At 42.6% G+C, this 144,179-nt stretch overlaps 3 protein-coding genes across 3 annotated transcripts; all 3 read right to left on the minus strand.

Annotated features, from left to right (window-relative positions):
• Nucleotides 1–4,860: 4,860 nt before the first annotated feature.
• Nucleotides 4,861–29,860, minus strand: LOC126481213 (deoxyribonuclease TATDN1). Its single transcript, XM_050104814.1, has 6 exons — nt 29,579–29,860; nt 29,276–29,455; nt 18,573–18,762; nt 18,308–18,511; nt 15,956–16,159; nt 4,861–5,027 (listed from the first exon to the last, which is right to left on the minus strand). Exons 1-6 carry the CDS (start codon nt 29,658–29,660, stop codon nt 4,919–4,921), a joined length of 969 nt encoding a protein of 322 aa, XP_049960771.1. The 5' UTR covers nt 29,661–29,860; the 3' UTR covers nt 4,861–4,918.
• Nucleotides 29,861–33,796: 3,936 nt separating this feature from the next.
• LOC126482115 (uncharacterized) lies at nt 33,797–34,225 on the minus strand. Its single transcript, XM_050106090.1, has one exon. It carries the CDS (start codon nt 34,223–34,225, stop codon nt 33,797–33,799), a length of 429 nt encoding a protein of 142 aa, XP_049962047.1.
• Nucleotides 34,226–53,509: 19,284 nt separating this feature from the next.
• LOC126482116 (disintegrin and metalloproteinase domain-containing protein 10-like) lies at nt 53,510–121,345 on the minus strand. Its single transcript, XM_050106092.1, has 5 exons — nt 121,207–121,345; nt 101,714–101,784; nt 94,008–94,265; nt 71,871–72,088; nt 53,510–53,810 (listed from the first exon to the last, which is right to left on the minus strand). Exons 1-5 carry the CDS (start codon nt 121,343–121,345, stop codon nt 53,510–53,512), a joined length of 987 nt encoding a protein of 328 aa, XP_049962049.1.
• Nucleotides 121,346–144,179: the final 22,834 nt, after the last annotated feature.

Here is a 144,179-nt window from a genome sequence, read left to right on the forward strand (position 1 = left end):
CGCACCATATAATAGTTTCAACAAGTTGGGAGAATTTGTGTGTGCTGCAAATTACTAACATCATTTATGCATGCAATGGCTTTTTTAAGGGTATTCATTTTTCTAGGGACATAATTTTGTTCCTCCTCTTCTTCTTCTTCTTCTTCTTCTTCTTGTTCTTCTTCTGCTTCATTTCTTCTTCTTCATCCTCTGTGTTGCAGATTTCTATTAAATCTGTTGCTGAAGTGAAAGTGGAATGAGTTGACAAAGTCATCACTTCGAATGTTATCATCTGCACTACATGAAATGTTTTGCATTTTCATTGATTCAGCAATTACTGCTGCATTTTCTTGAACTTCAATGGCCACAGAAGCGTCCTGTTCTTGACTCCCAGAGCCCACTTTGTTGAAGCATTTGGTGACAGTTTCAGGTTTTATTTCCTTTACTGCCAAGCCAATCCAATTTACTGCATCCAGGACAGAAACTGGCCGTGCAAGAGCAAACGCACTTTCTGCTTCTTCAATGCTAAGAATAAGAGATTGCATCAGTAATCACCTATAATGACATTTGACTGTGTAAATAACCCTCAGGTCCATGGTTTGTGTGAGGCTAGTTGAACCTGGAGGGAACCAAGTCAATTTCACATTTGATAATGTTACTTTCGGGTGGCAGGTTGCATTGTCTAGGAAAAGGAGAACTTGATAATTTCCTTTATTTTCATTTTGGCAGTGAAAGAGCCCACCCATTCTTCCATAAGACCATTCACTGTCCACGACTTTTTATTGCTTCGTCATGTGACTGAAAGCTTACTGACGTCTATGTTTTTTTGAAACAATGTGGTTTTGCCACCTTTCAATCACCAGTGTCCCATTTCACCTAACATGTTTCCACACAGCAGTACAGTGAGCCTTTCCTTGGAAATTTTTCCACCGGTGCACTTTTGCCCCAATTTTGAAGAAAGTGCGCGATAAAACAGTTCCATTTCATTGGCATTGAAAACATCTTTTGGGTCACCATTCACAATTAAGTTGGACAATATTGTCTTCCATTCTGTTGCTACACTTTCCTGCACATCCTTAGGTTCCCCACACACTTCATTCCACGCGATGTTGTGCCTAGGTTTGAAACTGTTCAGTCACCCTGAGGACACTTTAAACTGTAATTCCTAGCTCTTTAGCAACTTTCAGAGCCTCACTCTGCAACATAGGCCCAGTTAAAGGTAAATTTTTTGCTTGTGCACTTATGAACCATTATTTTGTTAATTTCTTCATTTCCAGTCTTCTTTGCCTTTCTTTTCATCTGCCCATTTCCTTTCATCCATTGTCCCGAATCTTACACTTGTTTCTCAAAGTATCATAAATTTGTGTTTTACCAAATTTCGTGCACAGAGGGTTTGTCTTTCTCACTCCCCCAGTTACATTAATCTTTTCGTTAAAAAACATGCGGTTTGTTCGACATCGTGTATCTCTTAAAATGCTACTAGTCAACTGAAATTGGCTGAAAGTAATGACCTTGCAGGGTAGAACCATTGTTTAACGGAAAAACGCTCATCTCTTTCACTGCACATATTGCAGCTGAGAGATGCACAACAATGTTCCTGTATGCACTGGCGTACATCAATAATGAGGAAAATTTGAAAACTGACAAAGAGATCACTGACGAACGAACCATTTCCTTTGATGTACTGTGCCAACACTGAGCATAACTTATTCGTTGTTGCACAGAGCAGCACGGTTTTAGGTCCACACCAGCAGTGTCGTGCTGCGCTGGACGTCTTTTCTTGGTTTTGCGCCGCTTAACAGAGGTTTGTAGAGTCGTCAATAATTAATGAATTGTAATATAGTAGTACTGTTTAGGGTCTTTTCCACATTATACAATGAATTATTAAATTAAGTATGTTCAAAAGATTGGTTTCCATTTCCGCATTAGGCATGTTCCACTTCATACAAAAAAATCATCATACAGAAATGCACTGAATGCATCGGGACTGAAATACTTGTATGGTTTGGGCAAGTTTCTGAATTATACATGTGCCGATTTGAGCAAGTTTTACTGTATATCTGAGTAAAATAATTAACAGCAGCAACTATTATCTAATTTTTATTCAAATTCCAACACGTATTTGCAACTCATTTATGATAGCTTGTATTTATAATCATTAGTCAGGTCAGATGCAACTTCGCAAACAACTGTTTGTACAAAATTTCAAACTAAAATAAAAATAGACTTGAGCTGAACATCAGATGTATGAAAATGTACATATGACCTGTTTATATATCATCTTACATAGACACTTTTTTTTAACACTGTTTCATTCCTTGGGTTGTGAAGCACCATTCACTACTAAAACTCCCCTTTCTTATATACAGTGCAAGACGTGTTTAACACTGCTAGGATCCCCTTCTCACAATGCAGTGCAAATAGTGGTAATCCTGAGATGAGAATGCACACAGCAGTGACTCTTTGGTACGCAAATAAAAAGGTGATTTTCCATCACAGTGCATAAACGAAAGTGAACAGTGAACAACTGTTCCTCAGAAGTTGTTGCTCAATTCTTCGATTTAGTTTAGTGAACCATTCATTTGTACCTGTACCTTTGTGAATGAACCACTTCTAGTGCACGTAGATGTTTGTACCAACAGCTACTCAGTTCTTCTGGCTTTTCTGGAATTTTTCTTACCTTCATCAGGTGTTGCCTGACACTGACTGCCAGATGGAAAGTGTCTGTAATTTGCACCACCTCCTTTCTGCTCAGTCTGCACCTGCAGATGCTGCCCTCGAGTGTTCTTTCTTCGGTTGATGCTGACTGGTTGCATTCTGTTTGTGGTCTGTTCCTGTCTGGTCATACTGGGATGTTCTGTTGTCACCCAGCAGCTTGCTTAAGTTTTCTGTGATGAGTTCTGCATTGCTGTTCAAGCTTTACTCAGCTGATAGGCCCATGCCCTGATTGCTTAGGCTCTCCATCATTCAAATCTCTATCGACTCCCTCAAAGCTGTCCCAATACATGGGCACTCGGGCTGAGATTCTCTTTTCTTCATAGCTCATAGAATGATCAAATTCCAAGCAGAGTTCAGCAATGGCTGACTTGATTTCTTATCACAGACTGATGTTCTTAGCTTCTGATAGCAACAGCTCTTATAATTTGTCCAATATATGATATCCCACTTTGGTAAGGCATCCTATGAATTCCTGGCTTTCACAAACCAATGTTATCTTTAATATACATCAAACAATGTGGCATGTCATATATTGGGCAAACTACAAGAATTGTTGACATCAGGTTGCAAGACCATCATTCAACACTCATCTCCGGCAAACAACCAAGTCAGCCATCACTAAACACTGCTTGGAATTTGTTCATTCCAAGAGCTATCAGACAAGAAACTTGGCCCAGACACACAGATATTGCAACAGAATAGTGAGGCAGTCAATTGAGATTTGTCTGGCAGAGAAGCTAATCAACTAGGCACTGGGCGTTATCAAGTGATGAAAGCTTGAGATCGTGTACTGGATCTAATGAAATCCAACAAATACAGAACTTGTCAGCATAGAAACCTCAAGCTCAATGCCATGTGGAACAGACTTACAGCAGAACATCTTAGGATGACCCAAATGGGAATGGACAGCAAACATAATATGATCAATTGGCTTGGACCGAAAATAGAACACTCAAGGATGTTGTCTGTGGGTGCAGACAATATTAAGAATTTCATGCTGCAGGGACACCCAAGAGCAGCATCTGAGGGTAGACCACTTATGGATGGAAGAGGCAGAAGGTACAAACTACGGACACACTCCATCCAATGATGTCTCTGGTAGCAACCCATGACAGCAACAAGTCATCACCCAAATATCACGCAAGTAAGGTGATGATATCCAACAGTAACCCCAAAACTCAAGAATGTCACCAGTTAGTTGTTGTTTGAGGAATCTACTGGCCTAATTTCTAAAAGCTCATTCTTGAGAAATGTTCCATCCTATCATTTCTGAAAGGAGTCTACCTTTCCTGCAATTCCTTCTCATAATGTCAATACAAGGGAAAGAAACTGTTTAGTTGGAAAGCACCAGTTGTCCCTTAAAAACAATAAACACAGTATGGTTCACTCAATACGTTTTGTTAACAAGTACCCCCAGACGGACCACCTAGTTTTTAAACTTTGGGTGTTAATGCTCTCTGATGACTCCTACAGCCACTGGAATGTATTCTTGACCATCAATACCTACAATGACTTGACAGCAAATATTGCACCACACAAACAAATACAGAACTCATCAGCATAGAAACCTCAAGCTCACTGCCATGTGGAACAGACTGACAGCAGAACATCCCAGGACAACCCAAATGGGAATGGACTGCAAACAGAATATGACCAACATGTTGTGGCTAGTATTACAATAAAAAGTTATGGTGGGTTGCTGCGGGCTACGTACTGTTCCATATATTTGAATTCATAACAGTCTATAACCCAGTAGGGGTAATCAAAAATTAATGAACATATTCCACATAGTTTATCTTTCTTTTTTTCATAAAAATACAGGCAATCAATGTAAAATTTCCCTTCATTGCTCAAACATTGAACACCAATCTCAAAATAGTAGCACCATAACTATAAGGTTCTCAGAAGCACATGCTTCACAGAAACTTTATTAATAAAATATTAATAATTTAAATGAGGTTTCATTATGGCTCCCTCTTTTTCATAATTTCAGTGACACTGTATCTGATACATAATTTCAAGTTGGCATGTTAGCATTTGTTATTAAGAAAATCTGCAATTTGATTTTTCCAGTATGACATATTTTGGTATCAAGTTTTAAAGTGAAAGTAAGGCAATGCCTTTCTGTATTAAACAGCTTTCAAAAATAACGAAAGACTGAGGAAAGGTAAATTCACTGTTGTACCTTTACTTTTACACTGGCTTACAAAAACCAATACAATTATTCAGTCAAATGATCAAAAAATAACTTTTTTGTGTTTTCATAAATTTTTTCACACAGTTCTTCAGCATCTTCATTCCGAACTGCGGCTACAATTTCAAGAACATGCCTGTAAATAAACAAAATGTATTATTAATCATTAGCATTTCAGTTAGACCTACAATTTTGTGAGACTGTTAAAAGTAAGTACAAATGAGGAAAAAATTTTTAAAACAAATAAAATAGGAGAGTAAAGAAATAGGAATGACTTTCTAGTTCCATTTTCCTTTCTAACAAGATCTAAAACTTAACTTTTTCTTTTTTTTTATGCTGTTGGTTCTCTGAGATTCTATGCACTGCATAACTATTAAATATATTATGGTCTACTAATAATCACACCCATACAATCTCAAAATTGTGTTAGTTTGCACTTATTAGTTACTGAGCAGGACAGCAGGCTTTTGCTCACCATTTTCTTGACCAATAACTTCTACCCCTTCAGGAGGGTTAGATAGAATACCTCCTTTAGGTAGTATCCTTTATGCAATTCATCTTCTATTGCAACGCATGCATTTATGAGATGACAATGACACATATATAACAAATTAATTGTTACACACATATCTATTCTCTGTGCTTAATGCCATTTGTAAAAAATATATCCCTCCTTCAAAGGACGACACGACTGAAGGACACCCATTAAAATGTACTTATGTGACATAATGAGACCCAATGCTGATAAAGATACTAGGTTCTTTATAATGCATGACTATTATGGGGCACATCACATAGCACTGTGCATGCTGATGGACAAGTTGGCAAGTGAAAGTTTGAACTCTGCCAGCAGTAGCACAGCACCTGATAGTGCATCTCACATGGGACAATATCCAGTATATGAATAGTATAAAATAAGTCTCACAACCCATCATTGTCCCTGTCTCACATACAGTGTGTTATTAACCTATCATACTAAAGATCCATGTTGTACTGGTCCTGGAATTGGAGTCTGGTGAAGTAATACAAATGGTGCCATGCGGACAGCATGTACTAAATATTTTGTTTGACTTCCTGAGACACTACTTTATACTTCCTGAAGATGGAAACTATTAGAACAGTCTTAACAGTGAGCTTCCAAAATAAGCTCTTGCTTGTATTTGTTAATTACAGGAAGTGACTGAGGAGATATATGCCTCTGACATTTGGAACCACTCAGAATCAGGCTGACACTGCCTGACCTGACAAAGTTATGTACTGCTCATACATCTCCACCTGGGGTCTGGAATACTAATGTAATCATATATAGAGTCTCAGAGGACTTAAATGTATTGTGTGAAGTTTTGGGATCTTGGTATCTCAGTCTGGTGGAAGTAATGTGTTGACGAAACTCCGAACGGACATGACAAGCCACTTGTGCACTCATGCTGTGCTAAATGAATTTTGGTTTGTTTAAATTACTACACGACAACTATTTGATTCCACAAAGCATTATAGAACACTAACACTTTGAGGACTTGGCAGCTAGTGTGTAGAGCAACTGGCCAATACTGTGCTTTTTCATGGTTTTTCTGAATTTTGTGTAGTGGATTCTACTGCACAGAGCTTACATCATTTTATTGCATTTGAAAGAGAGTTCAAATGGCTCTGATCACTATGGGACTTAACTTCTGAGGTCATCAGACACCTAGAACTTAGAACTACTTAAACCTGACTAACCTAAGGACATCACGCACATCCATGCCCAAGGCAGGATTCGAACCTGCGACCATAGCGGTCGCGCAGTTCCAGACTGTAGCACCTAGGACCGTTCGGCCACCCAAACCGGCTTGAAAGAGGGGTCCTTTTTCTGTGAAGTACTGTGAAGAAACATAGCCTTTCATACTGAAATGAAAATGTATTTTTACAATGACTTCTTTTTCATTTTTTGTCCTTCGCTTTCTAAATGTAGGTAGAATTAGAAGCTGCTGGTACTAAAAATATAACTGCTTGAAAATGTGGGTTTTGATTGAAAATTATTTAATTACTTTTGCCTTGCTGTGAAAAATTCCAAAGATTTTGTAAAATAAAGTTTCTATTTTAAATTCTTCACAATAACACTTGGTATCTTTTCTTACTGGTTTCACAGAACTTGTCCTAATTCTTTCTGTACAAACTTTATACCTCCTCTGAGGCCATTGTGACCAGATTCAAATTACGAAAATATCTTCCACTGAGTCTGTTTCCAGGTGAACTATTTTTAGTGGAAGTTTATTCAACCAGGCCTTCTTTGTTTATCAAAATGACTGCCAATCCAGTATGGAATTCAACAAGATGCCTGCTAGTAGGCCTCGAATTTTTACATAAAACATACCAATTTAGTATCATGGTCATAAAAATGAGAAAAAAAGGCTTTCTTTCACCATTTTATTTGCTCCCCCTCAAAGGTATAGTAGCAAGTGTGATCCAGACAAGCCGTGTTTTCATACAATTCAAAATAAAATAGGTTTCTTCTTCTCTGTTATTCCCAGTTTTGTTCTGATGTTGCAGTAATTTTATGTTTTGTTGTCAAAAGAACTACAATCCTAATGTTTTTCTATTTCACAAACAGCAAAGTGTCTTGTCTACGAAATGGAAGTTCCTCTTATTTCAGCTTCTGGGAAATTAGATGTTTAGTCAGCCCTTTGCTATTTCCTGTACTATTCTGTAAGGCCATCCTGAAAATAAATAGAAAGCATATAGCAGGCAACTGATGTCCTCTGTACTGACTGTGACCTTGTGAAGCATGGCGTGTGGCGACAAGGGGAATGCCGACACAGTAAAGCTAGGAGTACATGCTGTTGCCTGTATTTCTCTGTCGCCAATACGAGTGGCAGGTGCTCCCATCTGTGTTTTTCATGGTAGTACAAGCATTGTAGAGTACCTATATACACATGACAGACATAAGCCAAACATTGGAATACGTTTACAAATCTGAGGAATATGTTTACAAATCTGAGAAATGGCCGACATAGGTCCTATGTTGCTCATCTTTTTGGAGCACAAATTTGTGTGACATAGATGCTACATCGCTCAAAAATATATACAGGGTGTTACAAAAAGGTACGGCCAAACTTTCAGGAAACATTCCTCACAGACAAAGAAAGAAAATATGGGCTGAAGCAAGGAAGTGTACTATCACACCTACTTTTCATTGCCCAGTTTGCAGGAGATAATGACCAGAGTGGCAACATAAACAGAAGATGAAAATATGGAGGAAATGGTGTCTGTAGATGATGTAATGGTGTGGGGAATGGAAGAGAAGAGGTATAAGAAAAGCTAAATGTATGGAAGTGGTGGGACAGTTTGGATTAAAATTTAACGCAAAGAAATGTTGAGTGATGGTGACAACAAGGAACGAGGGCAGTGTAGCAATGGATACAAGTATTAGAGGGTAAGCACTACAGAAAAGGAGAACATTTCAAGTATCTGGGGCACATAACAGAAGACAGTGGAAGGAATGATAAGGGGGATTAGTGAAAGAGGAAGGCAAGCCCATGGTTTCCTCCAGAGTGTAAGCATCCTCATTTGGAGCAAAAGAAGGTAATGGAAAGTCCAGAATGGAATAATGACAGTACTATGAAAAGGATAGATTGTTACTCACCATATAGTGGAGACATTTGAGTTGTAGACAGGCACAATAAAAAAACTAATAAACAAGTAAACTTTTGGCCAAAAGACCTCCTTCTAGAGTAGACAACACACACTATCTGTGGCTGCGAGGCCAGATTGCAAGCAACTGTGCATGATGGGAGAAGCAATCTGAGTCATGTGGGTAAGGAGGAGGTTGCGATGGGGAGGGGGAGAGACAGGGGGGTAGGAGAGGGAGACAGTAAAGTACTGCTTGTGGGAACATATAGGGACAAGGTGGGGTGAACGTAGGACAGGTAGGTGCAGTCACGAGATTAGATGGAGGGCGGGGAAGGAGGAGTTTGGTGGAATAGAAGGCAGTGCAACGCTGGAGTGGGAACTGGGAAGGTGACAGGTGGATGACTACCGGAAGCTCAGGCCAGGGGCATTATGGGAAAGTTCTCACCTGCACAGTTCAGAAAAGCTGCTGTTGCTCGTAAGGCTGTGACGCAATCATTGACATGAAGAACATTGTGTTGGGCAGCATGCTTAGTAACTGGGTGGTCCAGCTATTTCTTGGCCACAGTTTGTTGGTGGCCATTCATGGACAGACAGCTTGTTGGGTGTTAAGCACACATTTATTGCAGCTCAGTGGTTGCAACTTAGCTTGTAGATCACATGACTACTTTCACAGGTAGCCCTGCCTTTGATAGGCTAGGTAAAGCCTATGACTGGACTGGAATAGGTGGTGGTGTGAGGATGTGTGGGACAGGTATTGCATCTAGGTCTATTACAGGGATCTGAGCCATGAGGCAAGGGGTTGGGAGCAGGGGTTGGGTAGGTTTAGTGGGCGGCGAAATAGCACTGTGGGTGCGTTTGCAAGGAGAGTGGACAGGGCATTCATCATTTGAGGACATGATGAGAGGTAGTCGAAACCCTGGAGGAGAATGTGATTCAGTTGCTCCAGTCCTGGGTGGTGCTGAGTCACAAGGGGAATGATTCTCTGTGGCCGGACAGTGAAACTGAGAGGTTAGGCAAAGGAGATCTGTTTCTGTACAAGCTTGGGAGTGTAATTTCAGTCTGGGAGACCTCAGCGAGACCCTTGGTGTATTTCAAGAGGGACTGCGCATCACTACAGATATGATGCCCATGGATGGCTAAGCATTATGGAAGGGACTTCTTTGTATGGAGTGGATGGATGGATGGCAGCTGCTGAACTGGAGGTATTGCTGGTGGTTGGAAGGTTTGATATGGACGGAAATACTGATGCAGTGGTAAACATTGAGGAAGGTGGCTTCTTGGGTTGAGGGGGACCAGATGAAGCAAATGGGGGAAAAAAGTGTCAAGAGTCTGGAGAAATTTGAAGAGTGTATCCTCACCTTTGATCCAGATCACGAAGATGTCATCAATGAATCTGAAGCAGGTGACGGGTTTGGGATTGTAGGTGTTTACGAAGGATTCCTCTAGAAGACCCACAAATAGGTTGGCATTGGATGGCATCATGTAGCTGCCCACTGCCATACCATGGATTTGTTAGTAGGTGATACCTTCAAAGGTGAAGTAATTGTGGGTGAGGATATAGTTTGACATGGTGACCAGGAAGGAGGTTGTAGGTTTGGAATCCACTGGGCATTGGGAAAGGTAGGGTTCAAAAGCATCAACACCATGGGCATTAGGGATGTTAGTGTAAAGGGAGGTGGCATCAACAGTGCCAAGCAGGGCATCGCGTAGTAAAAGAACGGAATATGGATGGATGGAGAGGGTTTTAAGGGCGCACGACGGCAAGGTCTTCAGCGCCCGCTCAGTAACAGATTGAGACGGGTGTCAAGAAAAGACTCAGAACAATAAGATAAAACAGAGCGTAAGACACAGGAAACTAGCTTGGAAAAATATGTGCCTACCCACGTAGCAAGTTACTGGAGGAAATGATTTGTGTCTTTTACATAGGAGGGTAGGTTGTGGATAACAGGTTAAAGGTGTTGGTCTGTGAGAGCAGAGATTCTCTCAGTGCGAGCACGGTAATGGGCCACAATGGGGTGTCCTGTGTGGGTGGGTTTATGGACTTTAGGAATCACGTAGAAAGTCGGAGTGCAGGGCATGGAGGGAGGGGGGGGGGGGGCACAGTTGGAGTGAGGAGAGAGATAAGACTCTGGGTAGAGGTTCTGGGGTGAGCCTAAGGTTTTGAGGAGAAACTGGAGATCTTGTTGGATTTCTGGAATCAGGTCATTGTGGCAGGGTTTGTAGGTGGATGAATCTGACAGCTGGCGGAGTTCTTCCACCAGATCATCCTTGCGCATCAAAACTACAGTGGTGGAGCATTTGTTGGCAGGTACAATTATAAGTTTGGGATCAGTTTTTAGGTGGTGGATTGCAGTTCTTTCTGTGGGTGTAAGGTTAGTTTGCACATTGAGGGATTGGCGAATGATGGTAGGCCAAGGCTCAAGGTTCAGAAATTCTGGAAAGTTAGCAGGGGTCACTTGGAGGCAATGGGGGTGGATCATGGTTGGATGGAGGAGTGAACTGAGTCAAGCAGGGTTCAACATTGGTTTTGAGTTGAGCCTAATTGAAGGGGTTGGTGGCGAAAATGTGTTTTGGAGAAGGAAAGAAAGTCTTGAACAAGTTCAGCATGACTGAATGTAGGAGCGGGGCAAAAGGTAAGGCCTTCGTAAAGGACTGATACTTCTATGGGATTAAGGCTTTTGGAGGAAAGGCTCCTGACTGTTTCAGGCCTGTTTATGTTCTCAATTCTGTATGGTGGTCACGGGGAATTTTATAGGGTGTGGTAAATGTAGTAGGCCAGTAAAACAGGGTTTGTCAGCTATGAAATGATGTGGTGCACATTTGGACACTGTTGTAGAAGTGGTAGACAGTAGCAGTCCAAGGTGGGAGTACAAAGTGAACAAGTTGGAGAGTTGTTCAAGGTGGCAGTGTGCATGCTGCACTAGTTCCTGGAGGGCAAGAGATTCAATATGGGAGATGGGATACAGGAATTTGGGATTGCACAGCAGGAGAGTTTTACAGATGGAGAGGAGGTACTGGAAGGAGGTTTGGACCTGATATATGGTTTTGTAGTACTATGTTTTTGACGGTTGAGGACTGGTGGAATCTGAAGAGATGGAGGTCATTGTGGCAGGAGGGGTTGAAGCCGGAGATGGGTAATTTGATAGGAAGGCCATTTGGGAGGATTCCAGGAGCCAGGCAACAACACAGGCACAGTATGTGGCACTGGGTTCTGGCTAGGGATAAGAAAACTTTTCTGTATTGGTGCAGGTGGAACAAACAAGAATCCATGGTGGAGAATAAAAATGCAAAAAATAAATAAATAATGTAGATATACTTGTGAAAAAATATGCAAAAGTGTGCCAAAATACGTGGAAAAAGTCACAGAAAGGATAAAATGGTTGAAATACGGGGAAACAAGATGAAATCTGAGGAAGAACGGCCATTAGCGAAATGCAAAAATGAACTGAAATGGGGCTCATGGCTCCATGTAATAGACCTAGATATGAGAGCTGTCCCATACATCCACCCACTGCCACATACTCCAGTCCATTCACAAGTATCACTTGTCCTATCAAAGGCAGGAGAACCTGCGAAAGCAATCATGTGATTTACAAGATAAGATGCAGCCACTAAGCTGCAATCTATGTGTGCTTGACAATAAAAAACCTGACTGCCCATGAGAAGCCACCAAAAAAACCAAAGCCAATAAATAGCTGGACCATCCAATTGCTGAGTGTACTGCCCAATTCAATGTTGTTCACTTCAGTGACTGCTTCACAGCCTTCCTATCAACACCAGCTTTTCTGAATTGTGCAGGTGGGAACTCTCCCTGCAAAATATCCAACGTTCCTATAACCCTTTGATTAGTCACTGTCCTTTATCCATTTGTCCCCTTCCCTGTTCCCACTCGAGCACTGCACAGCCTTCTATTCCATCAGTGCCCTATAGTCTTTTCACGTTTCTCCTTTTCCACTTCCTTCCCCCTACCTGCCCTCTGTCTAACTTCCCAACTGCACCTAGCTGTTCTACTCTTCCCCCACCTCATCCCTGTATGTTCCCACAAGCAGCACTTTCCTGCCCCCCACCCCCACCCTGCTATCCCATTCCCTCCCATTCAGCCACCTCCTTCGCCATACCACTCAGATTGCTTTTTCCATCAAGCGTAGTTGCTCGCAGTCTGGCCTCAGCAGCCAGAGAGAGTGGTCATGTGGTTGTGACTAATGTGTGTAATGAAGAAAAAGGCAGATGTGCAGGATACAAGCAAGCAAGACAAAATTTCAAAAAAGCAGAATATGACTTTCTGGAGTGGACTGAGTAAGAAATGAGACAATGAGAGAAACATTGAAAGAGAAGCCATTCTAACAGACTATAGAAAAGACACGGTGGTATGGGCATGTTAAAAAACTTCGAGTTTTGACGTGGCAGTAAGAGGCAGGAGACATACAGGAAGATGTGAGAAACAGATGTATTGTTGGAGTTAAGGAATGTGCGATTAAGAGAAAAGAACAACAAAAACAACAAGATGATGATGGTGAAAAATGTGGTCACTTTGTACGAGGGTTGACTGAAAAGTAATGTCTCCACCTTCATAACTCTTCAACAGTTGGCAGAATTGGTATGTGGCAGGTACTGGCGTGTTCCACAGCCTCTTCTCTACAGCTACAGTTGGCGGGAAGCCTTAGCATTGAACGGTTGTGTTGTTGCAGTGTAATGTATGGGACCCTGTGAAGACGGCCGGTCAGTGAGATTTAAGCAACATGCAGTCATTGAATTCTTGACAGCTGGAGGTGTCACTTCAAGGGAGAGTCATCAGAGAATAAAAGCAGTTTATGGTGATTGTGCTGATGCGAATACTGTGCGTTGGGTGAGTAAGTTTAAAGATGTTGAAGCGGGTACATCTGAACTGCGTGACAAAGAGTTTGATGTCCTGTGACAGCAACCACCAAGTTTCACAAGTAAAATGTGACAGATTGATTCAGAACAATCACCATATCACTCAGAGAGAAATTGCAAGCACAATCGGCATGTCACAAGAACATGTGGATCACATTATTGCTTTGCTTGGCTATCTGAAGATATGTGAACGATAGGTACCCCAGATGATTGAAATGAAAGTGCACATACTTGAAATTTGCCACATTTAGCACTGTCTGACGTTCATCTGTTTCCGATCATGAAAGACAATATGCGGGGACATCACCATGCTTCTGATGAAGACGTTGAGAGAACTGTGAGACTGTGGTTGTGGAAACACAGTGTCAACTTTTTCTGTGACGGCTTCAAAAAACATTTTCATCTCTTGGCAGGAATGTATCCAATTCGCTGGTGATTATGTGGAAAAGTGAATATTGGTAATTAAAGATCACATTCTAAGAATTATTTCTGTGTTTGATTTATTAAAATATTCCCATCCAAATCCAGTTAACAAAGGTGGAGGAATTACTTTTCATTAAACCATCGTATATTATTTTCTGTACACTTCTAAGTCATTTACATTTATAGACATTAAGTCATCTATGTTTACAGACATTAAGTCATACTCTGTAAGCAAAAATAAGGTGCATGATGGACAGTACCTAACACCACTACCGTATTTACTCGAATCTAAGCCGCACTCGAATCTAAGCCGCACCTGAAAAATGAGACTCGAAATCAAGGAAAAAAAAAATTCCCGAATCTAAGCCGCACCTGAAATTTGAGACTCGAAATTCAAGGGGAGAAAAAAGTTTTAGGCCGCAGCTTCAAATCGAAACAAAGTTGGTCCATTGTAATATGAGACACAATTTAGGTCGAATGAAAGACGATACAGCTACAATAGTTTGGTTCGAGTCGTAAGCTTAGCAGTTAAGCTTTACCAGGTAGCCATTGCTATGCGTCAGGCGCTCCGTCCGTATTTATACGGGTACCCTTCCTTTTTCACGTGCTTCGTCTGGTTTGAATCGATTGCTTATTTTGCTTTGATCTGATAAGTGCCGTTTTCTTTGTTATAGGTGTTTACGTCACTCTAAGCTGAAAATGCATTACTGTACTGCGTCATGCATTGTTTGTCGCATTCTGATATTGCGTGTTTACGGACTGTCGCCGCCCGCGGCATGGCTTGCTTTTGTGCGCGCTACCGCCGCTTACGATTTTTTTAAAAAAAAAAAAAAAAAAAAAAAAAAAAAAAAAAAAAAAAAAAAAAAAAAAAAGAGGAATTGTCTCATTGGCGAAACAATGGCAAGCGACTGCTACTTGTTGTTACTTACACTGCTGCTTTCTTTGATAATGATCAACAAGAACCAAATAATAGACTGCGTATGATAGAACATGTTCTGAATGAGAGTTAGGCGAAAATTTTTCTCCGTTTGAAAATCTTTGCGGCCGCTTCTTTAGTACATCAAATTCTGCACAGAAATTAATCATTTTAGATTTAAAAATCTGGTCAGTTGCCGTGCTTCATTTCTGACTGTATCACTATTAGGCATAAAAATAATACGAATATAAACAGGACACGATACGTATTTTCTTCCGCGTTTGCTGTTGTCTCACTCTAGTTTCGTAGTTTATTAGGCAGACAGGATTTAAATGAGATAGCAACAAACACGAAAGAATACATGGCAAAATGTTTATATTCGTATTATTCTTATGGTGAAGAGAATACTGCATGTGATTCACATTTCATCAGGTTCCTATTAGCAACAGTCTTGCCAGTCGAATTTTCGTAGTACATTGAAATTCTGCTACTTTCGAAGATGAACAATACGGAATTTGTATTTACTTCGTTGGATAATGTATGAAAATGCAGTGGTCGAAACTCGGGGCGGAGAAAAAAAAGCTCGTCTTCCACCTTTTTTTTTATTTATTTACTGACGCAGAGGTTTTGGCGCCAGTATTTATCTCGTTGCCTACAAAGCATGCCTGTGTAGCGCTATGTATATTCGACGGCAGAAGTTTGTTGTGACGGCACCTACCAACATTTTTCAGAACTTCCGCTTGCTTTGCACTCGATTCTAAGCCGCAGGCGGTTTTTTGGATTACAAAAACCGGAAAAAAGTGCGGCTTAGATTCGAGTAAATACGGTACTTGTTATTCCATTTCCTGTCCCACTCACAAATGGAGCGAGGGCTAAGTGAATGTCTATATTCCTCTGGACGAGTCCCAATTTAAAAATTAAAGTTTTCTGTCTAATATCTCACTTTCAGTTATCTGTGGTTTCTAAAATGATAAATATCATAATGGAAAGGCCCACAGGGAATATAAATAATGGAAGGAGTAGAGGTAGCAGCTGAGACACTGATCAACTGATAGGCACCAGTAACACTGCCTGTGCTAAACAACTCTGGAGAATACCATTCAAAAGCTTTAACTCAGTTTTATGTTCTTATTGGCTGCTCAATTATCCAACTACATGCTGAGATGTTGGGTTTACTACTGCCATTACTTAAATTGTTAGATAATTACATAAAATATTACAAATTTTTTCGTAGGACTCACACAATATTTGCAGGTTCATTCCTATCTTTAACCATATTTCCTGCTTGCCACTTCTCTTTCTTAACAGAGGGAAATGTAGTTTTTATATAGCGGGACCCAGCATGTGATGGTCGCACGCCACACCAAGGACAGTCTGTTTCCAGTAAGAGACGGTCACTAGGAATATCAGCAACTGTCTTCAGGTTGTCTTCTGTCTTCAGTGAGCTACAGAATTATAATAAAAAGCACAAGACTGATTACATAACCAAATACATGACATATACAAAATACTAAAAACATCTGACTAAAATTATACAAACACTGAAAAATTACAATTCATTAGGTACAGCTATACTTTGATGCAAAACTTATCACAACACATTTCTAAAAATGCTTCAAACTGTGAATAATAATTGAAATACATGAAGACGAATAGCACGATCAAGCAAAGTAGGTTTCTAGAGCAACAGTGACACACAGCAAGTACAGTCAGCTGTGTTGAACAATAATCATCATGTGCACACAATAGCACCAGGTGTGTGTGTGTTGTGTGGTGTGTGTGTGTGTGTGTGTGTGTGTGTGTGTGTGTGTGTGTGTGTGTGTGTGTGTAAGGGGGGGGTGGGTATGTGGTGGCACACTCTTGTGTTGGATGTTTATGTTTTGACTCGCTATTAACGACTCATTTAATGTTGTGGGCTGACTGTGTCAGATTGTTATTGGAAGTTCCTGCCCATTTGCTAGTGATTTAGTTTGATTTTGTGTGTTGTGGCTGATGAGTTCATCTTTGTGTTTGGTATTAATGGTGCTCTGTGTATCTTATGGTCAGAGATTTCATACTATTTTTTTCATCAATTATCGATGACAGAAATGTAAGAATAGGTGAGTAGGTTATTACTTGTTGAGGTGGGTGAAGATATGTTGCCTACGATCCAGTTCCTACAGTTACTTATACTCATTGCAGATGATTTTGTTTTCTTTTGTTTCTTTAGGTTGTGTGTGTGTGTGTGTGTGTGTGTGTGTGTGTGTGTGTGTGTGTGTGGAGGGGCAGCTCTGATTGGTAGGTATTCTTTTGTGGTTCTTGTTTTTTATTGTGATGTGTATGGTATGTGTCTATGATTATAGTTGTTTCTGAATATCAAAATTGGTGATCTTTGGAGTTTTCAAAAATTTTGTGGATTTTTTGTTAGTGTTTGGTAACTGTATTGAATTGTGGTTGATAGGTATCATGGATATTGGTTTACCATCACTGGTTAGTTCATGTTTTTTGCATTAGTTATGAGAGTGAGTTTTAGTTTGTTTTATTGCAGACTTAGTTTTAGATAAGACAGGGTAGATGAACGTAATGGATAATGGAATGACTGTTGGTTCTTGGTGCTGAAGGCTTTGTTTTAGCTGCCATATACATCAAGCAAAATTTTCTGTATCAGGTTTCAGAGTCACATGTGGGTTTTTTGGTGCTGAGGGATATGTTCGAGCTATTTAGATCAAGTGAAATTTGTGAACCAGGTTACTGAGTTTTGTGTGGGTTACTAATATCATGATCTCCATTTGAGCTACATACGCAAGCAAAATTTATGATATCACTCCTTTTTTTCCCTTTTCCCCCTGCATTTTCTGGTTTTTTTGAATGCTGAGAATTTTGTGTGCTTCATTATTGGGTTAATATTTGTTTTGGAAAGGTGTCATTGTTCTTAATGTTGTATATTTAGTCTGCCCCTGCACAAAACCTTCTACTTCTCATGGTTAACCCATTAATTTCGTTCTACCGCTGGAGTTAAATATTTCACATATTATATATGTTCGTTTGTGGTTATAATGTGTGATGTCATGGTTTCCATATTGTATAGTCTTGCAATAGGGGTGTTACCATCATGATGATGTCACGGGTCAAAGCAGACATGCGGAATCAAAACTTTTGGTTTTGCTCACTTCTGTATTCCTCTTAACAGAAAGAGAAAACACACTATTTCAAGTTATTATAACTGCTACATTTTCAGTGTGTATTATGTACATGACCACCTTCATCTCTCTCACATCACATTACAACACCATGAAGTGCTGTCCTCATTGCCAGATCTACATTTTGCTTCCCTCGGCAACAATGTTGGTACCAGAATATGGAGAACATTAATCGAAACATTGTATTTCCAGCTTCATTCTTTATCAACTACATAGCAGTGTAAAAGTGTGTAATGAGTATATTATTTGCATCACCATACAATAACTTAAAATGTATTGTGGCATAATGCAGAACAACATCTTTGTTTAAAAAGTAAAGCGGAAAAGTTTCAAAAAGTTCTAAAACAATACATATAGATTTGTGTCAAATCAATAGCTGAATAAAAAAATATAATGGTACAAAATTGTTCTCACCAGCCATTTATACCTATGTAGTATCCAAGATCAAGGAAGGCCTTTGCCTCTTCTTTCGTGCCATCGAACGAGTGAACGACACCACCCATCAGGCCATCTCTGTGTTTCTGGAGGATCTCTATCATGTCCGATGCAGCATTACGACAATGAAGAAACAATGGCAGCTTGATGGATTCACACATGGCCAACTGTTTTTCAAAATATCTATTTCAATGTATATACACACTGTGTATTAAAGAAATGTAATTTTGAGTATCTGGAGTACCTGTATTGAGTTTCCTTCTGGCAAAATTCTAATCTGTCATAGTCCAAGCCACATTCTCCAATGGCTACAACTTTCCTCTTATTTTGAATAGCAAGTTCCTGAAGACTGTTCAGATATTCATTGGGGTCTCCAAATTTTTCAAATTCTACACAGCGAGTTGGATGACAACCCACAGTGCTGAATAATCTTTCTACAACAATGTAAGCAAATTTGTACATTTCAAAAGTATATTTGTTTGTAAAAATCTTAAGTTTTACAGCAATTTTCTCAAAAAAGTGATGGTTGGTACCTACATCTCTATTATACTTAGCACCTCCCTACATTAATTTTCAAATGACTATCAGATCAGTAACCCATAGAAACCAGTCCAGTATATGGTGAAATGTGCTTCTCATACTGGTACAATTTTAGGAATTTGAATCATAACATTGATTTTATGTGGGTCAGCAACCTGGTGCAAGTCTTTCAATTGGAACCTATTGAAGTTTAAGAAACGTAAATAGAAATATGATCCCCAAATTACAGAAATGCAACATCCTACTCACATACTCCAAATTTTTGCGTGTATATATTGATGAAAAATTGAATGGGAATAAGCATATTACTGAGCTTATCAAATAATAAAGTTCAGCTACTTTTGCTCCTCATGTGATTTCCAGTCTTGCAAAGATACTAATCAACTTCCTGACATATTTTGATTCAATAATATATTATGGAGTGCTTTTCTGGGTAACTTCATGACTTAGAAATAGAATACTGATAGCACGAAAGCCACCAGGAAGAATAATATGTGGTCTACACCTGTGGTCATTACTTAGGTTCCTTTCCAAGGTGTTCCGCATTTTAACTGTGCCATCACAATACATATATTTGCTAGTAAAATTCATCATAAATAATCAATCACAATTTGAGAAGAGGAGTGATGTCTGTACCAAAAACCTAGGTGAAAAAATGACCTACATTATCCATTATTAAAGCTGTCAGTGACTCAGAAAGGAGTTCAATATGTAGCACCAAAAATTTTTAATCGTTTGCCCAGTGACAAACTGTCTAATAAGTAGCAAAGCAAGTATTAAATCAAACCTAAATTCATGTCTCCTGGACAACAACTCCCATTCCATGGATGAATTTCTCTTTAAAAACTGGCAGACAGGGAAAAAACATCTTACTTTTTAGTGCATTTGGATGAGCAGTACTAGAAAATAATGTGCTCATTAATGTTAACACTAATCATGTATACATACCCTATAAACTGACTTGTTCCACATCATCTTGGTAAATGAATCATTCAAATGATATATGCAATATGTAACTAACTAGCTAGCTAGAAAATGTTGAACACAAACCACATGCCATTCCTGGTGAACCTTCAAATCACTGAGTGGTGAAGTCTGGGTTAAAGACAGACTGATAAAATCTATGGTCTGACCGGGACTTGATTCCACTTCTTCTGGTTTCCAGTGTGTGTGTGTGTGTGTGTGAAAAGAGGGGGAAAGAGACCAAACTACGAGGTCATCAGTCCCTTGTACCGAATAAAACAACGCCACAAGCGTGAGAATAAAATAAACGAGACTGACAACTCTAAACAGAATGAAATGGAAAATCACAAGAACAATGAAGGGCAACAAACATGTAAATGGACAAAAGGGGACAAGAAAACCACAGAAACACAAGAAACGGCCGAAGATATTAAAACAACAAAGCATATTACCATGGTTGGTTAACCATGAGAATAAAAAAGGAGAAGCCAGCCACTCTGCAACACATTAAAACCTCCACCCTAGAAGCACTAGGGTAGAGGACACAGAGGGACAAAGGACATGCACTAAAACTTAGATCAAATGATAAAACCCACCCTGACGAATAAAACGTAAAACTAGATCAGCCGATGAGGTGTTGTCAGATAAACGAGTCCGGTAAACCAAGATTTCATCACTGGGCAGTCAAAGTGGGACAGTGCACCAGAATATGGGTCACTGTCAACCGGGCACCGCACCGACACTCAGGCAGGTCTTCACGGTGCAGGAGGTAACCGTGGGTCACCCAAGCATGGCCAATGCAGAGCCAGGAGAGGACAACTGATTCCCTGTGAGAGGCCTGCATGGAAGTCTTCCACACATTCATAGTCTTCTTAATGAGACGCAGTTTGCTGTGTGTACTGTTATGCCATTCCGTCTTCCAAAGCCGAGAAACCCTCTAGCGTAAATCAGAAAGCAGATCAGGTTCAGAGATGCTCATCTTCTGAAGCGGTCTCCACGTAGCCTGTCAGCAAGTTCGTTGTCTGGGATGCCGACATGTCCTGGGGTCCACACAAACACCACTGAATGACAGGACCAGTCCAGAGCATATATGGACTCCTGGATGGACGCTACCAAAGGATGGCAAGGGTAGCACAGGTTGATAGCTTGTAGGCTGCTCAAGGAGTCAGTACACGGAAGAAGCGATTCCCAGGGGCATGAACGGATATACTGAAGTGCATGAAAGATGGCCACCAGTTCTGCTGTGAATACACTGCAGCCATCGGGCAAGGAATGCTGTTCAAAATGGCATCTGTGGACGTAGGCGAAGCCAACATGACCATCAGCCATCGAGCCGTTGGTGTAAACCACTTCAGAGCCCCAGAACATGTCAAGAATAGAGAGGAAGTGACAGTGGAGATCGGCAGGAGTAACTGAGTCCTTAGGGTCATGCCAAAGGTCCACACAAATCTGTGGCCTAGGTGTACACCATGGAGGTGTATGCGGACGGACCTGGATGGGACGTGGTAAAGGGAAGGAATCCAGTTCAGACAGAAGGGATCGCACGCGAAGCGCAATCGTTAGTCCAGACCTGGGCCACCGATGTGGGAGATGATCTGCCGCAGGCGGAAAAAGGAGATGGTGACTTGGATGCTCAGGAGAACTACAAATGTGTGCAACATAACTGACGAGCAGTTGTGCACGTCAGATCTGCAATGGAAGGACTCCAGCCTTCACCATGACAATCATCACCAGACTTGTTCAAAAAGCTCCCGTCGCTAGGTGAAAACCACAGTGGTGCACTGGATCGTGTACACACAACACTGAGGGAGCCACTGAATTATAAGCCAGACTCTCATGGTCAAGGCGGGACTGACCAAGGGCTTTGTAGAGCTGCAACAGAGTAGAGCGATCTGCACCCCAGCTGGTGTTGCTCAGGCAGCGGAGGGCATTGAGGTGCTGCCAGTACTTCCACTTAAGCTAACGAAGGTGAGGCAGCCAAGTCAATCGGACATCGAAAACCAGTCCTAAGAATTGATATGTCTCCACTACAGTGAGTGGATCATCATGAAGGTAAAGTTCTGCTTTCGGAGGAACAGTATGATGTTGACAGAAGTGCGTGACACGCGACTTAGTGGCCGAAAAATGGAAGCCGTAATGAGTGAGAGCCCATGACTGCAGCTTGTGGATGGCTCCCTGTAGGCGCTGCTCAGCAACACCAGTACTGGTGGAGCAGTGCGAAATGCAGAAGTTGTCTGCGTACAGAGGGGGTGAGACAGACAGCCCTACAGCTGCTGCTAGACCATTAATGGCCACTAAAAATAGTGATACACTCAGTACAGAGCCCTGAGGGACCCCATTCTCCTGGATATGGGGGGGACTATGGGAGACACCAACTTGGACACGGAAAGTATGGAGTAACAGGAAATTCTGGATAAAAATCGAGAGCAAGCCTTGGTGTCTGGAAAAGGCTGTTCGGATGGCAGACTCTAGAGGCACAAGATTATCAGTGGTAGAGTGCTCCTAGCGGAAGCTGCCCTGACATGGAGCCAGTAGGCCACGTGACTCCAGGACCCAATCCAACCGCCGACACACCACATGTTCCAGCAGCTTACAAACAACGTTGTTGAGGCTGATGGTCCGACAGTTATCCACATCAAGTGGGTTTTTACCAGGTTTGAGCACAGGAATGATGGTGCTCTCACGCCATTGTGATGGAAAGACAACAACAGCACCAGATACGGTTGAAGATGATGAGGAGATGGCGCTTTTAGTCAGATGAGAAATGTTTAATCATCTGTCTGTGGATCCGACCCGGGCCAGGAGCTGTGTCGGGGCAATGTGCAAGTGTGCTGAGGTGCTCCCACTCCGTAAATGGGGCATTATAGGGTTCACTGTGGCATGTAGTGAATGAGAGGACTTTCCTTTCCGTCTGCCGTTTGAGGGTGCAAAAGGCTGGGGTGTATTTCTCTGACATAGAGGCTTGAGCATAGCGCTCAGTAAAGTGCTCGGAAATCGCATTTGCTTCGGTACATAGCACGCCATCGATGGTAATAATACATGGCACCCAATGGTCGACACGTACCTCTCCCAGCAATCCTGTTCCTTGTTCTTGCAGGTCATCTTTTTTGATTTCTCGCACTGTTCCTTGGGTTTCCCTGGCTGGGAGAACTTCACTGAATCAGTCTCCAAGACTGAGGATGAGCGTGAAACCCTACGGCCAGCTGATTTTGGGGTCTTTAGCCACTGACGGGTGTCATCTTTCCCACTAGCAGAAACCTGGGAAGGGAGTGGCCGAAGGGACCCCTTTCTAGCAAGAGGAGCCGAAAAAGCCTTACGCTTCTCTGGCTCAGAAGTGGGGATTGAAATCCCCAGTGGTTGGGAGAGGGGGGGGGGGAGGAGGTGTTGCTCCCGAAGTACGTGGGCAAGTATAGTCTCCTGGTTCTGAGAGGCGGCAGGAATTTGAGGAACTGATGGGGCGACAACTGTTCTCGTAGCGGCGGCATATGGGGTGGTCATAGCCAGAGAATGTAGGTGCTCAAATTTCCTCTTAGCCTCAGTGTAGGTCAGTCGGTCCAGGGTCTTATATTCAGGATTTTCTTCTCTTTCTGTAAAATCCTGCAGTCTGGCGAGTGAGTTGAATGATGCTCTCCGCAGTTGACACAGATGGGAGGCAGGGCACAGTATTGGGATGCAATGGACGTCCACAGTCTTGACAGATGGTGCTGGAAGTACAGTGGGAAGACATATGGCCGAACTTCCAGCATCGGCAAAGGGATATATGGCTTGACGTCACAGCGGTCCACCATCACCTTGACCTTCTCAGGCCAAGATGAAGGCACTGGTTATCCCTCAGACCCCGATGGACGCACCGGACGAAATGAAAATATCTCCGCCCTAAATTGGTGTGCAGCTCGTCGTCAGACTGCAAAAGAAGGTCACTGTGGAATATAATACCCTGGACCATGTTTAAGCTCTTATGAGGTGTGATGGTAACAGAAACATCCCCCAACTTGCCACAAGTGAGTAATGCCCATGACTGGGCAAAGGATGCTGTTTTTATCAAGACTGACCCAGAGCGCAGTTCAAAATCCACAGGCTACCACAGCAGGTGGAGGCCACAATCCATACTGGGGCCTGAGGCTGTAGGCAGCAAGAGGACGGCAGAGGGTGCAGAGGATGTGGCAACGGCGAGGCATACACTTCAGGATAAAGATGTCAGTGGCGTGGTGGATCGCTTTTGTGATGTGGGCTACCAACTGCTGGATGCAGTTACGGCATTCAAACACCGTCATCTGGCTGAACAGCATTCAGCTGGCTCTGCTGATCATCCATCATGGCTGTGTTCTTTCAGGGACGGTTCCATCCAGTAGACGTGTTCAGAGTGGGAACTGGTCACCAGAACGAAGGTCATCAATGACTTCCCACTGATCAGAGTCCTCAAGGGCTGGAGAGCAGAATGAGCAGTTGATGGATGAGGACGACTCAGTAGTAGTAGTAGTAGTACAGAAATGAGTGGGAGTCCCTGTGTTGAGGATGTACAGCTCCTGAGGTGTTGAGGTGTCATGGTGCTCTCCAAACTCTGACCCTGAGGGCAAGTAGGGGTTGAGGCCCACAATACATAATGGACATTGAAGTCTCCCAGTAAGATAAATGGTCGGGGGAGTTGTAGGAGTGGTGCACATTATTGACAAATCCAGCAATTCCTCCCTTAGCTCTTACCCCAGTCAGGTCATCATTGCAATGGATGGTACAGCCTCATAGTACAGGGGCATCAGATGATTTAAAATGCACTTCCTGCCAAAACCAAGCACAGGGGCATTCTTGTGTTAGGTATTTAAGTTCCTCCACATGTGTCCTGAACCCATTAATGTTCCACTGTAGTATGGAAGCCATTTATCACAGTGGTTGCACTTTCACCCTGTCTTTCTGTCAGGGAGGACTGCCCACAATGGGTGCAGGCTCACTCTTTGGGCGAGATGAGTGCCCCCCAGACTGACCCAAGGTCCATAGGTTCGGAAGATGAATCATGAATGACGTCAGATAGAAGGATGTTGACACTGCCAGACTGTTTACTCCCCATCCCAGTCAGTGATTGATGATTTGCCTTTGATTTTTTAGCTTTGGGAGGCTTTGGAGTCAAAACTGCAGCAGAGGTAGCAGCAATGGACTAGACCAAGCCATGGGAGGGGCAGGTAGCCCTGCAATGTCAGCAACCATGGCCCTTTCTGAAGAGATTTTTTAAAAGATGAAGGAAATGAGGTAGCGTGTGTGTGTGTGTGTGTGTGTGTGTGTGTGTGTTTTGGGGACCAGGGGGGGAGGGGAGGAGAGGGGGGGGGGGCAGCATGGCCTTATACATCTTTTTGGCCTCACCACACAGGAACAGGATGTGCTTTGTTGTTCTGCAGTCTCTACTCTAGACAGCATGATCCCCAGAGCAGTTCAGCAGTTCACACACTTCAGAGGAGACGAACAACCGACTGCTTTGTGGACAGCTTTTCCACATTTGTCACAAATAGCTTCTCCCTTACATCCTAAGGTGGTGGGCCCAAAGCACTGGCATTTAAAACTGCATATTGAGTTGGAGACATAGGGCCACATGCTGAAGCAATGGATACCCCCTTCACGTGCTCTGGGAATGTCGTGCTACTGAACTTGCTAGAAGATTCCCTTCTTTTGCTAAACTACAAAAAGCACTTTCTGACATACAGCATGGATTCTGTTACAAAAAATGGAAGTACCCACAAGAAATTTAGAATCTGGAGGACTTGTCACATGAGATCTCTTACATTGCATGTTGATACCTACCAGCAGCCACCCATACCACTGAAAGGTGAAGGAGGAGACTTCAAGTTTCTATCTTGGTCCCTCGAGCAGCTAGGGAAATAAGGGTCCACTTGTCAGAACCCCACTTGCCTGAGTAATCTTATACAACCTAGATGCAGCAGCTTCCCCAGAAGTTGCCCACTAATGACTGTTCTACCTCAACAGCATTGCATCTCACTGGCACACAGCAAACCTTGAGACGTGTGGTTTTTATACATGTATATATCTTGTAATCCAGGTGGTCAAGTAAGATCTTCATTCCCTATGAGACACAATGTTCCACTGCCATGCTGAAGCATGCCCAGAGTTTACAGTGACTGAGGATTGACAGTGCTTACCAGTCCCCAGCCTTGTAACCCCGGTGTCACAAAGCCCGTACCTAGCAAATGAATGCTGAGCCCCGAAGGGCTACAAATTTTATATCAGATGTGTTGAAGCAGTGGTGTCGCCTGCTTCATATCTGAAAACTTTGCACTAGCCGTTTCCATCCACAAGTGAATGGGTGTGCAGAGTTTTTAAAACGTTCTTTACGTAAATAATCAGCATGACAATTGAGAGACATATCTTCAATATGTCATCTCCACAAGTAATTGTGAAGTACACATAGGTACAGCTCTTTCACAATATGGGGTGGTATAGTGTAGGAACATGCCATCTCCTTTCAAGGTTCTGAAACCTAAATTAGGTGCTAATGATGAATTGAACAAGTGTGCAATGGTTAAGAGAGGTTAGGCAAAAGGTTGTCAGGAATGGCTGTGGCAATGTACTGGGAAACTGTCGCTATACTGAGGTGGCCGGCAGGGTTTAGTGACAAACCCTTATATACTATTGAACACAACACAGAAGTTTTTAACTAAGTATCATGGTGCATACCAAGTGATAGAGGTGAAATCACTGATACACGTGAAGGTGCAGCTTCCAACGGAGACATTATTATTCATGTCAGCCAAGTCAAACCATTCAGTGGAGTGGCAAACACTTTGCCACAGATTCCATCACTGCAGGTGATAGAGACCATGAGACCGAAGAAGCCAGTAGTTAAGAATGTTTAGAATACATGCAGCATGCCATATGATCTAAGACTGCATGATAGGTAAACAGTATTTAGTTTCTTTTATCTCAATATGCATTTTTGTCTTGTTTCTGAACCACTGGGGTTCATACTACTGTGTTTTGGCAGTTTGTTTCTTGTTTTGTGCTGATTAGGTTAGGAGTTGGTATTATTATATTTTTTATAGTGTTCTTCTTATGCATCTGCATTTTTAATAAGGGAGGGAAAGTGATGAGAAGTTATTCATATCAACCAAGTCAATTCTTTCAGTGGAGGGGTACACGCTCTGCCACAGATTCCATCACTGCAGGTGACAGACAATACAAGAGCAAAGGAGTCAGTAGTTAAGAATGATCAGGATACATGCAGCTCAGTTGGTGTGCCAGCAGGGGCAGCTAGAAATAATTTGGCAATCTTGCTGATGCTACACCTCTTCCAGAGGGAAGAAGTGGTGGATTACAGAACCAGCCTGTTGAATCTAGAGTAGTGTTCTCAAGGCAAGAGGATATATTGTTAACAAATCATCGATCAGCGTTTATACCAACTTTCAATGTCTGGAAGGTATCTTTTTGGAACTGTAGGAAGAGGTACAGAAAAATGAGAATTCTAGCAGAAGTTCACCAATAATACTGCAGATTACAGCTCTTATAGTAAACAGAGGGAGTAGGTGACTGATCTGATACTGATAGCACTAGTTTGGAAAAAGAGAAGATGGGTAAATGCATGTGGGAAACTGTTGGAAACAGTGTTTGTGACAGCAGACAACGGGGATATTCATAATTTGAACAACACGGTGGGGCAGGTGCAAATGGTAGCGGACGCTACTAAGTACAAGGTAGACTTTCGGCCTACTAAACTGGTCAACATTGAGCAGAATGCACTGAATAATGTGAGGATGGTATGAGAGTTGGCAACAGAGTTGATGCAATATACAAAAGGCACAAAGTAGAATGTAAATAGTGATCTAGAAAGGTACAGAACCAATATCACACACAGGATGGGTGAGTAGCTGTAGCCAGATTACCATGGGTTTTGGAGGAAAGTATAAATGATGCAAGGTTAGAAGCAACTACATTGCAGGGAGCTCTATTCCATGCCATAGACAGGCAATTAAGCTCCACACTATTGCCACTGCAGTAGTTTCTACCTGACTGCGGAGAGCCCAAAAGTTATTGCACATAACAGAACCAACTGAAGTCAGTTTGGCACCGTTTTATCACAGGTCAGTAATCGAAGACATTATGGAAGGCAAAAGGTTGCATGTGTTGGTAAATTTTCCAGCTGCAGGCTTGAATGCACAATATCAATGTTTTACTATATGCCTTAGCTTGTGAAACGTTGTGCAGCATGAAACTGGGTAAAGGTATGAACCAGTGGAGTACTAATGGTCTTTGAAAACGGGGAAATTGATTTTCTAAGGTCCTTTGAAGAGCTGTGGTGTTTCCAGCAAGAGAGTAGCATGGTCTGTCCAGCAAGGGCGGTTTGGACTAACACACAGGCATATGAGATGCAGCTGTTCCTGTGGAAATCTGAAGCAACAGAGTATCCAAGTACTAACCCCTATCCACATTTTCGGAGAATGTGCGCACATTGGATTTATTTGGTATTCACTCCACAGATTGTAACTCTGAATTGCACACCATCGGCACATGGAATCGCACCTGGAGCCACAAGGGGTAAATACTAGCGGCGGAGAGTGAACAGACTTTTATATCAGCACCATCTGATGATGATCATGGAACGGTTATTCATCAAAACGTTGTGGGCATTTGACGATCGTATCTGGCTGGACTCCCGAGAACATTTATGCCAGGAAGGCTCAGGTCACATATCAATCATGTTACCTCTTTGTAATACATATAATATATACCTACTGCATACACTGAACCTAACATAGTCTACTCGAGATTTGTGTATATTATTTTACAACCTGGTAAATACACGAGATACTTTATGTATTCATATTTATCATAGTTCTCAACACTGGATGGTGACAACGAAAACATTGTTAAATGAAGACACACAACAAATTCGAAACACAGTGGCAGTTGATGAACGTTCAGTTTATAAAGATCATCAATCATAATAGCCAGACTGTACTGCCTCTTGCTGGGAACACCCTTGGAATTTTAAGGTGCCATGCTGCAAGCCTATTGGACTGCTACATCAAACATAATCATCTTGCATTAATAACATCGATGTCTAGCATTCTAAATCCAACGAACCACATTTATAGTCTGAAAGCTTTGGAGCTTATTTCACGCAGCAGCAACGGTTACGCATTACATGCCTTTGTCTCTATAGCACCATGTCAAAACTACAGCTCTCTTCACTTCAACATTAAAATTTCGTTATTCTTTCTTTTTTTTACCTCGGCGTCGCATATGTTTGCTGAGTGTGGTTCATGGTGGGTATTATTATTTATACTATTTGTTTTCTAAGTCTAATACGACATACATTCTTCCGGACTAACTTTAACCACACAACTCAAATGACAAGGAAGGTGATGCGTAACTTTAACCACACAACTCAAATGACAAGGAAGGTGATGCGTGGGAATAGTACACAACAGATTTACATTAACTTACCATCAGAGTTCGCTAACTGAAGAGCCTCCTTGCTTTCACTCAAACTTCCTCCGGTAATGATTATTTTCTCCAAACCTATATTCCACGCACGCTCGAGAACACTGTTAAAATCATCGTCATGCTTTCGCTTTGAATGGTATATTCCTCTAAACATTGGGTCCGTGAGATTCGCACCAATATCTGATAAACGTATCATAAAGTTAATACAATTATTGTAGATAATTAATACAAATACTCTAATCAATATATAGGAATGGAAAAGAAACAGTATCTTGAGTAAAAATGGTGTTTTTTAATACTGACCGATAAACTTTCTGCTGGTGCACATTGTAACAGTTGTTGACAACACCTTATTTACTGCCAACGCTATTCTAATGTTTCTCATCCCACATCTCAACTTTATGTTTAATGTTTACGTGCTTCTGCAACAAAGATAGTATACTTTCTATTTCCAAGGGGAAATGGTGTATGTCAAAGTAGTAAACTCCCGTATCTCTCGGGTGCATGTGCATAAAGTCGAGTTTTCACGTAAAGCTAAAGTGATGGCGTTCGATTGACACCATCGAATTTATATGTGGAAGAACACTGCCCACTTAACTGAAAATTCGCCACTTGGGTCTGCTGTCAGGCATAAGTGGACTACACCAGCGTACGAAGGAGAGCGAGTACACTGGTTGGTTGATTGACTGATTTTTATTTGGCCCCGTTTGATTACATTATATACAGAATGTGTACTCGTAAAATAGGACAGGTCAAGTATAACCGAGGACTCGCGGCATTGCCTTACTTACACAACCAAAGTCTATGTTACATGACCACTGATGAACATTTGAGATGTAGCGCTCCTCAGTATCCATGTAATTAATTTTGACAAATACTGTTTCAGGAAAGCTATAACTGTATTCGCAAAAGGCTGAATCTTTACCATACAAAGACAGAAGTTTTTTAATAAAGAGAAACAAATATAAACAAAGAATAAACAACAATCCCAGTTTTCTTTCACGGAATAAACAACAACATGTACTGTGCGCTCAATCTGATGATGAAGATTGCCACACAGCCCTCCTGCGGTAGAGCAGAGTTCTGGGAACGTAGGGATACTTGTATGCAATGCGCCTGCCAGCTTTAGAATGTCTCAGAGGAATCTGCGGCTCCTCCACTAAGCCTGCCGGATTCATTGAGGGTAGCAGCCTCTCTACCTATGTCGTCTGTTCTTCCTGCCATTCCAGCGGTACAGGAGCCGTCTCTATCTGTCATTGCTGTCCTGCTTCTGCCTTAGGCAACAGTATGTGGGCACGTTTCCCTCAGTCTATGGAGACGGTTTGCTGCTTTCCATGAAACTCTATCTTCATCATGTTGCTGTCTCTTGTTAATACCACGTATAGCCCAGAATAAGGCGGTTGCAGGGGTGGTCGTATTGCATCTGTTCATAACCACATATGGGAACAGTGCTCCTGGTCTTTGGACACAAAATGCGTGCCCTCTCGGTGTCGAGAACTTGGTGCTGGACGTAGTTTGGAAATGTATTCTCGTACTTGCTGCAGAACAAATGACGTGTCTCTCGCTGTTGCTTCGGATGGCGCAGCAAAAAATTCTAATGACAGGTGTAGGACTTCACCATAAACCAGCTCTGCTGTGGGAGCTCCTAAATCTGGTATGCAAGTGATCCATAATCCCAATACCACTGGTATGGCTGAAGTCCACCTCTCAACATGGCACATAAAGTCAGCCTTCAAGGTCCTGTGCCAACGCTCGAACATGCCACTACTTTCAGGGTGGTAGGCTGTCATGTGGTGATGCCAGAACCCACACAACTTTGCCAGCTCTAAAAATAGGGTGGATTCAGATTTTGTCACACGGAGGAGGCAACCAAAACGAGCAATCCAAGTTGCCATCTCTGCCGATATGACAACCAATGGCACTGCTTCTGCCCATTGGGTGAACTGGTCTACAGAAGTAAACAAATAAGGTACTCTTCCGAGGGCGGCAGCAGTCCTAAGATGTCTAGGTGAACATGTGCGAACTGCTCCATAGATCGTTGAAATTCTCCTATTGGTTTGTGCACATGCCGTCCGACCGTGCATTTTTGGCGTGCCATGCACGTTTTCGCCCACCTACGGCAATATTTCTTAATTCTTGGCCACGCAAAGTGGTTCCTTCAGCAGGTTTATAGCCTGTTTGCTCTGGGGTGCGCCAGTCCGTGAATGCTATCGAAGGTCGTCTTCTGCAGCTTTCAGGAACAAAAGGTAGAGATTTATCTTACGATATGTCGCACCAAGTGCTAACTTTTGTCCCTGCCAGCCTCGTGCACTGAAGTTCCAGTCCAGTAGTGACGTCCGGCTGGTACTCTCATAGTGGGTCCGTGGCCTGTGCAGCTGCCAAATGCTCATAATCGGTTTTCTGCAAGACGATATTGACCCTTGACCAGAAACCTGGCGTGACTTTTTCCGCCCCCTCAATAGGACGCAAATCTGTCGTGAACTGGCCAATGAACTCTAGTTTTTGGGCTTGTCGTGGAGAGCAGGATTCTCTGAATGCGAATGTAATAGGTTTGTGAATGCCGTGGCCTCCATGCAGGGACGAAAATACTTTACAGTTTCGTACAGTACCAGAATTTCTTTGTCATGCGCACTCCATTTGACCTGCTCTGCTGTGATTTTGCGTGAAAAGAAACCCAGAGGCTGCCTGTGGTTCCCTGCAAATTGATGGACGGCTGCTGCTATTACCTGTTGACTTGTGTCAACCACTATAGCCAACGCTGCTTGTAGTACTGGGTATGCAAAGAGAGCTGCTTTCTTCAGACCTGCTTTCATTTGGTGAAACGCCTTTTGCATGCCTGGAAACCACTTCAGGGACTGCTTGCCAGTCGTGTTTTTTCTCGCCAGTGCCGCTGTAATGGTGCCTGAAACTCAGGTGCCTGTGGCAGGTGTCAACTGTAGAAATTTATTGCCCCTAAAAATCTTGGTAATCAGATGGTTGAAGTGTTTCTTCAACAATGGCTGTTTTATCCGTTGAGGGGGCGTATGCCATCTGCTGACACCATGTGACCCAAAAATGTCGCCTGCTGCTGTCAGCTCATGCATTTCTCCTCATGGATAAGTTCTTTCGAAAACGGACCTGAGATATTCTTCATGTATCTCTTTTGTCTCTGAGTACACCAATATATCATCTAGGTATCCAAAACAACACTTTAAACCCCATAGTATCTTGTCCACGAACCTCTTCCATATTTGTACCAGGTTTTTAAGTCCGAAAGGCATTCAGATGTACTCAAGCAACCCAAAAGGTGTTGTGACTGCCGTCTTTGGTATATCCGCCCCTGCGACTGGTATCTGATGGTATACCTTCTTACAGTCAATCACACTGAAGACTGTTGAATCTGCCAGGACATTTGTAAAATCTCTGTCGCAGGGTACTGGGTAACGGCCTGGAACTGTGGGGGCGTTTAACTTCAGCACAACGGTTACAAGTACCATCCTTCCCTTTTGTTAAGTGTAACAGTAACGCCAATGCGCTATTAAAGGTATGTAGCACACCTGCTTTTAACACAGCCTCGAATTCGGCCTAGGACTAAAATGAGCAACATTGTGGTGCTGACTGACAGGGTATAATTCTAATGTGGTGTACTGTGCTATGTGACAACAATGGCTGAAATGCCCTTGAGCTGCCATTTTCGCCCCATACCACCTCCTTGCACATGAAGCCTGCGGTGCGACATATGTCTCCTCCAAGTGTACCTATGACAACTTCATCATCTTGGAGCACTGATATTTATCTCGATTCTCATATTACACAATAAGTCGTTGCCTAATATGGCCTGTGGCACATCTGCTAGCACAATGTTGCAGTGGCAGCTCCGTCTAAATCCTAAAACCCCTCCGTTTTGTAGGTACAATAAGTCGTTATTAGCGACGCATTTGCTGTCATGAGGTGCACATGTGAGGTTGTAGTGGTAGTGTGATAATCGTTGAATGGCAGTGCACTGACATCTGACCACAAGTCAATCAGATAGAAACAACATGACCTCAAGTATTTAATATACAGCCTCTATGAAGGGGTGGATAACATTGACAAATTACTCACCATCCCAGTTCCGTCATCGTACTCACCTCCTTGCTTAAGGCACTTCTGTTGGTGCTGGCGGCCTGCCGCGCCTACTGCCGGCCGCCGTCGGCGTTTGGGTACGCACTTGGTCCAGTACATCTCGTGGTCTTGTCGCCGAACCACTAGTGGTACCAACACATCTTCTCCTGCTGGCTTCCGCTGTTAGTCCCGTTGTTATCTTTCTTTCGACCAGGTGAGCTCTTCCTGTGCTGTAACAACTGCGACACTTGTCATTGTAATGCGTTAATGTGACCCATAAATTCATGCAGCTGTCTGGGCAAATCCCCAAGCTGACTCCTCGATATAGCTGTGGTTGTTTGCTGCTCACGATCTTCCACAACCAGTGACATACATGCCGTGTGCGTATTGTCCATTGTTGGGTAAACTTTGTCTGCTATCATTATCAATGTGGGGACATCATCTTTTGCCACCTTGAGTGCATTGGGCATCCATCTGTGCCAGCCAAATGTGCCGCAGTTTCATGTCTGGTAAGTCTTCTTCTCTGATGATGGCATGTAGTTGTCGCCAATACTCGGAGGAGGTCCTGTCGCCCATCTGTTCATTGTTCAACACCTGCTGTATACACTGTTGAAATGGTTTAGACATTCTGTCGATCAATAACTTCTTTAAAAATGTATGTTGTCGTTCCGTGATGGGCCGAAGTATTATGTCTGTGGCTTTAATAGTAGCTTTGGTGTCTAATGCGTTTATGGGCACTGCAAACCTCGTGTGTTCATTAGTTATTTCATTTTGATCGAATGACAGTTCAAGCTTCACAAAACAAAGTTCTGGTTTTTCTGGGAGGAACTGTGGCATTTGTGCTTTCATCTGCAACTTGCTCGTCATTGCACATCTGCAGCGACTGCTGCCCGTGGTCTCATCGATGGAATGTTTTGCTTTTCTACTGCCGATTGCAACTTCCTGATTTGCCTTTGTAGCTCATCTTGAATGCCTAATAACTGTCCTGGTATATACTGGGCGATCAAAAAGTCAGTATAAATTTGAAAACTGAATAAATTACGGAATAATGTAGATAGAGAGGTACAAATTGACACACATGCTTTGAATGACATGGGGCTTTATTAGAACAAAAATACAAAAGTTCAAAAAATGTCCGACAGATGGCGCTTCATCTTATCAGAATAGCAATAATTAGCATAACAAAGTAAGACAAAGCAAAGATGATGTTCTTTACAGGAAATGCTCAATATGTACACCATCATTCCTCAACAATAGCTGTAGTCAAGGAATAATGTTGTGAACAGCACTGTAAAGCACGTCTGGAGTTATGGTGAGTCGTTGGCGTCGGATGTTGTCTTTCAGCATCCCTAGAGATGTAGGTCGATCACGATACACTTGCGACTTCAGGTAACCCCAAAACCAATAATCGCACGGATTGAGGTCTGGGGACCTGGGAGGCCAAGCATGACGAAAGTGGCGGCTGAGCACACGATCATCACCAAATGGCGCGCGCGAGAGATCTTTCAAACGTCTAGCAATACGGGTGGTTCTAATAAACCCCATGGCATTCCAAGCATGTGTGTCAATTTTTACCTCTCTATCTACATTATTCCGTGGTTTATGAAGTTTTCAAATTTATACTAACTTTTTGATCACCCAGTACATTCTCGTAGTCCTCGGACCCGACAGTATAGATCGACTCTGTATTTTCGCATGCATATTTCCGCTTGTTTGTGAGGTCACCATTTTATAGCACTCCTCAGTATTCATGTAATTGATTTTGACAAATACTATTTTAGCAAAGCTATAACTTTGTTCGCAAAAGTCTGAATCAGTTCGGTACAAAGAGCAAAGTATCCTCTTTTTGTTAAAAGACAGGTAACAAAGAATAAACAACAGTCGCTATTTTCTTTCACAGAATAAACAGCAACGTGCACTGTACACTCAATCTGGTAATAGCGATTCCCACAGAGATAGAAGATATGTAACAATACAGTTTGTAAATTGAAGGGGCATCACTGCTGTCAGCTGCAGCAAGACATATATTTGTAGTTAATGTGTGATGACTACTTTGAATATTCAACATATTTTTTTCATACTGTTTGGCATTGGCGTTTGACAGCAGTGATATCATAAACGTTGAAATTATGGACATAAACTGTATTGGTTGCAGATTTCATACTGGGTACATTCTAGACTTACATGTAAACAAATTGTGCAAACGACTGATAGCTGAAAGAATAGCCAACATTGTGACCAAAAAGCAATGTTCATGTCACATTGTGACTTAGATTGATTCAAGTAAACATATAGATTCAACAAAAGTAGTGCCATGATTACAGAAAATATCTTCCTCACAAGGAATCCAAGAATCAGCATCAGATGGAGAAGCTGCTGGACAGGGGAATGCCTCTTGAGAAGCTGCAAGCCAAATGGATGCCTCACTGCAAGCTGCAGAAAAAGTGGATGCCACATGAAAAGTGAAGCAGTCAGCATCAGAAACCTCATCAAATGGTCGTCTATTCAAGAAGAGGAAAACAGCTGTCCCAGCCCACTTCAATGATTTTTTTGCTGAAGAATTGCAGGGAAATATGAACAAGATGAGTACAATGGGAATAAAAGCCTCAGCCAATGCATTTGTAATAATACATCAAAATCTACAGTCCACAAAAAAAGCTACTGAACTCGTTAGTGAAGAATTAAGACCTACTCTTCTATAACAGAGCATTGGCTCAGATATAATGAAATGAAGTGTATAAATCAAGTTAAATGTAAATTAATAACGCATTTCCACAGAAAACAGTTCAAAACTGGGGGCAGTTACATATTTGTAAGTGATAACATAAAATTAACAGCACTGCAATTCCCATGGATAGACACAGTATACTGTAGGAAAACAATTTCAGTGCAGAAGTGCAAAAATTGTGCAGTGAAATTTAAGTTATATTGTAATATTTGTATATGAGGCAGCATGTGGCAATTTCAGTAGATTCATACAAATCACTGACAGGGTGCGAGCGTACTTCTGAAAGAATAAACTAATAATATGTGGGAACTTACACATCAACTACTTATCAGACATAAGATTCAAAGTAGAAGTTGACTCACTACCGAGAACATATTGTTTCCAAAATACTGTACAATGTTTTACTAGAATAAGCAAGAATATAAAGTCTGATATTGATTTTATAATTACAAATGTTGAATCCAGAATGTATAAGTGTCTGGCAAGTGAAATGAGCCCATCAGACCACAGTTCACAGACAATAATTATAAAATGTTCTACGAAAGTAGATGATACTATTTCTCATGCAGAGAAATTAGCATTTTTAAGATAGAGTTTCTAAAGAAAAAAGTGCAACACAAACATTGGCCTTAATTGTACCTTTCTGATATATAAATGATAAACATAACATTTTACTGGATATTTACTTAAAAGCTATAGAAGAGTGCCTACCGAATAAAATGAGGACAGTGAAGGAAAATGGGGGGCAGCATGTGCCATGGTTGATGAAGGGTTTACTTGTATCCTGAAAAAAACTGAAACAGCCTTATAGTATTAGCAAAGATCTACTCAGGTCTGACCATTCTTATGATTGTTACAAACATTACAAGAAGATTTACAATAATACGCTAAAGGCCGAAAAAAAACGGTTTGTAGGGAACATCATTGCTCAGCCATCAAACAAAGTCAGGAGCATGTAGAAGATAATGAACACAGAAACAGAAAATCGCCCAACAGTATTAGCATAAGTCTAAAGCTCAAAGTAAATAATAGATTAATAGACGACCCTATAATCGTTAGCAATAGTTACAACAAATACACACTTTACAAACATATGCCAAATAATCACACAGAATAACAAAAGGGATCCTCTGCAAACCCTGCATCTGGTTAAAAATAAGCAAGTCTCCACCATTAACTCATGTTGTTTGTATCCAACAACTGAAAAGACATAGTTGTAGTGTTATAAGGAATTAGCTCGCTGACATATAAAGTATGTCGAATAAAATCTTTACGTTAAGAACATATGAAATGGCCAAACCAATTTGCCACTTAATTAATTCATGTCTGAAGGAAGTTATTTTTCCAGATAGAATGACCATAACTAGAATTTTACCGTGGCCCAGAAAAGCAGATCCAATGTGCTCTGACAACTACAGATCAGTTAGTCTGCAATCCCTTTTCTGAAAAGTTCTGAAAAAATAATGTACAAGTAAATTACATTTTTGTCATATTATGAAAGAAATATTATCAAAAATGGTAGATGGTTTGTATTACAGAACGGAAAGTCAACAGTTTCAGCAGCATTTGAATGTATAAATATAATCTCAATGGGATTAAGCATGGCCAAAATCCTCTTGGTACATTTTGTGACTTATCCAATGCTTTTGAACTAGTTGACTACGACATTTTAATAGGGAAACTTGATCACTATGGAAATAAAGGAACAGCTCTTGGTATCATTAAATCATACGTACAAAATAGAAAACAAGGAATAGACATACAATCCAAAAAGAGCGATTATTTATCAGAATTTCAACAAGTAAGTCATGGTGAAACACAGGGTAAAATATTAGGACTGCTATTGTTCCTGTTATATATAAACGATTTACTTTTAAAAACTGAAAGGGAAATGATTCTTTATGCTGACGATACCACTAGCATCACCATTAATACAAATTTACAGGATACAATAACAAAAAGCAAAATGATACTGGAGTATCACTCAGTGGTTTGAAACCAGTGGGTTAATTCTCACTACTGAGAAAAATGAAGCAATATTGTTCAGGAACAAAAACAGAAGAAAAACAGAGGAATCATCACAACTACAAACACTGGATATAAATATAACTCAAAATTAAATTTGTTGTGCTCGCTGTAGGTACCTGTTTACTGTGGAAAGGTCACATTGCTAACATAACTAGCAAACTAATTTCCACCATATTTGTTCTCTGAAATATAAAGCCACTAATTGCAAACGATGTTATGTGAATAGTACATTCTTCATATTCTAATATATATTATGGCAGAGAAATATTGGATCAGTTGAGTGATGCAATTAAAATCTTCAAACTGCAAAAAGTAGTAATCAGAGTAATGATTAATGCAAGAAGAACAGACAGCAGACAGCTGTAAGCCACTATTCCAAAAACTCAAAATTCTAACCTTCTACAATATGTATATGTACAGATTATCACTTTTGAGTGGGAAAATAAGAACAAAGTAATTAAAAATGAAGATATACATAGCAATGCCACCAGAAAGTGTGTAAAATTAAGTGTTCCTCAACATAAACAGCTAAATGTGAAAGAAACACTGCTTTTATGGTGATAAAACTGCTGGACTGTTTACTGTTTCATAATTCAAACATTAGCTTGAAAGAGAAATTCAAATAAACAATAAAAGTATTCCCTGTAGAAAGTACTTTCTACTAAGTCAGTGAAAACCATGATAGATGCAAAAAAGTGGAAATGGAATAATGTGTAATAGCATTAAAATGTATGTAGTCAGAATGGCAGTAGATTTGACAAGTGTACTTATGTACAGTATAACAGAATTAAATTGTGTATAGGTAGATTGTATAGTAGACAATAAAGTATTATTACATGTCATGTTATTTTATCGAAAATGACATACCTGTGTTAATTAAATAGTTTATGTGCTTATTATTTTGTAAAACTGACAGTGCAAATATGTGCTTGGATCTTATCCTCGTATGTTCCTCCAAAGCTGCTCAATACAATAAATAAATAAATAGTATGCTACTTACTCTGTATATGCCTTGGTCATCTTTGTACTGGGGTCTAGGGTAAGTTAATATTCGTAATCTACTCGGTTATTGCCTGAGGTCTATGTTTTAGATGGGTTTGAGATTTTGATTTTCTACATTTGTAACTATACAGGTTATTGTACAAGGGTTACACTGGTGTTTCAACATATTTGCATATTGTTGATGTAGCATGATACCAATGCATATATCACCCATATACCAAGTCTCAGCTATTGTGTTATTTACTGTAGTGCTCCAGGTCCAGGGGTATAAGAAATCTGTTTACAATAGCAATACATACAACAGGTCCTGTGTATTACCTTTCTTATGATGTATAGTATCCAAGATCTAAATCATCAATTGACAGGGACCTTGGTTAATCGGTAAGTAGAATTCAAAGCGATAACTTCCAAAAATCTATATCAGATTATTACAGATTACAGCTCATGATTTAGGTTGTTTAAAGATACAGTTTGTTAATGTATGCTGTATGTAAATAGTATGGTTCTTTGTGAGTCAATTTATATATGTTTAGGTACAGCTATAGACGATAAGCTTAAACAACTTTGCACTTAAAAAGTGTCTGGGGCCTATTTAATTTATTTATGACACAACATTGCAGCTGAAACTTTTTGGTAAATGATATATTTTGGCGATGTATATGTTGCTAAGATTTCGTGTTGACAGCTTAAGATTCACACAACATTTGGTTTCACTTTGCATATTGCACTACTTCACATGGGTGACAACAGTGTCGCATTTTAAAACAGTGTTCTTCTAAGGTGTATTTGATTGCTTGTACTTCTCTGATTGCTGGCAGTATATTTCTTTGTATTTAACCTATACTGAATATATGGTAGAATATATGTCGTATTATATTCATTGTAGTTCATTTTGAACATGTGTTCTTAGTTGTTCTCTAATTAACTGGGCTCTTTTGTCATGATAGTTCCTTCCCATTCGGCCTTGTATTATTGTCAGGCTCATTTGATGCTTTTTGAGATCAGGGTATATGACAGATGGGCAGTTATACTTATTGTAACCTTTGTATTAACGTTATTTGCTGAACATAATGTGAGCATTGCGTTTTTTTCACTTTTCTATCTATAATCTTCTATGATAATGGTCTGAGAGATCAAAATCAGTAAAGAATCAACGTTTATTTGTGTGACTGGCGATTAAAAACACAGTTCTTCAAAAACTTACACAATCATTGGGCATAAAAATTATTATATGGCAACCAGTAAACCTCCAGTTAAGAAATCAGACTCACATGTATAAAACAGCTTCCAACTTCTGATTGCTTTACAAATGAGTTAATGTCTTAAACACCTGATGTTAAGCATGTAAGTGAAGAAAAGTTTGAAAAAGGTTTGAAATTATGTTTAAAGTTTGTTGGAAGTTTCTAACTTCTCACATTATGGAGCACTCGGTGAGTATAGTGTGGGTAATATGGGCTCTGTTTCAACCAAAAGCTAGTTTTTCATACATTTCAATGTTTATGGCGTTGTGTCACCTGAGCTATGTGTCATACAGTTACTCATTTTGTAGGTATTTTCGGTGGTATATGTGGATATGGCCTGTGAAATGGTTACAAGTAGAGTAAGTAATGAAGAAGTAATAAATTAAAATGTCATACCTGATGTATCAGTAACTGCATTAACAGCGAAAATGCAGTAAGCAATAAAGTGTTTTCCTTTCACCATTTTGAGGTACGAGTTGGGTGGGAGATGTAACTGAGAAAGAGTTTCATAAAGGTTTGAAATTACATATAAAGTTTGAAGGAAGTCAGTTAAGTCCTCTAATTCTCGAATAACGGATGCAAATACGTTGTGTATTTGTCTGTGGTCATCTACACTGCCTCAAGATGTATACACAGGTTCTAAGCGTAATATTTGTCTTACTGTGTCAAATCTTATCATGAGTAGATAATGATAGGATATCAAATTTTGCCAACATGCTACAATGTGGGGGCCTCTAGACTTTTGACTTACAAGTCGAGTAATCGTAACAAAATTGAATGTATTCGTTTTAATTTTTCAGATTTAAACTGGACTATTTAATTACATTAAAAGTTTATTATTAACAGTTTAACATGGCGAGGAATGCAATAAAAGGTAACAGCAGGAATCGAACCTAGGTCAACGAATTACCAGTATGTGTGTTAAAGCACTCAGTTACACCACACTTACAACATAAAGCTCCTCAATAATCCTTCATACTTTATGTGTAAAGCTTTAGAATGTGTTTTATTGTTTCCTGTGGCTCACTTAGGTGAGGTTTTCTAGGAAATGAAAGGGGCACCAACCTGCTTCAACTTACATAATTTCATTTTGTCTATAGCTTCTGTCAACAGAATCAATAGCATTTTGGAAATCAACAAACATCTTCTGAACAAGCAATCTGCAGCAAACGATTGATATCAATTTAAATATTTATTCACAATGTCATCTGCCCTTTCTTAAACCCTCTTGATATTTATCCAAATTACTCTCCATCGCTGTTTCTATTCTGTTTAGTATAATCTTGGAAAATATGTTACATGCAACTTGCTCCAAAGAAATTTCTCTATAGTTGTTTTCATCTTCTTATTGCTTTTCTTGTTTAGTGGACATATCAAAGCCACATTTCCATTCTCCTGGGAATTTTTCCGTTTTTCAATTTTCTCAAAAATGAATTTCAGTTTATTTCTTTAATGTTTGATATATATCGTTTCTAAAGTTCTGCTCCAGTAGAGTTTTCTCCACTATCTTTATAAGGTTTTAATAATTTCTTCAATTTTTTTGTTATCTGAGGTAAATTTTCTTCTAGATTTTCGTGATAGTTTGAGTATCTGACCGATTGGTTGTTTCTGGGTAATTAAGAAGGCGATTAAAATATTTTGTAAGTATTTCGAAATTTTCTGTGTTCTGTAAGTCAAATTGACAAGCTTCTTCCCATGCAACACTGCTGACAGATTTACATTTGAAGCAGATATACCTAACTCTCTAAATCCCACTTTCTCCATTAAAAATCTGCTGGGTAAGAGCCTGTTTATCAGATCATTTACAGGTTATCTACAGAAAACACTTTCATACTAAATTTCCTTGCATACCAAATTTTTTACCACCCTCTAGCCTATAGTCTTTTGACTTAAAAGAGCAGTAATTGTAATTAAATTTAATATATTAATTTAATGTAGATAAATTCACTTTTTAAAATTTTTTAAATTTTATAATTAATAGTTTACATGGCAAAGAATAGAATAAAAATTATAAAAAGTTGGTAACAGTAAGATTGAACCATGGTCCACAAATTGCCCGTCTATATATCAATTCTCCTTTTTAACTAAAATTGCTTATTGCCCTGGAAACCATTTAATTAAAATGTTGTATAAGGAATTATTAAAGAGATTTAAACAGACAAGAAAATAAGTTAATGTCAGTTCACACTTGTAAAAAGGACACAATCTCAGTGTACACTTGTATCGATCTCTTTAAACAAATATATTCCTTCATTGTTGCACATGTTTTATTCTCTTCCAGCCACAACTGTTCATTCAAACTGCTGACCACAACGCTGACCACAGCGGTTGTACTGGGACACATCATAGTCATAGAAACTCTAGTATTCCATGAAATTAGCCAAAGCTGCAGTGGGTGAAAGCGTCGAGTGCAGTCGCTCAAATGTCTTCATGTGGATCCCAGGGAAACCCATTGGCGGTCAGGTTGGCCAGTGAACAAGGCTTAATGTTTTAGACAAAGTTTCTCAAGCTTGATCATTAACAGCTGTCTTTGTTCATGGTGCTGTATAACTGCTTATACAGTATGTATGGTTTTTATTTTATCCTAGTTTTGGTTTTCAAAGTAATTTCCAGCTTTCTTTCTATAGGTGGTCTTTGAAACATTTTGCGTGTTGTTTTATTATGTCTTGTTACATACATATGTAAATACAAATTAACTAAGCTATTGTCCTCATCTTCGCACATGGAAAGGCTCAAATGTCTAAGTAAATCATCTTTCTGTTGGCTAGGTCATTTAGTAGATTTGCACATTGCTATTTCGTCCATTTCGAAACGTTTACGTTTTTCGAACAGCCAACCATTCTGTGTATGGCGATAACTCCCATATGGCAGTGTTGACAGTATGGATTCTGCTCTAGGTGGATCCTGTGGCATCTCTCGGTGGTGGGAAAATATCGTTGACAAAGAAGTATCCATCAGAACGGACGTTCGCATCTATATACAGGTCAGAGAGATTTTTCCATGTAGTCTTCCACGACACATCCAGTATTATTCATCGAATGCGCGGTGTGACTTATTCATCTGATACCAAAATTTCTGTAGTATTTTTGGTACTGCTGCCCATTTTCATTTTCTTCACAACCTGCTGAACATATTTGATAAAGGTGGACATATCCCTTGGTATTGATCTGTGTGGCTCAGGTTCTCCAGACATGCCTCATGTTCTATCCACAAGGCCTGTGAGTGTATGAATTGTATATTTGACAAGGAGTGCTGTCGATTTACACTCTAAGTCAACAAAGTCAAGCTCCTTTGTCGGGAGCTTGAAATGTTCTCTGGCTAGGCAGAAGAGGATCTCACTCCTTGGGACCCATGTTTTGTATGTTTTTATTCTAGCAAAAAATTCGTTTTTCAATGGAAGTAACTGTGATATGTACCACGCCTGTGAAAGCACACGGGTGTAACCCATTCGACATGTAATTTTATGTTTACTTGTTTTTGTTGGATGGTTATCAAGGCTCCTCTTATTTCCTGTGCAATTTCTTTTACGTTCTCGTTCAGGAACTCACCTGTTATTTCTCTAAAACGAATGCTCAGCATTTTTGTATCTCATGTTCCTGAAAGAGATGAGTGCTGAGGTGTATGCAGTTCGTCAACCAGAGGAGTTTGCTTTATTGACATCAATAGCTGCTTCATATCCCAACACATAAGTGTCCAAGATATGGTTCGTACATATCATTTCAGCCTTACTTTTCACTATTACGGTTAACTCATCTGCATACGCATTGACTGCAAAGCTGCTGTTCAAATTAGTTTACCTTCAACATGGCTATGTAATGTATGCATTAACCATGGACAACTGGCACCTTGTCTGATAGACATTTGCACTGGAAGCCCTTCCATTAGGTGTCTGTTCGCTTGGACCTTTGAAATCACGTCTGCACTTACAAGTAATACTGTGTGAATTATTTATTCTGGGGAACTAATGTGAAGCATTACTGCTTCACTTTGTCGAAAGCACTGTCTAAGTCAGTACTGAGGAACCCAGTATTTTGTTTTTGTTTCCTGTGGGCATGTAAAACGCAGTCTTCCAATGTGGATGTTTTTGCCAGGAACGCTACATATCTGGTCTGGTCTAATACAGTCTTGCAGTACTCTCTGTATTCGCACTTCGAGTATTTTCGCTATTATCTTATAATCAGTGCAAAGAAATGTAATTGGATGTAAATCGGATATAGTTCTCGATGTTGACTGTTTCGGCACAAGTGCTGTACTAGTATTCCTGGACATGTAGTTGTGTATAGCTTCCTGTTTTCACTCTTACGTTTTGTAACTTCGAAAAATTCAGTACCTATGATATGCCAATATTACGTGTAAAATTCATATGGGATCCCATTAATACCTCGGCTTCTGTTTCTTGGCAAATGTTGATCACGAATTTTAATTTGTCTTCCTTCATAGGTTCCACCAACGAATTTCTGCTGACGTCGCGTAACTTCCGTTTACAAGTGTTTAAGAATGCAGCGATTTTCGTGTCGCCAACTGTAACGCTCTACGAAAAGGTTTCTTATTGCCAGAAGGTATGGCGACTTGCGTATCGTTGTGCGTTCGCCAGTTGCTATATTTCTTACAATTCTTCCCTTTACTCCACCTTTCATCAGAGTGACATGTGTAGTCTTTGAAACTACCAATATTCCCTTTCAGTCTGTCTGCCTATAACTCGAATATTTTCTGTTTGAGCACCCTCAGTTCCCTCATTTTATCGCGACCACCATCTATGCGCTTTTGCATTTCCTGTATGGCAGTGTAATGAAATTCGATGGTATTTTGCCTTTCCCTGTATAACTGGTACGAAGCATTTTAAAAAAATCATATAATACCTGATTTGGCTATTTTCTCTCGCCATTTACTGTGATTTCTATAATACCGTTTCTTTCTTTCCCAGTTGGAGAATTCAACTCTGAAGTTCTTCTTCAATATGTTTGTCATCAAGGACGCTAGTGTTTATTATCCAATAGTGCTTACCAACAGGCACCGCTTTCGGGAATCCTTTCACTTTAATGAGAACTGCCTCGTGATCAGTCATACTGAGTGGTATGACTTCATATTCGTGTACGTCGATATTTTCCGGGACACAAAATCTGTCCATTGGTGACTCTTTTTGTCATCCAGCTGTCATGAAATTTCAAGCTGACTCATTTCTAGACTTCCCTTTGTTAAGATTGCACAACTGCGTCCTTCTCCCATATTATTGTATCTGTTATATGTGGCTGTCCGGAAAATGTCTTGACATACTACTTCTTGCAGAAATGCGACATGACATCACCAATTTTTAAGAATTTACCTGAAATTTTCCATTTGGATGAGGTGATAATACCTAAGATACTGAATGTTAGAATCATAGTAAGTCTATCGATGTGTGCATAAATACGTCGTCAGGGTAAAAATTCCAGTTCTGGTTGCAGTTTGTACAAATCAGTTCAGCACTTCTTCTTGTGACACAGGTAACTATATGGTCTCTATTATCATGTGTTAGATTATAATTATTTCCTGTACTGCAGCAGAAGTTATAGGCTTTATCTGTCGAGTTTGGTGGGTCATTTGCCCAGCCATTTGTTGCAACTCAAGAATTCCTTGAGAAGCAAGAAAGAGACTGGCATAATTCCATTGTCCTTTTTTTCCCTTTTGTGTTTTTTAGTATTCGAAACAGGAGCTTGCATTGCATTCCTCAGCTCCTTCACTGATGGCCTTTTCTGGTTTGAACAAGGTACTATTGCTGCTTTGTACTTTGATAATGAAGATTTTGAAGAGTTCCACAGTGTATGTGGGGATTGATAACTGCAGCCAATTCGCATGGGTTTGTCCAGCATGGTGCCTTTTCCTGTCCAAGATTTGTCATCATATTTGGGCTCTGCATTTGCAGAACAATTATTGTCACTGTTACTCAATTGTTCCTTGCTTTGATCAACAATTGCTACCACCTCCACATTCTCATCCATTTCCCTTGCCGTATTCTGATATTCCTCATCCCGTGCACTGTCAGTGATATTGATTCACTCTCGTCGATTCTTTTACTGTTATTTTCTGCTATGATACTCTCCATTCCTTCCTCTCGCCCTTTGGCGATAGTTTCACTAATGCTCGCTGCCATCTCGGCAGGCTCATCCGATTCCATACACACACTTTAACGTCCCTCATCATGTGTGTCACTAGTGATGCTAACAGCCTGTTTAATGCTAACAGTCAGATGTGTTACTTTTATTGTGGGTGTTACTGCTCGCTGTTGAGTTCTTTTGCTGGTCGTGGGTGGATGCTGTAACTTATTCACTCATATTTCTCCCACTTCCAACTCCTGAAGTATCCATCATAGGGTTAGACTGGACTCACAAAGTAGCTGCATGTATCACCACATCTGGACTTTTTTCAATAGGCATTTGTACAGGGTGTCTACAGTCACAATTTTACCACAGTTCTTCAGCTGAATTGCATGTGTAGTATGTGTGGGGCCGGTTTTCATACACCATATGAGAGCGTACAGGCACATAAGAGAGTATTTTATTTTGTAATTCTGCTTTAGCTATTCTATTGTCATTGAACTTAACACACCAAAAGATTCCTAACTGCACTTCTTCTCTGATACCATAAACTGGCCTCTTCAAAATAAGCATTTCTCTGCTCTTTCCGAATGGTACTTTGAATGGTAAATTATGGACTGTCACAGACTGCAAGCCACGACCTGCATATGTTATAGATACTGTGCTGACAGACCCATCATTATCCCTCAGTTTTAAGCTGCCATTGATGACCCTCACTACTCGTCCACGAACATCGTTTTCACACATTTTTCATATGCGGTGTTCACAGTAATGTCAATTTGAATTCCTAATACTACCCCATCAAGCAAGTTTGCATCATTAATCACCAATATCCGAACGGGAGCAGTGGTAGGCCTTTCGTAGTTCCGTTCAACAATAAATTTCATGCTTGCTATAATTGAGGAACACATAGTGCTCTCAGTTCACTTGACACTTCCCTGCACCAAAAACGAAACTCCACAGTAAACAAGTGCTCCACTGCCAACAGCCACAATGGACTCTGCATGGCACAGCGGAAAAACACGGACTCTCCACTCAGCCACAGCCCGATTACGACAATGGCTCCTCAAAAAGCCCTTGTACTCTATGCGTGCACAGTACGTTACACGCAGTTTCAAAGAAAACTACTGACCTGGTACTGTGAGCAACGTAGCAGTTTTTGTGCTGGAATGCAAGACGTCACGTTACAACACGAGCAGTCAAAAGCAGAGAGCTATGTCCCTTGTCTGAGTTGATCACAGCTTGGCTGACCATCATTTAAACACTTGAAACATCGTGCAGAAAGCGCTACAAAACGTGTTTCCGTTTGTTTTATTTGCATACCATCACACACTCGAAGAGAAATGATGTAATTTTGTTGCGATTTCCAGCTCACATTCGAAGGGAAATGACGTAATATTAGTGTGATATTTACAATGTGCTGTTGTACATTAGTACATGACAGCTGGCCGAAAGAACAGACACCATATCCATATAAGTATACAGTTCTGGCAGCGCCGGCCATGACCTTCTTCTTCTGTGCAGATGCACACATATTCCCCGACCTCTTAGGGGACTTGGTAAGAAAGTCTTCCACGAGTAATGAGTGTGTTGGGATGGGACACTACTAATGTAGTGTGTGGGCATACAAGGTGAGTATGTGGGTCTCGCGGGAGACGTACGCGAGATAGTCCCTGCAGTCGCGCTATCTTCTGTGCCCTTGGCGGCTCAGAGGGATAGAGCGTCTGCCATGTAAGCAGCGGATCCCGGGTTCGAGTCCCAGTTGGGGAACACATTTTCACCTGTCCCCATTGATATATATCGACCCCTGTCAGCAGCTGAAGGTACTAATATAATTCTAAAAGATATATCAGTGGAACTAGTTGTTGACTTCATCATCATTGAAAGGCGGTATGGGTTATAGCAGTTCGGCGAAAGGTTCCTTTCCAGACAATTCACTCGCAACTCTCAAACCAACCATGGTACATAACGATTATCATCTGATAGTCCTTACTGTCACAGATACTAAGAAGCAGCAGCCATTCTCACGCAAGCAAACCGCTATTGAGGCTACTGCAACTATGACCCTACTACCTAGTCCTCTGTCGGCACTAACCCACTTCAAAACAGGCCAACAGTCATGCTTCAGCAAATCCCATCGATTCCCCCCCCATCTTTCATAATACCATCTGTATTGAAAGAAGGGCGAGAATAGCAACACACACTCTCTTTTACTCTCTCGATAAGAAATGGTACAGCCATGCCCTAAATAGAAACTATCCACTGGAAATCTGGTCACATACAGCTGCATGAAGATTACATCATCTTCTGCGACTACAGTGGCCTTCCCTCCCACATCACACCCCACATGCCCTAATGCCATGCACTCCCTGGGGGGAGGGGGGGGGGTTTCTCTGTGGCGACTCCATCGTTGGAGACTCTTTGGTCAGTGGTGGGAGTACATGTAAAGAGACTCTTTAGTTGAGTCAGCTTGCACTGCAAAATAGTTGTGAGTGCATGGGCTTTTCTCTGTATCATGGTGTGAAGAATAAAATGTGTATTATCTACACTAGCTGGCATTATAATTCCGCTATGAGATGAGACAGATTACAACTTCCGTCACTGCATTTGAAAAGTCAGAATTTTCCTTTCATTAATCGTTATGTTTTTGCACAGAGCTGTAGAACCATTTTTCCAAATTTTCTCAACTTTCACCACCATCATGCTAGTCTTGCCTCACAAAGCTTATAGAAGGAGAACTGTGATTTTTTTCCTGCTGAGTGGCAGTTATTACATGGTATGCCTGTGGGAAGGACATTGTTGACACAACCATTAAGCAGTGTAGATTTTACTTGTGTAGATCAATAGTTAATTATAATTTTTGTGTACTTAATATTCATTGCTATTGACGATGGAGTCTCATACTGACGATCAGCAACCAACGGTAAACTTAACGAGCTAGATGGGCAAGATACTGAAATAACTGAAACTCTGATGCTAGCGACGGCTAGCATCGTTATATCATAGTAACGGACATCCTTTTTCCCAATATAGTGCAGCAACTCAATGTGGCACAGACTCAACAAGTTGTTGAAAGTCCCCTGGAGAAATAAGGAGCCATGCTGCCTCTCTCTTGGCGCCCACAATAGCAAAAATGTTGCCGGTGCAGGATTTTGTGCACAAACTGACCTCTATATTATGCCCTGTAAGTATTCGATGGGATTCATGCTGGGCGATCTGGGTGGCCAGATAATTCGCTTTAACTGACCAGAATGTTCTTCAAACAAATCTTCAACAATTGTGGCCTGATGATATGGCGCATTGTTATACATAGAAATTCCATCGTCGTTTGGGAGCATGAAATTCATGAATGGGCTCCAAGTAGCTGAACACAACCAGGACCCAGTCTATTCCATGTTCACACAGCCTACACCATTGTGGGGCCACCACCAGCTTGCTTCGTGCCTTGTTGACAACTTGGGTCCATTACTTTGGGGGGTTTGTGCCACGCTGGAACCTTACCAACTGGAAGGTTCCAACTGGAATCGTGACTCATTTGGCCAAGCCACGCTTTTCCAGTCGTCTAGGGTCCAACTGATATGGTGACGAGCCCAGGAGAGGCGCTACAGGTGATGTCAAGCTGTTAGCAAGGGCGCTCGCGTCGGTTTCTGCTGCCATATCCCATTAACACCAATTTCGCCACATTGTCCTAAAAAGCCTGGGTTTTCCCTCCTGCACAAGAGTTCCTAATGGTCTGCGCCACACTAGTGGGCGGAGTTTGAGTCTATACAAACCCTACCCCCTCACAGACTAGACTTCTAGTCTGTGACAACATTCAGCCGTCCTTAGTGCACCTACCCACCTCTTTTGTCGAGTTGTCATCGTCACGAAGCGATCAGCATCTTCAACCAGCATTACCAGCGTCAGTGGCAGCGGAAAACGTCCGTGGAACTACATGGAGGAATTGCCACGTAAGTATGTATTTTCATAGCAAGTGTTTGTGTGTTAGTTGCTCTGTGTCTTCGATTTTGATGTATGTTTTTCCTTATTTCCTTACACTGAGTGTTCACATTTTCTTGAAACGAATTTAGCAACAAGTGTTCGTCAAATCAATGTGTTCAGATCCTGAAGTATATTTTCATTATTTCATTGCTCAGAGTGTTAAAACGAAGTTAGTGGCAAGATTTCATTGTGTGTTCGTAGCATGTTTTTACCAAATTAGTGTGTTAAAACGAATTTATAGCCCAGATGTCCAGATTTTGAAGTATATATTCGTTATTTCATGGAATGAGTTTATCAGTTCAGCAGTATATTTTCCCTAGATACACGTTTCCTTATTCTACATCTATATCTACATATATACTCCTCTATCCACCAAGCGGTGTGTGGCGGAGGGCACAATTCGTGCCAAAGTCATATTTCCCCCCCTCTTTTGTTCCACTCGCGGATCGCGCGAAGGAAAAACGACTGTCTGAACGCCTCAGTAGGAGCTCTAATTTCCCTTATCTTTGAATGGTAATCATTGCCCGATTTGAACGTTGGTGGTAACAACATATGCTCTACATCCTCGATGAAGATTAGATTTCGGAATTTAGTGAGCAGCCCCATCCGTTTAGCGCGCCGTCTATCTGTAAGTGTGTCCCACTTCAAACTTTCTGTGAGATTTGTAACGCTCTCGCGATGGCTAAATGTACCAGTCACGAATCTTGCCGCTCTTCTTTGGACCTTCTCAATCTCTTGAATCAGACCCAACTGGCAAGGGTCCCATGCAGATGAAAAATACTCTAAGACTGGACGAACCAACGTATTGTAAGCTATTTCCTTTGTTGAAGGACTGCATCACTTCAGGATTCTACCAATAAACCGCAATCTAGGGTTTGCCTTACCCGTTACTTGTGTAGTCTGATCATTCCATTTGGGATCATTTCGAATAGTCATCCAGATACTTGACGGATGTTACCGCTTCCAAAGACTGGGCATTTATTTTATACTCGTACATTAATGGGGATTCTTGCCTCGTTATAAGCAGTAGGTTACACTTACTGATACTGAGGGATAACTGCCAGTCATTACATCACACATTTATTTTCTGCAAATCTTCATTGATTTGTTCACAACTCTCATGTGATATTATTTTCCTGTAGACTACAGCATCATTGGCAAACAGTCTAATGCTGCTGTCAGTACCATCAACCAGATCGTTTCTGTAAATCGTAAAAAGCAGCGGACCTATTACGCTGCCCTGGGACACACCTGAAGTTATGCTTGTTTCTGTTAAAGTCACCCCGTTCAGGACGACATACTGCTCCCTGTCTGTTACAAAACTTTCTATCTTCGGATAGACCGTGAGTGCGCACCTTTTGTAGCAAGTGACAGTGTGGAACTGAGTCGAACGCCTTTCGACAGTCGAGAAACACGGCATCAACCTGGGAGTCAGTATCTAGAGCCTGTTGTATATCGTGCATAAAGAGGGCCAGCTGTGTCTCGCATGACCACTGTTTTCTAAAACCGTGCTGGTTTCTGCAGATGAGCTTCTCAGAGTCTAGAAAGGTCGTTATGTCTGAACACAAAATATGTTCCATGATTCTACAACAAATCGATGTCAGTGAAATTGGCCGGTAATTATGTGCATCCGATTTTCTACCCTTTTTATAGATTGCTATGACCTGGGCCTTCTTTCAGTCCCGTGAAACTTTACGCTGTTCCCATGATCTCTGATGGAGGATGGATAAGAATGGTGCTATATTCGTAACATAGTCAACATATAATCTTACAGGGAACGGGGACCATCTGGGCCAGATGCCTTCCTGGCGTCTAAGGATCTTAACTGTTTTACAATCCCAGTTACACTAAACACTATGTCAGCCATCCTTGGGTTTGTTCGATAATTGAAAGGGGGAATGGTGCTGCAGTCCTCTACCGTAAACGAGTTTTTGAAAGCTAGGTTTAGAATTTCGGCCTTCTGTTTATCATCATCAGTTACATTACCCGTACTGTCAGCAAGAGAAGGTATTAAATTACTTGTGGCGTTCATGGATTTTATGTTCGACCAAAATTTTTTGGGGTTATTTTTAGAATCTGCAGATAAAATATTGCTTTCAAATTCGTTAAAAGAATCTCTCATTGTCCTTCTGACAGCTGCTTTCATTTCACATAATTTCTGTTTGTCAGCGGGGCAGTGACTACGTTTAAAACGACTGTGCAAAATTCTCTGCTTTCTCAGCAACTTCCTAATATGTTTGTTGTACCAAGGTGGATCCATTCCCTCCGCTATATCTTTGCTAGGCACATACTTCTCTAGCATTCATTCCTGAAATGTTAGCTAATCTCGATTGGCGGCTGGAGGCTGAGAGGATACAGACTGACGAACCTGTACAGCTCCCAGAGCAGCATGTAGTGTGCCGGACTTAGTGGCCGAGTGGTTCTAGGCGCTACAGTCTGGAACCGCGCGACCGCTACGGTCGCAGGTTCGAATCCTGCCTTGTGCATGGATGTGTGTGATGTCCGTAGGTTAGTTAGGTTTAAGTAGTTCTAAGTTCTAGGAGACTGATGACCTCCAATGTTAAGTCCCAAAGTGCTCAGAGCCATTTTCAGCTTGTAGTGGTTATTCCGCCATGTAAGTACCCATTACCATCAATAATCTTTTTTTCGTAATGTTGTGTTTCTTGTATGTGTATAATTTTTTAAATCGATAATTTCCTATTGTTTTTGGAGATTTCGAGGAGGATGAGAGGTGTATTAAACCTATCGCAGATGTCGTGTAAGTACATATTCTTCTTGTTAAATATTTTCAGAGTGCTCTATATGTTCTTTTAAAATTAATATGTTGTTGTAATTGTTGCAAGCGATATTGGTGAGCTGGATCAGGGGCACCGTACTGGTCCATACAAGGGAGCACCACAGTGGGTGGAGGAAATGGAGAAGGAGCTTTGGCTCTGTGAAGGACAAGGTGGAGGCAGTCCTCCGGGGATGTGGTAATCACGTAATTTATGTACCAATTTTTATTTTTTGTAGTACATATAATCAGTGTTCTTTCTTTGCAGCAGCAGCAGGTGAGTTTATAACGTGCACTTATTTTTTAGTTATTCTTTCTCTACAGTCAGCGAGCCAACAGTGCCGAAGACGTGAGCCACTCTGCCATCCTTGTAGCACACTGCGGCGCAGAATCCGAGGCACGTGAAGATGGCACAGCCAAAATGCAGCCTTGCTCACCAGGATGTGGATCGTGGCCACACGAGCCACAGGTGCCTTTGCCGCCACTGTCCCCACCACCGTCACTCCGCCCTGCTACGGCACCACTCTGGCATCTGACGGCTTCCACCCCGCTGGCTGCTAAGACACCACCATCGCAGGCGATCAGATCGAGGCTGCAAGTTGCGGGCACCTCATGGCAACCATCCCTGCAGCCCAGATGCTCACACTCCTTTGACGCAGCTGCATCCCACTGTCGGTGACCTCACAATGCTGGTGCATGATGCCACATACCTCATTGCTCCACCCCACAGCCAGCTTCACCCACAGGATAGTCACTGTCCGTGGCTGCTAGCCATAGTGCTAGTAATAGTGATCCTGATGGCTAGTGGCAGTTCCCTCTCCTTCGCTATTACAGACAGTTACCAGGTTCGTAATTTGATGCCATAGTTAAACTATGAAGTAACTGAGGATGTGTTTGAGGAGCACATCTCGTTTTCTGAGATAGAGAACCCAGCAGCAAGGCATAGAGTCCCAATCGGTTTTCTTGAAGCATGTCTTCTTGTTCTGGAGGCTGACCTCCTTAAAATCATTAATGGTCCATGGTACTGCGCCATTAAGTGCAGCGTTGTGCTGTGTTGTGAACTTACACATCCCCCTAAACAAGACTCAGGCATTGAGGAGACGAGTACTGTATATATTTGGGGGGAAATGGATTGGTAACACGGAGCATATTAGTCGATAAGTAGTTTTATGATTCCATCCCGAGTGCTATATTGGACAAGTTTTCCGAAATCAAATAACTTCCATCTCAGCCCAGATAAAGCACTCAGTTGAATACTACACCTTGACATCCATACAGATGTCTCTGATTCGATAAATGGTTGGTCCAACTATATACAGCTTCCTAAGGATATAGTGGCCAAGCAGGCATGTATTAATGTCCAAAATAAAAAAATTGGACTATTGTTCTGCATGGTCAATCCCAGCTTGTGAAAGAAATTATAAGAACGACCCACAGTGTCCCAGTAGTTACCATGTAGGTAATAATATTCCCAGGCACTACATTTTTCAAGATATCGAGTTCTCTTTTAAGACCCAGGACATAACTAAATTTATGGCAAAGAATACCAGAACATCAGTTCACGTATAAGGCCTGAAGGAGAGCAAGCCGGATAAAGCTGGTAAAGTTCCAAGCAAGTCGTCAAACTCCTCTTCATTTCTCTGAATACGCTAGTCAGTGTAAGCTGCATGTAAACATGCAGCTGTTCTCCAGTGCGGATAATGTTGTTGTTGTGGTCTTCCATCCAGAGACTGGTTTTATGCAGCTCTCCATGCTACTCTATCCTGTGCAAAGCCTCTTCATCTCCGAGTAACTACAGCAACCTAAATTCTTATGAATCTGCTTAGTGTATTCATCCCTTGGTCTACCTCCACGATTTTCACCCTCCATGATTCCCTCCAATACTAAATTGGTGATCCTACCAACCTGTCCCTTCTTTTAGTCAGGCTGTGCCGCAGTTTCTTCTTCTGTCCAATTCTAATCAGCACTTCTTCATTAGTTACGTGATCTACCCATCTATTCTTCAGCATTCTTCTGTAGCACCACATTTCGAAAGCTTCTATTCTCTTCTTGTCTAATCTATTTATTGTCCGTGTTTCATTTACATACATGGCTTCACTCCATACAAATACATTCAGAAAAGACTTCCTGACACTTAAATCTATACTCGATGTTAACAAATTTCTCTTCTTCAGAAACTACTTCGGCCATTATCCGTTATTTTGCTCCCCAAATAACAAAACAGATCTGCTACTTTAAGTGCCTCATTTCCTAATCTAATTCTCTCAGCATCAGCTGACTTCATTCGATAATAATAATAACTAAGTATGGATCAAAGATAATGTCTCAACTCCTTTCCTCCCAGCTAACTAAGCATAATGCCTTAGGTGTCTCAATGCCTACCCCCCAAGTGGGTTAGCAGCAGACCATCTTGTGAATTGCTCTACCAGGGAGCCAGTACTTACTATCATGCCCACAGGGGAAAACAAAATCTTATAAAGTGTAAGAATGCCCATCATCAGTAGCGCTGCGCTTTTGTAGTGTATGCTAACTTTGAGTGCCTCCTTGCCCCTTTGACACGATATGATGTGACCCTGTAGCCTCATATACCATCTTCACAGAAAAACTGGTACCATGTGCAGCAGCATACCAGCCTGAATGTTCGAATGATTCAAGTCTTAGCCATTATACACTACTGGCCATTAAAATTGCTACACCACGAAGATGACGTGCTACAGACGCGAAATTTAACCGACAGGAAGAAGAGACTGGGATATGCAAATGATTAGCTTTTCAGAGCATTCACACAAGGTTGGCACCGGTGACGACACATACAACGTGCTGACATGAGAAAAGTTTCCAACCGATTTCTCATACACAAACAGCAGTTGACCGGCGTTGCCTGGTGAAACGTTGTTGTAATGTCTCGTGTAAGGAGGAGAAATGCGTACCATCACGTTTCCGACTTTGATAAAGGTCAGGTTGTAGCCTATCGCGATTTCGGTTTATCATATCGCGACACTGCTGTTCGCGTTGGTCGAGATCCAATGACTGTTACCAGAATATGGAATCGGTGGGTTCAGGATGGTAATACGGAACGCCGTGCTGGATCCCAACGGCCTCGTATCACTAGCAGTCGAGATGACAGGCATCTTATCCGCTTGGCTGTAACGGATCGTGCAGCTACGTCTCGATCCCTGAATCAACAGATGAGGACGTTTGCAAGACAACAACCATCTGTACGAACAGTTCGACGACGTTTGCAGCAACATGGACTATCAGCTCGGAGACCATGACTGCAGTTACCCTTGACGCTGCATCACAGACAGAAGCGCCTGCGATGGTGTACTCGACGACGAACCTGGGTGCACGAATGGCTAAACGTCATTTTTTCGGACGAATCCAGGTTCTGTTTGGCGACATCGTGGTGAACGCACATTGGAAGCGTGTATTCGTCATCGCCATACTGGCGTATCACCCAGCGAGATGGTATGCCATTGGTTACACGTCTCAGTCATCTCTTGTTAACATTGACGGTACTTTGAACAGTGGACGTTACATTTCAGATGTGTTACGACCCGTGGCTCTACCCTTCATTCGATCCCTGCAAAACCCTAAAACCGCATGTTGCAGGTCCTGTACGGGCCTCTCTGGATACAAAAAGTGTTCGACTGCTGCCCTGGCTAGCACATTCTCCAGATCTCTCACCAATTGAAAACGTCTGGTCAATGGTGGCCGAGCAACTGGTTCGTCTCAATACGGCTGTCACTACTCTTGATGAACTGTGGTATCGTGTTGAAGCTGCGTTGGCAGCTGTACCTGTACACGCCATCCAAGATCTGTTTGACTCAATGCCCAGGCGTATCAAGGCCGTTATTACGGCCAGAGTTGATTGTTCTGGGTACTGATTTCTCAGTATCTATGCACCCAAATTGCGTGAAAATGTAATCACATGTCAGTTTTAGTATAATATATTTGTCCAACGAATACCCGTTTATCATCTGCATTTCTTCTTGGTGTAGCAATTTTAATGGCCAGTAGTGTAAATAATATGTCGACTATAATCCTGCTATTTGACTGCTCATTGTGCTCGAAAAACTTTCATAGGAGTTTGATGAGCTTTACAGCGTCAACATTCCCAATATCAAGTCAAACGATGATTTGTACAAGAAGGCGGTTGACTGTCACATCTGTTGGCAGCTGATCGATTGGAAAGCGGAAACTCCTCATAGGGACCATTTTCACCTAACAGGGAAGTTCTGTACCGCCCTCAACACATGCAATGTGACACTATTTGAGCTGGTATGATGCTCACTTTCATTGGTCGCTTATCCAATTTCTATACTAAGAATTATCAGGACAGAGTGTTGCCTGAGAGCGTCAAGAAATCGTTTTATGCAGGCTAGTCAAGAAACTAGTTGAAACTCTGCCTCAGAAGGATACGCACATTACTCAAGGTGCGTATTTCAATGACACAAAGTTTCAACTTGTGACAAGGAAGGGGTTTTTCCCATATGAGATCTGGATTGTATTGCAAAACTCAACCATACCAGACTAACTGACATGACTGCATTTACTGGTAACCTTACAGGCGATGCCATATCGGATGCAGGGTATGATGCTGTGAATGTTTGGCAGGAGTTTAGCATCTCTAGGAGAGTATGCAAAACTTTACATGGACACAAACTGTGTTTGCTTGCGGATTATTTTGAGAAATTCCTCAGTGTTCCAGATCCTGCCTTTTATTACACAACACCTGGGTTGTCTTGGGACACTATGCTCAAGGAAGTGGAACTCGACATCAGGCTATTGACTGATGTTACATGCGTCTTTTCTTTGAGTGACGGATCCACAGGGGGCTTTGTCAATGTGTCCACAGGCACGTCAAGGCAAATAACCCGTGGAGGGACGAGACGTTCAATTCATCCAACGATTCGAGCTACATCATGTACTTGAACATGATTGAGTTGTATGGGTACGCCATGCATCAGTCGCAGCTGATTGGCAAGTTTCTGTGGCTGTCCAAAGACGACTGTGTCATATTAGGTAGAAATATCCATGGTGCGGCGACTGATTCTGTTGTGGTGTACGCTGTGGAGGCAGATCTCAAATACCCTATTAGTTTGCATGATGAGCACAGCAATTTGCCGCCACGTCCAGAACAACTAGTTCTGTGAGGAGATTCCATCACAAAACTGTTGACAACGCTGGGGACAAGTAGAGCTATGTCATGTGTTACTGAAACCTCCAACATTGTCTCAGCTTAGGGATGTAGCTCGTTTGAATCACTCACACTGTCTCCTTCAAGCAGTTGCACTGGTTGAAGGAGTATATTGATTTCATTACCAAAATGAGGGCTTCTGCAAAGAATGATTTCGAAAAATATTTTTTAAATTAATTAATAATGCAATTTTCGATAAGACAATGTAAAATTTGAGAAAACATGGCGTAATTCTTATAAGAACCCAATGGGATGGGCGTTATGGTGTAAGGAACTGTGTCTCCAGATCAAATTTTAAACAGGTCGCTATCTTTGATAATAATTTAATTGCTGTGGAGATGGCGAAGACTGCAGTGGAGTTCATGAAACCTATGTGGGAATGTGCATATTAGAACTGTCCTAACTCCACATGTACCAATTGCATTATGAATTCGTGAAAATTTATTTCACTGATCTAAAGTTACTTTATATGGTTACAGATAACTTCATGTATTTGGTGAAAGGCTGCAGTCCATATGAAGTAATGAGGTGTCATGACAATGCATTTGACACATCTTCCTATATGGCTGTTAATCCTTATGGTATTGTTCAGCAGAAAGATGAGGCATGGGTTGCCGATTGTGGAGTTTGTGAGTCTTAGATCCAAAATGTCTACTTATCACTCATTGATAGGTGCCACCAAGAGTAGGTCAAACGGTGTGCATCATATGGCCTCAAGGACCCTCACGCTGCAGTCTGGAACCGCAAGACCGCTACGGTCGCAGGTTTGAATCCTGCCTCGGACATGGATGTTTGTGGTGTCCTTAGGTTAGTTAGGTTTAACTAGTTCTAAGTTCTAGGGGACTAATGATCTCAGCAGTTGAGTCCCATAGTGCTCAGAGCCATTTGAACCAAGGACCCCTCACAATTGAAGATTACTTGCAGCACCTGTATAGCAGTGGTTGTGGTGCTCCACTGCAGACACAGCAAAGAGTATATCAAACTAATATTCAGTCCCGAGGACAATAGCTGTACACTGTGCAGCAGTCTAAAATTGGCCTGTTGCCTCATGATGATAAGTGGGTAATTTGTGTGGACAGATTTGGAACTCGACTGTACTTACACTCTTCACTTGATGAGAGTGGTGTGAATGAGAGATAAAGAGTGTGTGTGTGAATAGTGGTTGCATATGGAAAGGTATGATCCGTTTATCACAGTGTAAATATTTTTAGTGTAAATATATAGCATACCACATGTGCTGACATAGTTGCACACTATGTGCACCTGTAAATGTATGCACGTGATGGCAAATGCAAATAGACCAAAAATCGAATAAAATATGTGCACACAATGTGTGCTGACATAGTTGTGCACTTGTAAATATATGCATACCATATGTGCAATGACAGTGCAAATAGACCAAAAATTGTGTAAAATATATGCACATCACTTGCAGACAGAATGCATACTTCTAAATAGCCCTTAGAAACAGGGACATTTGTAAATAGTCCCTGCATGTTGTGTAGCTAGAATTGTTTTCAAGTGTCACTTACTGCTTGTCATCCAAGTCTGATTAGTTTTTAGTGCACATATATTTAACCCCTAGTCCATCAAAAAAGCTGTGAATATTTTCAACCAGTGCTACCTACCAGAAAAGTTGTGAATATTTTCAGCCACTGCCTGAGTGCACCAAAGATTGTAAATGTTCAACCAATGCTACTGTGGGTAGACTGTGGGGGACTGTTTCAGGTCCTGGTTATTAGTATTAGTAATAGGTGTGATAAAAAAGAATTTCTGCATTGAAAAATATTATGTGAAAAAGCTACAAACTGTACCAGTTTTTTGAAAAGGAAAGAAATTGTATCTGAAGGACAAAATTGTATCAGTGTTGTGAAAAAAGAACCAGATTGTATCCCAAGAACCAAATTGGGTGCAAGACACACATATGACATTATTTTTCTGCATGAGTGCTATTAAGGAGCTGAAGTTTAAAATGGAGTATTGGTTGCATGGAATTTCGCCTATCATGATGCACGTATTGCGTTATGGGAGCAGGTGGCATGACTGTGTCCACTTCCAGAGACATATAGCGGACATATCTAGAATTATATCACCTGCGCTTGAGGGGGACCCACAGACTTAGTATATGGCCAAAACTGCATACTATATAGCTATCAAGATGTGAGTAGGGGGAAATAAGTAAAAAAAAGTAAACAGAATGTGAGGTAAAAATTCATTTATTTCTCATCCAATTTAAAAATAATTTTACATTTTCATAAGCAGACACAGCATTATTTTAAACAGTCTAATAAGTACAAAATATGTACATAGAGTAAATTGAAGAAAAACGAAAGTAATGAGAATCAGCAGATATGAGAACAACAGGAAACTTAACATCAGGGTTAATAGTCATGAAGTAAATGAAGTCAAGGATTTCTACTACCTATGCAGCAAAATAATCAATGAGGGATGAAACAAGAAGGACATCAAAAACAGATTAGCACTGCCAAAAAGGGCATTCCTGGTCAAGAGAAGTCTACCAGTATCAAACATATGTCTTTATTTGTGGAAGAAATATATGAGAATGTATGTTTGGAGCACAGCATTGTATGGCAGTCAAACACGGACTTTGGGACAATTGGAACAGAAGAGAATAGCAGCATTTAAGATGTGGTGCTACAAACAAATTTTGAAAGTTAGGTGGACTGATTAGGTACAGAATGAGGAGGGTCTGCACAGAATTAGAGAGGAAAGGAATATGTGCAAAACAGTGATAAGGAGAGGGAATAGGACAATAGTACCTTTGTTAAGACATTAGGGAATGACTTCCATGGTACTAGAGGGAATTGTAGAGGGCAAACTCTGTAGAGGACGACAGAGAATGGAATACATATGGTGAATAATTGAGGATGTAGGTTGCAAGTGCTACTCTGGGAAGAAGAGGTTGGCAAAGAAGAGGGATACATGGCAGGCTACATCAAATCAATCTGAAGACTTATGACTAAAAAAAAAAAAAAAAAAAAAAAAAAAAAAAAAAAAAAAAAAATGAGATCCATAGCCCTGTCTTCCACAAACTGATGAAATAAAGAATATGCAAATTGAATTTAATAGATAAACAATATATTCTCTGCAATGTAATTGAGATCGATTTCAGTTTTGTTTCATGATATCCTTCTAGTACAACAGTCCAGCACAGAGTGAGCTATTTTTCCCACCAATTTTTTGGAAAGCTAACAGAGCCATTATATCGTGTGGTTCAAAAAGAAAGAACAGATTTCAGTTGTTTGTTACAGCAAAATTATAAAAGATAGTAAAACATTGCACACGTCACTGGTTAGAGGAAGGTTCACAGTTTTGACACAACTGCGCTGTTGTTTACCTGTAGCAACATGGCGACTATAGCGCAACAGAAATCGTTTTGTGTGTTAGAATTTGCGCAAACTCAATCCATTGTTCAAGTGCAACATGAATTCCATCGTCGATTCAGCAAGAAGCCACCTCTGTACAAATATATTTATGACTGGCGTACAACATTCTTGGAAGCTGATTACATGTGGGAAGAGCAATAGTCTGCCACCCATGCCTGATGAAAACGTCGACCGCGTCCGAGATATGTTCAGACGGAGCTGTCGGAAGTCCACAAGACGGGCAGGCCTGGAACTTCAACTTCCTCAAGCAACGATGTCGTGTGTTCCGAAACGACACCTGCATATGGAACCTTACAAGTTGCAGTTACTGCAGCAGTTGCGTCACGGCGACCATAACAGAAGGTTGAATTTCGTTTCTACAGGATACGGCAGAGGATACTTTTCATGTGCGACTGATCTTTTCGGACGAATCGACGTTTCATCTGTCGGGTAGAGTAAACCGCTATAATGTAAGAATCTGGGGGTCACAAAATCCTGACGTCGTCGTCGAACATGGAAGAGACTCACCGAAAAAACACAAAAAGATCTCTGTTGCGTTATAGTCGCCATGTAGCTACAGATACACAACAGAGCAGTTGTGTCAAAACTGTGAACCTTTCTCTAACCAGTAACATGCCATTTTTATTCATAAAGTTTATGGACCTTTGTTTATTGCTGAGGAAACTGTAACTGACATGTCACACCTGAACATGCTGCAAAAGTGATTGCTTCCTCAACATCACGGAGATTCCAATGATTTTATTTTCTTGCATGACAGCGCTCCGCCTCACTTTCACTTTGAGGTGTGGCGTTACCTTAACAACACCATTCAACAAAGTTGAATGGGAAGCGGTGGACAAGAAGATCTTGTTCACTGCTTTTGACCTATCAGATCACCACAGCTAACAACTTAACAATTTTTTTTCTGCAGCAGCTGCTCTTCACGAGCTGAGGAATCGAACTGTTGAAACTGTCGAGTTAGAAAAAAGGGGCCTGTTAACTCATGTGTGGAATGAAATAGACTACCGTGCCGATGTTTCTCGAGCGTCGCATGATGCTCATGTTGAGTTTATGTTATAATATCTGTGCGAACATAGGATGTTGCGTTTATGTTATAATGTCTGTGTGAACATAAGACTTCGAACCTTGCTCTACCCAGGGACATGTGCAATCTGTTTCTAGTTGCGATTGTTTATCTGTAACAAATAATAGAATTCTGTTCTTTCTTTTTGAATCATCCTGTACTTTATTACCACAGTATCCGGTAAATCACTTCCAAACTAGGAATGGTGTCATTCTGCAATACAACAGATAGCGAGGACGACAACGAGAAATTACCCTGTAACTCCATTCACCGAAACAAGAAACGTACTGTAAACACAGCAAGGCGCGTGACCACAGCGCTGCCGTCGAGGGGTGTACAAGGCAGGGGTGTCAGAAATTAAAAAATGAAAGTCGTGTTTTTTATAACTTGGCACCTGAACATGATAAAGTGATCTGAGAAGTACCTTCCGACACCTTTTTTTTACATTACGTTAAAATTTATTGTCACTGAAAAGTTGTTTTTTCGCGTTGCTCTATATTTATCACGCCATATCTCCTAAACTGTGTGTCGCGCAGCAAAATAATTTTATAATTGCCTTCAGTACTATATGTTGATGACGTCTGCAAATTTTCTGCCCAATAGAGTCAGTAATAGTGAAGTAATAAATTAAAATCTCACGTCTGATGCAGAACTTTTAGCAAATCATCATCCGAAATATAGTAAGCGACAAAATTTTCCCCTTTAAATTTTTTGTGGAGGTGTAAGCGAGAAAAGTTTCAGAAAGGTTTGAATTTAATTTTGTACTTTGTTCAAATGCGATGGGTGCAACCGTTTGTCCTTTATGAGTGATGCATTGTGCGGTTCGCAGGCGCGGCGCTCAGTCAGTGTGGCTGTCTCAGTTGCAGGTGTGAGCACGTTAGTGGGTGTTGTACAGCGGCGATTTCAGGACATCTTAAGTTCATCTGAAAAGACGCTTGTAAGACTAGTTGTTGATTATTAGGGTAAGTATATGAGTTTGTAGTCACGCTGACCGAGCGAGGTGGCGCAGTGGTTAGACACTGGACTCGCATTCAGGAGGACGACGGTTCAATCCCGCGTCCGGCCATCCTGATTTAGGCTTTCCGTGATTTCCCCAAATCATTCCAGGCAAATGCCGAGATGGTTCCTCTGAAAGGGCACGGCCGACATCCTTCCCCATCCTTCCCTAATCCGATGAGACCGATGACCATGCTGTCTGGTCTCCTTCCCCAAACAACCAGCCAGTCACGCTGAGCGTTCACTGTTTATGTGCGCATCCAATAGCATCGCATGGTTTCTTATTTTACATATTCACTTGTTTCATTAGCATCACATACGGCTGTCCACATTATGTCATCCACGGGTTCAGCGAGCGTGGTCGACGTGTCAGTTCTGAGTCCACCAAAGAAGCGAGCAAAGAAGAAATCATTAAGTTCTTCTGAGAAGCACGTGGTGCTTAATGTGTATAAAACGGAACTGTTACATCCAGAGCAGTCGATGAGTGACATTGATTCGAAAACAGCTGCAGCTACAGGTGTTGGACGTTCTTCAGTGTATAGTGTGATAAGTGAGTACAAGGCCACACACTCTTTGAAATCTCCCAAGAAAGGAAAATTACGACAGAAACTTTCTGAAAGTGTTGATGACTTCGATAGAAATGCGATACGAAGGAAAGTAGACGATTTTTTTTTCGTAATTGCCAACAATTGACAAAGTGCTTACAGTCGTGAACGAAGATGCAGATCTGGGCAATTTTCGGAGAACTACATTTTATAAGTTATTGAGAGAAATGAATTTCAAATATGTCTGGCGTGTGCGCGATAGCACGCTAATAGAGAGGGATGACATCATTTTATGGAGGTGTCCGAACCCCACAGACCACCTCTTTGGCTGCGTCCTTGCCACACATTGTCTCTGAGCCTGTAGTGTCTGTCCACAATAAGTTGAACGATTGGCGCGGTGGCTGTCGGTAACGGCTGTCCCCCGCATTCTGCCTGCCAAGGGGAGAAGAGGTACGGGAGGGCAGGGTCAGCTGCTTCCAGCAATGCTGGCACCACTACCCGCATTTTGTGCTTAGCACGAAATCGGAGGCTCCACTCACGCAACTATTGCCTGCTTAAGTGACACTTCGGTTGGGTAGGAAATCACCTAATTTGTTGACATATTCACGCTGGAGAGTTTTACCTCCAACTTCTGTATCATTTGCCTATCGCAAATAATGGAAAATGAAAGTAAATGTATGTACAACAAACGACACCATGAGCTGAACGTTTTGGATCTGTTTGCACATTGTGTTTATTAAACGCAGCACAGCAGTAATGTTTACAAAGTGTAATTAAATGTACCTAAAGAATTGTCAAGATGATGTTCACTACAGATCGCTGTCATTTGTATTTAATTCAAGATCATTATCATCATAGTTTGAGGGCGTGGTACTGACAATAATTTAATCGATGACCATTTCCATTACTCCATCACGTGTCCAATACTCTTGCTCCACCTGTTGCACTTACCTGCGGTAACATTGCCAGTCCTGTGCAGTAACCGAAAGAAAAGCAGCATAAACAAGATCCTGCAATCTTTCCTTCGACATGTCACACGGGACATTGTTCTCCCTGAAACTGTGTTTTATTTTACCCATGCCATTTCTATCGGACTTAGATCGCAGTTGTGGGGCTGTAAATGAATTATTTTATGGCCTCTGCTCTCAGAGACTTTATCAACGACGTACGCTTTGACGACTGGTTTGTTTTCTTTTTCAGACAACAGTTCAGTCTTCCTCACTGAGTCGTTGCAGTTTATTTGCCTGTCTCACAACCACTCTAACATTGTAATCCTCAAATCCTCGTATTTGTTAGGCATTCTGTCGAATGTCCTGTTGTTTGGCGCTTTATCCATACAATCACAGAATTGTGTGATGTATAAGAACCACCGTAACTGTAAACAACCACCGCCCCCTTCTCCCTCCGTCGACATCTGGTAGTTTCGTCAGCTTCAAGAAATTCGCAAGTTAGTGAAAACAGTGCATGAAACTTCCTGACAAACTAAAACTGTAGTCCAGACGGGGTTCTCAGGTTCGATTCCCGGTCTGGCACACAGTTTTAATTTTTCAGGAAATTTCAAATCAGCGCACACTCCGCTGTAGGGTGAAAATTCGTTCTAGTTTCTTGCATCTTGCTGCAAGTACTTACCGAATTTGACATTTTGTGGAAGTTTTTCTCAAACTTACCGAAGTTGTGTGAGTTCAGTACCGATGCGAAAACGTCAGTTTCGAAAATGAGAATGACACAAAGACAGATGGGCCGAAACAAATGTACTACTCAAACCCTTAAACACACATAATTGGCACCACCATTCAAGGAAGTGCAAAATGACTTTACCAATTAATTTGTTTCACGAGAAGGGAAAGCATAATGGCAGTATAGATGTCTTCAAATTTCAACTGAATTTTTAAATAAATGCGCTAAATTTGTGTTAAAAATAGTGAATACTGTTGCAAAAATCGAACAGTTATTAAAAGATGGTCTCTTGGTGAGATACCGCGTCGCATTTTTGTTCCCTGTTATCGAATATTTGATCATGTAATAGACAAGAGATGTTTGAAATTTACATATGAGACCCTCAAAATTTTTAATGTAAGTGAAATGTTCTGACTGTAGTTGACTGAATAGTGTTTCTTGGTAACATGAATATGTACTCCTCTAACATTTTTTCGTCATGATTTTATTCATTAATAGCAATGCAAAAACAGTGAAGACACTCTCGGTTTTTAAGAATAACTGCACTTCTGCAACAAGTATTTGCAGACATTTCCTGAAATAAACTTGCCCCAGTGAATTGAGCAAGTAAACTTCAGTAAGATTTGGTTCTAATTTAAACACCTCAGCGCGTGCTTAGGGAAGTTACTTGCTAGTAAACTCACGACTTTCGTAATACTTCGCGTCTAGGGGCAGCTTGACGATGGCAGCGCTCGGAGACAAATAAATATATTTCAAGTGATGCCGATTTTCTCCGCTTCTGGCAGCACTAGCGCAATAGTCAAGTTATCGTGCCAAACCGGAGCTTTTCCTTCATTATAGATTCAGCCAACACAGTGATAATTTGTGTCGTCACATCCAAATGAACAGCAGTAATAGAACATAAATATGGAGCTAGATGAAAAAAAATTACGATCCGTGCAAGAAAATTACCCAAGCTAGCAGCACAATCACACAAAAAGGCAGACGTCAACGGCGTAATTAATAATCGAATAAGCGATTCACTGGGAGCTGATGAAACTGCGCTATTTAATGCTCCGATTGGGTAACATCTGTACGCAGCAACAGAATGATACAATGAAAGTTTATATTATTATTGTCTAATTATACAGTGATTTAGTTCATATAAGTTTATTTTAACGTTGTTTAATTAAACTAAGATTAAACTGTGATTTTGCTCATTCATGTTTACCTTGTGAACAACATAAAGACAGCCATTCTTTACATGTGTACAAAATACACCGCGCCATGTTGTGAAAATTAAAAATTTTACACTGTTGCAATGGCAAATGTATAAGCCGTTTCGTACATAATTATCAAAACGTGTGAAAAGAAACCTGTTGTAACGGAGACCAACAAAAAGCGAAAAATACGAACATTTTTAGATTAGGCTTTACCGTGACTGTTACTGACATTAAATGAAACAACAAGTTTTACTGTTACCAGTCACCGTTTTATTTTTTACCAGTGGAGGTACTCTAGTTTACTAATTAAAGTTTAACCATTAGATATCAGCCCGCATCTCGTGGTCGTGCGGTAGCGTTCTCGCTTCCCACGCCCGGGTTCCCGGGTTCGATTCCCGGCGGGGTCAGGGATTTCTCTGCCTCGTGATGGCTGGGTGTTGTGTGCTGTCCTTAGGTTAGTTAGGTTTAAGTAGTTTTAAGTTCTAGGGGACTGATGACCATGGATGTTAAGTCCCATAGTGCTCAGAGCCATTTGAACCATTAGATATCAGTTTAATTTTTTGTCAAAAGTTATCCAAAACCATATTCTGAAATAGTGTCTTGTTTCTCCACTAGGCAGTGCCACAAATTCCTCCAAAGCCGTAACACAACACACACACATATGTAATACTAACTAACGTAAATCCACCCGATGATGGAGGTTTAAACCTTCGAAACGCGTCGTGGTAAAAAAATAAAACGGTGACTGGTAACAGTAAACTTGTTGTTTCATTAGCGAAAAATATGTTATTCAGATCTAAAATACAGTTACCGTTTCAAAGCGGACGGTTTTTCCCATCACTAATCTGTCGTGGCGCCAGGAGAACGGCCGCGAGAGAGAAACATCTCCGTCTATGAAGGCGTATCCGTAGCCGAAATTTGAACGCAGCTGTTCGGAACGTCAATGATATACGACTCTGAATTTAACTTATCGACGAATATTAGAAATGATTCGTCCCCGCCATCCAATGGTCCTGTACCCAGGCAATCCACATCAGTGAGCCAAATGGCTGAAGATATATTAATGCAAAAATTTGGTGATTCTTCTCAATTAGCTACAATTCTTCTCAATTAATTATACAGTTGGCCCATGTATACTATCATTGGGATTTCAATTAACTATACACCGAGGTGACTAAAGTCATGGGTAGCGACATGCACATATACAGATGACAGTAGTATCGCGTAAACAAAGTATTAAACGACAGTGCAATGGCGGAGCTGTCATTTGTACTCAGGTGACTGATGTAAAATGTGTTTCGACGTGATTATGACCCCATGACGGGAATTAACAGCTTTTCAGTGGTAGGTGGAGCTAGACGCATGGGACAGTCCATTTCAGAAATCGTTAAAGAATTCAACATTCCGAGATCCACAGTGTCAAGAGTGTGCCGACAATATCACGCTTCAGGCGTTACCTGTCACCACGGACAATGCAGTGGCCGACGGCCTTCACTAAACGACGGAGAGAAGCAGCATATGCACAGAGTTGTCAGTGCTAACAGACAAGCAACACTGCATGAAACAATCCCACAGATCAATGTGAGATGTACGACGAACGTATCCGTTAGGACAGTGCGGCGAAATTTGGCGTTAATAGGCTATGGCAACAGAAGACAGATGGGAGTGCCGTTGCTAACAGCGCAACATTGCCTGCAGCGCCTCTCCTGGGATTGTGACCATATCAGTTGCACCCAAGACGACTGGGAAACGTGCCCTGGTCTGATGAGTCCCGATCTCTGCTGGTAAGGGCTGATCGCAGAGTTCGAGTGTGGTGCAGACCCCATGAAGCCATGGGCCCAAGTTGTCAACAAGCGACTGCGCAAGTCGATGGTGGCTCCATAATGGTGTGGGCTGTGTTTACACGGACTGGACTGGGTCCTCTGGTCCAACTGAACCGAACATTGACTGGAAACGGTTATGTTCAGCTACTTGGAGACCATTTTCAGCTACTTTTGGACTTCATATTCCCAAACAACGATGGAATTCTTATGGATGACAGTGTACCAAGTCACCGGACTGCAACTGTCTACGCCGCCCGTAGTGGCTGAGCGGTTCTAGGCGCTTAAGTCTGGAACTGCGTGACCGCTACGGTCGCAGATTCGAATCCTGCCCCGGGCATGGATGTGTGTGATGTCCTTAGGTTAGTTAGGTTTAAGTAGTTCTAAGTTCTAGAGGACTGATGACCTCAGAAGTTAAGTCCCATTGTGCTCAGAGCCATTTGAACTATTTGAGCAACTGTCTGCAGTTGACGATCGCTCAATATTTCTGCAGGGGACTTCCCTGGAGAGGAAGGCGACGCTCTTTTGAGGAACACTGTTGAGAAAATTTAGAGATCTGGAATTTGAAGGTGACTGCAGAACAGCTCTGTTGCCTCCAATATACACTGCTGGCCACCGTAAATGCAACACCCTGAAGGAAGCATCCGAATCATGTGAATTTTACACCATGGGTTTGCAGCGATGAGATATGCAACTGATTAGAATTTCAGCGCAGACGCACATCACGCGCGCCTGTGGCGCCGCCTCATAGCGCCATTTAAGGCTTGGCGATTTCGACGAGTGTACGTTCGGCACGTGTGTTTACCTTGTGGTTGTTTCACAAGACGATCAGTTATGACACGTAGACAACAGCGAACATCGTTTGATCAAGTATCCGAGTTCGACAGAGGAGGGATAGTGGCTTACCGAGATTGTGGATTATCATACAGAGAAATCGCTAGTCGTGTTGGACGAAACCAAACAACTGTAATGCGGATATGTGACCGTTGGATGCAGGAGGGTACGACGGACCGACGCGGTCGATCGCATTCACCTCGGTGCACCACTGCACGTGCTGATAGGCAAATTGTGCGCATGGCAGTGACGGATCGCTCAGTGACATCCCGAACCTTAGCACAGCACAGTGCGTCTGTAACGCATCATCCAGTGTCTGCGCGAACCATTCCACGCCGTTTACAGCAGAGTGGTCTGTCCGCAAGACGTCAATTGCTTCGTTTACCATTGACGCAGAACCACAGACGTCTCCGTCGCCAATGGTGTGATGACAGACGGATGTGGACGGCAGAATGGAATGACGTTGTCTTTACTGACGAGGCACGCTTCTGTCTGCAGCACCACGATGGTCGGATTCGAGTGTGGAGACACCGTGGAGAGAGGATGCTGGACAGCTGCATTATGCACCGCCAGACTGGTCTTGCACCGGGTATTATGGTATGGGGCGGTATTGGATATTACTCTCGCACGCCTTTAGTACGCATTGCCGGTACTTTAAATAGCCGGCGCTACATATCCGAGGTGCTGGAGCCAGTTGTCCTTCCTTACCTTCAGCGCTCGGCCACAGCCATATTTCAACAGGATAATGCGCGACCACACGTGGCACGCATTGTCCAAAGGTTCTTCGTCAATAACCAGATTGAAGTGCTTCCCTGGCCTGCTCGCTCTCCGGATCTTTCGCCGATAGAAAACATGTGGTCCATGGTTGCTCAACGAGTGACCCAGATTACATCCCCAGATGCCACACCAGATGATCTTTGGCAACGTGTGGAAGCTGCTTGGGCTGCTGTACCCCAGGAACACATCCAACGTCTCTTTGACTCAATGCCGAGACGTGTGGCAGCGGTGATCTCCAACAATGGCGGCTACTCTGGCTACTAATTCTGGCAGGAACCACATGTCACAGACATCTGTACACGTAATCATTTGATACTTGGTCAACATGTTATCTACAAAATAAATTTTGTTGTGCTACCTCTTGTCTTTCTTGGTGTTGCATTTACGGTGGCCAGCAGTGTACATTATGCATATGGACCACAAGATAAGATACGAGAAATTCGGGCTCATTCGGATACATACAGGCAGACGTTCTTCCTCGTTCCATCTGAGCATGGAACACAGGACTGGTAGTGGTATCGGGTACGCCGCGAGGTGGATTGTGGAGTTTCGATGTAGATGTAGATCCAGAAGAACATTCTGGACAATTGGAATGAATGATTTGGCCACCCAGATCGTCGGAAATGAACCCCATCAAACATTTATGGGGCATTACCGAGATGTCAGTTCATGCACAAAATCCTGCACCCGCAACACATTTGCAATTATGGACAGCTATAAAGGCAGCATGGCTCAACATTTCTGCAGGAGACTTCCAACAATTTGTCGACTCCATGCCACGTCGAGTTGCTGCATTTCGCACGGCAAAAGAAGGTGCGACACGATATTAGAAGGTATCACATGACTTTTTTCACCTCAGAGTAGTGTATTAATCCACGATTGGAAACACGATTATTACATAATTAAACGCTCATTCTTTGTATGGGACTGGACTGCACATTTTCTGAGGCTTCTCCACCTGTGGGTGATCATCACAGGTAGGTTTTTGGTTTACAGCTTCTGTGGCACTGTCTGGATCTCCGGTGGAGGTTGGCGTCTTCCAGATGAACAGACATTTCATACAGTGTATCAAAGATGACGTATTTTATTTGTAGCAGGGAAGAGCAGAAGACGAGAGCGACATAGAAAAGAGGGATGCTGCACTTGTCGGCAACGGAGCTGTACCAGGGGCAGACGTCCTGGAGGCGTAGATGCTGCGTGTGGCAGCCACGGAGCGAGCAGAGGCCGACATGGCCTCGCGACACACACGGCCCGCCCGTCGGCCAGAGCCGAAAGTGCAGCTGCACGCAGCCACCTCCTCTCGCCGAGCACAACTGCACCTCCTCTTCAGTCTCCGCCGTGCCCCTCGACTCCGACAGCACCCCATCCATCTGCTCCAGCTGCTGGCTCGGAAAACACAAACACACAGTCAGTGGCAGCCTGTGACTTAATACCGGGTCATTCATAAGTACGTCCGCGGTTTCGGAAGACGACTGCGCGAAAACTACAAATCTTACAAATAATGACATCTATCAGCGGAGTTGGAGTTAGACCTGTGGGTCATTCGATTTCGAAAATCATTAAGGAATTCAATAATCCAGGGATCTACAGTGTCGGAAGTGTGCAGAGAATTTCAGGCATTAGCTCTCACAACGCAGTGGCCGACAGCCTTCACTTGACGACCAAGAGCAGAGGCGTTTGTGCAGAATTGTCAGTGATAACAGACAAGCAACGCTGTGTGAAATAACCGCAAAAATCAATATGCAATGTACGACGAATGTATCCGTTAGAGCCGTGTGGCGCAATCAGGCAATAATGGACTATGGCAGCAGACTACCGACTCGAGTTCCTTTCCTCCGCTCGTAATCGTATTAGTTGAACCCTAGGCTATGGCATGTGACGTATAATTATATATATATAAATTTTCGGTGCCTACAGTGTCACGTCTTTCAGTGTCACACAAATTTTTATTTTTAAAGAGGATCACTTAAGACTATTTCCATGGGTTCGCCCCTCAAATTTCTCCCTCATATCACAAAATTGTCGTCTGATGCAGTACAAACCGAAAAAATAAATTCCTTTTAAAGCACAGTTTCGTATACAATTTATATTCAAAACCTTACACCTGTGTCACAGAACAAATTCTACATCGAGAATACTTTACACAAGTTTAAGGGAAGAAATGCTTCCGATAATTATTACAATATCCTTTCTTTCAGGAGTGCTAGTTCTGCAAGTTTCGAAGGAGAGCTTCTGTAAAGTTTGGAAGGTAGGAGACGAGATACTGGCAGAAGTAAAGCTTTGAGTACCGGGCGTGAGTCGTGCTTCGGTAGCTCAGATGGTAGAGCACTTGCCCGGGAAAGGCAAAGGTCCAGAGTTCGAGTCTCGGTCGAGCACACAGTTTTAATCTGCCAGGAAGTTTCAATTATTACAGTATTTAAAGAACATCAAAAATATGAACAGGCTGAATTGAAGACATGAGGCTATGTTAATCAAATTAACTGTAAAAAGCTAGGGAGCATATTATTAGCAAAATGAGAAATATGCAAAAGTGAAATTCCAAAATGAGCCCTTCTCAATTGGGAGTAAATCAAAACAATCAGAATGGCTGAAAGAGAGCACAATAACATGAGCCATAAACGAATAAGAGCTAAGCAAATAAGAGAATAGGCAAAAATGAGATGCCAACAAAACGAGAGCTGGCCGAACTCCGTCGGCACTTATATACGGTTGCGCTCGTGGCGGCACTTCGCGGCCCGTACGCAACACGCGCGCCTGCGATCGCAATGCACTCTTAGCGCTCGCGGCGGCGTCTAGCGGCCCGTACACAAGTTGTGCGATTGCTGTCGCAGGTCGACCCTTAATCTATGATGTTACAGGCAGCAGACGCACGACGCGAGTGTCACCAGCATTGCCTCTCCTGGCCTCGTGACCATAACAGTTGAACCTTAAACGACTGGAATACTGAGACCTAGTCTGCTGAGTCTCGATTTCAGTTGGTATGAGTTGATGGCAGGGTCGAGTGTGGTGCAGACCCTATGGAGCCATGGACCCAAGTTGTCACAAGGCACTGCAAAAGCTGGTGGTGGCTCCAAAATGTTGTGGTCTGTGTTACATGGACTGGACTGGGTCCTCTGGTCCAACTGAACCGATCACTCACTGTAAATGGTTATGTTTGGCTGCTTGGAGACCATTTGCAGCCATGCATGGACGTCATGTTCCCAAACAACGATGGAATTTTTATGCGCCATGTCACCGGACCACAATTGTTCGTAAATGGTTTGAAGAACATTCCGGACAGTTTGAGCCAATGATTTGGCACCCAGATCGCCTAACGTGAATCCCATCGAACATTTACGGGACATAATCAAGAGGTCACTTCGTGCACAAAACGCTGCACCGGCAATACTCCCACAATTATGAACGGCTATAGACGCAGTACGGCTTAATATTTTTACAGGGGACTTCCAACGACTTGTTGAGTCCATGCCACATGGAGTTGCTGCACTACACTGAGCAAAAAGAGGTCCGACACGATATTAGAAGGTATATCATGACTTTCGTCACCTCACTATCATTGGCATCGTAATCAACAGATTCCCAAAGCAGGATGCTGTCATTTCGCGTTTCTGTACAGCTGCACCTCCAACGAATTGCATGCACGTGCTCTTTCACCTGTCCTGACGTTTGCTGGATCACAAACATAGCCAGCACTGAACGCCTGCAATGTGAGTTAAAAACGTGGAGAGATGCCTATACAGTGATGTGTGTATATTTTCTGTATGTCTTGTGGTTTTCACGCAGTCATCTTCTGAAACCCTGGAGGTACCTATGAATAACCCTGTACAACAGCGGGTTCATACACCAGTTCAAAATCGTCGATGCATATAAAAATCAGTGCAAACTTCACATCAAACAAACATAATTTCCCAGAGTGAATCTTATACTCTGCAGTGGAGCGTGTGCTGATATCCAACTTTCTGCTACATGAAATACGAGCGCGAGACCGAGCTTCAAATCTGGAACTCAGCCTTTCCCGGTTCAGCACTCTGTTTTAATCACCCATGTCTGAAACACAATAACGCTACAAAATATAACAACTCAGAATAAAGTGGACTCCACTAAGACTATATCATATATACAGTATCATCTGCACATGAGCCATGATCATGTCTACGTGCAGTTCTTGTATACGATTGCAATTTTTCTACATTTCTTTGAAATAAACAAGACAGTAACCTTTTCAATGAAATTAAATATGATGTAACACAAGCATGGGACACCTTTGATGACCTGCGGGCCGGAATCACGTACATACTTAAGTTCGCGGGACATCTCATCACGTGACTTAACGGCACCGTTCCTTGCGCGTAAAGAAACTATAACGCCCGTGATGTTAATTTTTACGGATAACGCGCCTATATGAATGGCACCGTTTCCCAGACACGCCACACCAGCAAATTATGCCTCAAAACACGCGTTTTTTGAGAGAATATTAATTTTATGTTCACTTCATCTTCAAATGTTTACTTTTCTTTATGTCTCGTGAACGTAGTTTCTTTAGTTACGACATTTTTCAGTAGTCGCTTTAAAACCTTCAGCTGTAAAATTCCTCATTTCCGTAAGTGAAGAAACAATGTTCACGACACGTAAATAAATGTAAACATTTGAAGAAGCGTTGCCATGCATCTTGAAATGTCATCATAAAAAAGTAAACGTCTATAAAAGTAACCGGTTGCAGCTAACTCTCTGTAAATTTCCTTTAGTTTTGACAGTTGCACTGTTTTAATACGCCCACAATGGATAAGAATTATTTACTAATATTAATACGAGAAGGAATAGAAAAACAAAATAAGGTAATGAAGCCGGTCGGAGTGGCCGAGCGGTTGGTTCCAGGCGCCACAGTCTGGAACCGCGCGACCGCTACGGCCGCAGGTTCGAATCCTGCCTCAGGCATGGATGTGTGTGATGTCCTTAGGTTAGTTAGGTTTAACTAGTTCTAAGTTCTAGGGGACTGATGACCTCAGAAGTTAAGTCCCGTAGTGTTCAGAGCCATTTGAGCCAAGGCAATGAGATATCCAAGCCCAGTCGACAAGCAATTAAGAATAATTTTGCGACTTTTGACCACAGGCAGGTCATTAGAATGAAATTTACGCTATTAATATTGACAAACACTACTAGAAGGCATTTTTAAAAAATTTATGCAAAATACTTTCGATGACTGCTCGCATAGGCTTGCGCTTTTTCAGTAGCACAAAAGAAACCAGCGGAAAAATGCTCCTATCAGGGCACAAAAAATGCGAATTTGTTCCTGGTTATTTAAAAGAATCTGACGAAAAAGTGGGGTACCAGCTACCTCATTCTACCTTCCTCAGCACGTTTAAAAATTTTCCCAGAAATGTTGGCATGTGAACATATTTGTGCTTTTTTTAACATGCTACTCACCTCAAAGTCCCATAAGTTCCTTTAACTGTAACTTACTCACACCTGCTAGTACGTCAGTGCAAGTCGCTCATGCCCATCCACTCCCAGTTGCCTTTTCTCACTCAATCATTCAGTCCAACTCACTGTCATTATTGCCTGTTGTGTCCCTCGGTCATCGTTTCCTGTGTCACAGGCGCAGTTCCCTTCTTTCTATCCTACTATTACAGTCTCCTCTCAGTGTCGCTGTCTACCTCTTGCTCTCTCTTATTGCTAATACTTCGAACTAGTACTGTAGAATAGTGACACTAAGATGATCCTTCTGTTTGGTATCTGTTTATATCTCATACCTTCCTTCCTGCTGCTCCACCTCATTGTCATTGTCATATAGTTTCTCATTATCACTGGCTCTCACCTGCTTCCACATTCTGTTTCTCTTTATCCCCCCCCCCCCCCCCCCCCCCACTGGCATTGTCTTCTTCATTCTTTTCCTAGTACTGTTCAGTCACTGTCAACTATGTTCCACTGCATCCCTTTTGTTTCTCTCACATTGCCATTGTCTCCTACGCTCTTTCTAGAACACAACTACAGTCTACTATCTTCTAGCATTTATTATTTTTCCGTCTCTTTGCCACTGCTACTATCTTCTTGTCTCTCAGAATAAAAATGGGCGAATATATTTGTATGCAAAAATTTTTGGGAAAATTTTTAAAGGTGCTGAGGAAAGTAGAATGAGGTAGGTGTACCCCACTTTTCAGTCAGAGTCAAATGCAGCAGCATATTCGCCTTTATTGTGATCCCAGAGGAGCATTTTTCTGCTGGTTCCATTCTTTTTCCTGTTAAAGCAGAACATGTTACGAATATGAAAAGAACTTTTTGGGTCAGCAAAATTTTGATAACATCATGTGTTGTCAGGTGTTCTGCTGGATATCAGCGTCGTTCTTGCAAGATATTTCGGTAACGTAGCTCGTAACCTTCATCAGGTGCGACCTGAGACTGCTCCTTGAGTGGACCAGGTCCAGTGTTTATGTCTGTGGCCTTCCCCCTCCACCGGCGGTTGCAGGCGTTCCTTTTGCGGTCCGCACCCGCTCGCTGCGACCTGATGGCGTTCCCTCTGTGGTCCGCACCCACTGTTCCATCTTCGGTCCAGAGAACCTGGCACTCTGTCTGGGGATCGTTTTCTATATCCACACCTTCAGTTCTTCTATTCACGGAGTGCTGCAGCTGTTCCTATAGCTCCTTCAACAATTCCAGAGCAGGATCCCAGGCTCTGCTTGGCCAGTATCCCATGTCAGGGTTCATGAAATTATCAGTTACTTTTATCTCTATCGATTCCCTTATAGCACTGTCCCAAAATCTGGGTATCTGTGCTAGAATCTGTGTTTCATCATAATTCAAGGCCTGATCTAGTTCTAGACAGTGTTCAGCAATGGCTGATTTCGTCACCTGTCTTAATCGGGTGTGCCTTTGATGTTCACTGCACCTGATATTCACTGTTCTTGTCGTCTGGCCAATGTAGGGCATGCCTCATTGACAAGGTATATTGTAAACATTTCCCACCAGCTCCTCGATCTTGCTGGACATACACTTGATGTTGTGTTTACGGAGGATCCTACTGATTCTGGCAGAAATAGAACCAGCATAGCGCAGGTACACCACCTTCTTTGCTTCATCTTGCTCTGTTTCTGGAACCTGTGATGTAGTGACTGGTTGGAGTGCCATCTCAATTTGTTTTGTAGTATATCCATTTTTGCAGAACACTTATTTAAGATGCTCTATTCCCGTTGGTAGGCGCTCTTGGTCTGACAGGAAACGTGTTCTATAGACCAATGTCTTACGAACCCCATTCTTCTGTGCAGGGTGGTGACAGCTGCTGCCCTGTGTGTGGGTTTTCGATACACACTGTGGCCAATTGATCCATCTGCTTTCCTTTTAACTAGTAAATCCAAAAACGGCAGCTAGGCATTCTTCTCTAGTTCTATGGTGGTCTTGATATTTGGGTGGCAGGAGTTAAGATATTCAAGGAACTCACTGAGACAGTCCTTCCCATAAGGCCAGATCACGAAGGTGTTGTCCACATACCTGAAGAAGCATGTGGGTTTATATTTGGCTGTCTCTACTGGTAATACGCTCTTCTCAGATCTCTCCATAAACATGTTGGCAACCACAGGAGGCAGTGGGCTGCCCGTAGCTACAATTTCAGTTTGCTCGTAATATTGGTTCCCATACAGGAAATGTGTGAGTGTCAGTGTATGCCTGAACAGGTCCAACAGAACACCGTCAAATTTTGCTGCAATCAATTCTAGTGAGTCTTTCAGGAGGACCCTAGTGAACAGTGATGACACTTCAAAACTAACCATGATTCCGAACCTGTCATGCGTAGTTGCTTGAAGCATTGCAGGAAATCTTCTGAGTTTTGGATATGGTGAACACATTTCCTCACATACGGAGACAGCAGATCTTTCAAGTACTTCGCCGTTGCATACATAGGTGCCCCAATATTACTGACAACTGGGCGTAGGGGCACGCCCTCCTTGTGTATTTTAGGCAAACCATATAGTTTAGGTGGCACTGGTGCTTTTGCCCAGAGTTGTCCGATGATCTTATCGGGCATCCCCGTCTCCTTCAGAAGAGCCCTGGTCTTCTTGTCCACCTTGTCGGTGGGGTCACACTCCAAGGTTCTATATGCAGGGTCCCTCAGAAGTTGGTGTATATTCTCATCGTAATCCGCCCACTGCAGAATGACTGTAGAATTCCCTTTGTCTGCTGGCAGTACTACAATACTGTTGTCTTCCCAGAGCTTCTTGAGTGTACGCCTCTCCTCAGTTGTGCAGTTCGATTTTGGCGACCTGGAGTTGGTGACAGCCCTGCAAGTCTCTGAGCGGACTTCCTCTGCCACATTAGGAGGAAGTGTAGTTGCAACTTGCTCTGTTGCACTGATGAAACATGAAATGGTTACATTTCTGGGTGTCGTTGAGAAGTTGAGACCTTTGCTGAGTACCTTTAAGGTTGCGTCATCAAACTGTGTGCCACTTAGGTTCGTCACAGTGCGAGTCTCCTCCATCTGCTGTGCTTTCTTGCTCATGCGGTCAAACTTTGCAGATTGGCAAGATAATGCATTCCTTCTGGCACACACCGCTAAAAACCAGGAGGCGCGGTCTACCAGGTTCCAGTCTTCCTCTGTTAAGGAGGCTGTCAAGTACAGATGAAGGCGTAACACCTCCCTAGCTACAACGTCTAATCTGTGGCGCATATCTCAGATCCTCTCTCTCACCAGTGCCATGCTCGCTCTGCGTTTTTTTATCTTGTTCGCCGCTCAGGAGTTGGTGTGATGTTTAACTCTGGCAAATACTGGCACCACTTCTCCATCTCGACAACTCAGCAAAAAACTGAGAGAACTCAGCATCCTCCCTTTCCTCTGTCGAAGCTTGTCCAGCTTCTTGGTATTCTGGTACATCTCCTCTCCGTAGAATCTTCTGATGTAACTCTTCAGGCTTTCCCGGCGACCTAATGACATTTTGGGTTGTCGGGTGTTCTGCCGGATATCAGCGTCGTTCTTGCACGACATTTCGGTAACGTAGCTCGTAACCTTCATCAGGTGCGACCTGAGACTGCTCCTCGAGTGGACCTGGTCCAGTATTTTAAATAGTTTACTTACGCGAAAGTGAAATAATACAAAATTAATTTTACACCTCAGACTGGATTTTACGTGCACAAAAATTTCGCATGCGCACGTACACTTTACAGCATATTTCTCCGTGCTACGTCACTACATAAAACACGCTTTCTCCTCACAACGGATTGTACGTGTGTATTTTACGCGTACAAGTAGGGTAACTTTGAACCTCTGCATCTCGGAAGTGAATAAAGATATGAAGAAAAGATTCAAGTTTTTTTTGAGATCGGGGTCTTAGCGGTACGTTTACAGCCACTTGCGGGGCAGTCGTCTCGGAATCCGCGGCTGGTTTTTGGTATCCAAAAAACAAATTTTTGGAGCGTTTCTCGAAAATAGATAAAGATTTTAGTAAAAGGGGAGATGGCTACTCGAGATAAATGCCTAGACAATATAGCGTCAAAAACATGAGCAATTTTCTGGGGTTATTTATTATTTAGAGTTCGCCTCATACTGGGTTTTACGTATAGAGGAGGGCAAATTTGAAACTCTGTATCTTGGAACGGTTGAAGATATAAAGAAAATTTTCAATGTTGTTCGAATCAGGATCTTGGGAATATATCGCAAAAATTTCAGTCATTTGCTGTGCTTAGCCGTTTTGGAATCCTCAGCTGGATTTTAGTTCGCTGCTGATGGCAAAAATATTGTAAAAAAAAACAGTTTTGGAGGTTTTCTGGGGAACCGCCAGTGAACTAATGGTGCCTCCGTAAGTCCCACCAAGCCCACCGTAGACCAGATCAAAAGCAAAAAGGACCAACCGATTGCTCTGTTTGCCTAAGCAAGAGGAAGCTTGTAATATTCGTACTTTGAACCTATACTGTAGGGTAGCGACACTAAGACGAGTCTTCTGTTTGATATAGATATGGTTCCCAGCCCAAGGGTTATTCAAAACACTTGACCCTGCCTTTTTATCACCAATAGAACCAGATGTATGAGCACCGAAAAACCCGGTTTTACTGCGCGGCATTTTGGCACATATTAGGTACACATGCTATCGCATGCATATTGATTAAGCGATCACTTCTCTATCTATTTTAAAAAGTTTAAATCACTCGAACTTGGGATATATCGGCTGTATTATAAAGAAGATAAACTGAAAAAATGCCAACAACAGTGAAGCGAATATCTGAAAAAGTATCATGGGCAGAGCAGTGACCTGCACTGCGAGCGCCTTGCTCCCTCTGCCATCAAATCCTTCTGTGGGCCGGATTGAAAGCAATTGCGGGCCGGATACGCCGTTTGTCAACCCTTGCTGCAACACATATTATTTTCTAGGGAAATTGGAATGCACTTTCCCTAGTCTTCACCATTAACAATTTTCCAATCATCTTGAATCGAGAGGTATCGCTCAACAGCACTGGATGCACATTTGATTTTCGAGCAAAGCCATTTAGTTTCCATCAACGAAGTTCACCGAGCCTTATGTTCCAAATTCTGCAGACAAGTCGTTACACATGTTATCCCTCTCATTAGAAGCGCTACTGCTGTGAACGCAGTATATCAGTTATATGTCAATTTTTGAAGTAGGAGAGGCACCACTCGTGGGCGTGTTTTTACAAGGTGTGGAAAGCTCTTCTATAGTTGCACCATCATGTTAAATTCATTGCTACTGTGAGTATTAAGACACCATTTGTGCAGCAAGCATTATTCACAGTTTCAGATAATTAGAAAATGATGAAACCTTCATCTTTCCTAGATGCCATTGCGTTGTGATTAAGACAATTCACAAAATTACTGATGTGACTGTTACACTGGCTCGAATTAAACACAAAAATTGTCAACTCTACTTGACTGCTCACTGGTTCTCTTAATCGACTTGTTTCCCAAGAAAGAAAAGTCTACAGGCTACAGTTAAAACAAAGAGAATCAGCAGTTACACACAGCCAGTTTTTGAAACAGCACAGTGTACTGACGCCTTAATAATAAACACATCCAAGTCTGTTCCCTGATATCCTTGTATAGCTTAGTCTAGGAGTAACCTAAGGTTAAGCAGACACCAGAAATTAATATCCTCCTTGATTCCATCTTAAGAGACCAGCTATCCCTTAATTTTCTTGCATCCATAACATTTACCATATTCAGTTACAATTTCAGTAATAATGAGCCCTCAAGCATCTGACACATGTGACCTCTGAACACACATCTGAGTCTTAAGTATATCTCACTGCATTTGTGTCTTAGGTGTCAGGAGTCTACCACATCCTAGTCGAGTATAATATTAGATTGTAGTAACATCAAACCTCTGCAAGATATCACATATCTTATTACGTTTTTCCACATATTATCCATTGTATTGTGACATGTTGAGTATCTTCTGTCTAATCCATCATATAGTGACAGACTGTTCCCTTATTGGCAAGTACCCCATAACACAAAGTAATTGCTTACTAATACATTAACTACTTTGAAAATTTGTTCTTTAATATTATCCATAATGGATACAGCTGAACCACCTGACAGGTCAGTTATAGGGTGTAGAATAATAACCGTTACCCGTCACAGTAGAAGTTAATTTTTTGCAGCACATGACCAGTTTCCAGCTTTTGCCCATCTTCAGATGGTTTGCATTCATTTCCTTATTTCCATACTCAATTCTGGAGTTAAACGTTTAAATAAAAAACAAATCATGTCATGACCACCAAAAACATTCAACAGAAACAACAGGAAGTGGCTTTGTGACATGTGCTGAAAAATATTACAGTAGTTGCATGTAACTAGAGTATCCACATCGTTTCCACATTACATTTATCACACCATTCTCACACATATTTCGATTTTTTAGTTGTTAACTACATACTAGTCACCAAGGTAATTACTGGTACTTGCATCTTATGCATCTGGCACAGTAGTGGCACCTTAGCCGTTAGTATAAGAGTCGAGGGGTATGAAAGGGAAGCAGTGGTTGGGAAGGGAGTGAGACAGGGTTGTAGTCTATCCCCAATGTTATTAAATCTGTATATTGAGCAAGCAATAAAGGAAACAAAAGAAAAGTTCGGAGTAGGTATTAAAATCCATGGAGAAGAAATAAAAACTTTGAGGTTCACCGATGACATTGTAATTCTGTCAGAGACAGCAAAGGACTTGGAAGAGCAGTTGAACGGGATGGACAGTGTCTTGAAAGGAGGGTATAAGATGAATATCAACAAAAGCAAAACAAGGATAATGGAATGTAGTCGAATGAAATCGGGTGATGCTGAGGGAATTAGATTAGGAAATGAGACACTTAAAGTAGTAAAGGAGTTTTGCTATTTGGGGAGCAAAATAACTGATGATGGTCGAAGTAGAGAGGATATAAAATGTAGACTGGCAATGGCAAGGAAAGCGTTTCTGAAAAAGAAAAATTTGTTAACATCGAGTATAGATTTAAATGTCAGGAAGTCGTTTCTGAAAGTATTTGTATGGAGTGTAGCCATGTATGGAAGTGAAACGTGGATGATAAATAGTTTAAACAAGAAGAGAATAGAAGCTTTCGAAATGTGGTGCTACAGAAGAATGCTGAAGATTAGATGGATAGATCACATAACTAATGAGGAAGTATTGAATAGAATTGGGAAGAAGAGGAGTTTGTGGCACAACTTGACTAGAAGAAGGGATCGGTTGGTAGGACATGTTCTGAGGCATCGAGGGATCACCAATTTTGTATTGGAGGGCAACGTGGAGGGTAAAAATCGTAGAGAGAGACCAAGAGATGAATACACTAAGCAGATTCAGAAGGATGTAGGCTGCAGTAGGTTCGGGGAGATGAAGAAGCTTGCACAGTATAGAGTAGCATGGAGAGCTGCATCAAACCAGTCTCATGAATGAAGACCACAACAACATCAACAACTTCAGAAGCACATGCACTCACAACATCCAACGTGTTTACATTTGAAACCACAGGTTATGGCCAAAGATCTTAGATCTAAGAAGTACAGAGACATTACACACATAGTAAGATAAAATATATCACAAGTTATGAAAATGAAATGGTTACATGATTGTGAAACCCCAGCATCATTTATAATATACTAGCCTTTTCCCCATGGCTTTGACTACATACATGTATGTTACATGTAATGTGCGCATCACTTGGTCCATCACCTCCGCCACCATCTCTGCCTATCACCTCCTTGCCTCCGTATCTGTCCATATCCTTCTCCAATACCTCAGCCCATTTCCTTTTCCCTCCCCTCTTTCTGACCATCTCCTGCTCCCCCTGCCTCTCCATCTTGGCTTATCCTCTCTCTGTCCATCTCTTCCACTCCTTCTCTCTGTGTCCATCTGCTCCACCCTCTTCCTTTCCGTTCATCCCCTCCTGCTGCCACTCACCCTACCCATCTCCTTCTGCACCCTCTCTCCCAATCGATTCCCAGCTGCCCCTCTCTTATTCCATCTCCTGTTCTGTTTATCTCGACCTTCCCACAGGTATATCATTCCACTTGTGTGGCCCTCACGAAAGAAGTTGATAAAGCAGACTGGTAATAATTCTAACAATACATATGTTGGCCTGGGCAGCCTACATGTCAGGGACTATAAAAACTTTTATTGACTCTGGTGTATAGGCTGCCATGCAAAGCAGGCCAACAAAATTGGCTGATACCACTAAAACACAATATGGCTGATGTGCTGGCAGCCTACTCTTTGAGGGCTAAAAATAGTTTCTTGCACCTAGAACGTAGGCTGCCCTGTAAAGGACATTGCTGATACTGTTCCCACACAACATGCATGTCATGCAGGACAACCTATACAGCAGAACCCTAAAAACATGCATGTTTGTATCCTTGTAAGTATCAAAGCTAGTGCGTTATAAACCTCTCGGCAAGGAGTTTGTGTGGCAAATTTGCACCACTTCGGTCCAGGGGCCTGGGACAAGTTCTCACACATACATACCAATATTCAGATTTATGTGTATATAACTAGCCCTTTCCCCATGGTTCAGCCTGCATATGCATTCCATATATATATATATATATATATATATATATATATATATATATAGAGTGTTACAAAAAGGTACGGCCAAACTTTCATGAAACATTCCTAACACACAAATAAAGAAAAGATGTTATGTGGACATGTGTCCGGAAACGCTTAATTTCCATGTTAGAGCTCATTTTAGTTTCGTCAGTATGTTCTTCCACCTACGCTCAATGGAGCACGTTATCATAATTTCATACGGGATACTCTACCTGTGCTGCTAGAACATGTGCCTTTACAAGTACAACACAACATGTGGTTCATGTATGATGGAGCTCCTGCACATTTTAGTCGAAGTGTTCATATGCTTCTCAACAACAGATTCGGTGACCGATAGGTTGGTAGAGGCGGACCAATTCCATGGCCTCCACACTCTCCTGACCTCAACCCTCTTGACTTTCATTTATGGCGACATTTGAAAGCTCTTGTCTACGCAACCCCGGTACCAAATGTAGAGACTCTTCGTTCTTGTATTGTGGACGGCTGTGATACAATACGCCATTCTCCAGGGCTGCATCAGCGCATCAGGGATTCCATGCGACGAAGTGTGGATGGATGTATCCTCGCTAACGGAGGACATTTTGAACATTTCCTGTAACAAAGTGTTTGAAGTCACGCTGGTACGTTCTGTTGCTGTGTGTTTCCATTCCATGATTAATGTGATTTGAAGAGAAGTAATAAAATGAGCTCTAACATGGAAAGTAAGCATTTCCGGACACATGTCCACATAACATATTTTCTTCCTTTGTGTGTGAGGAATGTTTCCTGAAAGTTTGGCCATACCTTTTTGTAACACCCTATATATATATATATATATATATATATATATATATATATATATATATATATATATATATATTATTGGTGTTTTGCCCTTAAAGAGCGCATTTGGACTAAACTACATGGCCAGTTCCTTTTGCTGCCTTCCTTGCTGCCCAAACTTCCCTCATTCGCTCGCTGTGTTTCTGTTTCCGGTCCTCTGTCCATGCTTCTTGTCGGCTTCGTGTCTTCGGCTTCATCTTGATTGCCTTTTTGGTTGCCCATATTTCTTTCATCTTCTGGCTGTGATCTTGCTTGCGTTCTTCGGTCCATTTTATGCCTGTTCGTTTGTCGCATTGTATCTCATGTAGTTTACTTTTCTTAATGATGTTTCTGAACTTTATTCTGTCGTTTATTGTGTCTGCTGTTATGTTGAGCTGGTTCAGGTCGTTTTCTACCTCTGCCACCCATTTGTTGTTTCTAGTGGTTACCCAGTCAAAGATCTGTTTGGTCAGCTTGTGTGATGGCATTCTGTATAGGTGTCCATAGGTCTGCTGCATATAGTGCCTCGGGGAGCACCACCGTGTCGTAATGGCGTAATTTGGCTTTTTGTGAGATAGACTTCTTGTTGAAATGATTCCACACTACTTTGTATGCCTTGTCCAGTTTAGTCTTTCTTTCTTCATTTGAGTCTCTGTTATGTCCACTCATTTGTAGTGTTTCACCGAGGTATTTGAAGTTTGCTGTTTTGTAAATCGTGCCATACTTTGTGTTCAGAGATGAGAGTTTCTTTGTGCTCATAAACTGTGTCTTTTCGTAAGAGATCTGTAGTCCAGTTTTGGAAGCGATTTCGTGCAGTTTTTCAATAGCGTCTTTTGTTTCCTTTATACCTTTCGTGACAATCGCCAAATCGTCTGCAAAAGCCAGGCATTTAATCTGTAGGTTCCCTAAGGTTATCCCCTGTTGTGATGTTTCCCATTCTTTTATGACCTTATCTAACACCGGATTGAAAAGGAGAGGTGAGAGGCCATCGCCTTGTCGGACACCTGTGCGAATTTCAAAGGGCTCTGATAGTTCCCCACAGAACTTTACTTTGGAGGTCGTGTTGGTTAAAGTTTGCTCTATAATAGCCCGTGTTTTGTTGTCTACTTTGTATTCTGCTAGAATTTTGAAGAGAGTTTTCCGGTCGATAGAGTCGTACGCCTTTTTGAAGTCAACAAAGGTATGATCAGGTTCTGTTTGTGTTGTAAAATCATTTTCAGGTTCCAAATTTGTTCCGCACAAGACTGCCCTTTACGGAAGCCTGCTTGGTATTCCCCAATCAAGTGGTCGGTTTGGCATTCTAGTCTGTTCAGTAAAGCTTTAGAGAGGATCTTGTATGTGACCGGTAGTAGGGATATTCCTCTGTAGTTGTTCGGGTTAGTCTTGTCACCTTTTTTGTGTAGTGGGTGTATCAGGGCAGTTTTCCAGTCGTCAGGAATTTTCATGGTCTTTCAGATGTCTTCCAAGATCCTGTGGATGTCTTTGGTGAGTTCTGGGTCTTGTAACTTCCAGATTTCCGCGATGATGCCATCTTCTCCTGGTGCTTTACGATTCTTGAGTGACTTTATTATTTCTTTAACTTCTTCTAGAGTTGGAGGTTCACTATCTGGATTGTATGTGCTCGTTTCTGTCATCATTTCTTCCATGGGGGGGGGGGGGGGGGGGGGGGGTCCGTGTTGAGCAGTTTTTCAAAGTACTTTGCCAGAATGTCACAATTGTTTTTGGTATTGGTTTCTAGGGTTCCATCCGGTCTTCTGAAGCACAAGTTGGGTGGTTGATATCCAGTCATATTTTCTCTGAACGTTCTGTAGAAGTTTCTTGTATTGTTCTTCATGAAGTGCGATTCGATCTCTGTCAGTCGCCGTTTGTCATACTGTCGTTTTTCACTGCGAATGATTTTGCTTGATTGCTTCTGTGTTTTCAAGAAGTTCATCCAATTCTCTTGGGATTTATGGCAACTAAATTTTTTCCATGCAGGGTTATTTGGTAACCGTGATAGCGTTACGGAGATGTTTAATAAACTCAAGTGGCAGACTCTGCAAGAGAGGCGCTCTGCATCGCGGTGTAGCTTGCTCGCCAGGTTTCGAGAGGGTGCGTTTCTGGATGAGGTATCGAATATATTGCTTCCCCCTACTTATACCTCCCGAGGAGGTCACGAATGTAAAATTAGAGAGATTAGAGCGCGCACGGAGGCTTTCAGACAGTCGTTCTTCCCGCGAACCATACGCGAATGGAACAGGAAAGGGAGGTAATGACAGTGGCACGTAAAGTGCCCTCCGCCACACACCGTTGGGTGGCTTGCGGAGTATCAATGTAGTAGATGTAGATTCGTTGGTCAATAGCTTGGTCACATGTGTGGTTCCACCAACGGTGTTTCCGTGTTCGTGGTGCTTGTGCTAGTTGCATGGCCTATCGGATTCTTCGTGAAAGTTGTGTCCAGTCTGTCGTTTTCTCCATTTTAATTTTGTGTAATATTTGTGTCTGGTTTAAAGTAACGTATTCTGGATCTGGTCTAACAATTTTGTTCTTCTGGAGCTTTTTCTTGGGCAAAAGACGAATCCTGATCTGTAGTAGGTGGTGGTCTGAGTCGAAGTAGCCTTTACGGGTGTCTATGTTCAAAATTTCTTTTTGTGAGTCTTTCTGCACTATTACGTGGTCGATTTGTAGTTCTTGCTTTCCGCTGGGGAATTTCCATGTGGTAAGTTTTCGTGTTGGTTTCTTGAATTTTGTTGACATAATGGCGAGGTCGTGGCTTTTGCAAAAGTCTATCAGATGTTTTCCGTTTTTGTTGGTGTCCTTGTGTGGAGTATGTTTTCCTGTGATATGTCTGTATATCTTTTCTTTTCCGAGTTTGGCGTTGAAGTCTCCCAGTATTATTTTGACTCTATGTGCAGGAATTTTTCTGATAGTTTCTTCCATTGTCGTCCAGAAGTCATCAATTTCGTCCGGGTTTTTCCTGTTGTAGTCATTAGTTGGTGCATGTGCGTTGATTATTGTGTAGGATTTATTGGCTGATTTCACTGTGATGGTGCTGATTCTTTCGTTTGGTGACGAAAAGTCGATTATGCTGTCCGTGATGGACCTGTGTACTGCAAATCCTGTGCCAAAAAGCCTTAGGTTTTTCAGTTGTCTCGATGGTTTTCCTTTGTATATTCTGAAATTCTCCGTGTTGAAATGGTCTTCGTCTGTGAATCGTGTTTCTTGCAGTGCACATATTTTGATTTGAAATTTTTCGAGAGTGTCTGTCAGTTGTTTCATCTTTCCTGTCTTCATCAGTGTGTTCACGTTGAGTGTGCCGATGTAGTGTTTGCGTTTGGTCTTGAGGGAGTTTGAGAAGCTCCGATTCTTCTCATGATGTCCGTGAGCCCCCGGAATCCGATATATATATATATTGCACATATCTCCTCCTCCATATTCTCTCTGCCTTTCCTCTTCTCCTCCCCCTCTCTCTGCCCATTTCTTCCATCTCTCTTTCTACCTCTTTCCTCTCCCTTCTCTCTGCCTACCTACTCCTCCCCCTTCCTCTGGCCATTCCCTCCCCTCCTCTCTCTGTGCATTGCATCCTCCCCCTCTGTCCATTCCTTCCTCAATCCTTTTCCACCTTTCCACTACTGCTCTCCATCTTCCAAATGCCTCCTACACCTCCCAATCCTCCTCAACACTACACTCCATCCATCTCCTCCTCCTCCTCTCTCTGATCATCTCTCCTCCCCTTCTCTTTATCTCCTTTTCCCCTCCCTCTGCACATCTCATCCCCCCCTCTCTCTCTGCCCATCCCCTCTCCTCCCTCTCTATCCATTTCATTCTCTCCCCTATATCTGTGCATCTTCTCTGCCCCTCTTTCACTGCACACTCCACCCTACTCCTCTGTATGTCCATTTCCTCCTTCCCCTCTGCCTGCCCATATCCTCCCCTCCCTACCTCAGTCAATCTCCTCCTCTCTATCCGTTGTCTCGCCTCCTCCTCTCTCTGCTCATTTCCTCCTCACCATATATATGCCCACCTCATCCTACCCCGTTTTCTGTCCATTTATTCCTCCCTCTCTCTGTCCTTCTCTTCCTCCTCTGTCTCTGTCTCCTCCTTCTCCTCCTCCTCCCTTATCTGTCTGTCTCCTCCTCCCCTTCCTCTGTCTATCAGCTCCTCCCTCCTCTCTCTCTCTCACTCTCCCTGTCCCTCCCCTCTTTCCTCCCTCTCCATCTCTCCATCCCCTCCTGCCCCCCTCTCTGTCCATCCCCTCCTCTGTGCATATCAACCTTCCCCCAACTATACCTATCTGCATGTGTAGATCCTGACAACCATGGGAGAATGCAACACACCTATTGTGCAGAGCAGCCTGAATGTCAGGGGCTGGAAAACTACTTCTTGTCTCTGAAGTGTATGCTGCCCTGCAAAGCAAGTCGATATGACAGGTACTCTTCACACACAACATGCCTGTTGTGTAGCACAGCCCTCATGGCAGGGAATGAAACAGGAACACAGTTTTTCCCTCCATGTTTGCCCCTATTGGAGCTGATGCATGTGGGTTTGGAAGGAGATCCCAGAGATACATACATATTACTCCAATTCAACACACATCTGTAGTCCTGGGCAACCTAGAAAACTGTTTCTTACCCTTGATGCATTGGCTGCTACGCAAAGCAGGACGATAAAACAGGTTAGTGCACTTCCCACACAATACACATATCCCGCAGAACAACCTGTATAGCAGGACTTAAGAAACATTGTATGTCTCTGCCTCTGTAAATATTAGAGCTATATCTTATAAGCCCCCCCCCCCTAATGTTGGTCCTCTCAGGGCAAGAAGATTGTGTGCTAAATTTGGTCCATTTTGGTCCAGAGGCCTGGGAGAATTTCCCAGACATACATGCATATTCTCCGCTTTCTATAAATGTATGAACAAATATGTTTATGGCAATGGCTATTTAACCTGAAATAATTTGCCAGGGATGTGTGTGGTTGTTCTTATCATTCTTACCAAAATTCCTGAAAAGCTCTTCAGCAATTTACTTCAGATTTTTACACAATACTCTAATAAATGTTCAGACAGATAGAGGTTATATGTTTTTCAAATATAGAATCATATATGAATATATATATATATATATATATATATATATATATATATATATATATATATATATATATAAAGGGAATATTGTTAGCAAAAATCTCAAAAAGTTCTTGATTGATTTACTTCAGATTTTAGACAGTATTCTAATGAATATTTGGATGGACACAGGCTATATATTTTTAATATGTTTGTTGAATAAGCACATGTATAATATATAAAAGGGAAACGTTCTTAGCAAAAATCTCGAAAACTTCTTGACCAGTTTACTTCAAATTTTTATACCATACTCTAAAAAACATTTGAGTGGACACAAGCAATGTGTTTTTAATCTACTCATATAAATATACATCCATATATATTATAAAAGTGTGTGTGTGTCTGTATGTGTGTGTGTGTGTGTGTGTGTTTCACATCTCCTCCTAAATTACTGGACCGATCTCAACCAATCGTGGTACACATATCCATTAATGCCAGGCAACAATTGCTGTGAAGGTAAGAACCACCTACCCATCATGGTTTAGGAGATATGACCTCGTAAACAAAGATATGTGTGAAAAACTGCCACGTCATTCATGACATTTAAATGTATTGCTTCTGTGTTACTAACTGTACACATAATAAATTTCGCTGACAGTGTCCACATATCTCGCCAAATGTGTCTACACAAATACATCATTGTACAACAAAAAGTTCAAGAGATATAAAGTTATAAACACTGATATACATGAAAAAATGCTGCATCATACATGAAGTTTTAATACATTTGCTCTTTACTATTAAGACACTCTTACAGTCACCTTAAAAGTTAAGGAAATTCCTGACACCTTGCAGCGCTATTGACGGCTTTCAAATGCGAAGCACAAATGCCTGTAGGTAGAAACGATAGCCATTTGTGGAGCTATGAAGAGGTGTTGCTATAGAGACTTTTACGAAAATAAGCGGCCCGCCAGAGATCGTGTCGCCAAAAGTATTCTTTTGGTTTCCTAAAACTGAACAAGAAAGCGATACAAAAATTGAACATGAGATGGTAGTAAGAATCGAACCAAAGCCAAAGGCTAAGCAGTCTCTTGTGCTAAAATCAATGCTGTGAGAAACAACTGACACTAATTTTATCTGGCGGGCCTTTTGAATTTGCGCACGCAACGGGCTAATTGGCTATCTTCAATGATAATTAACTCAGAAATGGCGCAACGTATCGAATTTTTTTCTTAACAATCATTTCTCAGTACAACCTGTCCTCCAGTTCCCTTACAAGCTTTTCAGACTATTTCTCAACATTCTGTATAGACATTTATTCGCAATGATACTGAACTACTAAACATTTCGGAAGTATCTATATTTATGTTTTCTCCCTCCTCCTTTGCTCTCTGTATTGTGCGATTGCAATAGCTAAATGTTCACGCAACATTCCCGGGGAACTTCTTAAAGAGGATTTTGCTTCCTTGTTCGCTGCGTACAATCACATAAGGCTGATTGCGAAGAACTTTCCCTACACCTATATCATTTGTTAAGAAGTATCCTGACACACCTATGTAATGCGGTAATGACCACTAGATGACACAAGAGTCAGACCCGCCAGTATAAAAGCAGGCGGGAGTTCTGAGTTCTCATTAAGTCGCTGTCAGCCCGCCCCTCCCCAGGTGGGGGGGATCTAAAATCAATAAAGGAAGAAAAAAAATTGAGTTCTCAGTAGATAAGCAGCAACAGCGGAATGCGCCAGTCAGCAGAACGAGATGACTCCGAATGTGAATTAGTCATTGGATGTCACCTGAGTAACAAATACATCAGGCACTTTTCACCTTTTCTAGAGCCATCAGGGCAGTATGTTGGTGATGTAACTGTGAAGTGGTAATGCGAAGGACCATCCACAACTAAACCAATACCAGATAGGCCTCATGTGCTGACAGATAGGAACCGCCTAGTATTGCGGAGGATGGATGTAAAAAGGCGCATGAAGCAAAAGGAAACTCACGTAAGATCCGAAATGCTAATAGCAGTTCATCCAGCGCAGTGCAACGCATAGGAAGTTAAGGAGGATGGGGTGTAGTGGTCGAGCAACTCCTCGTAGCCACACATCTCTGTAGTCAGTGCTAAGCTACACTTGGGGTGGTGTAAAGAACGAAACTACTGGACAGTGGATGACTGGAAACGGCTGATCTGGGTGATGAATCGCACTATACTCAGTGGTAACGCGATGGAAGGGTTTGGTTTGGTGGATTGCAGGAAAATGTTACAGGCTATTATGTAAAGTGTCAACAGTGAAGTAGGAGGTATAGTTACGGTATGAAGGTGTGTTACATGTTTACAACGTGGTCCCCTCGGTGCACTCAAGAAAACACTGAGTGCAGAAGTAAATGATCACATTTTACAGCACTGTGTACTGCATACAGTAGAAGAACAGCTTGGAGAAAATGATTCTATCATGACAGTGCGCCCAGTTAAAAAACAGTGTCTATGAGGTGATGGTTTATGGACCACGTGGCAGTAACATTTCGAAATGGAATCAGGTGACATCCAATGACTAATTCACATTCGGAGTCATCTCGTTCTGCTGACTGGAGCATTCCGCTGTTGCTGCTTATCTACTGAGAACTCAATTTTTTTTCTTTCTTTATTGATTTTCGATTCCCCCCCACCTGGGGAGGGGCGGGCTGACAGCGACTTAATGAGAACTCAGAATTCCCGCCTCCTTTTATACTGGCGGGTCTGACTCTTGTGACTGCAGTGAGCCCCGACCTGAACCCAATGGAATATCTTTAGGATGAATTAGAAGCTCGACTTCGCTCCACAAATGCTCAAATGTGTGTGAATTCCTAAGGAACCAAACTGCTGAGGTCATCAGTCCCTAGACTTACACACTACTTAAACTAACTTATGCTAAGAACAACACATACACACACCCATGCCCGAGGGAGGACTCGAACCTCCGGCGAGAGGGGCCGCCCAATCCGTGACATAGCGCCTTACACCACGCGGCCACTTAGTGCGGCTTCGCTCCACAATCCAATGTTCAACAGCGCTGCCTTTTCTGGTTTCACCTATTGGGTAATGATGGGCTGCCATCGCTACACAGATTTTCAGACACCTCGCTGATAGAATCAGCACCAGAGCTCAAACCATCAAAAGGCGATGGGTGGACGCAACCCTGTTTATGTCCAGTAATAGGTGTCCGGTTACTTTTGATCAGATAGTGTAAGGTGCGGGAAGAATGCGGTACAATACGCTGATGCATAAGAGATTGCTACAAAAGTGCTCGCAGTGTACGGGTCGGCTGCGGATGGTCAGCTGAAACAGGCGCCTCATCGGAACAGAGCAATGGAAACGCCCAGCACTCTAGACGAGGATGCGTCTCTACACCGATGCAATGTATTTTGCGTGAGCTACGCTATGGAAAATTCACCTGCAGTGTGAAGGCGCCTTGCTGCGCAAGACGCAGAGCGGCGTCTGCAGCTGTGAGGCAGTCGCCGGCAGACAGCTGGCAGCAGGTGCGGCAGCTGCCGTTGTGTGGGGTGCATTCGCACTCACGCAGCTGCAGCACGGCGCATTCGACGGCGTGACAGCTGTTGCCCACACACCGGCCCAGCACGCCACAGGTGCAGTCGTGCTTCGAAGCGCAAGGGCACTTCGCATCCACCAGCCTCGTCGCCGAGAGGCAATCCTGCCAGAATGCCGAAATGACAATGGTCAGATTACTCCAGTCGGCCATGATCTACGCTTACATTCGTAAAAATTGTGACTCCCAAAAGAATGAATAGGTCGTGACAATGAAAATTTGTTCGAGGCTGGGGCTCGAATCCGGATTTCCTACTCTGGCAAACAGTAACATTACTAGTAGTCCCAAAGGATACTAGAATACACAGTTAAGTGTAGGTGGACAATGAGCTGTGACGTGACTGTGAACCCTCTCACCACTCCGCACAGTGCTGCAGATTCTGGGCACACAACGTACGCATGTTTAACTCATACACAGGTATGTGTGAAACCCAGATATTCTGTGTCTTAGTGTATTTTTATTATTGTTAAGCTTCATATTAGAATATTCTTTTCTATGATGGCAGAAATGTTAGTGTAAGGCCTCCAAAGGCCATCAACTTCTTTCACAATGTCAGAGGGACCTGCTTTTTTTCTGCGGAAGAGTCTTATATAGACTTATACCACAGGCCTTTAATGCTGAGGAACGCCTCTCATGCATTTCAGACTCTTTAAATATATTAACAAGTTTCCTTTTTCTATTCTGGAAAGTTTATTGCAACTTTTGTCTTTGTTCAGTCTCAGTTCGCTTTGCACTTCTTTCCTGATAGCTTTCAATCTGATGAACGTGTGTCGCCTTATGAAACACATTACAGCAAATTCCTCCATTCCTAGATGCTTCTCAGTTATAATGCCCTTTACATTACAAAGACTTTTGGGTTACGATCAATGAAATTAGCGTGGAATTGTTGAAAATCTCTTCTCATTCTCAGAGTGAATTCCATAAATCTTTCAGTTGGCTTCATTAAAAATCCTCTTGAAATTGCCTGAAACATTTACGTAATCAGTTAGTTTATCACACAAATGTGCCGATTCGGTGTTCTTGCGTTTAACTCTATGAGTAACATATCCAGCAATCATCCCTAGCTGCTCAACATTTTCCTTCAACTCTAGAACACTTTCCTCTTCATATTCAGAACAATTCTCAAAAATCTCGCCCACCTTTGAAACAATCTCTTCAACTTCCTTGTTGTCGCATTCACACTCCTGTAGACAATAAGTGTCTTGCTTCTCAGAAGATGGTGACCGGTTCTACAGTCGTACCTCGAGTTTCCGCCAATACATTAGCACTTAAGGTATCAAATTCTTTTTCATTCTTGCATGTACTATAACACACGGCATGGACATTACGGTTGATAGTCAGAAAAAGAGCCCTGAATCGTTTTTTGAAAATATTTTAATTTCAGTAACTCGGCTCTATATCGAGAGAGGCGATCCTGTAAATCTACATTCTTTTACCTAAGGTCTTTTATTTCTGTTTCCAGTTACTGTAAGCACGAACTGTCACATTCACAGCAGGGTTTCTGATTGTTAGTGTAAGCACGAACTGTCACATTCACAATAAGGTTTGTTTTCGCGGTTAACGGTTTTTCTAGTAGTAATTTCTTCATTAGTTGGTAATATGTTTACCTCTGAAATGTCTTCTGCTTCTTTACCGTAGCTTCGTTTTTGGGCCCAAATATTTCTCTCATTATGAGGCTCGTTACTACACCCTAGATCACCACCGGAGGATGGTAGATTTAAAGTTGGAAGAGCATCAGTCTTCTGCCTGCGTTTCGAAGGCGTATTCAACAGTTAACTTTCCAGATTCCTTTCACAGTCCGAATCAGTAAACTGTATTGAGCAGACACGATCATTTTCAGCTGTAAACGAATCTGTACGTTTACAAGCATTTATCCAATTTTTCGTCTCATTCTTTTCAGGACGCGCAGCAAATCATTACAGTTCACTTGGAAACCTACTCTAAAAAATCCCTAAATACCCGATAACTGCGGCGTAACTCTTTACTCAGTCGGCAGTCACTGATAAAAATCCACTATGCCGTAAACAACATTGTTTTCGCTCGTAAACGCAATAACAACACAATGTGTTATGATAACTGCACGCTGGTTGAGTTCAGAGGTGGGACTTGCTACTGCACGTACACCTCGCCATCCCTGCCGTGTATTCTAGAATCCGGAGTAGTGCCTAATGGCAATGTGTAAACCTCCGTCGCCCACCTCCTCCTCCTACTGCCACTTACCCCGTGGCGAACCCCTGATAGCAGCGTTCAGAAATCATAGGTGGAATTAGCAGTGAGAACGAAAGTAGGAGCCGGGCCTGGCAGCATGTTCAGGTATAGGCAATGGGGGGACACATTATTGCTATTGGCAGTTTACACGGCCAAGTGGCAATATTGCCTGTTGTGGTGTAGGGTAAACCAGTCTAAACCAGTCTCTATGACTAGCCTACCCAATAATAAATAAAGAAAATAAAAAATAAGGCAATAACATGTATGTCATATCCGCATGAATACATTTTTTGCAGCTGCTAGTAATAATAGTAATAATAATAATGTCGTACAGCTCAACAGCGTAGTGCAAGACTTTCCACTCTATGGCACTTCAGGGTCTTGCATTCGTTGAGTCGGGAACATCCGGTGCGTCCCTGTGGTCATCTATCCAAGTACTGCTTAACTCCGGTGATTAGCGAGGAATGGTGTATCCAAAGTGGCAATGCCGTTGCCCAGTTACTAGTTATAGCCCTGGCACTCTATGAAGGTATACTGTACCCCCACTCATTACTACTTGAAATATTTCTAAATGATGGCAACACTTCGTTATTTGAGATTCCTGTTAATATTTGGCCAGGTAGGACATATACGGCAGTAGGTCCAAACTTGTTTGAAACGGTTATGCACCTGACTAGTAGCATTGCTTGGATATCACATTCCCCACTATTGCGTTGGTTTTTTTTTCACATTTCCGTTTTCACGAAGTTTTTGTGGTGATAATGAAAATAATACTACTAATATTATTATAATAGTAGTAGTAATGGTAGTAGTAGGCCTAATAGTTGTAAGTTATGCAGGTCCAGCTTGTCAGCAACAGGTTTTTATATTATCCATCAGAACGGCTGAAAAAGTAGTGAAAAAAATTATCGGGCGAGGAGATTGTCAGGATACTTTACTGTGTAGATGAAAGTAATGTTGAAGGAGAAGACAAATATGTAGGCAATGAAATAGGTGAATATGAGGGCAGTGATGATGATCACGTTGAAGACTATGGTAGTGGATGAGGACAGATTTTTTGGGAAAAGAATCTCAAGTTGCACACCTACAAACCATCTACAAAGATAAAACTGCAAGAGTAGAAACCTGTGTTGTTTGCCCCTGGAAGACAACAGTTAAAAAAGTGTGAAAAACGTAACAAATTTATTTGCAACACGCATAAACTATCTTTGTGTCCTGATTTTATGTAAATTATCATATTAAAACATATTTCACTAAGCACAGGATTGTTAACAATAATCTTATAACAACTAAACACGAATTTCCACCATTTAAACAGTTAGTTTAATTATTTTAATAATTAAAATATACAGTTATCAAGTATATTGTTCACAGGTAATGCATACAGATATAGTAAAATAGATCGTGCACTACAAAACGGCGCTATCCAAAATTGGTGCAGAGGCAAACTCTGGTACATCACAGGCCATAAACGACAGGGGTGAAAGACGGCTGCAGAGATGTGTACGGGCGTATAGACGTGCAACTGTTGACCAACTGATCGCCCAGATGAGCCAAGGGGCTACCAACAGTGTCTCCTCAACGATCGTTCAGAACGAGTGTGTCAGCACTACCAACAGAGACATCCAGATCTGCAACGTGGTGTTTGATTTTGATCCATTGAGTACCTCAAATGAGAGTGTCCGCACGTTCCATCACTGCGGCCGGCTGGCTCGTGGGACAGGTTTCCGCGAACTTGTTGCGATGATGAAAGACACCTCGCCCAACGGCTCACCGTTGCTTTGTTCACTGCCATCCCCCTGTAGACGTTTTGCTAGCGCCTATGGCTAGCTACGATGCTCTCGTTTTCCTCGAAAAGTAATTCAATGACAGCTCTTTGCCTGAATGCACCCTCATTACACACCCAATTCTGAAGGCTATGTATAACATGGCCACCTACCGGAACTTCATAAAGTGGGAATAGTCCACGACGTCCCACAACAAATTCTGCATTTTTTCAATCGAAATTGGCCGAGAAAAAAAATGTGTTGTTTTACTTATTGAATGTACGAGGGTCACTCCAAAAGAAATGCACACTATTTTTTTAAAAATCCATCTTTTATTCTACATGTTTGAAAGTTTTACAGTGTGTAGATACATCCTTTAGGAACAATATTTTCATTTCTCCACATAATTTCCATCCCTCTCAACTGCCTTACGCCACCTGGAACCAGTGCCTGTATACTCGCATGGTAAAATTCTGCACCAACCTGTTGGAGCCACTGTTTGACAGCGTGCCCAAGGGAGTCATCATCTTTAAACCTTGTTCCACGAAGAGAGTCTTTCAGTTTTCCAAAGAGATGATAGTCACATGGAGCCAGGTCAGGACTGTAAGGTGGGTGTTTCAGTGTTGTACATCCGAGTTTTGTGATCGCTCCCATGGTTTTTTGAGTGGCATGTGGCCGTGCATTGTCGTGCAACAGCAAAACATCCTGTTTTTGCCGATGTGGTCAAACACGACTCAGTCGAGCTTGAAGTTTCTTCAGTGTCGTCACATATGCATCAGAATTTATGGTTGTTCCACTTGGGATGTAGAGGCCTATCTCACTAGGGGTAAGATAGATACCGCCTACAGGAAAATTAAAGAGACCTTTGGAGATAAGAGAACGACTTGTATGAATATCAAGAGCTCAGATGGAAACCCAGTTCTAAGCAAAGAAGGGAAAGCAGAAAGGTGGAAGGAGTATATAGAGGGCCTATACAAGGGCGATGTACTTGAGGACAATATTATGGAAATGGAAGAGGATGTAGATGAAGATGAAATGGGAGATATGATACTGCGTGAAGAGTTTGACAGAGCACTGAAAGACCTGAGTCGAAACAAGGCCCCCGGAGTAGACAATATTCCATTGGAACTACTGACGGCCGTGGGAGAGCCAGTCCTGACAAAACTCTACCATCTGGTGAGCAAGATGTATGAAACAGGCGAAATATCCTCAGACTTCAAGAAGAATATAATAATTCCAATCCCAAAGAAAGCAGGTGTTGACAGATGTGAAAATTACCGAACTATCAGCTTAATAAGTCACAGCTGCAAAATACTAACACGAATTCTTTACAGACGAATGGAAAAACTGGTAGAGGCCAACCTCGGGGAAGATCAGTTTGGATTCCGTAGAAACACTGGAACACGTGAGGCAATACTGACCTTACGACTTATCTTAGAAGAAAGATTAAGGAAAGGCAAACCTATGTTTCTAGCATTTGTAGACTTAGAGAAAGCTTTTGACAATGTTGACTGGAATACTCTCTTTCAAATTCTAAAGGTGGCAGGGGTAAAATACAGGGAGCGAAAGGCTATTTACAATTTGTACAGAAACCAGATGGCAGTTATAACAGTCGAGGGACATGAAAGGGAAGCAGTGGTTGGGAAGGGAGTAAGACAGGGTTGTAGCCTCTCCCCGATGTTGTTCAATCTGTATATTGAGCAAGCAGTAAAGGAAACAAAAGAAAAATTCGGAGTAGGTATTAAAATTCATGGAGAAGAAATAAAAACTTTGAGGTTCGCCGATGACATTGTAATTCTGTCAGAGACAGCAAAGGACTTGGAAGAGCAGTTGAATGGAATGGACAGTGTCTTGAAAGGAGGATATAAGATGAACATCAACAAAAGCAAAACAAGGATAATGGAATGTAGTCTAATTAAGTCGGGTGATGCTGAGGGAATTAGATTAGGAAATGAGGCACTTAAAGTAGTAAAGGAGTTTTGCTATTTGGGGAGCAAAATAACTGATGATGGTCGAAGTAGAGAGGATATAAAATGTAGGCTGGCAATGGCAAGGAAAGCGTTTCTGAAGAAGAGAAATTTGTTAACATCCAGTATTGATTTAAGTGTCAGGAAGTCATTTCTGAAAGTATTCGTATGGAGTGTAGCCATGTATGGAAGTGAAACATGGACGATAAATAGTTTGGACAAGAAGAGAATAGCAGCTTTCGAAATGTGATGCTACAGAAGAATGCTGAAGATTAGATGGGTAGATCACATAACTAATGAGGAAGTATTGAATAGGATTGGGGAGAAGAGAAGTTTGTGGCACAACTTGACTAGAAGAAGGGATCGGTTGGTAGGACATGTTCTGAGGCATCAAGGGATCACCAATTTAGTATTGGAGGGCAGCGTGGAGGGTAAAAATCGTAGAGGGAGACCAAGAGATGAATACACTAAGCAGATTCAGAAGGATGTAGGTTGCAGTAGGTACTGGAAGATGAAAAAGCTTGCACAGGATAGAGTAGCATGGAGAGCTGCATCAAACCAGTCTCAGGACTGAAGACCACAACAACAACAACAACAACAACCACTTGGCATGATGTCCACGAGGAAGAGTCCTTCGTAATCGAAAAACACTGCAGCCATAACTTTTCTAGCAGAAGGTGTGGTTTTGAATTTTTTTTCCTTGAGTGAATTTGCGTGATGCCACTCCATAGATTGCCTCTTCATATCTGGTGATAAATGATGGAGCCACGTTTCATCACCTGTCACAATACTTCCAAGAAATTAATCTCCACCATTCTCGTACTGTTCCAAAAGTTCGCTGCATACCGTTTTCCTTGTTTCTTTGTGAGCCACTGTCAACATCCTGGGAACCCACCTGGCACAAACCTTTTTTAACGCCAACACTTTCACTATTCTGCAAACACTTCCTTCCCCTATCCCAGCGTAGCATTACAATTCGTTCACTGTGATGAGTCTGTCAGCAATCACCAATTCGTTAGCTCTCTGTACATTGTCTGGAGTGTGTGCAGTACGAGGCCTGCCGCTGCGAGGACAATCCTCAATATTGCTGTGCCCGCCTTTGTCACGTAACCTGCTTGCCCACCGACTAACTGTACTGCGATCGACAGCAGCATCCCCGTTCACCTAAACCTCTTGTGGGTATTTCCCACTGTCTCGTTTTCACAGTACAGGAATTCTACGACAGCACGTTGCTTCTGACGAATGTCAAGTGCAGCAGCCATCTTGAAGACATGCTATGACGGCACCACTCACGGGAACAGGTTGAACTAAGTTTGAAAACAAGCGGGAAGGATGTATCTACACACTGTAAAACTTTCACATGTGCAGAACGAAAACTGTATTTTTACAAAAATAGTGTGCATTTCTTTTGGAGTGACCATCGTACCTCGTAAAAATGTTGACACAGTGAAGCGACAGGTCGGCCACAAGATGAGAATGTGAGACTTACGATACCGAGGTGCGAGAGGTCGGCGAACTGGCAGGAGCAGAGGCAGCAGGGCCCTAGCGAGGGGTGGCAGGCGTGACCGGCACGGCGGTTGACGCGGCAGGCGGCGGCACGGCCGCGCGGCACGCAGCAGCGGTCCACCTCGCGGCACTCCACGTCCATCCCGCAGTCGCACTCCTCCGCGCCCTCCACCAACCCTGCGGACACCGCAGTACTAGCGTCCACGACCTCTGGGCTGGCTCTTTCAAGATATCATCTTACACGGTGAGTTTTCCATGAGCACGGACAATCAAACACTGTACAGTGGAACGGAATCTAAAAGTCACGTACCATGTTTGCGGACCTTTTGCCGTTATTCTACAAGGTGCGTCAAAAAAAATGTATGCACACGTTGAAGTGTCATAGAAAATTTATTTCCCGTTCTACAATGTTAAATTTCTGGAAATGGAAAGCTTAAAGTCCAATTGGAAAAATAAATGTACTTTGCAAATGTGATTAATGCTCAAACTGGTGGCCTTCAGTATCAATACATTTCTGAGTACAAGTCACCACTGATTCCGTACATCGTACCAAAGCGTCCAATGAGATTTCTGCGCACACCGCCTGAATCTCATTCCAAAGTGTGTCCAGATTACGTGGTTTACATTTCTACACCTCATCTTTTACTGTGCCCCAAGAGAAGAAATCCAGTGGCGTGAGGTCTGGAGAGCATGCAGGAATCTCCATTGGTCCCCTGCGTCCTATCCACTGGCCTGGCACATTGTGATCCAGGTATGCTCGTACGTCCCTGTGATAGTGTGGTGGGGCGCCATCCTGTTGGAAATAAAACTCATCATTACCGTATTATGCACTAATGGCAGGGAATATGGAGTCAGCAAGCATTGTTAGGTACGTTTCTCCAGTAACAGTACCTTCAAAGCGGAAAGGCCCAATGAGTCCCCTTGCAGACAAACCACACCACACATTTACACCAGGCAAATTCACAGCCTTTTCAACTGTAATGTGAGGATTATCTTCAGCCCAGTAGACACAATTGTGCCTATTGACAGTTCCATTGAGTTTGAATTGGGCTTCATCCGACCAAATTATGCTACCTATAAATCCCGGTTCACGTCTCACCATCTCCTGAACCCATTCACAAAATTCTAACCTTCGATCTGGATCGTTGTCACTTAGCTGTTGCACCAGCCTTGGAATGTACACACGAAATTTGCCTTTCTTCATAATGTGTAGCACACTACTAGCACTTAAATTACTCTCACGTGACGCTTGCCTTGAAGATTTTTGAAGCGAACGCTGAAACAGTTCCAAGACCGCAGTTGTGGAATCATCACTTGTAGCTGTACGAGGTCGCCTTGATAGACCTTTACGCACATCACACACTGTTCCATGAATTTCGAATTTGTCTCGTAGACGTGTAATTGTTAACCTTGAAGGTGGTTCTGTACCATACTCACTTCTCCACTGTCTTCGAACCGCAGCTACATTCTCAAACTTCCAGTACCACTTAATTATCTGCTTTCGCGCTTCAGAGTTAAAAAGCACGTCCGCCATGTTGCAATTACTTCCTTGCTACTGCTGACACTTGTTGAAGAAACATAACATTACTTTCTCACGGATATTTAACCTTGTAGAACGGGAAATAAATTGTCTGTGGCAGTTCAAAGTGTGTATACATTTTTTTGACGCACCCTGTATATCGTACAAACTACAGGTCTGAAGACAAAACAACGGCTCTAACCAGGCAAGGCATCGAACTGAGCTGAGCTACGACGGTCCATGTTGGTTCGACTCTATGCCAGAGTTCATCAATATAGTAAATAATTTTTATGGTTCCGATTCATCCTGATTTACATTATCTCTCCTTCTACCTTAAGCTCTGTATCTTCACTATATCAACTTCATTCACTGTTTTGATATTTACTTTATGGTTCATGCAAGGACCTTTGATCACCCAAAAAGATATATTCTGAAGTAACAACGTGACTTAGAAAGGAATACTGAAATTTTTTAGCGAATGGAGCTGCACAGACAAAAAAATCAATGCTTTATACATTTTGGCGACGACATTCGTCCAGAAGGATCATTTTGCACTCCTGTATGACTCTGCAGTCAGGCTGCTACAATGGTGTAGTCTGCTGATGAGCACCACCCTCTCCTTATTTTTGATCTCTCCAAATATTGGCGACGAAAATTCCTGCTTGCACAAGTATTCAGGTCATCTACCAACAGGCTGGTTGTTTTAGGGTGTTTTAGCTATCTCAGCAAGTTAATATGACATCCTATTGGAATAGTATAGGCTGTCACAGATAAAATGTATGAAGCCAGTCTTAATACAGCAGAGGATACGGAGACAAACAATTTGATACAAGACACTTTATACTGAACAGTTCTGTAAACAGCGAACTGTCCACGAGAGAAGATATTTCTAATTTTTCTTTTAGATTTTTAACCATACCAGGTCTGTTGAAACGTCTATCAAGGTAAATAAACAATAGGTGCCTAAAGTGTTACTCCAGTTTCACAGTAAATAAGATACCATTATTGTTAGTCAAAACTAGTTGAGAAGGTTATCCACCTAACGAAAGATGGAAATGCAATCCTTGTCGGCGATTTTCGTTTATGAAATTTCTCAGGTTATCAGTCGCGTCGTGGCGTTGTGTTGTCACAACGTTACAGGTAATTTCCTATCAGTCATCTTCAGGCAAAGTGCCACATTCACGTCCCATTCCTATTTTCATGGCTACTGGACTACAGACTTCCTGCTGAGGGCTCAACGGACGGGCCAGTCGCATGCCTTGGATAGAGATGTCACAGTCGGTAATGCTGGTGTGAGGAGGGGGGGGGGGGGCAGGAGGGTTGAGGATGATCCGGGCGTTGAGTTCTGGTGCTGCTCAGTTGAAAACCACAGTCCCGATGCAGTTTCCATCTAAGCTTCGCATGGCATGTGGTATTACCAAAAAAAGTCAGGAACGCTCTGAGCGGAGGCAATTTGCAGAACAGACTGGTGTCACCAGGATTTGACACCACGAGCCCCTTCCACCCACCTTCCCACCACCAGCACAATCCGCTGCGACTTCTCTCCCGGTGGCACCCGACTGGGCAACGTGGCTGTAAAGGAACAAACTGGACAGGAACCTTTGCCTGAAGTTGTCGATTAGGAAACTCGTCGAAATCTTACGACACCACGGCTCGGCCGACAACCTCATAAATATTCGAACTAAGGTGCCCAGTATTCAGACCGGTACACAAATCTCGAAACGTGCCGAGGCGATTAACTGGCAATTCAAATCAACGCACCGCTAACGAAAGACCTCCCACGTTTTTACAGTCTCATCGAAGAATGAGAGTAATCTGACTGACTGAAAAACAGCGAACACTAGGACTGAGGAAGTATAGGGAAGGAACCGGCCGTGCCCTTTCAAAGGAACGACTTCGGAGTTCGCCTTTTGCAACGCAGAGAAATGATGGAAAACTTAAATCCGGATGTCCGGACGGGGATTTGATTCGCCATCCTCCCTTGCTCTCGGAAATTTTAATAGTAAACCTCAACGTGATGCAGAACGCTTCGCTTACAGCCTCTGTCACTGCAGCTGCTTGATTATCTCCGTGACGCTTTCGTGCTTAATGAATCTGTAGCTAAACACGCTGCTCTTCTTTGAATCTTCTCTATCAATCGTATATGGTATGGATCCCAAACTGATGAGCAACATTCAATTATTGGTCGAGCGAGGGTTTTGTGAGCTACCTCCTTTGTTGACGAATTACATTTATGACAGTCTGGCATCTGCCTTAACAGTGATTTATTTTATATGGTCGTTCCACTTCAAATTGCTGCGCGTGCATATCTTAGTTATTTTATGGAAGTGACTATTCTGCAATCGTGTGATCATCCAATAAGGGATCTTTCAGTGTATGTTTTCGTAGTACGTTACGTTTGTTTATGTTGATAGTCAATTGCCACTCCCTGCACCTATCGTCAAGCCTCTTCAGGTCTTCATGCATTTTGCTGCAATTTTCCGAGTTGCGACTTCTCTGTATACAACAGCATCATCCGCGAAAAGTCTTGTGGAACTTCCTACATTACGCAATAGGTCATTTACATATATTGTGAAAAGTAACGGTCCTATAACACTCCCTTGCGCCACATTCGAAATTACTTTTATGACTGAAGTCTTCTCTCCGTTCGTGGTTAGACACTGGACTCGCATTCGGGAGGACGACGGTTCAATCCCGCGTCCGGCCATCCTGATTTAGATTTTCCGTGATTTCCCTAAATCGCTCCAGGCAAATTCCGGGATGGCTCCTTTCAAAGGGCACGGCCGACTTCCTTCCCCGTCCTTCCCTAATCCGATGAGACCGATGACCTCGCTCTCTGCTCTCCTTCCCCAAACAACCCAACCCAACCCTATTCTCTCCGTTCAAAATGACATGTTGGTTCTGTTTGCTAGAAATTCTTCAATCCAGTCATTCAGATGGTCTGATGTTCCGTACGCTCATATCTTGTTAATAACGTGGCAATGTGGAGCTGTACTAAACGCCTTCATCTACATCCACGTTATGTTCCGCAAGCCACCTAATGGTGTGTGGCGGAGGGTACTTTCGGTACCACTATCTGATCCCACCAACCCTGTTCCACTCGCGAATAGTGCATGGGAAGAATGATTGTCGGTAAGCCACTGTATTGGCTCTAATTTCTCGAATTTTCTCCTCGTTGTCAATACGATATGTATGTGGGGGGGAAGTAATATGTTGTTTGACTCATCCTGAAAAGTACTGTCCCGAAATATCAATAGTAAATCTCTCCGTGATGCACAACGCCTCTCTTGTAACGTCTGCTAGTGGAGCTTGTTTAGCATCTCCGCAACGCTCTCTCGCCAGCTAAGCGATCCAGTGACGAAACGCGCCGCTCTTCGTTGGACCTTCTTTATCTCCTCTATCAGTCCTAACTGATAGGGATCCCAGATAGAGGAACAATACTCAAGAATCGGGTGAACAAGCGCCTTATAAGCCACTTATTTCGTGGATGAACTACATTTCCTTAATTCTCTGCATGTCGTTCTGCAAATTCTTACTATCTTCTGGTCTTGCTACTTTGGTATAGACAACTGCATCACCTGCGAATTGACGTAAAGAGCATCTGACGCTTTCCACTAGATCATTTATAGATATTGCAAAAAGCAACGGTCCTATCGAACTTCCCTTTGGTAGTCCGGATATTACGTGTACATCTTTCGATTTAGTTCCGTTAAGAGCGACGTGTTGAGTTCTATCTGCGAGAAAGTCTTGAATCCAATCTCAGGCCTGCTCCGATATTCCGTAAGCTCGTATTTTTTTCACTAAACGTTAATGCGGGACGGTGTCAAACGCCTTACGGAAATCAAGGAACACTGCATCAACCTGAGCGCCGTTGTCCACTGCGCTGTGGATCTCATGGAAGAACAGAGCGAGCTGAGTTTAGCGGGATCTCTGTTTGCGGAATCCATGTTGATTTTTATAAAGGAGATGTTCATTTTCCAAAAAGTCATAATTCTTGAGCATAAGACATGTTCCATAATTCTACAACAGATTGACGTCAGCGATATAGGTCTATAATTGTGTGAATCTGTCTTACGGCCTTCCTTAAAAACGGGAATGACCTGCGCTTTTTTTCCAGTCGTTAGGTACCTTTCATTGCTCAAGCGATCTACGATAAATTACTGCTAGAACGGCATCAAGTTCTTTCACATAATCTTTATAGAATCTTACAGGCGTCTCATTTGATCCTGAAGCCTTTCCACTACTAAGCGATTGTAGCTGCTTTTCAGTTCTGCGATCCGTTATCTCAATATCTGCCATTTCGACGTTCGCACGACGACTGAAACGAGGGACAGTGTTACGATCTTCCGCGGTGAAACAACTTCGGAAGACCGAATTCAGTATTTCGGCCTTCTCTCTGTTACCTTCCGTTGCGGTGCCGGTGTGGTCGCTGAGAGAATGAATAGATGATTTTGACCCACTTACTGGTTTTACAAGCAACCAAAATCGCTTAAGTTTTTACTCAAGTCGGTTGACAACGTCTTACTTTCAAAATCACTTAACGCTTTTCTCATTGCTCTCCTTACGCTCATTTTCGCTTCGTTCAGCTTTTGTTCGTCAGCTATGTTTTTATTTCTGTTGAATCGGAGATGAAGTGCTCTTTGTTTATGTAGCGCTTTTCTAACACGGCTATTAAACCATGGTGGATCTTTCCCATTCCTTAAAACCTTACTCGGAACAAGTCAAGGAACACAGGACCTATATCTCTTACGTCGATCTGTTGTAGAATTTTAGAACATGTTTTTTGCTCGCGTATCATGTCATTTCTGGAAACCCAGAATCTACTATGTAGGAATCAACATGGATTCCGGAAACAGCGATCGTGTGAGACCCAACTCGCCTTATTTGTTCATGAGACCCAGAAAATATTAGATACAGGCTCCCAGGTAGATGCTATTTTTCTTGACTTCCGGAAGGCGTTCGATACAGTTCCGCACTGTCGCCTGATAAACAAAGTAAGAGCCTACGGAATATCAGACCAGCTGTGTGGCTGGATTGAAGAGTTTTTAGCAAACAGAACACAGCATGTTGTTATCAATGGAGAGACGTCTACAGGCGTTAAAGTAACCTCTGGCGTGCCACAGGGGAGTGTTATGGGACCATTGCTTTTCACAATATATATAAATGACTTAGTAGATAGTGTCGGAAGTTCCATGCGGCTTTTCGCGGATGATGCTGTAGTATACAGAGAAGTTGCAGCATTAGAAAATTGTAGCGAAATGCAGGAAGATCTGCAGCGGATAGGCACTTGGTGCAGGGAGTGGCAACTGACCCTTAACATAGACAAATGTAATGTATTGCGAATACATAGAAAGAAGGATCCTTTATTGTATGATTATATGATAGCGGAACAAACACTGGTAGCAGTTACTTCTGTAAAATATCTGGGAGTATGCGTGCGGAACGATTTGAAGTGGAATGATCATATAAAATTAATTGTTGGTAAGGCGGGTACCAGGTTGAGATTCATTGGGAGAGTGCTTAGAAAATGTAGTCCATCAACAAAGGAGGTGGCTTGCAAAACACTCGTTCGACCCATACTTGAGTATTGCTCATCAGTGTGGGATCCGTACCAGATCGGTCTGACGGAGGAGATAGAGAAGATCCAAAGAAGAGCGGCGCGTTTCGTCACAGGGTTATTTGGTAACCGTGATAGCGTTACGGAGACGTTTAATAAACTCAAGTGGCAGACTCTGCAAGAGAGGCGCTCTGCATCGCGGTGTAGCTTGCTCGCCAGGTTTCGAGAGGGTGCGTTTCTGGATGAGGTATCGAATATATTTCTTCCCCCTACTTATACCTCCCGAGGAGATCACGAATGTAAAATTAGAGAGATTAGAGCGCGCACGGAGGCTTTCAGACAGTCGTTCTTCCCGCGAACCATACGCGACTGGAACAGGAAAGGGAGGTAATGACAGTGGCACGTAAAGTGCCCTCCGCCACACACCGTTGGGTGGCTTGCGGAGTATCAATGTAGATGTAGATGTAGATCTACCAGGGAGCCTGCACCTGGGTCTCGTTAGGGAACAGAGTGAACTTGGTTTCACACGATAGTTGTTTTCGGAGCCCATGTTGAACCTACCGAGATCTTTAGAAATATCATAATACGTACAGACCGACGTCAGAGATTTAGGTCTATAGATTTGTGCGTCTGTTCGACGATCCTTCTTGAAAACGAGAATGTCCTGTGCTTTTTTCAATCATTAGGAACGCTCCGCTCCTCAAGAGACCTACGGTACCCTGCTACTAGAAGAGGACCAAGTTCTTTCGCATACTCTGTGTAGAACCGAATTCTTACACCGTCAGATCAAATGGTCTATCCCTTGCTGAGCGATTTTAGTTCCTTTTATTTAGATATCTGTCATTTCGTCGTCCGTGTGACCATTTAAAAGACGAGACTACAGTGCTATCTTCCTCTAGAAACAGTTTTGGAAGAAGATGTTTAGTGTTTCGGTCTTTTCTGTGTCACTCTCTGTTTCAGTGCCATTTGGTCAAAGAGTGTCTATACTAATGGCTTCGATTCATTTTCTGATTTAATATAAGACCAAAACTTCTTAAAATTTTCTGTCAAGTCGGTAGACAGAATTTTAATTTCGAATTAGTTGAGCGCTTCACACACAGCCTTCCTTATGGTAATTTTGGCTCCGTTTAGTTTTAGTTTTTGTTTTTAAATTTGAAGTGAAGCTCTTTTTGCTTTCGTAACAGCTTTCTAACACGGTGAATCTTTTCCATCCCTCACAAGCTTGCTCAGCACATAACTGTGTAAAGTGTACTCTACGATGCTCCTGAACTTTGTCATTGATGCTTAACTTCGTGTGCTGAATATGAAATTTTCCTGTTGACCTGTCACGAAATCTGAAATAAGTCACATATCGCTCTCGCTAAACAATAATACTCCTACCTTTCTGTGTGTTCCTGTTTACAACCAACGTACAATGACGCTGTAACGGTCATATGATAACTGACACCCTGTTCTACACTGAGTCGAGAAGTTCGGTTCTGTGTTTGTCACCAGCAAGTCTAAGATGTTATCTTCACGAGTCTGTTCTCTGATGAACTGTTCAAGGTAATTTCTCGACAAGAGATCTAGAAAAATTTCACATGATCCCCTGTCCCCACTACTCGCCCTAACCCCTTGAGGTGAAATCTGTAAGGTGACAGGAAATTAAAGCAGGCATTTGAAAATGATCACAGGCTGAAACTGGTCAGTAATGTAATATATGATGGAATATAATTCGCACTTATAAAAAATCCAGACATACTAGAACTGTTTTAACTTTCAGTAATATTCATTTTATGTTTAACCTAACATAACGCTACGCGTTTAGAGGACGTTCTACTCATCTTCAGGCGTTTATAGATACAGAACTCTACACTATCTGATCAAAGGTACCCGGACACGCTTATGCAATGAAGAATTTGTAACGCTATTATCAATATGACCTTTAATGATCTTATTTAACTTCTTTGTTTGTCTTTACTTAATGTGATTTCTGTATAAGCATGCTCTTTCATGTAACATAGATGGAAATCTTTTATTGATTATTTACGATAATTTGTGTAATTTTAACTACTTATAGATGTAATTTCAAAAGTAATGTGCTGCAAAAGAGTGTAAAAGTTCAAACTGTAATTGTAATACTGATTCATGTTTAGGGAAAGGTGGTTTGTAATCATGTAAAACTTAACGGGAAGTCCGTCCGCAACGGAAGTGGCTAGCTAGATACAACAGGAAGTCCAGGGAAGCTAAGTTGGAATGCCTACATGTAAAATGTGAAGAAATCGAAAAAGAAATGATTGTCGGAAGGACTGACTCAGCATGTAGGAAAGCCAAAACAGTCTTCAGTGAAATTAAAACCAAGGGTGGTAACATTAAGAGTTCAACGGGGATTCCCACTGTTAAATGCAGAGGAGAGAGCGGTTAGGTGGAAGGCCTCTATGAGGGGGAAGATTCGTCTGATGTGATAGAAGAAGAGACAGAAGTAGATTTAGAAGAGATAGGTGGTCCAATATTAGAATCAGAATTTAAAAGAGCTTTGGAACACTTCAGATCAAATAAGGGAGAAGGGACAGATAACATTGCATCAGAATTTCTAAAATCACTGGGGGAAGCGGCAACAAAACGACTATTCACGTTGGTGTGCGAAATGTATGAGTCCGGCAATATACCATCATCCACATAATTCCGAAGACTACAATAGCTGACAAGTGCGAGGATTATCGCACAGTCAGCTTAACAGGTCATGTTAAGTTGCTGACAAGAATAATACACAGAAGAATGGAAAAGAAAATTGAGGATGTGTTAGATGAAGTCCAGTTTGCGTTTAGGAAAGGTAAAGCCACCAGAGAGGCAATTCTGACTTTGCGGTTGATAATGGAAGCAAGACTAAACAAAAGTTAAGACATGTTCATGGGATGTTTCGACCTGGAAAAAGCGTTCGACTATGTAAAATGCTGCAAGATGTTCGAAATTTTGAGGAAAATAGGGGTAAGCTACAGGGCTAGACGGATAAAATACAGTCTGTACAAGAGTCAAGAGTGAATAATAAGAGTGGAAGACCAAGAACGAAGTTGTCGGATTAAAAAGAATTTAAGACAGGAATGTAGTCTTTCGCCCCTACATCTACATACATACTTCGCAATCCACCATACGCTGCGTGGCGGAGGATACCTCGTACCACAACTAGCATCTTCTGCCCCTGTTCCACTCCCAAACAGAACGAGGGAAAAATGACTGCCTATATGCCTCTGTACGAGCCCTAATCTCTCTTATCTTATCTTTGTGGTCTTTCCGCGAAATGTAAGTTGGCGGCAGTAAAATTGTACTGCAGTCAGCCTCAAATGCTGGTTCTCTAAATTTTCTCAGTAGCGATTCATGAAAAGAACGCCTCCTTTCCTCTAGAGACTCCCACCCGAGTTCCTGAAGCATTTCCATAACACTCACGTGATGATCAAACCTACCAGTAACAAATCTAGCAGCCCGCTTCTGAATTGCTTCTATGTCCTCCCTCAATCCGACCTGATAGGGATCCCAAACGCTCGAGCAGTACTCAAGAATAGGTCGTATTCGTGATTTATAAGCGGTCTCCTTTACAGATGAACCACATCTTCCCAAAATTCTACCAATGAACCGAAGACGACTATCGGCCTTCCCCACAACTGCCATTACATGCTTGTCCCACTTCATATCGCTCTGCAATGTTACGCCCAAATATTTAATCGGCGTGACTGTGTCAAGCGCTACACTACTAATGGAGTATTCAAACATTACAGGATTCTTTTTCCTATTCATCTGCATTAATTTACATTTATCTATATTTAGAGTTAGCTGCCATTCTTTACACCAATCACAAATCCTGTCCAAGTCATCTTGTATCCTCCTACAGTCACTCAACGACGACACCTTCCCGTACACCACAGCATCATCAGCAAACAGCCGCACATTGCTATCCACGCTATCCAAAAGATCATTTATGTAGATAGAAAACAACAGCGGACCTACCACACTTCCCTGGGGCACTCCAGATGATACCCTCACCTCCGATGAACACTCACCATCGAGGACAACGTACTGGGTTCAATTTCTTAAGATGTCTTCGAGCCCCTGGTGTTCTATCCATGCATCGAAGAAGCAATAATGGAAATAAAAGAAAGATTCAGTAGTGCAATTAAAATTCAAGGTGAAAGGATATCAATGATACGATTCGCTGATGACATTGCTATCCTAAGTAAAAGTGAAGATGAATTACAGGATTTGCTGAATGGAATGCGCAGTCTAATGAGTACAAAATATGGACTGAGAGTAAATCGAAGAAAGATGGAAGTAATAAGAAGTAGCAGAAATTATATGGTAGTGAAACATGGACTGTGGGAAAACCGGAGCAGAAGAGAACCGAGGCATTTGAGATGTGGTGCTACAGACGAATGTTGAAAATTAGGTCAACTGCTAAGGTAAGAAATGAGGAGGTTCTGCGCAGAATCGGAAAGGAAGATATGGAAAATATTGACAAAGAGAAGGGACAGGATGACAGGACATGTGTTAAGACATCAAGGAATAATTTCCATGGTACTAGAGAGAGCTGTAGAGGGTAAAAACTGTAGACGAACACAGAGACTAGAATACATCCAGTAAATAATGGAGGACGTTGGTTGTAACAGCTACTCTGAGGTGAAGAAGTTGGCACAGGAGAGCAATTCGTGGCGGGCCGCTAGTATAAAACAAGGCGAGAACAACTGAGTTGTGAGTAGAGAAACATTAACAGCAGTATTGGCCAGTCAGGGAAGTTCATTGACTTCAAACATGTACTAGTCATTGGATGTCGCCTGAGCAACGGATCCATTGGCGACATTTCAACCGTTCTAAAGATGCCCAAGCCGAATTTTATGATGCGATTGTGAAGTAGGAAGAACAGCAGCTAAACCAAGACCAGGTAGACCTCATGGACCACTGACCATTGTGGAAGGTAGCTATAAAAAATCTCATGAATTCATCGAAAGGAGTCACTTGTGAGTTCCAGAGTGCTACCAGCAGTCTAGTGATCAAGATGACTGCGTAGAGAGATAAAAAGGATGACGTATAATGGTCGATCAGTCCCTCGTGAGTCATGCGTTTGTGTACTTAATGCTAAACGACGCTTGAAGTGGTGTAAACAGCTACGCCACTGAACAGTGGATGACCGGAAACGAGTAATTCAGAGTGCTGAATTACACTATACCCTGTGGCAATCCAGTGGAAGGATGAGGGTTTAGCGAATGCCTAGGGACGCCACCTGCCATATGTGTAGTTGTAATAGTGAAGTACGGAGGAGTTAGTGTTACGTTATGGCGATGTTTTTTATGTTTAGGGGTTGGTCCCCTTATTGCGCTTAAGAAAACGCTAAATGTGAAAGGATACGAACACATTTTACAGCACTGTACACTGCTTGCAGTAGAGTAACCGCTATGGTCGCAGGTTCGAATCCTGCCTCGGGCATGGATGTGTGTGATGTCCTTAGGTTAGTTAGCTGTAAGTAGTTCTAAGTTCTAGGGGACTGATGACCTCAGATGTGCTGAGAGCCATTTGAACCATTTTGACAATGTACCCTGTGATAAAGCAGCATCTACGAGGGGATAGTTTGTGGACAATAACATTCCTGAAATGGACTGGCCTCTCCACAGTCCATACTTGAACTCAATGGAAGATTGGATGAGTTAGAACATCGTCATCGCTTCAGACCACAGCGCTCAGCTTTACTACCTCCTCTAGTTTTGGTTCCCCTAGTTATATTGACGTCCACTAGTAAGTGTCGAGGTACTTTTTATGAGATAGCGTTTGCTATGTAATCATAAAATTTCTTAACTAATCTGTATTAACACAGGAATATTAAAGCACGGTATTGTAGCTTTAATAAATGTTTCAATTTAGGTTATGTTACAACCCACCCCGAGCTCAGGGGTTGTAACATGTCAGAACGAACGAAAGGTAAGGTTTGGGAGAGAGGGATGACTTACGCTGAAGCGTGCCGAGAAACACAGGCAAGTGTGCCATTGACTTTATTACATCGAAGATACACAGTGGGTCTTCTGCTGAACTCGGCGATGGCGCCGAGCAGCACGTGTGGGTCAGCGCCAATGCGAATGCCGGAATCTGCAGCGTTGGTGTCCAATTGCCCGGACTTTACGCATGTAGCGCTCGCACCCTCGTCATGGCTAAGCGGCCGCCGCTTGCGTTAGCTGCGCTCTGTGGCCCGGAACGCGTCGGACTGAACCCTCAAACGCGACTCGTTTTAGTTTTAGTTTCAGTTATGTCATGTTCCGTAGATCATTTTCCCCATTATTTTATCGATATGATGTGGAACAAGCCAGATTACAAGATATATATACACACATGAATAGCGCTGGTATTAATATTACTGAAATTTTTAGTTCTACACATGGAACTACATTTAGAGGTACAATTTTTTTTTTTTACCATTTCTGAAACAGAAACTCGTCCACGGAGTAGAAGGAGCTGTCCAAAAGAAATGATTTTAAGCTAGATTTAAAACTTGATCTGCTACCTGCCAGACACTTTATGTTGTTGGGCAAATGATCAAATATTTTTGTTGCTGAATAATGTACTCCTTTTTGAGCAACTGACAGCTTCAACAACAGATAGGAAAGGTCATTTTTCCCTCTAGTGTTGTACGTATGAACATCACTGTTCTTCGCGAATCGAGAGGGATTATTTGTAACGAATTTCATTAGCGAATATATGAAGGGCTTATTTCAATAGTGGTACAAGTCCATTACCTCCACTTTTCTGCCTATAATGCTTCTGAAGTTAATGATCCAAACAAACAGAAAGAAAGGTTCATGTCTAGCAAGAAGTGATATGCTTGAATATTTCTGGTATCTCAACTGCACATTCTTCAGCGCTCATTTAACTTTAGGACTCTGTATCTCAAAATGAACAAAAATGGACTTGTACCACTGTTGAAATAAGCCCTTCATATGTACTCTGATGGTGCAGTTAAAACACCTAACTCCTTGAAAAGGTGCCTACATGAAGTCCTTGGGTGGACACCGCTAATTATTCTCAGTGCTCTCTTTTGTGCAATTAATACTTTATGCCTAAGTGGTGAGTTACCCCAGAATACTATTCCATAAGACATTATTGGCTGGAAATATGCAAAGTACGTTACGAGGCTGATCTGTTTATTACCAACATTAGCGATTATACGAAGAGCGAAAGAAGCTGAACTCAGTTGTTTGAGAAGCTCAGTAATACGCTTCTTTCAGTTCAAGTTGTCATCAATGTGAACACCCAAAAATTTGGAGAAATCTGCCCTGTTAACTGAGCCCTGTTCATATGCTACATCAATTGTCGGTAAGACTCCGTTCGGTGTACAGAACTGGATATAGCGAATTTTTTTCAAACTTAAGGGAGAGTGCATTTTCTGAGAACCACATAATAATTCTTTGAAAGACACCCTTAACAATATCTTCAGCTGCTTTTTCTGGAATGGGATTTATTATGACACTCGTGTCATTTGCAAAAAGTACTAGTTCCGCTTGCTGAACGTTAAGTGGGAGGTCATTCACATGAATAAGGAACAGCAGAGGACCTAAAATTGAACCCTGTGGGACTCCCTTTGTGATAACTCCCCATTCACTAGAATTTACCACCCTCCCACCCTCCTGGATCCCATGTAGAGCGCCGAAACAGAGCAACCGACCGCTGTCGGTGTAGTGAGCCCTAGCAGCTGTCGCCGCCCACCCAGGGCAGCTCGTTCATTGCCTACAGACAACTCAGCACCCAGGAGGCTGCGAGTTCGCAGTCCAGCCTCGCCCTTGTGAACGGTAGCTTGCAGTCCACCGGACGATGACACCCAGAGAGCGGAAGCCAGCAACCTCGCTCGTCACGCCCGTGTAGCTCCAAGGTGCGACACGCCCCGCCACAGTAATGACGCGTCCGTGCAGCGGAGGCTGGAGGTAGCTTCAGCGGATCGGCTGGCCGCCGGTATCCATCAACAAAGGGTCGTAGTGGTTGGCCGCCAAGTCAAACAATCTTAATTCTTTGCGGTTCTAGATGCAGAGAGAATGGCAACACGACTGCCCGTTTCCAGCCTCCGGTCTCGCTTATTTATTCATATTTTCCATACGCCTCTGTCATAGTTCCTTCTGGAGGTGACAAGTGGAGTGCTGTTCAGCAATTACGTCAGCTTTCCTCAGCCTGTTTCGGCCCCTGCACGCAGGTCACTACGCGCTGTTGTTAGTGCAATGTATGGGTTCTTCAGAGCACGTCGGTGCCCTGTGCTGCTCTGATAACTTCACATTTGTATACAATGCCCGCCGGGCCGTGCCTTTTATGCCTACTTTACACGACGACATTGGGTTGCGCCACTCCTTGCGGGAATGAGTTGCACGTCAATGGTTTCATATTTGACAGTAGACACGGCGAAACCTGTATATACTCCAGCTTCGTCGTTTTATGAGACCCAAAGTCGTGTCTGAAATGAAAGTTTTGGCAGCTGAACGACGCACGAGTTGTGATGGAGTTAAAGCTTGTTGCGTGGAACGGCTGCATAAGAAAAAAATAAGTAACGTGTTTCGATTCGTGACTGGATGAAGAAAATACGTCAGCTCGGTTGCTCAGAATCCTTGCTGAAATAATTTGTAATGGAAGACCCAAGAAGTTATTTTAATTATGTTAGAATGTCACCAGCACTGTTAACGTTTCTTCTAAATAGAGTTAATTACGTGACAAGGAATAAAGATATTGTAATGCATGAAGCACTGTCGCCAGAACTGAAATTACGTATCACATTGCATGCATTACAATTGGGAACACTTGGCATGTTATAAGATGCGGATTCAGTTGGTGATGACGCTTGTTCATTAACACCAATAATTATTAACATTAATAATAATTAACATTAACAGCAGTAAATATTCGAAGCAGGCCACATTTAAGAAGATAATGGTTTGCAAACTACTCTCTTGAAGATGGCAATGTTTCAAAATTCAAACATATGTGAATGAGGAGCACTGCTGCGAAGTTTTAAATAAATGAATATTAAATAAAGAATGTAGCTTCTTGATTTGCGTAGCCTTCCCTCCTGTCAGCAATATTCCTTAAAAATAAAAAAAGAGTAGCCCAACTCGAACAATGGGATTTTAGTCTTTTCTACAGCTAGAATTACATTTACTTGTATTTTTCGTAATTCAGTTGTATACGTGCTCCAAATTCAATAAATTTTGTCCTGCAGCTCAGATATTGTCGAACATATTCCGATCCCACATGACGGTCCCGGGAGCAGCAATGTGTTGCTTATTTTTGTAACCAGCATCACTGAAATCCCACAAACACCTATGCAGGGCACAGATATAAAAAAAAAAGCGAACATTATTCTCCGTTCCCCACTTCATGTTTCAGTTTATCTACATTCTACGAACACACACATCAAAACTCATGCAACTAGTGTCGCCAAAGTTGGAACACACAGAAACTGTTTAGTTTCTCAGACGAGTTGCGCAAACGCGCGGCGCGCATGGGCAGTGGCCAGTAGCGCAGTTGCCTGCAACCTAGTGTCGTCGTGTAAACTACGCTTTAGCCTGCGAGCGGTGTCGTAAGCCTGCCTCGCAGACTCGTTTCCGAAATATCAGCCCGCATCTCGTGGTCTTGCGGTAGCGTTCTCGCTTCCCACGCCCGGGTTCCCGGGTTCGATTCCCGGCGGGGTCAGGGATTTTCTCTGCCTCGTGATGGCTGGGTGTTGTGTGCTGTCCTTAGGTTAGTTAGGTTTAAGTAGTTCTAAGTTCTAGGGGACTGATGACCATAGATGTTAAGTCCCATAGTGCTCAGAGCCTTTTGAACCATTTTTTTGAACCGAAATATCAACATTGCCCGCGCCCGTCATTCAATGACCAGTCGGTCCCTTAACTACATCCTTCCAGCCATAGCTGCGCGAAATTTACAAGAATTTCACGAATCCACGCCAGTACTTATTCGTGGTACAGCAGTTAGTGAAGACATTTCATCATTCACTAAAATCAGCCGCTTTAATGTGAGCACCTGTCACAAGCCTGAATAGCCACTTTTTGTAGTGCAGACCGCTGTGAAGAAAGAGTCAATGAGGTTCCGTAAGGTACCTACAGGGATGTGGCACCATGCCGACTTCAGTGCCGTGGCCAGCTGCAGTAAGTTTCTCGAGTGAGGATCCAAGGCGCAAACAGACCAATCGAGGTGATGCCATAGATTCTCGACTGGGTTTAAATCCAGGGAATCTGGTGGCCAGGGAAGTACAGTAAACCATCCTGGTGCTCTTTTGAACCACACACATACACTGCAAGCTGTGTGACATGTTGCACTGCCATGCTGGTAGATGCCATCGTAACAAGGAAAAACTCACCCCTGCATGTAGGTGCATGTAGGCGTGGACATGATCCCTAAGGAGAAACGCATACCTGTGTTAATCCATTTAGACTTCTGGAATGAGATGATCACCCAGTGAATGCCCTCCGGCCTCGACGCTTCAGATTGTTGCAAGATGTTTGCTTTCAGACTTTTCACTCTGTACTTGCCAACAGCCATCTGACCAATGTAGCATGAAACGTGGTTCACCTGTAAAGGCTACCCGTCGCCACTCAGCTGACATCCAGTTGTCGCACTTGCATGCAAATTCCAGCCTCAGTCACTGATGAACAGTAGTCAGCTCGGATGCATTCAACCAGATGCCTGCTGCTGAGGCGTATAAGCAGCAACGTTTGCTGAGCGGTCATTGAGTTTGGTAACCTCTTGGTTCATCTGGGCGGTGAGTTGTTCAATAGTTGCACGTCTATTCGCCTGTACACGTCTCTGTGGCTGTATTTCACCCCTCTCGTCATAGCCTATGTTGAACTAAAGTTACGTCGGCTCCAGTTTTGGATAGCACCATTTTGCCATGCACAATTTATTTTAACCACAGGAGCACGTGAACAGTTTACGAACGTAGCCGTTCCGAAAATGCCTCCACCTTTGGCATCGTCAGTTAAATTGCTCCATTTCTGCAGACCGATAATGACTCGACTGTTGTCCACGTTCCCTCTACACGCTTTATATATCCTCCACTGCTAGTGCTGCATGCCAGCTACTGTACATAAATATAAATGTGAGTGGTGGTAGTTTAAAATAAATAATCAGCACTTGTCTGATGAAGCTGTTACACTACTGGCCATTAAAATTGTTACACCAAGAAGAAATGCAGATGATAAACGGGTATTCATTAGACAAATATATTATACTAGAACTGATATGTGATTACATTTTCACGCAATTTGGGTGCATAGATCCTGTGAAATCAGTAACCAGAACAACCACCTCTGGCCATAATAACGGCCTTGATACGCCTGGGCATTGAGTCAAACAGAACTTGGACGGCGTGTACAGGTACAGCTTCCCATGCAGCTTCAACACGATACCACAGTTCATCAAGCATAGTGACTGACGTATTGTGATGAGCCAGTTGCTCGGCCACCATTGACCAGACTTTCCAATTGGTGATAGATCTGGAGAATGTGCTGGCCAGGGAAGCAGTCGAACATTTTCTGTATCCAGACAGGCCCGTACAGGACCTGCAACACGCGGCAGTGCATTATCCTGCTGAAATGTAGGGTTTCGCAGGAATCGAATGAGGGGTAGAGCCACGGGTCGTAACACATCTGAAATGTAAGGTCCACTGTTCAAAGTGCCGTCAATGCTAGCAAGAGGTGACCGAGACGTGTAACCAATGGTACCCATACCATCACCCCAGGTGATACGCCAGTATGGCGATGACGAATATACGCTTCCAATGTGCATTCTCCGCGATGTCGCCAAACACGGATGCGACCGTCATGATGCTGTAAACAGAACCTGGATTCATCGAAAAAAAGTAAGTTTTGCCATTCGTGCACCCAGGTTCGTCGTTGGGTACACCATCGCAGGCGCTCCTATCTGTGATACAGCGTCAAGGGTATCTGCAGCCATGGTCTCCGAGCTGACAGTCCATGCTGCTGCAAACGTCGTCGAACTGTTCGTGTAGATGGTTGTTGTCTTGCAAACATCCCCATCTGTTGACTCAGGGATCGAGACGTGGCTGCACGATCCATTACAGCCATGCGGATAAGATGCCTGTCATCTCAACTTCCTGAACCCACTGATTCCATATTCTGCTAACAGTCATTGGATCTCGACCAACGCGAGCAGCAATGTCGCGATACGATAAGCCGCAATCGCTATAGGCTACAATCCGACTTTTATCAAAGTCGGAAACGTGATGGCACGCATTTCTCCTCGTTAGACGAGGCATCGCAACAACGTTTCACCAGGCAATGCCGGTTAACTGCTGTTTGTGTATGAGAAATCGGTTGGAAACTTTCCTCGTGTCAGCACGTTGTAGGTGTCGCCACCGGCGCAAACCTTGTGTGAATGGTTTGAAAAGCTAATCATTTGCATATCACAGCATCTTCTTCCTGTCGGTTAAATTTGGCGTCTGTAGCACGTCATCTTCGTGGTGTAGCAATTTTAATGGCCAGTAGTGTATTTGGACAGAGTGCGCCCCTCTCACCGTTTCCACAGAAGGGCCGCGTGGCGGGCTCGAGGCAGCGCCACTTGTGCCTGCGGGCGGCGCGGCGCACGGCCCTGCGCGAGCAGTCGGAGAAGCGGTAGTGGTCGCGGAGCGTTCCGTTCACGCTGAGCGGCGACATGAGGAAGCGGCCGGCCGGGCAGGCGTCGGCCCCGAAGGCGGCGTCGCCGTCGTGCGGCGCGCCCAGGCTGTGGCCGATCTCGTGCGCCAGCGCCAGCGCCTGCATGCGCAGCGGCACCGCGCCCGTCGACGACCGCGACGTCACCGCCAGCGAGTTCAGCGCCACGCCGGGCGACCGCCACATCGAGCTGCCCTGGCACGCGCCTGCCGCATCGTCCACACTCAAGAAAATTGCAACACCGACGAGGATACGATTAGCTGAAATCAATTTTGTCTGTATATACATACCAAAGAAAAAAAGGAAACGGCACACTGTGAAGGAATTATCAGAATGGTACGGAAATCGATGGGTGTGATGTACATCTATAGACAAATAAATGAACTCAGTTTCAGAAAAATTGGATCATTTATTCAAGAGAAAGAGATTCACAAAATGAGCATGTCATACGCATTGGTCCACCTCTAGCCCTTATGCAAGCAGTTATTCGGGTTGGCATTGAGTGATAGAGTTTTTGTATGTCTTCCTGGAGGATATCGTCCTAAATATGTACCGGCGCGTTAGATCGTCAAAACCCGGCCTTTGTCCATAATGCTCCAAACGTTCAAAATTGCGGTTAGACCTGGTGATCTTGTTGGCCAAGGTAGGGTTTGGTAAGCACTAAGGGAAGCGATAGAAACTTTCCCCATGTGTGAGTAGGCATTACCTTGCTGAAATATAAGCCCAGCATGGCTTGCCATCAAGGGCAACAAAACAGGGAGTTCGAAGCGAGACTCATCACTGAAGACAAATCTACTCCACTCAATAAGATTCCAGGCCGAAATGTGTATGGAGCGCTCTGGACAGCGATGGGATACCAACCTGTCTCTCGCCTGCCATACAGTTCTACGACGAGGAATGACTTCATTTCATAGCAGCGCCCCTCTGGTTGTCATCCACTGCTCTCTCTTACACCATAGCTATATGTCGACGATATTCCCTGTTTTGTTGCCCTTCATGCAGGCCATCCTTGACTTACATTTCAACAAGATAAAGCCTGCTCACACATGGCGATAGTTTCTACTCCTTGTCTTCATGCCTACCTTGCCCAGCAATGTTACCTAATCTCTTCCCAATTGAGAATGTTTGGAGCATAATGGGTAGGTCCCTCCAACCAGATCGGAATTTTGACGATCTAACGCGCCTGTTAGACAGAATTTGGCATGATATCCCCTAGGAGGATATCCAGAAACTCTATCAGTCAATGCCAATCCCAATAACTGCTTGCATGGGGGCCAGAGGTTGACCAACGCATTTTGACTTGTTCAATTTGTGAAGGTCTACCTCTTGAACAAATCATTCAGTTTTTCTGAAATTGTAATCATTTGTTTGCCTGTACATGTAGATCACATATCGATTGCAATAATTCCTTCGTGGTGTGTCGTTATTTTTCTTTGAGCGAATATCACAGGCTTTGGACAAAAATATGGTAACACCAAAAAAACATCACACTGCATGGTGTAGGAAACCCAGTGCATTCAGAACAGGTTCCAGTCGTCTCTTAATGGATAAATACATGTCCTGCATGGTTTTCAAGAGAATCTTATACCATTCTTCCAGCAGAATAGTGTCAAGTTCAGGTGATGATGATGGAGGTGGACAGCAATCAGGTCTTCTCTTCAAAGCAGACCACAAAGGCTCCATAATATTTGAATATGGTGACTGTGGTGACAAGAGGAGATGTGATACTTCATCCTCCTGTCCATAAAACCAGTCCTGAATGACGAAATCTGATTGAATATGGACACTGAAGTCTTGAAACACAACTTCACCATTTGGGACAAAGTGATTACACTATTCTTGGCAGTGATGCGACCTTGAAGAGTAATCACTGGGGCCTTGGAACACCATCATATGGCTGCCCAAATAATCATTGCACCCCATCATGTTTCACTCTTGGGAGGCAAACGCGGCCAGAAGATGGAAACAGTGGGAAACGAGACACATTCTTCCAAACAGCTTTCTTCCATTCCTCCATTGTCCAGGTTTTGAGCCTTCAGGAGAATCTTATACCATTCTTGCTGTAAAACAGTGGCGAGCCCAGGTAACACTGATTGAGTAAGATAGCGATCAGATACCCTTCTCTTCAAAGGCTCTATAATAGTTGGATCTGGTGACTGTTGTAGCGAGGGGAGATGCGACACTTCATCCTACTTCCTATTACAGACATCTGCATCACAAATGAATGGTTTGAAATTACAGCATGCCCTGCAGTTCCCTGCTAAAGTAGTTCCCTTCGTTTTTTTTTTTTTTTTTTTGGTGTTGACAGGGTTCTCGATACGACATTGAGTTCTGCAGTGACTTATTCTTCATCACAATTCTCTTCAATGACAGTCCACCTCTATCACTCGACACACACTTTTGTCCACGTTGTGACTGTTTCTCCGCTTTCCCTCTATGCGGTACAAGTTTTCGATATGGTGCATCTTGCAACAACGAACACTTTGGCTCCCTTGTTTATGGAAGCACCTACCATACCAGCACCAACAATTTGCCTACATACGAATTGAGTTACTCCATCGTAATACACTCGCAACTACACAGAGCAATGTCCTGACCACGATGGCGCTCCCAACGTATTGAGGACATTGCACAGGTGCCGTTCACGGTCTAATACTAGGTGGAGTTGAAAAGACATGCGTCCGAATTTTTTATGTGAAAACTTTTAAAACGTTTTAAATGAAGCCAACTTTATTAACATTCTACAGCTTTAATCTGCATGTCAACACATTTATTCCTCAACATAGTCACCCTGGTGATGAACATATTTCTTTCTCTGAGATACCATATTGTGATTCCAAAAGGCTCAACAGGACGGGTACAGCTGTTGGACGTATATGCCTTTCGATGTTGCAAGAACTCAGGTTTTCGGATCTATTTCTGTTGAATGATTACGATGTCAGCCTCCACTTTAGAAACATCATAATCAAGCTACAGTCACTAGTACATAATCAATTCTCTTTGCCAAGATTTTTCAGTGTGCTAAACTATGCATGATACAAATCAAGATATTTAGAGGATTGACGTCACAGTTTGCGAATCCTGCTGAATTTTGATATATATTGTGTTGCCACTCGTGTGTATTAAGTGAAGAATTTTCCTTCATTTTGTGTGCATGGCGTAAAAAAGCGTTGTTTTAAGTATTTATGAACAGGTTATTATTGTATCGGTTTTGTATCATGATGAAGAGTTACTTATGGCTTTCAATTAATATAATACACATATGTGAAATGGTAAATCAAAAAACAAAAAAAATATGAATTTGAAAAGGAAAGTAACACTTTATACCATGAAACAAAAATAAGTAAGACACATAATTAGATTAATAATGAACATTTAGATATTTTAATCGGCTGTGTTGAAAATACTCCGACAGCACATGTGTACAGCTCATTTTCCAAACAAAGCATTTCAAAAACCAGTTTTATTACACATATATGAATGTGGCGTGAGGGCTCCTTTAATTTATTTTGTAACAAAAGCTTTCATTTTTCAGAATTAATTAATAATGGTGGGGTATTTTTGAAAATTTCAAATTATTACAAAAGTTGATTACAGTTTTCAAGAACGGTAATTACGTTCCAACTTTGATATAAAATGCTTTTCTTATATATCATGGTATCGAAGTTATTCCCTTTAAACCTAATGGGTCAAATTGCCTTCCGGGGGGAGGTGGGTATGGGTTACCCCTTTAAAGTGAAACTGGGCAAAAACTAAAATATACCTATTGCATTATTTTGACCCCTCTACATACCTGCCAAATTTCATAAAGACAATTTATTTACATCTAGGCACGTACCTTCATAAGTAACCCATTGCTGTAAAAAAAATCTAATGTGCGGTATTCAGAATCATTCATGTTATCTGGGAAATGATTTCTGAAGTGAAATGTAGTCCAGAAATTTATTCGTTTAAGTTATAAACGTAATGTACCCGTGTTTGTGTAACAAAAAGAAATTGTATTCAGCCTTCCCCCCTCCTTTCCACCTGCAAATATTACATATGATCAACCACACTTTTACTATGCCACAGTTGCCTACAACTTTAATACTAATAACAATAAAATTTTAAAATGTTCCAATTTAATAATAATAATCATATGTTTATATCAGTACTTTGCACATTGCTTTAACATAGCATCCATGAAATTTCAGATCAGAGAAAAACAATATTTGGAAAGCATTTGTTCAAAACTTGAGAAGAACATGTCATGAAATTAATTTAAGAGCTATGATACTAACAGGGCAAAGCTGTATTACTGCGTCAACAATAACTACTTTATTTCAGAAATACACATGCAGACCGAATGGTTAACTCTCACAATTCTTATGGATATTCACAGATGTTCGATGTGGGCTCCATTTGAGATACTGCATATTTCCATCCAGTATTGCATTTCCTGCCAGAGCCATTCCAACATGGCCCGATCAGTGGAGTTAACCGCACCGACTACCCAGTGCCTTAGCTACTCTACAGCTTGCGGAAATGAGGATATGCTAACCATGTCCTTCACACATCTCCAGAAGAAAAAATCCATTGGTGTAATGTCAGGAGACTTGGACGAGCTATGAACGGCACATCATTCGACCCAGCGCGACCTGTCCAGCGCCGTGGAAGAGGTTCATTGATTGGGGTGGTTACTTACGAAGTTACGCCAGTGTGGCAGGGTTCTGTCCTGGTGCAAAATGAAGTCGGGTACTTTCTCTGTCAGCTGAGGCAAGAACCAGAGAGAAAGCATGTCGAGATAGGTTAAGCCTGTAAAGGTAGATTCTTCGAAGAAAAAAGGACCAAATATTCAACAGTTTGTTACGGCGCAGAAAACATTCTGTATCAAAGAACAACGTTTATGTTCCAGAGAGTCATTTGGATTCTGAGTACCCCATATTCTCAAATTATGCCTGTTCACTTAGCCACTTAAGTGAAATGTGGCTTCTTCACAAGACACAAGGCTGTCTGCAAAACCATCCACCTCCAACCGTGGTTGAAAACCAATGCATAATTGACCCCTTTTTGGTTTATCAGCTCCTTTCAGCGCCTGCAACATTTGAATTCTCTGAGCCTTGAAGTGCAGATACAAGCGCAACACACGCCTCACTGTTGACTGCAACAGATTCATTTCTCTGCTGGCACAGTGTGATGGTTTTCTTTCATAGATCTTGCGAATGTTTTTCACCACTCCATTCTCGACGGGGAGCTGACCTGTGGTTTTCTTCTCGCTATGTATCCTGACTCCTCGAAATGCTTTGCCCGACTAACAGTCCTGTGACGGTGTGATGCCATTTTACCGAACTCGATCAAAAAGTCATTAACAACAATTACTGATACCGTTTTTGCGTATTATATGGCAAACCCCTTTTCTATCGTGGATGCCACCATTTGAATACTAATGTCATTGTTGGCAACCCAATATGTGAGAGTTAACCTTCCAGTCTGTAAATTCCGAAATGAAGTCATTAGTGCAGTCACATGAATATTTTTGTCCCACTGATTTTGAATCACCCCATATAAGCACGTTTTACCATTATCAATATATCGCTTAGCATTACGAATGTGAATGCAGGTCTGGAGCCTATAGCTGTGAGACCGTGTCGGTGTGGCAGAATCGTGCTGCTTTCTGACGCCTCCATCTACGTTCAGGACGTCTGTATTACTGTTTTTTGTTTGTTTGTTTTTTAATCGGACATATATGGGCTGCGGCTTTGACTAGTGATCAAAACATCTTAGGTGCGGATTCGCTCCCAGCCACTGATTGAATTTTACATAAAAATCAACAGCAATGGCGGCCAAAGATTTTCATTATATTGTCAAAGAGGGTGGAGGACCGGACAGAAGTTCAGGGGATCTTCTCGCCTCCAGGGCAGGAAACTGCTCCTAAAAGGTGGAAGAATCAGCAGAGATCAACGTTATGATGCCCGCCATGCATCCGTGCCAATCTGCGAACTGATGTCCCTGTGTTGAAAACCTATCTTTGAGGCGAATTTGTGGTTGAACGCTTGACACGCTCTTTTCGACACTATTGACATACTGTGATGAGCAACTGAAAACGAAATTTTATTGTCTGAAACAGATCGCACCCTAAGAGAAGATAAATAAATAAATAATGAAGTGTCGCAAGGAAAGCAAGTTCTCCATAGCCTACGTTATTCAGCTATGGATTCAGTACGGCAAATTTAACGAGCTGGAGAATATTAGGCACAGTATGGATGTTCTATAGCGCGTCCAAAAACACAGTGTTTAAGCCTTCGACATGGAATGCGGCGCTGAGCAAACTTTAACGTTTTTGCGGATTTGAATACTTACGGATAAACTCGATTAGACATTATGAGAGGAATCTGAAATATAACAAAAAGTCTTGTCTCCTTTAGTCGAGTTAATAGCATGAATCACCTCAGAATCTGAAAAATGAGTAATCTCTATCATCTTCAGCTTTAAGACATGTATCCAAAAGTTTGTGCTTGAGGGTGTCACTACCTTCCATTCAGAAAATGAACTTATTTTTGAAACTACTGAATCACAGTTTACACAATCGTCAGAGACGAAAAGTTATTTAGTAGGTGTCAAACACGGCACTATAGCAGTTTCCGCCTTTTAGAAACATGAAAGTCTGCATCTCGTGGATCTACGCTGCGCAACACAATTAAAGCGTCATTTTGTCGAATCCTTACAATTATCTCCTATCAAGACGCAGAGATTTGAAATTTGGTTCAAAGACGCCTACAATCTTACTCTGTAATGGTGCAAAAGGGTGGCGCCCTGCAACGTCACCCTCGCGCTCGACGCCGCTTCAATGCTAAAATAAGGTAAGAACTCAGTTCATCCGACGTGTAATTTGGGTTAATAATGTCACTTTCGAATCATATTTCACCTAAATACTGCCCAATGCCACCGTGTACGTGTTACTCGATGAAAAGGTCGTCACATCTCCTGTTACCCACATTTCATCTCTTCTTTTATCGCCTCTGCGATGGAGGTCAGAACCGCGACGCCCGGTGTTGAAATCACGCGGTTTTCGTATAGGTGGCCGAGGAAAAAATTTCAGACACGAAACTGCCTTAGGAGGTGGCAGAAGAGCGTGGCAGGAAGTAGCGCACTAATAAACCGCAATGGCGGCACCGGAAGTCGAGCAATTCTGGGGATCGCGCTTAGTTAAAACTAGAGCGCGATCCGATGAGCCCTAGCGGCGGCCGAGCGAAACTCGTTCAAGGTCACCCACCAACATGGCGGCGCACACAGCCATGTCCTTCACACATCTCCAGAAGAAAAAATCCATTGGTGTAATGTCAGGCATTCTGCTCTTGCGTCTGTATGTCCTCCACCTGTACGGCATGGCTGTGTGCTTCGTGCAGCTGCCTCGAGTCAAATGAGCATGCAGCTGCCTCTGTAGAGGATGTTCGTTAGTGTAAGACTGCGCGTGGCAGGAAGTAGCGCGCTGATAAACCGCAATGGCGGCACCGGAAGTCGAGCAATTCTGCGGATCGCGCTTAGTTAAAACTAGAGCGCGATCCAACGAGCCCTAGCGGCATGTGCGGTGCTATGTTGGTGGGTGACCTTGAACGAGTTTCGCTCGGCCGCCGCTAGGGCTCTTCGGATCGCGCTCTAGTTTTAACTAAGCGCGATCCGCAGAATTGCTCGACTTCCGGTGCCGCCATTGCGGTTTATCAGCGCGCTACTTCCTGCCACGCCCAGTCTTACACTAACGAACATCCTCTACAGAGGCAGCTGCACACTCATTCGACTCGAGGCAGCCGCACGGAGCACACAGCCATGCCGTACAGGTGGAGGACATACAGACGCAAGAGCAGAATGCCTGTATACAAGAGTGTTGATACATTTTCAATTACTCCAAATGAGACTGGACAACAAGAACTACTTCAAGGACCAATTACTTTTGTTGGTACTCGATGAAAAGGTCGTCACATCTCCTGTTACCCACATTTCATCCCTTCTTTTATCGCCTCTGCGATGGAGGTCAGAACCGCGACGCCCGAGGTTGAAATCACGCGGTTTTCGTATAGGTGGCCGACGAAAAAATTTCAGACACGAAACTGCCTCAGGAGGTGGCAGAAGAGCGTCAATAAAACCATTCATTTCCTTGGGGCGTTCATTTACACGCATTTGGCAGTCGAAAACGACAGTTTGCAGTACAGTGTGAAACAGAACGACTTTGTTCACAGCCTTTGACACTGCTGACACCCTCCTGAATGAGTCAACCCTTCTCGGATACAGTATGACTGCAACCATACTTCAACGTAATCCGATCCCTCTTAAGTTCAATGCGACAGCAAATTTTACTCTGGTATTATATAACCGCTCTTTTAATTGAGAACAATATTATCAGGCTTAATCTCATACAGGGGAGAAGTGATCGATATTATCGGAAATAATTAATAGCACTGAAAAAGTTTTAGTTAAAATTATCGATATACAATCTCTCATCACACTAATACCCACAGCAAAGTAGCGTTCCAGGGAAATCAAAGAGGGTTTAACGCGGCTACTTTTGTTTCTGAATTCTACTATGTAAACTATGCGTGGGTATTGTTAGTTCTCTTGTTTTCTGTGCTCTGAATAAGTCTACGTATCTGCGGCGTGCGATATAGCGGGAATTTCCGTGTGATATGCTACGGGAGGGATCAAGGCGCTTTTGTTAAACTGCAAGAAAGTTGACTATAGATAATTTATGCCGGACGGACTTTTGACGTACGGACTATCTGAGGAACTTTGTGCATGAGAAAAAGTAGCGCTCAGTATTAAATTCTGTTACATGCCGAATAACCAGTAACAGGATCTGTGGATTATACGAAGGGGCGTTAAATTGAATATAAGAACGGAATTGGACACTTAGCTTCGGTAAAGTAAGTGCACAATGCTTAAATGACTGTATCGAAGTATAGTAATGGAGCAGCGTGTGATTAGCCGAGCGGTCTAATGCGCTGAAGTCATGGACTGTGCGGCTGGTCCCGGCGGAGGTTCGAGTCCTCCCTCGGGCATGGGTATGTGTGTTTGTCCTTAGGATAATTTAGGTTAAGTAGTGTGTAAGCTTAGAGGCTGATGACCTTAGCAGTTAAGTCCGCTAAGATTTCACACACATTTGAACATTTATAGTAATGGACCATAGTCCTTGCTATCATATCTTTGAGTGACGAACTATAAAAATCGCGGGCATTTTAGTTGCCGTAATTGCTGTGAGTAATTGCAGGATCAACCCTCCTTTTCCCGTCATAAAAATCTCAATCATTCATGATCATTTAATTATTATTAAATGTTGTCAATAAAAACTAAAGTGATTTCCACGCAGCGTGCGGACATCCAAAGACGTTATTAACTATCTTGTCTTCGGTAACGCAGCAACAAATGAAGGGTGATCGACTGACCAAAAAGTTAACACTAACTATTATCATTAAAGCCGCACGGGGTAGCCGCGCGGTCTGGGCGTCTTGTCACGGTCCGCGCGGCTCCCCCGTCCGAGGTTCGAGTCCTCCCTCGGCCACGGGTGTGTGTGTGTCGTCCTTAGCGTAAGTTAATTGAACTTAGATTAAGTAGTGTTCAAATGGTTCAAACGGCTCTGAGCACAATGGGACTCAACTGCTGAGGGTATTAGTCCCCTAGAACTTAGAACTACTTAAACCTAACTAACCTAAGGACATCACAAACATCCATGCCCGAGGCAGGATTCGAACCTGCGACCGTAGCGGTCTTGCGGTTCCAGACTGCAGCGCCTTTAACCGCACGGCCACTTCGGCCGGCTTAAGTAGTGTGTAAACTTAGGGACCGATGACCTCAGCAGTTTGGTCCCATAAGACCTTACCACAAATTACCAAATTATTACCAATTAAAACCCGAAATTTAGTCGCCGTTACAGTGAAGATGTTTTTGGCTGCTCCATCTCACGTCTAGATATAGCGAAAAGTCGCGCATATCACTAGATAACATCGTTAGAGAAGTCGAAGACAGCAGATCGATTGATATCGGCTACAGTATGCATGGTGGAAGCGCTCGATGCCGCTCAAAACCTTTCGACGAAATTCGAATGTGATCCGAAGCACAACGGTGTTGTTTCTGCTTTATCAGCACTCCTTCTTCGCGCCCTCCTGTGACGTCGTCACAAGTGCGGGAGGAGGGGTAAGGGGGCGGGTGCGACATTGACACATGCGTGAATAAAGCGTCAAAGAGTCCTCCTGAGATCCCCAGTTCGACAAAATCCTTGGTGCCACCCGCGCACTTTTGTTGAGCAGTTTAAAAATATACAAGTACAGAGGCAGCCAGCCACTGATTATTAAGCGCCGGCCTGATAGACAACCATTTCGACACCTCTGAGCTGGTGGTTCTATGTCGCTGACCTAGCACCTGCTTGCCGCATGCGAAATCTAAGGGGTGTCGAGAAAGGTGCCTGTCACGCTGATGCCTGACAATCAGTGACTGGCTGTCCCAGTAGAAGAACATTTTTAAAGTGCTCAGCAAAGATATGTACCTCTGATAAAGTCTGTAGTGCAGAACTTACTGACAAAATGGCGCATAACAGGTTCTATAGCGAATAGAACCATACGAAAGGAGTTGAAACAGCAGAAATCATTGTAAATATTTTACAGACCATTTTTATTTTCAGTCGATAAAATTCTTCTGGGTTTATCGACTCTGACAACGGCCGCGGAAGCCTACGTTTACATCTACTGTTTCATTTTGTCCACCCTGTAGCGTTTAGGCCTGAAATAGGAAAAGCAACCAGAAACTTTGCATAATATTTTTACAGACATAAAACAAGACTATATTTTTGAGAAGGCGGAGTTTTGAAAATACAATAATTAGTCCACTCCATCCATATTATAAAAATGGATGAATGTATCTATATGTATGTGTGTATGTATGTGTGTATGTATACGTATATGTACGTTACACATCTCCTCCTAAACCACTGGACCGATTTCATTCAAACTCGGTACACATATCAATTAATGTCTGGAAATGATCACTATGGAAGTAAGAAGCACCTACCAATCAAAGGGGTTGGGATGGGGGTGAAAATGTAGCATAGCCCACGAAGCGCGAATAGCTACAATTTAGTCATCCAGTATTTGAGCATGAAAGCATTTAGTGAATTGCAACAAACTTTACATATAATTTCGATCCTTTACGATACTTTTTCTCGTTGACAACGTTCATTAAGTAGAACTGCCGCATGAAGCATAACGTTATAATTTATTACATCTTTACTACTGACTGTATTCGCGACGCATTTTTGAGACATTATTCACATACATTACTGAATATACTAGCAAAATTATATCATTGTACGACGCATAGTTCAGGAGATATGATGTCATGAAAACTGAGATGCGTGAAAAACTGTTTCATCATGCAGGACTTTTAAATTTCTTACTTCTTTACTACCAATTCTATTCACAACACATTTCGCATCCAATATCCACATATGCCACTCAATGTACCTGGAAAAACGTATTATTGTAAGACTCATAGTTCAGGAGATGTGAAGTCGTAAACCCTGAGATGCGTGGAAAACTGCCTCATCATGCATGACGTTTTAATTTCTTGCTTTTTTGCTACCCACTCTATTCACAGTAAACTTCGCAGACAGTATCCACACATACCACTGTACAGCACATAGTTCAGAAGATACGACGTCATAAACATTAAGCTACGTTAAAATGAAACTGCAGGGGATATTCACTAGAGATACGGGCGAAATTTGTGTATAAATACATGTGAAATGTGTCAAATATACGTGAAACATATATGACATGTGCATATGCGAGCAAAGCCACGGGTAAAAAGCTCATCCTAAGCTGCTGAAACAATTAAAATCAAATTTGGTACACTTCTTAGTTAGAATCTAGAAAGGAACACCGTGGGGGGAAGAACCACCAGGTTCCTAGTGGGGTGACCGTAATAAGATGGAGAGGGAAGGGGGAGGAGGAGGAGGACCCGCCAGGTTAGCCGACAGCGCTAATGCGCTGCTTCCTGGACTCGGGTAGGCGCACCGGCCCCGGATCGAATCCGCCCACCGGATTAACGACGAGGGCTGGTGTGCTGTCCAGCCTGGATGTGGTTGGTAGGCGGTTTTCCACATCCCTCTAGGTGAATACCGATCTGGTCCCCACGTCCCGCCTCAGTTACACGACTCACAGACATCTGAAACGTCCGCAGCTCGTGGTCGTGCGGTGGCGTTCTCGCTTCCCACGCCCGGGTTCCCGGGTTCGATTCCCGGCGGGGTCAGGGATTTTCTCTGCCTCGTGATGACTGGGTGTTGTGTGATGTCCTTAGGTTAGTTAGGTTTAAGTAGTTCTAAGTTCTAGGGGACTGATGACCATAGATGTTAAGTCTCACACTGCTCAGAGCCATTTGAACCATTTTTGAACATCTGGAACACATCCGCACTTTTCCATGATTTACGCTAGTCGCAGACAGATGGGGTACTCTGATTCCCTCCTGGGGGGTACGGGGTGGCGGCAGCCACCCCTTCAACTTACCATGCCAATTCCGATTTAACCACGCCAACCCCGCGCAAAATGCGGTACAAAGGCGCAAGCGATGATAGAATAGGAAGGGGGAGGATGAGATGGACTGACAGTGCAGAGGAAGGAGAAGATAGCCACAAATAGGGTGGAGGAGGAGATGGACATAGAAAGTAAAGAGGTAGAGATGGACAGAGACAAGGGGAGGAAAAGAAAGGCAGAGAGATGAAGCGAGAGGGAGGGGAGGTGGAGCAGGAAAAGGACAGAGAAGGGGAAGATGAGCAGATAAACAGAAAGAGGGGAAGGAGGAGATGAGCAGAGAGGGGGTGAAGGAAGTGATCGATAAAGAGAGGGGAAAGGAGGAACTGGACGAATAGAAGACTGGAATAAATACGTAACCAGTGAAAACTGGGTAATTAGCTTGTAGCCTATAAATGAGATATAAGAGATGGAGCATTTCGCAACAACTGACCTCCCGGTGGCGAGGTGAAGCTGACTCCCAGAACGTGCCCGGTGAATGCGAAATGCGTGAAGGCGGCACCGAGGCAGACGCGTGCCAGCAGCGGTTCAGTGGCGGCGAACGCGATGAGGTAGTGCCGGCTGTCCACCGGCAGCATTGACGCCTTCCGCAGCAGGCGCCGGTCGTCCGATACCTGTGTCACCAGGTACCTGCGTGCCCGTCACACATTTCCCAATGGAGAGCAGTCCATCAATGTGGCATTGCCAATTTCATTTTTTTATTGCTATTTCATCTCCCTCGCCCTATAAGAGCATGAGGTGGATTGTTAGCAGTCCACTACTCCGCTCTTCAACCGAGAGCTTTAAAAATACACTCTAAGACAAAAAGACGCACCACGAAGGAAGTATCCGAATGGGACGGAAATCGGTATATGTGATGTACATATACAGATGAACAAATGACTAAAATTTCACAAAAATTGGATGATTTATTCAACAGAATGAGCTTCATAAACTGAGAAAGTCAATAATGCGTTGGTCCCCTTTGGTCCTTATGCAAGCAGTGATTCGGCTTAGCATTGATTGACACCGTTGTAGGATGTCCCCCTGAGGGACATAGTGCCAAATTCTGTCCAGCTGGGGCATTAGATCATCAAAATCCCGAGATGGTCGGAAGGCCCTGCCAGTGCTTGCTGGCCCAAGCAGTGTTTGACAAGTATGAAGAAAAGCAGTAGAAACTCTCGCCTTGGGCGGGGGGGGGGGGGGGGGGGCGAGGGGGGGGGCGAGGGGGGGGGGAGGAATTAGCCGGCTGAAACGCAAGCTCAGGATGACTTGCCGCCAGGTATAACAAACTGAGAGTAGAATATCGTGGTGTAATGCCGCCGCAGATGACAACCAAAGGGGTCCTCCTCTGAAATGAAATGGCATCCCAGACCATCACTCCTAGTCGTCAGGCTGTATCGCGAGCGACAGTCACGCAGGTATCCCATTGCTGTCTGAGGAGTGGGGAGCATTCAGACAAGCGTTAACTGGTCATGGGGCTCAGTTCGAAGCGGGACTCACCACTGCAGACAATTCCATTACAGTTAGTGAAATCTCAAGCCGGAAACATGTCTGGAGACGCCCCAGACAATAGTGAGATACCAACCTCACTATTGCCTGCCATACAGGCCGACAACTATTTCATTTCATAGCGGGACTCCTTTGGCTATCATCTGCAGCATCCTTAGAGAACAGCGGCACGTCGGTGATATTCTTCACTACTAGCCATTAAAATTGCTACACAAGGAAGAAATGCAGATGATAAATGGGTATTCATTGGACAAATATATTATACTAGAACTGAAATGTGATTACATTTTCACGCAATTTGGGTGCATAGATCCTGAGAAATCAGTACCCAGAACAACCACCTCTCGCCGTAATAACGGCCTTGATACGCCTGGGCATTGAGTCAAACAGACCTTGGATGCCGAGTACAGGTACAGCTGCCCATGCAGCTTCAACACGATACCACAGTTCATCAAGAGTAGTCACTAGCGCATTGTGACGAGCAGTTGCTCGGCCACCATTGAGCAAACGTTTCCAATTGGTGAGAGATCTGGAGAATGTGCTGGCCAGGGCAGCAGTATAACATTTTCTGTATACAGAAAGGCCCGTACAGGACCTGCAACATGCCGTCGTCCATTATCCTGCTGAAATGTAGGGTTTCGCAGGGATCGAATGAAAGGTAGAGCCACGGGTCGTAACACATCTGAAATGTAACGTCCACTGTTCAAAGTGCCATCAATGCGAACAAGATGTGACCGAGACGTGTAACCAATGGCACCCCATACCATCAAGCCGGCTGATACGCCAGTATGGCGATGACGAATACACGCTTCCAATGTGCGTTCACCGTGATGTCGCCAAACACGGATACGACCATCATGATGCTGTAAACAGAACCTGGATTCATCAGAAAAAAATGACGTTTTGCCTTTCGTGCACCCAGGTTCGTCGTTGAGTACACCATTGCAGGCGCTCCTGTCTGTGATGCAGCGTCGAGGGTAACCGCAGCCATGGTCTTCGAGCTTATAGTACATGTTGCTGCAAACTTCGTCGAACTGTTCGTGCAGATGGTTGTTGTCTTGACAACGTCCCCATCTGTTGACTCAGGGATCGAGACGTGGCTGCACGATCCGTTACAGCCATGCGGATAAGATGCCTGTCATCTCGACTGCTAGTGATACGAGGCCGTTGGGATCCAGCACGGTGTTCCGTATTACCCCCCTGAACCCACCGATTCCATATTCAGCTAACACTCATCGGATCTCGACCAACGCGAGCAGCAATATCGCGATACGATAAACCGCAATCGCGATAGGCTATAATCCGAACTTTATCAAAGTCGGTAACGTGATGGTACGCATTTCTCCTGGTTACACGAGGCATCTCAACAACGTTTCGCCAGGCAACGCTGGTCAACTGCTGTTTGTGTATGAGAAATCGGTTCGAAACTTTCCTCATGTCAGCATGTTGTAGGTGTCGCCACCGGCGCCAACCTTGTGTGAATCCTCTGAAAAGCTAATCATTTGCATATCACAGCATCTTCTTCCTGCTCTGTTAAATTTCGCGTCTGTAGCACGTCATCTTCGTGGTGTAGTAATTTTAATGGCCAGTAGTGTATGCCCAGTTTTGTTGCCCATTATGGCAAGCAATCCTGCGTTCACCCTTCAGCAAGATAATGCCCGCCCATACACGATGAGAGTTTCTGCTGCTCGTCTCAGTGCTGGCCAAACGCTACCTTGGCCGGCAATGTCATTGTATGTCTCCAAAACTGAGAAATGTTTGAAGCATTGTGGGCAGGGCCCTCCAACCATCTCGTTATTCTGACGATCTAACGCGCCGATTGAACATAATTTGGCACGGTATTCCTCAGCAGGACATCCACCAACTCTATCAATCAATATCTAGCCAAATAACTGCATACATAAGGGCCAAAAGTGAACCAATGTATTATGAACATGCTCATTTTGCGAAGCTCGCTCTCTTGAATAAATCATCCATTTTTCTGAAACTGTAATCACTTGTTTCTACATGTGCATCACATCTACCGATTTCCGACCCATTCGATAATTCTTTCGTGAGTTGTCTTTCTTTGTCTTGGAGCGTGTAGACAAGGGTGAAAAAAATATGATTACATGGGGAATAATTTACAGATGTTGTTTCTAAAATCTATAAACGGATGAATCATGTAAGAGTTAACATAAACATAAAATTATTGATTGTCTTTGTTGTTTAAATTAAAATCGGAGGAATAAAACATAAAAATATATATTGTAAACAAATGGAGAAATGGTGATGTCCCTTTAAGAACAGCACTGCATTTCATTAAAAAGCTCAAGGACCAGTACTGGGAAAAAGGATTTGGGAAGGGTAATTTTGAAGGCTATGGCTAAAACGTATAGGAATCCATTTAGTAGTAACTATAGGAATGAAAATAGGTGTTTGGGTGGACAGCGGGAAGAAAGAAGATGAGGAGGAGTCTAGTTGGTGGGCAGGGCCTCCATAACGAGCCGAGAAGGGGTGGGGAGACATGGAGAACGAAGAGGACAGGGGCAGCCCTGATGTGAAGTGGGAGGAATTACAGTTTGCGGGATGATTAAATATCGGGTCGGATTTTATAGTCTGGGAGAGGGAGTCAGTTGAATGATATGGAGTATGTATAAGTGTAGGGACAGTGATATATGTTGGTAAAGACGCCGAATTATACCTGGATTGGTGAGCAGAGGAGAATCAATGAGGTTATTGGAATCTAGTTTGCGTATATTGTAGGGTAGATGGAGCTATGAATGTCGGTGGGGAGGATTGAGAATTTGATGAGATGGTACAGGATCAACGTGGGACAAGGTAAAAGGATGCGAGAAGCAAAGCAGAGTATCAGATATTCAAGGATTTGGATGGACTGATACAACTTTGTTGAAGCAGATACTGAAGTAATATTGGCTTAACAGTGAATGGGTTGGATCGAGGTTATTTAGGTGTGGAGAACTCTGGAGGGGTGTAACCCCAGATTCGGCCAATTAGCAGTTTCAGAAGTTTTTATCTATAGCTAATGGGTGAATTTACCATATTACTTGCCAGCCGAGGATTAGTCCAAGAAAGTTTAGTATGTTAGTCAACTGGACACCACGTTTTTGAATAGTGAGGTACCGTTAGAAGCTGTGAAGGTGAGAGTGTGAGTGGTTCTTCCTACAATTATTTCCTGGGGATTGGAGGGATTAATCTTGAGATACAACTGGTTTCATTAGGAGGTAAACTGATTGAGCTGGATTTGGAGCAATTGTTGCGGTTTAAGGCGTGCAAGGTAATGAGATAGGAAAGTGGTATCATCAGCATACTGAATGAGGTGGACTGATGGTGTTGGAGGCGGTTTGAACATATCGGCAGTGTAGAGGAGATAAGGGATAAGAGAGAGGACAGAGCCTTGAGGCGCACTTGTAGTGGGATGAAAGGTATAGGAATTGGCATTGTTAATAGTGACAAAGAATGAGCTATTAGGTAGAAAGGATGCAGTAAGGCAGACTTAGTTCACTAGAGATGCGTACGTCTGGTGTTTGAAGAAGAGACTGGGATACCGTACATGGTCATAAGTTTTCTCAAGGTCAGGGTACACAAAAAGAGCGGAGTTTTGGTTGTTGAGCTGGTGGAACTGGAGATCAGTGAGGTAAAGGATTTGAGCATCAGAGGAGACGTTGGGATGGAAATCACATTGGTTAAGAGGAAATAGGTCATTTTGATTCAATTAAGCATCATCAATATGTTTATGTTTAATTAAGCCCATGCCATTCAGGTTGCAGTGTAATTCACAAATCAGTGATACTGATTTTTTTTTTCAGTACAAAAATGAAACATTATAGTATTAACGGTACATCCCACTTCACAATATACAAACAATTTTCGCTATTTCTCTGTCAGTTTATATATCGAGGGTTGGAACTTTAATAGTGGCAACTATTTATTTACTGCTCGTACAAAATAGATACGTGTTTCAAAGTTTTACTGACCTTCAGAGTAGTCGCTAGCATTGTGTATAGCCCGTTGCCAGTGATGTGGAAGTCGTAGGATACTCTTAGCAGTGCCAGTTGTGTTGACAGTTCGAGCGGCGCGGCTTGAGCATTGTCCCGCAAAATGATGGTCAGGTCCTGCAGAAAGTGTCATCAGTTCTCTCTCTAAGCTGGTCGTAGGTTGTGTTCCAAAAATGAGCAGCATAGAGACAGAAGTGATGACACTTTCTGCAGGACCTGACCACCATTTTGCAGGACAGTGATCAAGCAGGTACAGCAACGCGTTACTGATTTGTTTGACTGATGGGACTGCTAAGTGCTACACCACCTACTACACTCCCCTGACTTAAGCCCTCGTGAGTTCAACTCGATTTCTAAACTGAAGGAAACACTTCACGGGATTCGCTTTAGAACTGCTACAAATTCGTCGGGCAACAGACCGCGCCGCTCGAACTGTCAACACAACTGGCACTGCTAAGCGTATCCTACGACTTCCACATCGCTAGCAACGGGCTATACACAATGCTGGTGACTACTTTGAAGGTCAGAAAAACTTTGAAACACGTACCTATTTTGTACGAGCTGTAAATAAAAAGTTGCCACTATTAAAGTTTCCCGCAGCTCGTGGTTTTGCGGTAGCGTTGTCGCTTACCGCGCAAGGTGTCCCAGGTTCGATTCCCGGCTGGGTCAAGGATTTTTCCTGCCTCGAGATGACTGGGTGCTGTTGTCTCGTTTTCATCATCATCATGGTCTGAGGAAGGCAATGGCAAACCATCTCCACTAGGACCTTGCCTAATACAGCAGTGCGGGTCTCCCACATCGTCCCCTGCACTCCTAGGACTATGAGACCTCATCATCATCACTACTAAAGTTCCAACCCTCGTATAAGGCTGGGGAAATATGACCCTGACTGTGAAGCAAAAAATTCATTCTCACGCCATCTGTTAGCGGCTGGAGCAACTTGGCTGTCTCAAGCTGCTTACAATTACTTCCACAGTATCTGTTGATAGGCAGAATAATAACTTTCGCACTTTTTTCGAGATTTATTTCAAATAATTTTTAGGTTAGATACGTAAGGATTTTATAATAAACTTTTATAATTCTGTATGAGAGATTCTCGTTGAAAATTATTTTGCTGTTGATACAATTGCAGTGGTAATAAGCACATTGTAGAGCCGAGTAGAAAGAGGAACTTTTGATTTTGTATTGTGAAAGTACGTTGCGTTAATGTCTGGTCTGAAGGATGGAAGAATTCGATGTATGGACTGACATTACGCTATAAAAGTATGCAAATGTTGTACAAAAAGATGATGTAGAGTGCAGAACAGAACAGATGTGGGCTCTTAAGGGTTTGGTAGTGAATGTATTCGTATGTTTTTGGCTCAAGTGAAGGATCAACACACTTGAAATACAGGCCAGCACTGCTCAGTAAAAGTATGAAGATATTATGCATAGTGAATGTTTGCAGGCAGCTATAAACAGAAAGAGAAATTTACTGATAAACATGGATGGAGAATGGACTGCTGTGTTTAGAGGAAATACTTCTGTTCTCTGCTGGGAAAGTTTATACTTTATTCACTTCAGTTGCATCTGAACTACAGCGTTTATACAGAGATCAAGAGGCTTGCACATGAAGGACTAGCATAGAGTTCTGCATCAAACCAGTCTTCGGACTGAAGGGAACAGCACGGAATCAAATGTAATAAGAGAAATTTTATGGAATTTCGTGAAGCAAACTGTTTGCATTTATTGCGTTGGTAGCCCCCGTTACGCTGAGCTACTATGCAGGACTCGTGTGGACAGCTGCTGTACCTGAGAGAGATGCCAACATTGTCTGGCAGGCCGTCTCCGTCCCAGTCGGCGTTGCGCAGCACTGCGTCCGCATCCGACGCGATCTTGATGATCCGGACGGCTGCCTGCTCTTGGCCCCCACTCTCCGCCACGAACAGTGGGTCCGCCGCCATCAGCATGGGGCACAGCCGCCTAGACAGGCACATGTCTCAGCCACGACCACCGGTCTTCATTATAGAGCAACAGTGTCGACATTATTCCCAGTAAGCACATCCGGCAAAAGATGAGTCACCCCCTGGGGAGCATCACGCTTCCAGTCTCGGTGATGGTCACAGCTCACCAAGGAAGAGCGTCCATTAAGTTTCTATCCGACTGAAGCCACTCACTGACGATTCTTTCCTGTAGAGCTACCAAACTGTGGAGATGCCGATTGCTACATTCCACCAGCTGTTCCAAGTATTCCCAGACATTTTCTATGGCATTAAGCTCGGGTTATTTAGGAGGTTAGTGAGTTGTGATAGGGCGCCTGAGTGTCGATAGGACGCCTGAGTGTTCAGCCAATCAGAATGTGTGCGTGAAGTCCTGTGGAAGACGCTGTCGTCATCTAGGAAGACAGTACTATTCACAGCATAGTGATCATAAAACACGTAGATGAACGGAAAATTCGTGGTCACTGAGAATGTAATCTTAATGAGTTGCTCAGTGTCATGGTATGAACCCCCCCCCCCCCCCCCCACAAAAAAAAAATAAAAAAATAAAACAAAAAACACAATACACACAGAACCGCTTCCACTCTAAATGACCCCTTGTATACACTGTTCATTAAGCGATTCATTGGGCTGTCAGTGAGCACTATACACGCCTCCAGTCAGCTGATGTCCAGTTGTGTTTTTTATTCCACTGAAGACAAGCAGCTTCAAGTGCCACTGTGAGAAACTGCCTTTTGCCATTGTATGCACTTCCATTTTTAATACAGGGCGTTTAGAAATGAATGATGCTGTTTTAAAAATTAATAATAAATCGACCTTTTACTCTATATGGGCAAACCTTATAGCATAAGCAGCAGCTGCTGCCCAAGTTTCTCATGAACTACCCGCTATTCGCTTGACATGTTTACTGCATACGTGCGGAGTCTGTTTCCAAGATGGCGTCGCAGCACGAAAGACTTTCTGTGCGCTTCATTTTGAGGTACCGGATCTGTGGTTACAGTGCAGTGTGAGTTTCGCGCGAAATACACCAGTAATATAGGTAGGTAGTACCAACAGTTTGTGGAGACTGGATGCCTTTGTAAGGGCAGGAGAGTCGTGGGCGAACTCGTGTGTCTGAAGCAAACGTCAAAAGACTGCACAAGACGTTGCACCGAAGTCCTCGTACGTCACTTAGTGAAGCAAGCAGGGAAAATTTCATGCCAAAGGTTACGGTGTGAAAGCTGTTACGCAAGCGGCTATGCTTTAAACGATACAAAATAGCATTAGTGCAGTCCTCACGCTACCCTACAATGTGGAAAGGTGTGATTTCTGTGAAGAACTTAAGTAAAAGTCGAGGACGGTGGTTTTGTACAAACTGTAAGTAGCAATGTGAATACACACGATGTCCGTATTTGGGGAAGCGAGAAACCACGTATGCTGTTGGAGGGTCAGCGCAACTCTCTGAAAGTGAACGTTTTCTGTGCAGTGTCGCACGAAAAAGTGCTGGGGCCATTTTTCTTCGAAACAACAATCGGTGATGTGTAACTCATTTCGATACATGTTGGAAACGTGGTTGTTACCCCAGCTGAACGCCAGTTATGATGATTTTATTTTGCAACTGGATGGTGCTTCATCTCATTTTCACAGGAATATATGAGAGCTTCTTAATCCTGTTCATCACTAAGGCTGGACTGGACGTCCTGCAACAGGAGACAAGAAGCTTCTCCTCTGGCGACTTCGTTCGCTGGATTTAACAACCTGCGATTTCTTTCTTTGGGAGTGGACGAAACACCGAGTTATGTACCGATAATGTCCATGTCCCTTGAGCAAGTGTGTGATCGGATAAAGCATGCACTACATACCATGACGCAGTACATGCTACAGCGAGTACGGGAAGAATTTGATTATTGTGTAGATATGTGTCGTGTGACCATGGTTGCACATATTGAAAGATTATGATTAACGCATCAAAAACTTGGACAGTTGCTGCTGCTTATGCTGTAAAGTTTGCCTATATAAAGTAATAAATCAATTTATTATTAATCTTTAAAACCGCACCATTCATTTCTAGACACCCTGTATTTCCTGGGATACTGGCTGGGATAGATCTGCATTCACTAAAACCAGCAGTTTCTGTCAAGTTCGGAACTGATAGCCATTTACAAGGCGAGAGACTTGTCTCCAGTCGGTTATTACACTGATGGAAAAAAAATCGCAACATCAAGAAGGACTTGAGCGACGTAAGCGAAAGTTGGTAGGCGTGATTCTTCATCTGAACGAAGATGTCTATTCCAGTTTCGTCCCAGTCGCATAACAGTTACATTAGTAGCGTCACTGTGAGGATGCAAATCAAATTTGCTTTAAATGCAATCTTTCACGGCGGTGAACGTTAAATATACAGGGTGATTCAAAAAGAATACCACAACTTTTAAAATGTGTATTTAATGAAAGAAACATAATATAACCTTCTGTTATACATCATTACAAAGAGTATTTAAAAAGGTTTTTTTTCACTCAAAAACAAGTTCAGAGATGTTCAATATGGCCCCCTCCAGACACACGAGCAATATCAACCCGATACTCCAACTCGTTCCACACTCTCTGTAGCATATCAGGCGTAACAGTTTGGATAGCTGCTGTTATTTCTCGTGTTATGGGACCATTACTTTTCACAATATACAGGGTGATTCAAAAAGAATACCACAACTTTAAAAATGTGTATTTAATGAAAGAAACATAATATAACCTTCTGTTATACATCATTACAAAGAGTATTTAAAAAGGTTTTTTTTCACTCAAAAACAAGTTCAGAGATGTTCAATATGGCCCCCTCCAGACACAC

This window comes from Schistocerca serialis, chromosome 5 (assembly GCF_023864345.2).
Source record: "Schistocerca serialis cubense isolate TAMUIC-IGC-003099 chromosome 5, iqSchSeri2.2, whole genome shotgun sequence".
NCBI lineage: Eukaryota > Metazoa > Arthropoda > Insecta > Orthoptera > Acrididae > Schistocerca > Schistocerca serialis.

What these genes read in the sequence shown, in the direction of transcription:
- LOC126481213 (XM_050104814.1), bottom strand. Translation starts at nt 29,660, where the DNA reads ATGAGAAACATTAGAATAGCGTTGGCAGTAAATAAGGTGTTGTCAACA. An exon ending in TCAGTTAGCGAACTCTGATG is followed by an intron (nt 18,763 to 29,275) that starts GTAAGTTAATGT and finishes ACATTGTTGTAG; the next exon opens with AAAGATTATTCAGCACTGTG. An exon ending in TACATAGGTATAAATGGCTG is followed by an intron (nt 16,160 to 18,307) that starts GTGAGAACAATT and finishes ATAATTCTGTAG; the next exon opens with CTCACTGAAGACAGAAGACA.
- LOC126482115 (XM_050106090.1), bottom strand. Translation starts at nt 34,225, where the DNA reads ATGACGAGCAAGTTGCAGATGAAAGCACAAATGCCACAGTTCCTCCCA.
- LOC126482116 (XM_050106092.1), bottom strand. Translation starts at nt 121,345, where the DNA reads ATGTCGCCGCTCAGCGTGAACGGAACGCTCCGCGACCACTACCGCTTC. An exon ending in GCGAGGTGGACCGCTGCTGC is followed by an intron (nt 94,266 to 101,713) that starts GTGCCGCGCGGC and finishes GCATTCTGGCAG; the next exon opens with GATTGCCTCTCGGCGACGAG. An exon ending in CTCCAGGACGTCTGCCCCTG is followed by an intron (nt 53,811 to 71,870) that starts GTACAGCTCCGT and finishes TCTGGGCTGCAG; the next exon opens with GGATGGTTGCCATGAGGTGC.